This window comes from Prosopis cineraria, unplaced genomic scaffold, assembly GCF_029017545.1.
Source record: "Prosopis cineraria cultivar Desert tree isolate PC_DT_omini unplaced genomic scaffold, ASM2901754v1 PC14, whole genome shotgun sequence".
Lineage (NCBI taxonomy): Eukaryota > Viridiplantae > Streptophyta > Magnoliopsida > Fabales > Fabaceae > Prosopis > Prosopis cineraria.
Window position 1 is genome coordinate 9,173,705 of NW_026555345.1, and position 137,433 is coordinate 9,311,137.

Genomic DNA, 137,433 nt, shown 5'->3' on the forward strand with positions numbered 1-137,433 from the left:
AATTTTCATTGTCAAAAAATATATAAAATATTATATTAGTCGGTGACCGAAGTATTGTATCAAAAAATAATTTGAAATCCGTTACTGAAAAATAAGCAAATGATGGGTTTAGAATAATAGACCCTAAGATGGAAATACATACATACATATATATATATATATATATATATATATTTAAAAGAAATAGTGATACTTCTTATCGGATAAAGTTAAGTATATAGACACAAAAATCATATGTGCAACCAAATCAATTGTGTGTAATTTAAAATTTTGAGCTTTGATAGCATGTCTTCTACATTTATCTTAATTCATTGTTTATTATATGGAAAATTTTATTCATGAAATTGAGATGAAGATTGTTTCTTTACAATTTTCTCTTAAAACTATTTTATTTTCTGTGCCTTTTATAAAAAATTCAATCTACCTATATCCCAACTTATGCTTTTTTTTATAACAAAGTATATTTTATTAATTAATATAAAAAACTATTTAACTGAAAAATATTTTTTTAACATTTGCCCACCCTCATTGTAACCTACATTCGCTATTGTGTGTGAGAGACAATGTTTTAGGAACCAACTAGATCATCGGCTTAGGGCATTTGAATTTGGTTCATAGCATTATCGTAGGGTCAAGGGCATTGTCGACTTGGAAGGATAGAATGGCTTAACCAAATTCAATTCAAATGAGAATTAATTCATTGGGAAATTTTTTTTATGGATCACGTCATAATAGAAGACAAACATTACAAAAGTACACAAGAAACAATGGAAGAATGTAAGTACAAAACAGAGGAACACGTCAAATAGAAAATCAATTTAACAAAGTAAAATTAAACTTACTTGAAGAAGGTGAGGTTATTGAAACTGATATGTGTGTGTATGCGTGAGAGAGAGAATGGAGGGAGAAGAACTTAAGCGTTGAGAAGATACGGAGAAGGAATGGATGTAATAGGTTGATAATGGGGTTTTAAAAAAATAATAATTCTAGCATTGAAATTTAAATTTTGACTTAATCAAATCATCTCTATTTGATCATGCCAATCCCAGTAAGATTGCAACCGAATTAAATCGAATATCGTTTTAGGCTTAAAACTTGAAAGGTTGATCTCCAAGTTGGGTCGGTGATTTGGTTTTCAGATCAAAATCTCATTTTTTTAAAAAAACAAATTTATGTATTTATAAATGATATTAGAATTAAAACAATGATATCCAAAAAGAATGATGTCGAATTAAAGTCTTAATAGATCTGAGCAGCTACAAAACAAGAAATTGCAATTCTTATAAATTCATCTCATAATAAAGGAAATTATTGTGATGAAATATTCCACATTCATTACAAAAGGTAAATTTTCTGATTTGGATTCAATCAAGAATTAATTCACAATCAATTTCATAATTTTGTAAAGCCCCATTAAATTGGAGTATGCTAAATATATACTCGTTAATTATATTTGACATTAATGACCTGATTTTGATCAAGGAAGGATTGGTAATTTCAACAATTTAGAATTCTTTATTTGAGTGATATAAAAAGTTTTAAATTAAAAGACAACAAAGCAAAATGAGAAACGAAAACATTAAGAAAGCAAGAATTATAAAGTGACTATACTGACTAATATTTCAATTTCAAATAATTAAATGGTATGCATCTGAGATTTGAAATTTAGAAAATATAATAAAATATGAATTGTAGTTGGATATTTTAATTTAGCATTAATCAGCAATATACTCCATAAACTATTATGGAAGTAACATTCTGGACTTTAAACTCATGAAATATATAAAAAGTTCCTTCACCTTACCCATGACGTTAAGTAGATGAACATTGACCGTTAATTATATTGAAAGAGAATATGGTTTGACTACATTTTGCCAAGTTGGCATACCGCGTGAGATCTTGGGTTGTACTCTTTTGAGTTGATTTAATACATATGTTTAGTTTCTAATCAGTAATAATAATAATAATAATAATAATAATAATAATTAAAGTTTGATCAATTATGCTGATTTTACACTTCCAGTTTTCACACTGTGTGTAGCTCAACTATCCTGATAATATTTCGATTGCAGCTCATACTGCAACTCATGTTCTCAAACAAAGAAGGAAGAATGTACGGCTTTTAGAAGTTTAAGCATTATGCAAGAATCAAGAAGGGGAAACGCAAGAAGTCACCTGAATCTAAGCAAAACTGGTCCATTAGTCTCTTTATCTTGACGGTTAGGGTTTCAAACTTGATAATAAAAACTTGTGTTTTAAGTAATGGCTCAGTTAGTTGGTTAGTTATGTTGATTTAAAAATATATAAAAAAAAAATCGGAGGAAGTATATGCTATAAAATGGAGAACATTTCAGATCATGGCGTTTCATTGGCTTATAACTTTTTTTTTTCCTGGAAGAACAACAGGAAGGGTGGACGTGATTTGATTCTTTGAATCAGAATTTAGATAATTTTAATTAACATTCTCTCAAATGCAATGTACATTAGACACGTGGAGGGAGTATATCATCCACGCCAGCATAATGCATACTTTTTAATTTTATTTATAAGTCATTTTTAAATAGTTTACTAAAATTAAAAAATCGTGTAATTAAATTATTAATGTTGTTTCTCAATTCACCCTTATTAAATCCTTTTTTAGCTGAAACCCTTGTTAAATCATAAATATATATGTGTGTGTGTGTGTTATCTCTCCTATAGATTTTTTACCCACTATTCATAAAAAATTGTGAAAGGATGAAATTAAAAAAATAATTAGTGATAATTATGTTTTTTCATATAAAGTGATTTATAAAAAGAATCATAAATTTTTCTAGATTTCTTCTAAAAAAATAACTTATACTTCTTCCTGTCCTAATTATAATAATGAACCTCTAACTACCTTACCAAAAAAAAAAAGGATGTTAAGTTATTAACTTTGTCTAAAAATAAGATTTTTTAAATTTACATTACATTCTCATAGTTAATAAGTTTAAATAGAATTATATTAAAAAATATAATAAATACCTAATCAGGTATCTTATATTAAGAATTAAAAAATATTTCAAAAAATATCCTCAAATAAGGAGGGAAAGGAGTAGAATGGACGGAGTACAGATTAAAAAGACACAAAAGAAATTAGGAAAATTACTCTGGTAACGAAAAGTTTAATGAAAATCATTGAGTCCACATAGCATACAAAAATTAAAGTCATAGGCTAAGATAATGAGACTTTTAGCACTTCAAGTTTGCCTCAACTAATGATTTGGTCCCTCAAATTTATTTTTTTTTATTTGATCTCTTATGTTTTTTTAAATTATTATGTGAGTGCTTTAAATTTCAAAACACAAACCACATAATCTAATGTGTAAAGTTTATTGATGAGTTGGTATGTATATGTAGCTAAATAAGAACAAATTAACCCTCAAATTAGTTTAACTTTTATCAATATAATCCCTTTCATTGTGTTTTGTTCTCTTGTTTTTTAAAATGCTTTTTCTCTACCAAATTAATTATCCTTCTTTTCATGAACCTGCGTGGTTGCCATCAATCACTACAAAAAAAATGACTTTCAGCGGTGACTTTCAACGATGACACTAAAAAGTCACCGCTAATTCTCAATTTTCAGCGGTGACAATAAAAGTCGCCGCTAAAAGTGTGACTTTCTGCGGCGACAAGATATAGTCGCCGCTGATTGTCAAACTTTCAACGGCGACAAGTACATGTCACCGCAGAAAGTCACACTTTCAGCGACGACATCTGCTGTCGCCGCTGAAAGTCGAGAATCAGCGGCGACATACATGTCACGGCTGAAAGTCGAGAATCAGCAGCGACTTTCTAGTGTAGCCGCTGATCATTAGCATTTTTATAATTTTTGTAAAAAGATTATGTTGCAAGTTTCAACGATGACATACAAGTCACCGCTGAAAATTGATAATTAGCGGCGACTTTTTAGTATCGCCACTGATTGTTAGCTTTCTTATGCTTTAGAAATTAAATTTTATGATAATTTTAATTTTTGTGTTTTCAAAATTAGATTAAAGTATTTTTCATAAGAAAAAATATATTTTTTTTTATCAATTTCATGATGTTATTTTTATTTAAGTTTCAATTTATTTTCATTTCCATTTATTTAACCAAGTTGTATGAATGAATGAATGTATGTATGTATGTATAGATACAGATACATATCTTTTAATATTACAAGTGGAGAGAGGTTTATATTAAGAGATAGAGAAAAGGCCATTTAACTCAATGCCTGCAAAATCAAAAGTCTTCTAATTTTATATAAATTTAGAAAAATCATGGTTAAATTAGCTCTTTTGATTTGCTTCACTTAATTACCTTTTTTTTGGCTTAAATTATTTTTTGACAAGATTCAACTCTTGTTTTTCTTTTGCTTTTTCTTTTTCTTCTTTTGTCATATTTGTTTTTCACCCATGATTTCTTGTGTCTTTTTTTATTTCAAAAAGAATTTGGATATTCTGCACAAATATCTCTTTCAAATTTTTCTCTTATTTAATTTATTCTATTTTCTATTTTTGAGATTTCTATTTGTTCTTCAATTCTTTTATAATGTATTTCTTTATTTCTACCTCTTCTACTTTTCCTTCAGGTTCACTATTTCTATTTGGCTATAGACTAAGACTCTTAAGATTTATCTTATTCTTCTTTTTTGACTTAGATCCTAATATCTTATCAAACCATCTCATATTTCTATTTCTACAAGTTTTATTTTCTATTGATATTGTTCTTCCTAGGCTTAATAGGAACACCACTTTCTAACTTTCCTATTCTTTCACAAGATTTTTGAATATTATATTTCTTGAATATTCTCTGTTTGTTACTAAACTTACTTGGCAATATCATTTTTTTATAAGTTATATGTGATATTATGTTTATGTATCCTTGTTAATTTATTTCAAAAAGGGTGTTATCTATTTCATTTTCTATATTTTCTTCTACTTTTATTTTACGAGTTATAACGAAGAACAATAAATTCTACTGTTTTAACATATGAACAAATAATTAATATTATAAAACTAGAGTTAGAAAAATACAAGCCCCTTCTAGGAAAAATAAAAAAATAAATTATATATAATATTATTATAAAAGATATATGAGACATAAAAAATATTTCATGAAAAAACATAGAAAAACCATTAGAAAAGATAATTTAAAAAAAAAAGATAAAATAGAAATAGTTTGTTATAAATGTGAAAGATTTGGCCATTTTTATAATTTTTTTAAAAAAATTATGTTGTAAGTTTCAGCGGCGACATACAAGTTGCCGCTGAAAGTCGAGAATCAATGATGACTTTTTAGTGTCACTGCTGTTTGTTAGCATTTTTATAATTTTTTTAAAAAAATTATGTTGTAAGTTTCAGTCGCCGCTGAAAGTTGAGAATCAGCAGCGACTTTTTAGTGTCGCCACTGATTGTCTACATTTTATTATTTTTTTTACTAATGTATAATCATTAGTATTTTTACTATTTATTCTTAGATATTTTTATATTATAATTATAAATATTAAAATAAATAATATAACAACCTCAAGAAGTAAAAACAATAAAATAAATAATACAAATTATATATATATATCAATTATATTTATAGTTTACTTTAAACAAAATAAATAATATAATTTGTAATTTTATAAATTAAAAGAATTAAATTGAAGTATTTTAAGGATAGTAATGATATTTTATAATATTTAATATATAATATATATATATGTGTGTGTTTGTATAGTTTAATAATATGTGTATATATATATATAATTATGCAATAATAGACTGCAGGTTCATTCTAGCTCAGTGGCAAAATGGTTGGATATAAAAGGAGGAGGACATGGGTTACCTTGGAGGAGACAACTTTCAAAATGAAAATATAAATTGATGACATTATGACACGTGGTGTGTGGTGAGAGTAACACATGGAGAGTGACATGATGCCACATGGCGTGAGGTGAGGGCGACACATGGAGGGTGACATAGTGCCACGTGGTGCGAGGTGGGGTGCCACGTGGTGTATAGTGAGAGCAACATATGGAAAGTAACATGGCGCCACGTGGTGCAAGGTAGGGCCTTACGTGGAGGGTTACATGGTGCCACGTGGCGTGAGGTGGGGTGCCACAAGGACAGTGACGTGGTGCCATGTGTGTAAGTGAACCAACATTACTTTTCAGCGGTGACTTTTTGGTAGCTTCCGCGGCGACAAATGTCGCCACTGATATTTAACATTCAGCAGTGACAAAAATAATCACCGTTGATGTGTGGTTTTTGCGGCGACATTTGTCGTCACCGATTCTCAACTTTCAGCGGCGACTTTTATTGTTGTCGCAAATTGAATCAGCAACAAGAGCTCTCACGACGATGACTTTTTGTTGCCGCTGAAAACTTTCAATGGCGACTTTTTGACTTTCGGCATTCTCAACTTTCAATGGCGACTTTTATTGTTGCCGCAGATTGAATCAGCGATAGGAGCTCTCACGGCGATATTGTGGTGACTTTTGTCACCGTTGAAAACTTTCAGCGGTGACTTTTTGACTTAAATGTCACCGTTGAAAGTCAGTTTTTTTGTAGTGAATATTTTCCTATTAATATCAGCAAATTTTAATAATGTAACCTCTCCTTTTCAAACAATTGGACTAACAAAGTAAACCTAATATACTAAATTGAATAAAATTAAAACCTGAGAGACCAAAGTAATAACAAACAAATTTAAAAGAATAAAAGTTGCATTACTCTGAAACTACATTATCAGTCTTAATTAATGTAAGACATAACAAAAATTCAGAGGTCGGCGCCTGTATTCTTTCTTTTCAAGCCACATGGTTTCACATAATTATCCTTGAGGAAAACACTAGTCAAAACATTCTTGCACTTAAGGGACGCCTTCAAGAGTTGGATGCCCTATACAAAGAATTAAAAAAAAAAAAATTAAAGCCACTAGGTTATATTTCGGTAAAAACCAAAAAGAGAAAAACAAAGAAAGATCAGGCTTGGTTAGATTTTTTTACTAAAATGATTAAAGGCTTGTTACGGTTTGCTCTCATTTTTTGTTTTTTAAAAATTAATTTGCAAACTAATTTTTAAAAAATAAAAAAATATTTTTGGTTATATTAATTTGAAAACAATTTTAGAGTCAGTGGTAGCAAATAGTAGTTGAGTATATTTAAAGAGCTTACAATAGTCAAATGTAGCATGCTTTAAAAATAAAAAAGAAAATGAAATCTCTGAGATATTTTTATTTTTTTGCTTTTAAAAATAAAAAATGAAAACAATTTTAAAAATATTTAAATCAAAAACACTTACCTAAACAAATTTTATTTTAAAAAATAAAAATACAAATAAAAAAAACTCTAACCAATAAAGGTTAGTTCAATTAGTAAGGATTTAGTTTATAACCCACAAGCATTTAAAGACCTTATTAGTGGATGATCTATAAAGACTCATTGAGCTTGAACATAACATGGCCCTACTAAGGTCCAAGGACCCAACTCACCTAATATATATATATATATATATATATTAAAAAAAAACCCTAAATGATTCCAAACATTACATACCTCTTCTCTGCTAACCTCAACCACCCTTTCTTCCAAGGAAGAAATGTCTTTGATGTCAAAATTAGAGAGCAATGTGAGAGTTGAATTAATAGGCATCGGAAAAACTTCTAAATTATCCATCACTGTGTAATTCGTGGCGGCTGTGATCTGCACAGTATCATTATTTTTAGGGAAATCATTGTCGACATAAGTTATATCTTCAGACATTTCATCCCCACATTCTGGACATACAGAGTACTTCACATTCGTCACATAGTGGCAACCATATTCGCACGCATAAAGTCACCTTGGAATCTTCCACTTTTCCTTGTCCTTGTTATCTTGATTATTCAACATGTAATTTGCAGCATCTTTGTTGAAACTCTTGATGCTATTGTAGAATTTTCCGGCGCAACTCACCATGTCGTTGTCGCTTACAATTGATGACACCGGCAAGCGATGTAGGTTGATGAGCATGTTAACGACACCCTTGGATGCATCTGCGAACATAACTGTTTGTTTTCTTGTATCAATGTAAAGCTTCAAGCTCACTTTTGTTGATGTTGATGGTGTTGCCGTCTAAAAAATAAATAGAGCAAAATAAAGCAGACATAAAAACCAATAGTTGAATTAAAAGAAAATTTAAGCCACTGAAAAAATCAATCGACTGGATCTATGTACACAAACATTACAAAAATAATAATAGAAGACACGTCGCAACACAGAAATGGCTAATTGAAACTCTGGAACAAGGAAAATACAAAATTAAATTAACATTAAATTAAACTTACTTGAAGGTAAGATGATTGAAACTGTTGTGAGAGAGAGAGAGAGAGAGAGAGAGAGTATGGAGGGAGAAGAACTAAAGCCTCAAGAAGGTACGGAGGTGTCTTCGCTTCTTTTATATATAGATTGTAGAGAGAGGTTGATAATGGGATTTAAAAAAAAAACAATTTCTATCTTTAAAATTTAAATTTTGACCTAATCAAAAATCATCTCTGTTTGATTATGCCCGTCTGATCTCAGTAAGATTGCAATCGAATATCGTTTTACGTTTAAAATTTGAAATGTTGATCTCCAAGTTGGGTCCGTGATTTTGGAGTTTAGATGGAAGTCTCATATTAAGATTCTATGTATTTATAAATGATATTACAATTAAAATAATGACTTGAAAAAGAATTGGGTCAAAGTCTTAAAGCGGCTAAGAAACAAGAAATTACAATCATCATAAATACGCTTCATAATTGAGAGAATTATTATGATGAAATATTTCACATTAATTGCGGAGGTAAACATTTTAATTTCGATTTAATCAAAAATTAAATCCTAATCAGTTCCCTAATTCTGTAAAATCCTAGTATTAAATTGGAATATGCCAAATACATGCTCATTAATTGGAATCTTTATCTGAGTGATATAGAAAGTTTTAAATTGAAAGACAACAAAGAAAGATGAGAAAACACGAAAGAAAGCAAGAATGATAAAGTGACTATACTGACTAATATTTTAATTTCAAATAATTCAATGATATTATGTGAGATTTGAAATTTAGAAAAATATAATAAAATATGAATTGTTGGATATTTCAATTTATATTTGGATCAAGTCTAAATCTATTTTCTTTATAAATCCAATTGATAGATTTGGACTAAATCCAAATTCAAAATATAAATTCACTAAATACATACAGACGTTAGATTGTTGGTTAATATTTATTGTTTAATTATTAATATTTAATGTGACTCAATAGTAAGTTTAAGAATCAAATGAAGATACCCCTTTAATATTTCTCTTTTTTTTGGACCAAATACCCCCTTTAATATTTCAGAAATTACAAAAATCTTCCTTATACCTTTAAACTATAGAGTTTGATTCTGTCAAACAATATTTCTATTAAAAGTACCATAAAATATTAGTTGTTTATTAAAGTATTGTATCAAAATAATTTGAAATCCGGCCATTATTAAAACTAAGAGAAGCTAAAAATTCATCTTCTACTTATTTAATTCAAAAATCCTGATCTCTAATGCCAGGTGGCAAATGAAAAATATATTGCATTTGTATAATAAAATTTATAAATTATAAAATTTAATATTTTTTAGTAATTATATAGTTAAAAGAAATTTTCATTATATATAATTAGGAATAATAAAAATTTTAGTCCTTCAAGTTTGTTTCAATCATCAATTAAGTCCCTCAAATTTAATTTTTATCGATACAGTCTTTCTTGAATTATCATGTTAGTCCTTTAAATTTTAAAATACAAATTTACTCCTAAATTAATCTAACGTATAAAATATTTTGATGATCTAGCATGCATATGTAGTTAAATAAGAACAATTTTTTTCTCAAATTTGTTTAATTTTTATTAATGTAGCTCATTGCACTAGGATTTATTCTTTTGTTTTTTTAAAAATTCTAAGTCTCTATTTTTTTACATAAATAATTCTACTTTTTTTGTATTATTATGTTATCCATGTTAGTAAATTTTAACTATGTTAACTCCTATTTAAACAATTACAATTTTATGGACCAAGTTGATAATTGAGGCAAACTTGATGGGCTAAAAATCTTTGTTATCTATTTAAATAATTTTCAATTTGTTAAATTGACTTTTAAAAAAAATTGTATCCAAATCTAAATTTTTTTACAATAATTAAGTTTTTATCAAACTAATTTTTGACAAATAATACCTGACTCTTCACCTAGCTAAAATAATCTCTCAGCCACGCCAATACAAGACATAATAAATAGACAAAAAAGAAGAGTATGGAAAGCTAAGAAAGGAAAATTACTTTTGTAATGACCAATGAATTAATGAAAATAACTTTATTTCGTAGATCATCAATGAAAAGCATCCAACAAAATAACATATAATTAAACCCAAAATAAAGTAAATTATGAGTCTTAATGTAAACCATAACAAAGTGAAACAAATTTGAATGTCTTAAAAAAAGCCTTAATAAATTCTTGTTCGTCAGGAACAATAAATTTCCAAGCGTGCCAAAGACACTGAATCTCAATTGATGACAAAAGGTTTCCAAGCTTCCTTACCACAGTTTATCAAGATGTAAAAGATACTCAAGAATTGGTAGAATAAGTGTTTGATTAATACTAAAGGATTACAAAAGTGTAAAGGATTACAAGGTTGGAAATGGAATAAAATCTATAAATAAAAAACTATCTGATAAATCTAAAATCTATAGGTGCAAAATGTAAGTCTTTGGAGTAGTACTCATGTCCTCGTTTCTATGGTTTGATCCTCTATTTATAATGACAGAGCTACGGTTGTTGTTCTCATAGAATTCGAAACATACTCGCGAAATATCAAGGATCAGCTTATGCATGATCTGCAAAATTTATGGCATGGTCTACTATCAACAAGTTCCATTATTTAATAGCCAGCTTATGCCTTTGAAATACTCAGGGCTACTAGTTACGTTGTTTTGAGATTTCGGGGCTCATTTAGATGGTGGTGTTATATACCAACAGTCTGATAATGGCTCCAAAACTTAAGGGATTTGAGTTCTTATTGTGTGATTGAATTATTCTAGTAGGATTTGGGCTGGCCTTTCTATTTAGAGAGCTAATTGTGCCTGACTCTTCAATTCCTCAGCCCACTTTAAGTTATGGCTTTTGGCAAGTGACATTTCAATTCTAGCCTAAACAATGCCACCAGATGTTAATGGCTAGTAACTATAAGCCACATGGCATGTTTGAAAAATTTTTAAAATGTCACTTCATCTCTATGCACCCTTTTGTCAATATAAATTTGTATTTCTTTTCTTAGCCATCCCCTTGTTTTCTCTGCCATTTCTTAACCTTTAAGCTTTTGCCCTTCTTGTTCCTTCTATTTCTTTACTCAATAATGGCTTCTTCTTCTTCTTCTACTGCTTCTACTATCACTCCCTCTAATGTTCTTGTTGAGAGTTTGCTCAATTCTTTGGTCACAATTCGAAACCCTATTACTCCCTTAGGAAGATTGACGATGGTAAATACTACATCTTGAACTCACATTCCTTCAGGTTAAGTTCTTAGTCTAGTGTTTCCCCTTTTTTCTTTGTTTCAAGAACTTCATTATTTCATCCTTTTATCACTTTCTGGTAAGATTTTCCTCTTCCTACTTGATTCTTATATTTTAAGGATAAATACTAATCTTATTATACTCTATCTGTTTTAGCACCTCTCCCTTGAGCTTTCGCTTCTCTAAAATAGTGACATTGGGTATTTGACCATCTTCCCTGACCTCTCAGATGTGACTGCATCCACCCAACCAAACCTATGGCCTCTAACCTCAATCTGTGACCTTATATTTGCCTAAACAACCTTAGCTTTCATTGTATCCTCATGTCGAAAGCTTTGTAATTGGCCCCTGTCTCCATGTGCTTGGTCTAACTGGGTCAAGCATCTAAAACCCACCTATGAATTAAAGTAGAAGAAGATAGGTCTTTATGACCTAATCTAGCTTTCACTAGTTGACATTGACGTCCCTGTTAATTTGCTAATGGCCCTTTTGAGTTTTTAGGCTCCTGGTTGCAATGCATTTCTTTTTGAGTTAAGCCCCATGTCAGTCATGCTCTAGGACATGTTCATGTTTCTGGGGCTACCAATTACTAGGGAGGAAAACTTTTTTGCTATCCCTAAGAAGCACAATTCTTATGTCACTTTGCCCACTGACTTGGAATCCAAGATTATGAGTACTGGCTCCTGTACACGAATCATGAAGTTATTTTCAGAGAAGTCAGACAACGAGCCCATGACCCATATGGAGAACTTGGTCTTTATCTAAACCCTGTTGAGTTAGTAGATCTTGGCCCCTAGGGGAGGGAAGCTTGTGCAATTTCATTTGCAAATTGCTTAGTCTTTACTTTACGATAACCAACTAGCTCTAGGGACCATGTTTCTATGTCATCTATATGACGACATAAGGGAGTCCTTGTAAAAAAATCCCTTTAGTAATTTTCATAAGCCCATTTGGTTTCTAAAATTGTAGACAACCACCTACCCTTTACTTTGTTAGAGACTTTCCCTAAAGAGTCCAACGTCACTCACCCTTTTACAGATCTATTGGGTTCTGTTCCTTTTAATGAGTCAAAGAATTTATTTGAGTTTTTCTATTGGCAAAGTTGGTCCTTATAAAGGACCTTGAAGCCTTTCAATATTCCAAACCACCTGTACGATTTCAAGCCCTATGAGTAGTGCTTCATATTCAGCTTAGTTATTAGTACATTCAAAGTTTAATTGAAGAGATAATATGGTTTTTATGCTCGAAGGAGATGTTATCACCACTCTGACCCTAGATGCTTATTCTACGCTAGACCCATTGAACTTAAGCACCTAAGGCCCTGGATTTAGTGAGAACATTGGTAATTCTTTTTCGTCTTTAGGAAGCCCAACTAAGGGATGATCAGCCAAGAAATTTGCTAATGCTTGGCCCTTTACTAACTTTTAGGATAGAAATATTAATAAAAATTGAACCAGGGCCAAACTCCATTTCCTTATATGACTTGTCATGTTTGGCCAATTAAGCATGTATATAATTAAGTCAGAATGCTAAACCACATACACAATTGCAGTTATTATATAATGCCTTAATTTGGTATAGGCATAGTACAGTGCTAGACATGATATCTCTACAAGTGAGTATTTAGACTCTGTGGGAATTAAACACCAACTTAAATAAAAAAAAAATTGCCTACTCACATCCCCTATCGACATTTTAGGCTAACATACATCCTATGAATGTAGTGGTAGAAGCTAAATACAAAATGAATGGTGTATTCTCCTTAACGACTACTAAATTGAGGGCTTCGTCAAGTGTTCCTTGATTTTGTCAAAGGCCACCTAATGGTATTTGGTCCAGGTGAATTCCTTGATGTCTCTCAGTTTCAGAAGCTTGAAAAACTCCTTCATTTTTCCTGCTAGATTTGAAATAAAATGCTTGAGATAATTAACTTGGCTCAAGAATTTTTGTATCTCTTTTTTATTACTTGGAACCTTTGCTTCTAAGATAGCTTGTGCTTTGCTCTATTCACAAGGGTCCCACTTGGTAATTTATTACTCCCTCCATACTAAATTATAAGATATTTTTAAACAAAACCTCACATACCACTAAACCTCATTAGATATACTTAACAACCTTTTCTTTCCAAAACAAAAATATAAACTTCTAAAAAATACCCATTATTCAATATATTGAAAAGAGAAGAGACAAAAATTAATTATAGAGAGAGAAAAGATAATATTGAAATTAGTGCACTTAATAAAACTTTAATCTACCTAAAGTGTTTTATATTTTAGAATGGAAAAACTCCTTTAAAAGTGCCCTATAATTTAGGTCGGAAGGAGTACAAAGGCATCATGATATCTTATGGCATGCCAGGTAGGACTTGTGTAAAAAGATGCCAAGGACAAGAAAAGATAAAAAGATTGATGAGATAGGTGTTGATTCGGGAAACTCTTCACTCACAGGGTTAGAATCGTTGATACCTAAAGTTGAGATGACTGGACATCATGAGCATGTAGTGCCGATGACAACGAGTAGCAACAGCACAAGCCCTGGGCCATAACCAGGAAGTGAATATGTAAACCCACTGATTATATCTAATAGTCCAGTAGTAAAAGTGCTACAAGGAATTTAAGACCATATGGATAGACAGCTGGAGGAGAATCAGAAGTTCGTTGCTATCTTCTTGGAAATATCAGAACGCAAGGAAAAGGAAAGACAATAACTCATGATGCAAGCTTTGCACAACGGGATGAGGTACTTAGTGGCATTACTAAGAGGGATACCTCTAGAAGCAGGTTTAAACTTGGGACCACATAGAGGACAATAACTAGGGACTAACACAAGCACACAGGCTGTGCTATTATAAGGGAGTATCCTATTTCCTACATTTTTGCTAATACTAATCCCTTAAATAATCCCTTATATTATTTATAGGAGCCTAGCACTAATGGCCTGGGGGTATGTCAAAACGGGTTGTGAAATAAGTTAGTGAAGAGGGATGCCATTCAGGACATATACGGGCTGGGATTAAGACCAATTGGCCGTCCTACTTTCTTGAAGCCCTACCCTGAATATATAGACAAAGATAATTCATACCCTTAGGGGAACAAAATTCTCAATTTCAACTTGTTCTCAGGAGATGGCATGTAGTCCACGTTAGAGCATATTGGAAGATTTACTATCCAATTTGAAGAGATTACTAATTACGACAATTTTCGCCAATCTAAAACTAAGACTATTCCCAAACACCCTTACAAGCCCTTCATTCACATGATATACCTCTCTGCCTTGTAATTCAGTATTTAGCTGGATGGAAAAGGAACAAAAATTTCACATGCAGTTTTATAATGTGGAACCAGAGGTCAGTATAGCAAATCTTTGTAAGCTCACCCAACGAGCTAGGGAGGTAACAAATCAAATAATATTAATATAAAATATTTTATGTATTTAAAATTATTTATTTGAATAATATAAAATATTTTTAATTCAAAGACAATTATAAAGGGAAAATAAGAAACAAAATATGAAGAAAAAAATAGTAGAGTTATTGACATTTCAAATAATTAAGTTGTGTAAGAAATTTGAAATTATAAAAAATATAATAAAATATAAATTCAGATTAAATTTAACCATCCTTAAATTTTTTATATATCCAAAGCATGGATTTGGTCTAAATTCACGTTCAAATCTGTTAAATGAAGTTTTGATTTGACCCCTGATTTTAGGTAAAATTTAATATACATTTGGTCGTTTTAACATATATCACTATATATACATACATTTTACCTTGGTCCCTTAATTAATATTATAAATTAAGAATTATCATTTATTAAGGGACAAAACTGAAACTTCTATATATAAGAGCTAAGGCTCAAAATTCTGTTTACGTTAAAATTAGTCATTTTTTTAAGCTTACCTGTATTGGTCAAGCTTAAGATTGAGCCATTAAGCCTTTATTATATTCTAAATTTTTTAATATTTAATTTTAACATTATAATATTACATTTTTTAAATATAAATTATAATGTTCAAAATTTAAAATAAGTAATATAAATTCTAATTTTTGAAGTATAAGTATATAGTAAGTCTAAATTTAATTTTAAAATTAAAAATATATTATTTTTAGGAGTAAAACAAAAAACAGGTAGGGTTCCTAATTTTTCAAGCTTGAATCCTTAAAAAAAAAATTACATCAAACACTGCAGCCTGTATTATAAGAGAGTGATTAAGAGAATAAACATTCAATTTTACTCCTATTTAAATGAAGAATTTTCAAAATCACATTGCAGGTTTCCCATAGTTAATGAGAGTTTGAATAGAGGTAATATTAAAATCAGAGAATTAATACCCAATAATATGCCTTATATTAAAAATAAAAAGTCCTTATAGAATGTACCTTATTATAAGGACAAAAGGGAGCATGTAATTATTAAATATATTATTAATTTAATTACACTACATAAAGAACCATTATGCATGACCTTTGTTTTCAACAATATTTAAGTGATAATGAGTACAATCAAATGCATAATTAAATGAACTAATTATAAGATTGAATATATAGATATATACATATAACAACGCAAAACAAAACGAACTTAAACAAATCACCGCATTAATTTCCATGCTTTAAGCTTGATTGCTCTCAATCTCTAACATTATTGAGGAAAACACGTGTCAAGACATTCTTGCACTGTAGAGAGGCTTTCAAGAGTTTAATGGATTTGGATTCAATACCTGTAGCAATTACAGGCATCCAATACCTGTCTACACGTGTCAACATCTTGGCGGACGAAGCAGGTTGAAGAGGAGGTGTACTATGTTCTTTCATGCTTCAGCGAACAGAACTCTTTTGTTCTCTGGATCGATAAGTAGTTTCGGGCTCAGTTTAGTTGAAGAAGAAGCTGATGCCATTTGTCGCTGGAACTGAAATGAACTACGCAAGTTGTACTGATAAAGAATATGTTCAGATACCAAATGAAGGGGGGGGGGGGTTGTGTTCTCAAATTATAGTATGAGTTAAGAGAATAACAATTTTTACGGAATCATTTGAATTTGATATGAGCTATTGAATCATTGCATTCCCGCCGGTAAATAGTCCTAGGAGGAAGGCATTGAAAATGATAGTTTCAATTAATAAATTCTTAAAGGCAACAATGAAGCTTAAAATATGAAGTCTAATATAACTATGTGACCAATAAATCACTTATTGCTTAATTAATAATCCGATCAAAAATTAGACTATGTTGCCTGGATAATAATTATAGGTCTCAATATTGTGTTTTTTTAATTATAGCTATTTAATTTGCTTGCATAGAGCTACTTGTAATTTGTTATTTTGTTCTAGTTATTTTTCTGAAAAAAAGTAGTAATTAATTTTTAGTTATTGAACTTCATTGATAAAAAAATTTACATAATCAGAACATTTTGTAATTTGTTATTTTATTCTAATCATTTCTCCAAGAAAAGTAATTATTTCCCAAAAGGCCAAAACAAAATAGTCATTGATTTACTGAGAAGATAATGGATCTTCCTCACATAGACAAATATATAATTTTACAAAAAAAAAAATGTCAAGCGATCTTAAATAATTAAAAACTAATTATCACATTGCAGAGGAGCTAATTGTTTGAGTTACAAATATGGGAGTAGTAGTTGCAAATCTCTAAAATTAACCAAGTCATTCCTGTTAAAATTCCATGTCAAACTTATGATTCCAAATTAAAAATGGAAATACTACTTGCAAATATGAAAACACTAAATGGCAAATCAAGGAGTAGCAGTTGCAAATATCTAACGCTTACCAAGTCATTTCTTATACTAAATTTCTATCTTAAAAATGGGAACATAGCCTACAAATTAATTTTGAGATTCTGAATAGGGAGTGGTAATTGCAAATCCTTACAACTAATCAAGTTATTTTTTTTATTTCAAACTTCTATGTTAAAATTATAAGTTGCAAATTAAAAGTGGGAATATTACTTGCAAATTTGAGAGAAGTAATTGCAAATCCCTGACCAATTCATTTATTATCTTAAATTTCCATGTTAAACTTTTTATTCCAAATAAAAAATGGGAACATCACTTGCAAATTAAACTTTAAGCTGCAAATTCAAGAAAAGCATATCCTAATCATGGGCACACAAGGCATCAGTTTGATTAATTACGGCACAAATAAGCATCATTAAACTTCATTTGGATCTTTAATTTCTCTTACCCTCTTCGATAAGTCAATAGCTTAAATAGAAGCAAGAAGTTCATCTGACTTTGTTCCTCTTATGGTTAACCAACCACCATAGAATATCTACTCAAAAACTTTATTTTCACATTATTATAGTCTATCAGCTTCTTCTTCACCCTTATTTGATTTACATCTACAAATGATAAATGATGATAGAGATGCAATTTCTCCAAGCTATCTTCCTCTCTTGTTGGGTAAGCGAGGAAAATATAGTTGCCAAGAGCATTGATTGATTGCTACAAGAAAGATGCCACTTATAATTGTAAATGCCAACAATTTTAATAAAGAGCACTCTGAAGAAAATCAAATTAATCAATTTTTATAAATATATTCCATTCACCATAGTATGTTATGCAAACTTACAAATTACAAAGAGTAGCTTCAGATTCTTAAAAATAATCTAATAATTTGTGAGATTCAATTTTCCTTCTTAAATATAGAAAGTCTAATTGTAAATGTTACGATATGAAATTGCAAATTGTAGAGTATCAATTGCAAATTCTCAAAAATGATTAAATAATTTGCAAGATTCAATTTTTCTTCTTAAAAACGAGCTATATATAGTTGCCTATGTTACTACATAAAGTTGCAAAAAGAAAAGTAGTTGTTGCAAATTGCAAAAAACAATCCAATAATTAGCAAGATTCAATTTTCATTTTTAAGAAAATAGAAACTCCCACAACAAACATTACTAAAACGAAGCTACAAATTACAGAGCAGTAGTTACAAGCCCCTTGGCATCATATGATAATTTGCAAGTTAAGATTCAATCTTTCTTCTTAAAAACAGTAAATTTAGTGGCAATTTCTTGAAATTGATCCAACTATTTTCAAGTCAAATCCATAAAAAGTCAAAAACACTAACTAGAAAACGGGTTATATGATTGGAACTCATATTTTGAAAGTCTATTAATATGCAAGAAAATGTTGAAAAAGCAAGTCAATGAAAGAAATATTCCATCAATTTATCAAGGCCAATAATATGCACAATAATAGACAAAATCCCTAAATTCAAAAGAACTCATTATTGCAGTACGTTTTTCAATAATTTAAACCATTTGGCTGAATATATTTTTTAATTAATAACCCAAAAATGAAGTCCAACAATAAAAACAAAATAAGCCCAATGGCATATTAAACTAATTCCAATACTTTAATTTTGTCCCTTTCCAACATTTTACAAATTATTGTTAAAATTTAGCAAAATATCTTAAGGTGTGATGGAGTTTGGTGTTGTATTCTTTGCTTTTGTCAATAATATTTAAGTCTTCCTCAATCTTTCCTTACGTGCAATCAAATGTAATAGATTTTTTCTCTCAATCTTTCTTCTCTTCTCTTGATGTTCATGTTTATGAGATTATGAAGGAATTCTATCTAGAGCACACAGACAATTCAAATATCAAAATGAGGAGAGAAAGTTTAGAGCTTCAGACATGGTTAATGAGAACTTTTAAGTGATTTTAACATTGCTCATATGACCTTTTAAAAAATTATAAAAATATCTTGGGACTTATCTTTAATAAAATTGGTCCCTTGAAATTTACTTGTCATTATCCCATACTTAATACTGGAAAAGAAATATATATATATATATATATATATTAATAATTTTTTAATACTTTATTTTTAGTGACTTTATCCTTATATTTTTTATTTACTTATTCATATATTAATATTTTTATCAAAAATAAAAAGTACCATAAAAGAGTACATCTGTATACAGTTCAATGCGCAATCAACATAGTTAAATATATATACTTAACCGGATCAGAAATCATAATTCAGGGTCAGGCACTATATTCTACATTTCACGTCATTTCTAACCCGCCAAGCCAAATGCCGTCATTTTCCATATTTCTAAGCTGCAAATATTGCCCATTTGTTGTCAGCACAAAGAACGTAGTTGCTCTGAGAAGAGCAAGAACAGTGAAAGATGGCGTCGTCAACGTCAGCAACCAAAGTGAGCTTAAAGCTGTTGATCGACACAAATGCAAAAAGTGTTCTGTTGGCTGAAGCTTCCAAGGAGTTCATCGACTTTCTGTTCAACCTGTTTCGCTTACCGGTCGGCACAGTCACGAGGATCCTGACCAAAGACGCCATGGTTGTGACACAAATGCAAAAAGACATTTGAACTTCTTTTTCTCCTAAAACCAAGCTACCGCATCTTAAAAGCTTTCGGCTCTGCATGTTGGCCCAATCTCAGACCCTATGCACCTCACAAATTAGCTCCACAATCACTCTCTTGTGTATTTCTCGGCTATGCTTCCAACCATTTGGGCTATCTTTGTCTCCATTTACCCACTGGCCGACTTTACGCCTCCAGAGATCTAATTTTTTATGAAGCCCAATACCCCTTCTCATCTTATGTCACTACAACTCACCGGCCCCTATTATATCTCCCTTAATTTTACCTTACTTTCCAGGCCCAACTACACCAGGCCCAGCACTCACTCCAAACACAATGCCAGTTCTGGAATCTTAATTAACAGTTGGTTCGGGGTTGGTAATATATACGCATCCGTTGTAGGAGCTGGACTTTTAACGAGTTTTATGAAAATTACTAATAATACTAATACTAATACGATTAATTCTTGGTAAGTGCAAGTGATTACTCTTGCTATCATATAGTTTCTACTTTGTATGTCTTAGCATCCTAGGCAAGTTATAGCTACTGATTAGTTGTTTTTATTTTGATTTTGCTTCATTCAGCGCCTTGTGATTAATGCCAAGTATAATAAGTTAGGGATTTTGTCCTTTCTCATATTACATTATAATTACAAAAACTTTTTAACTTCCTCTCCCTCTATATAACTGTAGATCCTGGTACAAGTGGAAATGGTTTAGGACGCTTGCTTTTGCTTCGTCATCCCAAATCAGGTACTTCAATGAAAAGCAAATATTCTTTGATGTCCCAATCATCTTGGTTACTTGTTAACATAATGTGCTAGTTCTTGTGAACTGTGCATCTCAAATACTTAATGCGTTGGTTGATTGCTTAATATTACTCTATTAATATTGCTCTATCACTCAGCTAAAAATCTTCATCGAGGATGTGATATGTTGAAGCTTTTGAATGTCCTCTCTCCCTCTCTTTGCCTCCTCCTCCTATTTATTTATAATTCTAACTTGTTTTGACCTGTTTGAAGGAAATGCTACGTACTATCTCTTTGTACATGGGATGCTTCAAGAGCTTCAATTGTTTTGAAAAATCATATGGATCTTGGTTCTTGGGGGATTATCTATGTGAAGGTAGATGCTAGATTTCTTAGGCTACTTAGTGTTAATCCAATGCTGCTTATTTTGGCACATGCATATGTATTTAATTGATCATATGTCATGCGGTATGCTTCCATTCATATTTCATCTCCTGTATGAAGAAATTTTTTAGTACTTGTAAAAGTTTTCCTCCAATGTCCTTTTCTTAGATTGCCTGAGATTATTTCTATTTTCAACTACACTTGGTCTGTAATCAGCCTTTAAATCTCTCACTTGTAATAGAGCTATTATGTGGCTGCTTTAGATTCAATGCGAATTCTTGGCAAACGCTGCCAGCTTAATCATTATTATTTTCTCCTTCTGCAGATGGTAGGTTGTCTCTGTCCACTCCAGTGGATCTTGTTTTCATCATGTTGCCCATTTTTGAGGAAGCTAGAATGAAGGTAATTCTTTGTTTCTCACGCCAAATTTGTGCAGGATGGCTTCCTTATTTTCAAATTGCTTCCCGTATGAGTTAATTAATGATCAACTAACTTTAACAAGGCCAAATAAAAGTTTCAGCTACACATCTGGGACTTCTTAGATATATAACCAAGTTTTCAAATTAATATCAGTTCAACCACAAGTGAATCCACATAAAAACTCAGTTACATGCTCCTGCTTGTGAGGGTGTTGTAGCATCTGCGTATTCTTCACAAGCTTTTTCTTCTAGTATTTGTGTGGAATGATGATTATAAACTTTTTGTTTATGCATTGACTGCGTTTTTATATTGATGAACTCCACTTTTAGCATTGAGAAGCATGCAGGGGGGGATTTTTTTTATTTTCTAAACGTAGCAACGTATATTTGTCTGCCAAGGCCAGAAAGGTTCAACAGTTCTACTTATTTTCAGGAAAGAGATAACTTATATTTTCTGAATGTCTCAAGTATAATTGAATGCATGCAGAAAGGGGAAGATCCTGGTAAATTCAGACTATTGGATGAGATCTTGTTTGTTGATGGATATTCTGAATATCAATATTTAATGTCCACTATAGAGAACTGTATGCAAGTAGCTTGTCAAGTCAAAGGTGATGATATATGCAGTCCTTATTTAGAACTTCAGTTTGCAAGTTTGCTAAGTTATCTTATGATTGAAGTAAATTACTTAGTAGATATTTTCAACGTAAAGTTTGAAGTCTGTTGTTGAGATAGAACTCTCTTCATTATACTGGTCATAGACAATTAAACATGACAGTCTTATTGTTGATCACTTCAGGCCATGCCGTACTTTTTGTTCCCCCCCCCCCCCAAAAAAAATAATAATATCCAGGTATATATGGCTTTGATTTTCAATCTTGACAATGGGATAGATTCTTTTGCAGTTTTCTAGCAATATTATTGTCATTTGGGGAATAGCCACATGGATGTCCAAAGGGATTAATTTTGCAGAGATCAAATTTCTACAAGACTTGGGTTCCGCTTGTGGTTTGCCACTTGCTCATGCTTGTAGTTTTGGGGAGCCCGTCATTTGGTTCCGTAAGGGTTTCTATTTCCATTTATGGATGAGGGCCAAGCAGGGAAGAAGAAGAAGAAGAAGAGGAAGGTGGAGAAGAACAAAGCGAATTCAATGGCTGAAGATGGACTATGAAGACCGAGGTGATACCTCCATCCCGTCAATCAACGTCGTTAACCGCAGCAACACCATCTACGACTTCTATGGCTTCCCCAAACCCTTGTACAAGGTTTGGATTCTTCCCCTTTGTTAAATCTCAATGAATTACTGCTTGTTTGTATGACATGGGATGGCCATTACAATTGTGGAATGGGAGACTGTTCATTCTTCTGCTGTTGATGCAGGAGTTTCTGGGTTGGGAAATGAGGGCCACTGTGCTATTTGTGAGATAACAAAGGTGAGCTTAATCTTCAATTTTTTTTTTTTTTTTCAGTCTATGGTGGTGAATTTTTTTTTTCAATATTTTTTTGGTTCCAGATATTCTAAATATGATTGATAAGGTACTGGGATATACTGAAGATATGGACTCGAGATATTATTAAGTGCTGATTTTTCAGATGAATATATAAGAATTTCTAGATCTTGGGATACTATGGAGGAATCTTCCCGTGTTTTGAAGGCGTGTCTTAGTGAAGATGCTCTATTTGCGGTCAAACCGTTGCTTCCTGATTCTGCTGAAGGTGATTCATCTGCAGAACTCTTGGGCTGATAAGGTTCGGTTTCATTACTCTGTTATTTCGGCACAACCATTTCCTAATTGAAGGTATTATATTTGAAATATTTATATAGCAATTACTTGCTGTCTGAAACAACTTTAGTTGGTGATTTTAATATATTTACGCTGTTCAAGTTTATTGGATTAGTATGTTATTGGTGATTGATTAATGTGATCATGAACTTTTAGAAGAACAGATTTAAAAAGCCAAGATAAAAGGCCAGAGCCTTTTATATCTTGGTGGTCTTTTAAGAAAACATTTCCTCTGTTCTCTCATTCTTTCAGTTGTTTGGTTCGTTTAAAATCTTGTCAAGGACAATTCGATGTCTAAAATCTTTTTATTAGCATTGGCTACAGCCTTTCCGCATAATACTCTCAATAGCTTTAGTTTATCAATATTTTGATATCATTTCACTTTCCCGAATATGTTCAAACTGGTATTAGAAGGACACAATGATGAAGTCTGGTTTGCACAAGTTTCACATGATGCAAAATATTTAGCTTCATCTTCGAATGATCGGTCAGCAATTATTTAGGAGGTAATGTCTGCTGTTAATCCAAAAACTATTTTGTCTTCTCTGTTCTGAAACTTTGGTTTTTTTTTTGCCTTAGTTGTTTCATTAATGTGCCTGCATTTTGAGTGTTTTGATATTATCATCATTCCCTAGGCATAAATGCCAATTGTGATTGTCTGGTTTGAACAATTTTCGGATGATGTAAAATATTTATCTACATCATTGAATGATCGATCAGCAATTATTTGGGAGGTAATGTCTGATGTTAATCCAAGAACTGTTTTGTCTTCTCTGTTCTGAAACTTTTTTTTTTTTTCTTTTTTTTGCTTTATTTGTTTCGTTAATGTGCCTACATTTTCAGTGTTTTGATATTGTCATCATTCCCTACGCAGAAATACCAATTGTGATTGTCCTTATTCATGTCACAATGCTGGTAGAACATGTTACTTACATCAAGTTTAGGAGCCATGGTTGCAATGAAAATTTTCATTATGTTGGATATTGATATCAATTTCTATCATTGCCTGTTGCTTTTCTCCTACACAAGTGATAACTTGTCGAAAGACAGCAGAAGAGGATAACGCTAACTTTAATTCTTTTTCTAAAAAAACAGAGTTATGCTTCCTTAAAGATCATTGAAGTTCTGACTGTCAGGTTAATATTTAAGAATAAACTTTTGGTATTGAACGCTGCATATAGAAGGAAAAAGGATCGAGTTGTTGATGGACAAATATATGCCATTGAGGGTATCTTGAATGGATGCTGCAGAAAGTTTCTGGGGAACTATGGCTCAAAATAGAGTGTTGCATTGCTTGAAATAAAGATCTGTGATCTTCTTGTAAGGGATATGGGCTTTATTTAAAGAATGTTAAGTTGAACATCATAAATCGAATAATTCGAGGACAGAGAAAGGGATCAAAATGAGATTTCTTTCGGATTTAGATGATTAAAAATGAGGAATTTGGTTCTATTGTAGCTCTGAAGTTGATTAAATTTTAATTTAAAATTGTTCAATTTTTATATAGCAAAAACTTAAGCAATGCAATCGATCACATTTAGCTTAATTACCCGTCTAATATGATGCATTTACATTTTGGGTTATCTTATAGATTAATGCTGATCAATGAGGTTTATTCCTCACTTAGACGTGAAGAAATCTGAAACTTATGGAGCCCTAAATTTCTAATTATTAACAAACACTTGTGGATGACTCTTGCAATGCAAATGTGGATTCTGGTATCTCGAGAACAAGCATGTTTTTTATCGATTAGCATGTGCCAGTAGGCCTTAAATTTTAGAATTATTCAATGCGAATTTTAATGTAGGTTATTATGAGTCGCAGGAATTTAAATAGAGTTAATAGTCTTTGTGTGCGCAAATAAGCATGCTTAAAGCCTCATGCATGTGATGAAAATATGTGATGTTATTTGATGTGGAGGTTTGTTATATTGATATAAATTCTCTTTGTATCAACTGAGTTGTGATATTGTTGACTACTAAAAATTGTGATGAAAATATGTGATGTTATTTGATGTGGAGGTTTGTTATATTGATATAAATTCTCTTTGTATTAACTGAGTTGTGATATTGTTGACTACTAAAAAATTGTATACTGAAAATTTCTCTTGTGGATGTAGTTATTACGTGACTACTTGTCCAGATGGGTCTTATGATAGAGTTGGATGCAGTTATTTGTTATTACGTGACTATTTGAAGGAGAATGTGGCCTAGACATGACTATATTTTGTCGGACTAAAATGAACTTGAACTTTATGCCACCGTTGGTAATGACACCTCCAATTTAATCATCAAGAAAGAAGATAGGAACAAATTATACAAGAATTACCACTCCAAAGCTGGGAAGAAATAACAAGCATATGTAGTACTAGATATTGTCATTCACAGCCAAAATTGAAAACATCAAGGCTACGATCAAGCAAAACTTCTTGTTGGACAACAAATATATGAGTAATAACCAGTAATGCAAGCCTGATCCAAAAAGAGAAAACATAGGAGGTGAAGGACAAACCGTGTATGAACACAACATAGTTGTGAGTGCGCTATTCACAATGACGTGTTTCAAAATAAAAGTGAATAAAATTGTTCATGATTTCTTGGTTCAAAATATAAGTCGTCATAGCTATTTACAATCGCATGATTCAAAATAAAAGTTATCGATTTTACATTATATTTTAACGCCCCGTGCAACTTTTCCCCACTACACATGAATGTAACATCATTTTCCACAGGGTCGGTCACTAGTTTCATGGCCATATGAAACAAAACATGGGCATATATAATCATAAACACAATAACCATAAAGAAAGTCCATCAAAAAAAAGTAAAGGAACTAATTAAACGCCCTTGAGGAACACGCTAGTTAACACATTCTTGCACTCCAGGGACGCTTTCAACAGTTTGATACCCTGCATATACAAAGTGGGAAACAATCTTAGAAAACAAAATACACGACTCAAAAAAAAAAAAAAACCATAAAGCAATATACCATGTAAACAATACAAGTAATTAATTAAATTAAGAGATCATCATGCATGCCTGTTCCATGTCTAACTCAACGATGCTTTCTTCTAAGGAAGAAATATCTTTGATGTTGAACTTTGACAGCAGAGTGATAGTTGAAATAGAAGACATCGGTCGAACTTCAAGATCATCCGTTACAGTGTAAGTCACAACTTCTTTCACAAACCCACTAGCACAAGTTTTCTCCTCAAATGTTAAAGAGCTCCTTGATCCAAAGGGCCTGGAATGACCTTGATAACCACCGTACTGTGAAGTCCCTGATCCGCCATTATTGCCATGATTTGCTGCTGGCAGAAGAAGATTTCCAGAGATTAATGGAGCGTCTGGTTTCAGTAAAGCGGCCTTGTCATGAATTGGGTTCAACCAGTAATCAACACTGAGATTCTCGACGCTTTCACAGAGCTTCCCAATGCAGCCGACCATGTCGTTCTTGGTTAGAAGGCTTGCGACTGTGCTGATAGGCAAACGAAGCAGGTTAAAGAGGAAATCTACGAAGTTCTTTGATGCTTCGGCGAACAGAACTCTTTCGTTCTCTCGATCAATAAGTAGTTTCAGGCTCAGTTTGGTTGAAGATGATGATTGTCGTGCCATATTTTGTTTCTGGAAAGGAAATGAACTAATTAGCAAATTCTGCTGATATAGAATTTGTACAGATTCCGAATGAAGAGGGCGTACACACACACACTCACATTCAGATTATATGAAGTAAGAAAAATTTACGGAGTGAAAGGAATAAATTCTTGAAGGGCATATTTGAATTTGACATGAGCGATTGAATCAGTGTATTATCCCACCCGCACATATATAGGCTAGGAGGGCATTGAAAATGATAGTTTTAATTAATAAATTCTTGAAGGCATCGATGCAGCTTAAAAATATGGAGTCAAATATAATTATGTGACCAATCACATATGGCTTAATTAATAATCTGGTCAAAATTTTGATTGGGCAGTATTGTAGGCAAATACGAAAGTGTTTAGTTGTATAAATTTACCATTTACAATAAATTGATGCAGAAAAAAATTTGGATATTGTTTCTTTGGCCAGTCTACATGCCACCAAGAATTAAAGGGAAAAATACGTAAGCAATGAAACTTATATAATAATTAGCCAAAAAAAATCTTTATACTATAATTTAATTGCTCCATTCAATATAAGACATTTCAAATTCTTCAAGGTGCAATTACTAAAATTTTTCATAATTAATAATGTCTTTTTAATTAAGATAGCCTATTTAATAAGGGTAAATACGGAAATAGTATGTAATTTAAAAATAATTAACTAATTCAGTTAAAAATGCCTTGTAATATTAAATGGACAGAGTATGTTATTTCTTCAATCTAATTTATAAGCCACTCTTAATATGCTTTGCCAGAATCAAGAAAACTTTAAAACTCATTAATCATGTTTAATAATGTATCTTATATCATTAACATTTAATAGGGTAAAAGAAAAAAGTTATAACAAAAACTCAATGAAGTGCCTTTTCAACATGATAAAAAATAAAAAAAAATTCTCTATCTAATGAATAGAATTGAAGTACTTTTAAAAACAAGTTAAAAGTATTAACGATAAGAGATACTCTCCCCTTTGAGAGGGGTTGATTCTTATTTTGTTTGTATTTCCTTTTTTTTTTTTTTTGGTTGGTTTCTGTTTATGTATTGGGGCATTTGAGCCCTTCTTTCTATCCAAAGAAAAAAAAAAACAGAAAAAATGACAATTAAAGACCCTCTAAGGATATTAATTCCAATTAAGGACCATAAAATTTTGAAATCCCAATTAAGAACCAAGGAATAAAAAAAAAAGTATTTTGTCTTAAATGTCCTTGAGAAAAAAAAAAACCCAATTATGTTGTTTCCACAATATACATTAGCAATTTTCCCATATTGAGTTAGTAAATTCCCAAATGACATAAATAAATCCCGCCTCACGTTAGTGGATCCCAATTTAAACAAATCACTTTTTCTTAAACAATCGATTCCTTTGTGAGGTTTCATTTTTTCACAATATACATTAGAAATTTTTACAAGTCTAGTTAATTAATTCCTAAGTGACACTTTTTGTTAAATAATTAATTCTCAAGCGGAATTTCATATTTTCACAATATACATTAAAAATTTTCTCAAGTTGGATTAATGAATTCCCAAGTGGCGCTTTTCGTTAAACAATCGATTCTCATATGAGGTTTCATATTTTCACAAAATACGTTAACAATTTTTTCAAGTTGGGTTAATAAATTCTCAAGTGACGTTAGTGAATCCCACTTCACCTTAGTGAATCCCACTTCACCTTAGTGAATCTCAAGGGCATTTAAGACAAACTACATTTTTTTATCCCCAATTACGGACCATGGTCCTTAACTAAGATTTCAAAATTTTATGGTCCTTAATTGGGATTAATGTTCTTAGAGAGTCCTTAATTGTCATTTTTCCAAAAAAAAAAAATAATAAGAGATACTATAACCAAATTATCAACTAGGCTACAACATGCATGCATTTACATATTGACAAGTAATTATAAGTAACTAATATGCAGCAATTCGAATTCCTCTCAACACTATTTTTGTCTTTTTATGTTTCTGAAATCTTATTTTTATTAAGATCCCTTGTGTGTGTAGAGAGAATTCAAATCTCAGGCCCCTTTTCATTAATAATAGGCTCTATGGGTCTTTGAGTGAAATTTTCCCTTTTAAAAATATCCTTCATTTAATAAAAGTAAAAAACAAAAAATTAAAAAAGGAAATAGTAAGAAGTAACATTGAAATAAATTTCATTAATAAATTTTTTTTTTAATCTTTCATTATGTAAATGATAGAACATGTCATTCACGATTTCACTAATTAAAAAAAAAATCCAGAGGAATGTGAATGGAAAATTACTTTAACAAGTTAGAATGAATATGTTCAAGGTCAAAGAAAAAAATAGAATGAATATCCATTGAAAAAGTAAAAGATAGAACTTGTTACATAGTCACTAACGGACTTAGTCTTGGTAATTCAGGCTGGGCAGGTTTATTTGGGCTCAGCCCAAATAGAACAGACCCAAACTTCCCGAAATACCTGAATTCATCCGGGCTTCAGCCCGGCCCGAAAACCCACATTAAAGGCATCTTTTTTTTTTTTAAATTTCAGTGCTCTTTTTTATTTTCATCTAATGACATCAAAATAATGATTTTCATTACATCAACCAACAAGTCCAAGTCGAAAATAACAATCCATCAGACATCCAAATTCCAAAATAACAATCCAATTCCAACATATTAGTTCAAGTGTTCAACATCCAAAATAAACAATCCAACAAAATAAGAATCAATCAACACATTCAACATATCATGAGTGTTAAAAAATAACAATAACAATCAACAATACAATCAAAGCTAATCCAAGTTTTGTGGCTATTCCTGACCATCATCACCATCCAAAACTACATTTGCACTCTCAAGCATTCAGATCACGAGCAGAGATACAAGCATTCAAGCATTCATCCTTCGCCAAGCATTCAAGCATATGAATTTCATCCATTTGATTCAGCCATTAGATCCGTATTCTACTTTCAGAGAGCGCGCAAGAGAGAAAAAGAAAGAAGAATAAGAAAACCTCTATAGCTCGCGGGTCCTGGCCGTGGGAGCTGAGCAGGCTGCAGAGAAGAAGAAGATGGTCGCCGAGCTGCCGAGCAGATGCAGAGAAGACGATCACCGAGCAGAGAAGGTTCGCGCGAGAGACAGTGATTCGACGGCCGTGGGTTCTGTATGACACGGCGAGAGAGAGATCTGAGGCTGAGAGGCACACTCGTCTTCGTCTTGACTTGAGCTCGACAGAGACAGTGATGACTGACGAGATCGAGTGAAGAAAGTGAAAGAAAAGAGAGACAGGGACGACTAGGGTTTGCCATTTTCATTTGCTCGACAGCTCAAGTGAAGACTGTACCAATTATTAAAAAACCACGTCAAACCAGACGTTTGGACTGGTAAACCGTGGATCCATCGAGTTAACAACTCAGGCTGGTTTGGTTTTCTTACATTTTTCATTTAAAAAGTAAAATTTTATTTTTAAAATGTTAAAAATTATTTAAATAAAATATTTTATAAAAAAAATATCCTGATATACATTCAAATAATGACTAAAAGTAAATTTTTAAAACATAACTATTTAAAAATTTTGAAAACTATCTCAAATTTAATATCTTATTTTTTATTTAAAAAATAATTAATTCATTAAAAATATAATTATCATTTCAATAATAATAATTAGGTATCAAATTTTTAGTATTATAAATTGAATAATTAATTATGTTAACTTTTAGCATTAATGTATAATAAAAATTACAAATTTTTATTACATTTTTTAAAATTACAAATTAAAAAAGTACAAATAACTAAAGATTAAATTTTTAACATTATAAATCAAATTTTATGTTATTTAAAATCTTTATCACATTTTTTTAAATATTTTAAATATCATACATTTGTAAAATAAAAATTACGAATCATCATAAATCAATGCTCTTTTTTGTAATTATACATTCAAAAGCACATTTCACTATCACAAACCAAATAACTTTTAATGTATTAAATTGACTTTAGAAAAATGCATTCAAACAGAAATTTTGTTATAACAACTAACTTTCACTAAATTGATTTTTACCAAATGAACTTTTAACAAACTGAAAACCAAACACACACTCAATCAAACTGAGAAAATCATTTGAGAAGTTGGGCAAGATTAGCTCACTTTACTCTTTTTTTATATATAAAATGATCAATTTTTTTAATTATTTGATGTTATATTATATCATATAGCTTATTAAATTATGATAAATTTAGCTCACTTTACATTTTTAATATGTTCAACATGATGTAGGCAAGAACGTTTCATCTTTTTGGCTTTAACTTCCAATGCTTTTTTAAGCTAGGGCATGCTGCTCTAGCTTAGTATGACTGGGTAAGACAAAATAAACCTAGGGGGACCACCAGAATTTAGTTCTTTGAGAATGGGAGAAGAGGATACAAAATTTATGAAATCATCCCTAATGATATCCTTATAAATGATGAGGGCCCAGGCTTCTTTGTCTTCAACTTCAATGATTCCTTGGAAATTCACCAACCAATAATCCTAATGAAGCACCATCTTTTCCTCAACAAGAGGACTTCCCATTTAATCAACAAAAACCGCCGATCAACAGAAGTAATGTTGAAGAGATGATAGCTGAGCCCATTGGTAATTAGGATTTTTCAATAGTAGTTCCAAACCAGTATGGATCCTTCCTGAACAATACTAATTTGGCAAATGAAATGCTCAATCTCTGAGAATGAAGGATTTCCTAAGAAGAATCCTGGAGTAGTTATTAAAGAAGGGACCTCTAACCAATCTCAGCAAGTGAATAGCTCAAGTAAAAGGAAAGCGTATGAAGAAACTCCCTTGAATATTCTGAACAAGAATACTAATTTCTTAGATCTACTTCGACCTGTGCCCTAGAATGGTAGTGATCCTCCTTTATCGGCTCAAAACCCTTTGTTTACCATTAGCTCATGAATCAGTAAAAGGCACAAGATTGATTTGGATTCTGGAAGCTTAGATGCTCTGGTGGATTTATTTGTAAGAACCTGTCTTATCTCTCTGGGTAAAAGATCTTAGCAAGAACAATTTAATCTAAGAGTTTTTCTCCCTCTTGATCAAATCCCCATTATTAAATCTATAGGTGGTTTCATTTAAGTGGCAAGCCAAGACCTCCATTACTTTGATCAATGCTTGGATGGAACATTGTGACCTTGCTGGTTGGCCAATTGATGGATTTGTGCTAATTATTCAAGACTCAAGCCCGTCTCACTATAGCTGGATGATTATTCCTCCTAATGATGATTTATTTGAAAAGCTCTTTAAAGCTAGCAATGTCTTATATTACTCCGTAGAGGAAAAAAGGGCCTTTGCTTTTTCCCTTATTGCTACTGTAAATGCCCCTAACTAGTGGTTTTTCTTTTTTATTGATAGAAATGTTAACCTAACTTTCAGTTGATAGCTTTCAAGATGGAAGAATTATCAAATTAGGAACTTCTCTGAGTGTAAATGAGACCAATCTTAAGCCATGTAAGATCAACCTGAATGACTCGCCTCTGACTACTACCCCAATTCTTAAGATTAGGCTCAATTCTCCTAACAGGAAGCGTCAATCTGATGAAGCAATCCCTTTGGAGTAGATACAAAAAAAGGTTAAGTTGTTGTGTGATAAACTTTCTTTGAACAAGGCTTGGGAAGCTGCTTTATTAAAGCTTCCCAAATCACCATGAAAGCCCTATGCTAGAAAAGCCACGGCAGTTCAAAGACTCAGGCAGCTGGTTGCCTCCCATAATCCAGATATTGTGTACATGTCAGAAATGAAAATAAGGGTCAAATTTGCTTTCTTAATTCTAAAGAATTTAGGTTTCTATTCTTTTGATGGTCTTCATGTTGTTAGGAAAGGGGGGAACTATAATAGCCTGGTCTAAAGCTATTAGAATGGAAGTCCTTGAAATTTCTCCTTTTGTATGCCACACTGTTATATCAAATCTGGGAAGTCTTAATGTTATGAATCTATCTTTTGTTTATGGGCCGCCTAAACTTTCTAACAGTCATCTACTCTGGTCCTAGATTGAAAATATTTCTCACTTTATTTAATGTCCTTGGTTAATTATGGGGGATTTCAATCAGGTGCTTAACAAGGAAGATAAAATAAGTTTGAATCCATCTAAAAGTAGGTTAACAGATTTTAAGAGATGTTTAGAGATTGCTGAACTTATTGAAATTAAACAATATGGCCCCCCATTTACATGGAATAACTTTAGAGATGGCTTCACCAATGTTAAAGAATACTTGGATCTGTAATTTATAATATACCTTGGTTAGAAGCTTTTCCTTTCTCCCATATTAAAACTCTGGCACTAGTTGCTTCGGATCACTCTCCCATTGTCTTCTGCACCAATTTAGATCATAAAAAATTCAAAACATAGAGATTTGAAAACTACTAGTATAATTTTGCTGACTGCAGTAAAGTTGTGGAAAATGCTTGGCTTGAAAATTATTTTGGTTCACCGAGGTTCAAGCTTCAAGAAAAACTCTAAAATACTCTCAATAGTCTTTCCAAGTGGAGTCAACAACAAATGGGGAAACTTTAGAAGTTAGATAAGTTTTTTAAAAAAGGAAATTGTAAGGCTATCAATGTTATTTGATCGAAGGGAAGATAAATGTCCAGCTCTGGAGAAAGAAATTACAGAGAAAAGACATCTTTTAGAATTCTTTTATGATTGTGAGAATAGTTATTGGCAACAAAGAGCAAAGATCAAGTGGAATACCAAAGGTGAAAGAAATACTAAATACTTCCATACAATGGTTAGCAAGAGAAGAATGTGGAATTACATCAGCACAATTCAAGATAATCAAGGTAATTGGCTGGAAGATCAAGATGCCATTCAAAATCACATGCACGATCATCTCAAGGTAATTTTTTTCAAATAACAATATGACAAGCTTTGATAATCTGGTTAATGAGCTTCAAGGTATTAATCTGCTTACACTTTCACGTGAGGACTTAGAGGTGATTTTGAGTCCAATTTCCTTTATAGAGGTTAAGAATGCTATCTTTGATCTTCCTAAAGATAGTAGCCCAGGGTTAGATCAGTTTCATGCTTCTTTCTTTTAAAAGCATTGGAATTTAGTTAGGAATGATGTTTTCTACATGGTTCAATCATTCTAGAACTCTAGTTTTATTCTTAAATATTTGAATAGAACCTTGATCACTTTGATTCCTAAGAATGACCTTGTTCAAATGGTGAAGGATCTTAGACCTATTAGCCTATGCAACGTGGCTTACAAAATTGTTTCTAAAGTTATTTTCAATAAGCTTAAGATGGTGTTGGATAATCTTATAGCCCCATTTCAGAGTGCTTTTTTTACAAGGGAGATTAATTACGGACAATATTATTCCAGAAGCAGATATTCTCCATTTTATTCATTCTCATAGGTCTGGCAAAAAAGGCTATACAGCTCTTAAAATTAATTTTTCAAAAGCTTTTGATTGGCTTTCTTGGAATTTTATTGTGGCCGTGCTATCTAAAATGGGTTTTCCTGAAAATTGGATCAAGATGATACATCAATGTATCTCTACAGTCTAGAGTCAGATCTCTTGTAATGGCCAAATCTCTAATCCTTTTACCTTACCTATGGAACTAAATAAAGGGATCTATTATCACCTTATCTATATATTATTGTTGCTAAGGTCTTATCTGCTCTGATTATTAAGCAAGAACACCTGGGCAAATGGAAGGGTGTTAAGATTTGCATGCATGCTAACCCAATCTCTCACTTACTTTATACTGATGACTCAATTTTTTTCTTTAAATGTTTTAAAGATGGATTAGAAAGTGTTAAGCAGATACTTAGGCTGTACAGTAAGTGGTTTGGCCAGGTTATAAATTTTGACAAATCAAATATTGTCTTCAGCCCAAACATAGAAAACCAGGAGAAAATTGGAATAGCTAACTCTTTAAGTGTTAACGTTGTTGAATGAATTAGGAAGTATCTAGGTTCCTGGTTTGACCCCCCAAGGAATAAATCTCATATTTACCAGTAAATGGTAGATTTAGTGTTAATAAGGATTAATTCTTGGAAGACTAAATTGTTATCTCAAGCATCTAGACTCACTTTACTTAAGTTTGTCTTATCTGCAGCTAACGTATACCAACTCTAATTCACTAAATTGCCCAAGAAGTTTTGCAAAATCATTGATTCTCACTGTCTTAATTTTTTCTGGGGCATTGAAGGTTGCAAAAAAAGGATGCATTTGGTTAACAAAGACATCTTGTTTAAACCCACTCTTGAGGGGGGGTTTGGGGCTTTGACCTATTCATGAAGTTAATATTTCCCTCCTTGCAAAGCAAGTTTGGAGATTAATTGATGCCAAGGAAGGGACACTGGTAGGGAACATATTAAAAGTAAAGTATATTGATATCTCAAAGCCTGAAGTAGTTAAAAAAACCTTATAATGCTTCCTGATGTTGGAAAGGAATATGGGACTATGCTGATTTAGTTATTCCTAGACTTAAGTGGAAAGTTGGTAATGGAAATAAGATTGATATTTCAAGTCCTCTATGATGGTCAATGAAGGAAGATATCTAACATCATTCAATCTCAAAGATGTCTGACCTTATAACTCCGACTCAAAACCCTTGGTTTCCCTTAAAATGGAATGAAAGGTTGATTAATCAGCTATATGAACCACTTATTAGTTCTACAATTCTAAGACAGCCTTTGCTTATAGGTGAGATTGAGGACAAAATTTTCTGGGATGGTAATTGTAGAGGGATTTACACAATGAAAGATAGTTACCACTCATTAGTAAACCACTTTATGCAACCCCATTCCTATAGGAGTGCTTTTTGGAAAAACCTATGGAACTTAAAAATCTCCTTCAAACATATTCTTTTTGTGTGGAAGATTCTTAAGAATTGTGTCCCTACTGGAGAAATCCTTAGGCAACATCATCTAAATGCTGAAGTTCTTTGCCCTTTTGGATGTGATAAGAAGGAATCCATTTTGCACATTTTTTTTCTCTTACAGTCATACCAGACTATTGTGGTTTAGTGCACTTAGGATAAAGGTTGATAACATAACACAATAATTTCAAAGATTGGCTTTTTGATACTCTAAAAGATTTGATGGAAAGAGGTAATACATAGTAGATTAGGAAAATTATTTTATTGCTTAACATCATGTGGTTGAAAAGAAATCTGACCATGCATGAAGGGAAAAGATTTAATCCAGAACAAACGATAAAGGAAATTAAAAAGTTTGACTTCTACCTAGATTTGATCTTCAACCCAGATGTGAAGCCCCCTTTGAGCTAGCGCTTTCATGCTTTGAAGCTCAAACTTGCCCCAAACCTAGTTATGCAAAGATGGACGATATGGGTTAGGAAACGAAAAAGGGGAAAAATCAAAGAATGGGACATTGTCTTCACCTTGGGTAATGATTTCTTCCAGTCAGCAACTAAGAAACAAGAAGCGTTCTCAAGATCTCAAAATCTTTATTGGGTTTGAAATGGTCTCAGCCGACTCCATTCCTTTATCTTTAAAAACAATATAGATATGTTGTCGATAGAATTAATCTTCTGCAAGAAGATTCCTAATTCTCTCATAGGATTAACAAACAAAAATCCAAGTTGGATCAATGATTTGCTAATTGATGATTTATTTTGTTGTAAATTTAATTACATTTTTTTCAGTTTTCTTTTACTTTATTGATAATGTACAACTCTTTAACAGCTGGTCTCTTTATCTAGAATATTAGGTCTACTTTTATTGTGCTTCTTTTGATTTTATTAATAATATTTATCCTATTTCAAAAAAAAATGTATAAGAAATTCCTTGACAATTAAACTACATGATGAAGAATTAAGATTCATTACAAAAACTAATATGTGATACATTCAAGAAAGGAAAATTACATTGGCGCATAGTCAACAAATTAAGTTCCTTAAAACTTCTCTATATTTTGTGTGGCATATTTTCCATCCTGCTCATGATCTTTTAGTAGTATTTTCATTTCATCCATGCTTCTAACCTTGGATAATGCAACATATAATTGATCATGTGTGAAAATTGGATAAAACAGATATAATCCAACATAGTGAAAAGATTGACCTTAACTTTTATTGACAGTTATTGCAAATAAAGGAGTTATTGGGAATTGTCTGCTTTTCATTCGAAATGGCCACCTAGTATTTGATGCATTCATATCCATTCAATAAACGAGGACTTTCTCATTCTTCCTTATACCATTTAAAGCAATCCATTCAATAACATTCTTCCTAAGATGTGAAATACGCAATCGAGTGTCATTGCATAGTCTTGATGATTGATCAATATTCCTCAACATCACAGGTGTTCCAACCTTTAGGATTAGTTTGTGTGGTGGTAATCCAAAACAATTTATTTTATTAAGGAATTTAATTGTATACAAATCATCAAAGAATAATTATCTTGAGTAAACTTACACACAGAGCCATAACTCAAATACTCAATGGATTGGCTAAGAAGCAACACAAATGTAATCATTTAATTTGTTAACACTTTCAATAGTAGGAGCAAGAATGGCTCTATCATTAAAATACTTTATATCAGATATATGATCTAAAAAATTAGAATAAGTAGATACCACAATTGCTTCCAATAGATTTGTATAATTTGATATCACTAAATGTTCTAGGATTTCAATTTCAACAACTCCATCAATTGAGTGTCCTAATTTACCATCACTTAGATTCAATAACCATTTTGAAAACTTTTCCACCTAATCAAAGTCATAGATTGAAAATGATGTAGATAATCTCATGTTTTTTGTTAGATTAAATATCCTACAATAATCCCATCAATTTGATGATGATATGCATGCAATAACAATCCTTGTTCTAGTCCTTTTTTGGGATGATAGGAAAAATTTTCCTGAAATCACCACCTATGAAAATACACTTTCTACCAAATGGAATATATAAATGCATCATATCCCTATGTGATCTATCAAATGCTTTAATATAAAAACATTGCATCATTGGAGCCTCATCCCATATTATTAATTTTGCACATTGAATCAAACATACTAAGTTGGAATTTTGTTTGATAACGCATAATGTTTCTGGGGAACTATGGCTCAAAATGCAAATGCATTGCTTGAAATAAATATTTATGATTTGGTTGTAAGGGATATGGGCTTTATGTACACACTACTAAAAAAATTAAAGTTAGTAATGAACATTTAGTGACGATATCTAATTCTTCACTAATTATAGGCATTAGCGATAAAAATTTTGTGACTTACTAAAATCTATCACTAACTACATAAATTAGTGACGAATATAGGATGTCGTCACATTTTAGTCAAATTTTATAAATTTAGTAAACGATTTAAATTCATCACTAATTTCTGTCGCTAAATCTTTATATTAGTAACAAATATTTTGAATTAAAAAATTAGTAAAATGAGCTCAAATATTTTATAAAATAATTTATAATATACATAGAGAAGTTCGCATAAAAAATTATTCAAAATTATCAAATTAAATAATCATACAAATAATTTTTCTCTTATTATAAGTAAAATGTATAATATAAAATCATATAAAAATAAAAAATATTTTTCTTTTATTATGTAAATTTAAACATAAAATAAAATGTTTACCAAATGAAAATATTTTAATTATAACCTAGATAATATAAAACTATATATATATAAATATTTATTTTCATAATATATTGTTATTAAATAATATATTTATTAACTAATAATAAATATTGAATTATATATTTACGTGTTAATGTGTGTATATGATAATATATATTCTCAGCATATTTAAATAATAATATATTAAATATATAAAAAATACATTTTAGTTAAATATATGTGTTCAATTAAATAATATAAACTAAATTTTGTATAATAAGAATGAAAGGTCATCACAGCTCAATTGGCAAAAAATATGTATGAAAAGAAAGAGGTCTTGGTTGAAAAAGAGGCAATGTCACATTTAAAGGAAATTAAAATATATTGTTGGCATGATAGTGATGTGGTGTAGAGGTTCAAGTGGCAATGACATGGTAGGTGGTGAGTAATGTATATTTGTGAGGTGGCATAGAAGGTGACAAGACAGTTATTGGACTCACAAAAAATAATAATAATAAAATAAACTAATGATAAAAGTTTATTAATTAGTGATAGATATTTTCCATCACTAATTTGTTTCGGTCACTAAATTAGTGATACTATATTTGTGATGAAAATTAGTGATGGACGATCAGTCACTAAATTTAAAATTAGTGATAGATTTTACTTAATAGTGACAGATTTTTTTATCGCTAATTTTATTTTTTTTCTAGTAGTGACAGAATGTTGAGTTGAACATCATAAATCCAATAATTTGAGGATAGAGAAAGGGATCAAAATGAGATTTCTTTTGGCTTTAGATGATTAAAAGTGAGGAATTTGGTTCTATTGTAGCTCTGAAGTTGATTAAATTTTAATTTAAAATTGTTCAATTTTTATATAGCAAAAACTGAAGCAATGCAATCGATCACATTTAGCTTAATTACCCGTCTAATATGATGCATTTACATTTTGGGTTATCTTATAGATTAATGCTGATCAATGAGGTTTATTCCTCACTTAGACGTGAAGAAATCTGAAACTTATGGAGCCCTAAATTTCTAATTATTAACAAACACCTGTGGATGGCTCTTGCAATGCAAATGTAAATTCTGATATCTTGGGAATAAGCATGTTTTTTGTCGATAAGCATGTGCCAGTAGGCCTTAATTAAATTTTAGAATAATCCAATATGAATTTTAATGAAGGTTATTGTGGAATTTACATATTGAGTTAATGATCTTTTGATTCAAGTGGGAAATATATTATTCTATGTGTATCACTATAGTTTTGAACTTGCTATGATTGCAGGTGTTTTGTCGGTCGCGCTTGAAGTTTAATCATAATCTTCCATCTTTGAGACTCGTTTTTTTTTTTTTAACTTCTTCTTTAATTAGAAATTAAAGCATTTGGAGTTTAATTTTTTTTTTTAATGGAATCAAATGTTGGTAACTTGTTTGCAATCTTGGGATGAAAAACAATGGATTACAAGGTAGAAGATTTTATATTCAGTTATATATTTTTACATATTTTAGAAAATTTTCTCCTCCTAGAAATTGCAATCGGTCAAAATTCTTATTGCTTTGTTCTAAGTTTTTACGCTTCTTTAGAAAATACAATGATCTAAGTATATCATTACGTACAAATTAAGTAGGCTCAAATTATTTGAAATTAAGTCAATTTCTTTACATGTTGCTTTCTTCCGAGTTAATTCACATTAATTGCTATTTGGCAATTATTATCTTATCATTATCAAAGATACATGCAACAACTGAATGGAGAGGTTATTATAGTTCCCTTGATGTCCAAAGCACAATATGTCCTTTATCTATGTAAATTCATGCCAATTTTAGTTTCAAGTTTCAAGCATACATAATCAATTATCACTTTAAAACAAGAAACCATTAAAACTATTCATTGGATCAAAAAACCAAAAAATTCAAAACATTTGCCAATGCTCGTATTAAAACATCATTTAAAAATAAAAGTATAACTTGAAATAAAAATTTCATTTCTATACAATCATATTAGCTGTAAATTTATTTTATTTATAAACCCAGGTAACAAATATATAGTATTTATCATGCATGAAAATTACAACAAATGTCATGGTCTAAAATGAAAAGTGAACAAAAACAAATTCAAAACAATGAAGAACAAAGGCAAATGAACAATATAAAGTAGCACATAAGACCTTGATAGCATGCGTGCATATGAAAGCAAAAACTGAACGAATATGTTGCTAGGTAAAGAAAGCCTAAGGGCAAGAGTGATCATGTGAAGGAGCAGCAGATAGGAAAAATTGTTATTTTTATCAAAAGATGACAAGAGCAATGATGTTTAAAAAAAAAAAAGGATTCATTCAGTCATACTAAAATATAGTTGCACTCATTTTCTCCAAATTTCTTCATTTTTTTTTTGGCTAAAAAAATTTAATTTTGAATAAAAGAAAATTTCAGTAGAATTTTCTTTCCTGACTCATCGTTTCTTTATTATTTTAAATTAATCCAAAGAAACATTCTGTGATGTCTAAAGGTATAACCCTACTGTTATACTTTCTTACAATAAGATCGATCATGTAGATTGTTGTAATTAATAATTTATTGTTGATGGATATTCCATAATTGAAGCTATGCCTCTGAGGTTCATTTGATGAACCATACAAAGTTGAGGGCACACAAATATAAGAAAGATGTTAGTTCCCTTAGGTGAGGTTGATGCTCCATGCACCAACGAGTAAGATGATGAGATTGCCACCTTTTTATTTTTTATTATTATTATTATTATTTTGGTCAGAGGCAAGGGCAAAACCAACCATATAATTGGGAGTAGAGCTAGAAAAAACGGATTAGCTTGGCTCTATAGGGCCAGCCCTTGACAGACTTAGGATTAAAAAGGCCAGTCCTTGACAGGCTTGGGATTAAAAAGGCCAGTTCGTTTAAACATGAGTTCTTTTTATAACCTTGAAATACGAAACCCAGCCCTCAACATAATGGGCTCAAGGCTAGCCCTGTAGGCTTTAAGCCCTTTTAACTATTTTTATTTTTTAAAATTTTTTTATCAAACAAAAAATTACTTCATTGCAATATAATACCCAATCAAGAAAACAATGAGAAAACTAACTAAACAACATCCAAATGAACTAAAAATACAAATGAAATGACAACAAGGTACAAGCGATGGATCAGCTAAGCCAACAAACACCCAATCTAGATCAGATGAGATTAAGGGATTAGGAGATCTAGACGAATTAGGGGATTTATGGTTGTATTTTTTTTTTTGCCTTTCATCTTCAACAAATATAAGCTCATATATGATGTGGAGTAAGATTTAATTTAATTTTTTTCCAAGTTCAAAAAGAGTCAAAGTTATGAAAATTGAAAAAAAAAATAGAGAGTATATGTGTGCTTAAACAGGCTAACCTTCTGCTCTTAAAGCCAATCCGTTTAAGCCCCAAAATTAAACGCTAGCTCATTTAAGCTCAATTTACCATTTTAGTATCTTATTTACAAGCCCGACTCTACTATTATATAAGTTTAAACAGGCTAGCCCAACGAGCTTGGCCCATTTTCCCAGCTCCAATTGGGGGCACTTAAAGAAAAACACTTATGTACACATGTACATGTTGTTAGTTTATTTTTAATAACTAATTTTTTAAGAAATAAATTATAACTTCTAGAATACCATTAAATGATAATCATGTATGGGAAAATATCAATAAAGACCCCTTGACCAATTTTATCTAAAATTAAAGCCCATGAATTTTTGAAATATCACTATAGTCTAAGGGTTCTAATTTGATATTAAATTTCAAATAGAAATAATAAAATTGTCCCTCATTTAAATTAATATTATAAGTGTCTTACTTCACTTGTTCATTACCCTATTTCACTTGTTCATTTACTTAAAAAATTTTATTAATTGTCCTATTTTACTATATTTCATTCCAAGTGTTTAAATCATCTTAAGATAACTAGTTAGTTCATATATTATATATTATTCATTTGTTTATAAACTGTTGTTCATTATCCCCTTCACTTGTTCATTACCCCACTTTCACTTGATTTCATTATAGGGAAATGAACAAGTGAAGTAGTGCAATGAATAACATTTTATAAGTAAATGAACAACTGAAGTAGGGCAATCAACAAGTGAAATAGGATAGTTTTGATGTTAATTCAAATTAAGGGTAATTTTGTCATTCCTCTCATAAATTTAATATCAAATCAAGACCTTTAAATTGCAATAATATTTCACGAATTTAGGAATTTTGATTCAAAATAAGTCTGGACAAGGAGTTTTTATTGACATTCTCCCATCATGTATGATAGCATATCAAAGTACAAAATTATACCAGATATCAAATATATCAATTCTAAAAGAAAAGTATATAGAATATATATTAATGTGTGTGTGTAAGAATAAAAATTAATGATATACAATAGGGGAATAAAACTAATGGAGCTGAGATTTGTATTTGCTGCTTGAGAACTTTTTTAGAATAAGAACATATGCATTAAAACACAAAATTTAAATGACTTCATAAAATATAAGATGAAGTAATTAGATCATAAGGGGAAAAAAGAAATGAAAGACACTCATATGAAACTCACAAAGTAATAAATCTCATACACCTGTCACTCTTTTTCCCTTATTTTGAGGTTTAAGGTCTAAGAAGGCGAATGGGAGTCTTGGTCTCAAACATGCTAAATTACAAAACCTCGCTTTTATGATGAAACTTGGATAGGATTTGATCAAACATGATGCTTTGTGGGTGTAGTTCATGCGTGAAATGTACAAATGTGGTGAGGATATTTTTGCATAATATTAAAAACCAACTAGGGATGGAGAACTTGGAAGGGAATTGAGTTTGGGAAGAGATGATGAAGAGTGTGGAAGGTGGATTGTTGGTTTCCCCCCTACGATGAGCTCATTAAGCATGTCAATATATCAGAGCCCACAAAAGAATTGGAATCACTAGTAATAGATTATATCTCCCTTTCAGATGCATGAGATTGGAGCAAGTTCAATGGGCTTTTATCGAATTCTTTCTTGGAGAAAATTAATGACGTTAGCAGGCTCGGAGATGATAATATGGATATATTTCAATGGAGATGGGTGGCTAATATGGTGTTTATAGTGAAATCAGCATATTAGAAACTGATAAACCTAGAGGACACAAAATGTAGAGGAGGTTGGGGTAATGTTTATTAGAAGAGGAGAATGGGGATCTTGGTCTTAGACATGCTAAGTTAGAAAACCTCACTTTTATGATGAAACTTGGATGGGGTTTGATCAAACGTAGGTATTTGTGGGTGCAATTGATGCATGAAAAGTACAAGTACGGTGAGGATATTCTGCCTACTATTAGAACACAATGCTGGGGGGTGTTCAAGAACTTGCAGTTTGGGACAAGAAGGGTGTGGGATAGCGGCTTGGGGTTGGAAGGAGAATATGATTCTAGCAAGATTGTTAGTTTCCCCACCATAAGGAGCTCATTGAGCATGTCAGTAAAGCAAAATCCAAAGAAATATTGGAGGCACTGGTAGAAGATTAGATCTTCCCTTCGGGTGTATGGGATTGGAACAAGTTCATTGGGATTTTACTGAACACTGTTCTAGAGAAAATTAGTGAGAAGAGTAGGCTGGAGGATGACAATATAGATATAACTCGGTGGAGATAATCAGCTAATATTGAGTTTACAATGAAATCAGCATATTGGAAACTAAAATATCCATAGAAGATAGAACTTAGAGAAGGTTGGGTGATGTTTGTTAGAAGGAGAATACGGGTCTTGGTCTTAGACATGCTAAGTTACAAAACCTCACTTTTATGATGAAACTTGGATGATATTTAATCAAACATGATGCTTTATGGGTGTAGTTCATGAGTGAGATGTACAAATATGGCAAGGATATTCTGCCTACCATTTGAAAACAATGGGGGATCGAGAACTTGGAAGGGAATTAAGTTTGGGAAGAGATGATGAAGGGTGTGACAAGGTGGATTGTTGGTTTTCCCACTATGATGAGCTCGTTAAGAATATTAGTAGAGCAGAGCCCACGAAAGAATTGGAGGCGTTGGTAATAGGTTATATTTCCCCTTTGGGTGCATGGGATTAGAGCAAGTTCAATAGGATTTTATTGAATTCTATCCTAGAGAAAATTAGTAATGTGAGGAGGCTTGGAGATGGTAATATGGATATATCTCGATCGAGAAAATTAGTGAAATCATCATATTAGAAACCGAAAAACCTAGATGACACAGAACGTGTGGAGGTTGGGGTAATGTTTGTCAAAAGGAGGAGAATGGGGATCTTGGTCTTAAACATGCTAAATTACAAAACCTAGCAATTATGATGAATCTCGCGTAGGGTTTGATCAAACACAACGATGCTTTTTGGGTGCAGTTCATGTGTCCAAAATACATGTGTGACAAGGATATTCTACCTACTATTAAAACATAACAAGGGGTTGAGAACAGGGAAGGGATTTAAGATTGGGAAGAGGCAATGGTGAGTATGGTGGCTTGGCTATGGAAAAAGAATACAATCCTAATAGGATTGTTAGTTACCCCACCACTATAGTTTATTAAGTATGTCAAATATAACAGAGACCAAAGAAGAATTAGAGGTGTTGGTAGCAAATGATATCTAATCATCTTCCGGTCAATGATATTGGAGCAAGTTCAGTGGATTTTTACCAACTTCCGTCCTTGAGAAAATTAGTGAAATGAGGAGGCTAGGAGATGGTGATATCGATGTACCTCGATGGAGATGGTCTGCTAATAGGGAGTTCACAACGAATCAGCATAATGGAAACTGAAAAATCCATAAGAGAGTGAATGTAAAGGAGGTTGGGATGATATCTATCAAAAAAAGGAGAATGAGAGTCTTGGTCCTAGACATGCTAAGTTACAAGACTTGGTTTTTATGACAAAACTTGGATGGGATTTGATCAAAACGCAGGAATGCTCAGTGTAATTCATGCATGAAAGTACAAGCGCAATGAGGATATTTTGCCTTCTATTAAAACACAAGGGATCAAGAACTTGGAAGGGGGAATTAAGTGAGGAGAGAGACAATGGAGGGTGTGGCATGACAACTTGGGCAAGTTCAGTGGGTTTTTACCGAATTCTGTTCTTGAAAAAAATTAGTGAGATGAAGAGAATGGGAGATGTTAATATAAATGTACCTCAATGGAGATGGTCCGCTAATAGGAAGTTTACAAATGAAATTGGCATATTGAAAACTAGAAAATCCAAATGAGACTGAACGTAGAGGAGGTTGGGATTGTGTCAGAAAAAGGAGAATGTGGCCTAAATATGACTGTATTTGATCGGACTATAATCCACTTGAACTTTATGCCACTATTGGAAATGAAACGACCAATTTAATCATCAAGAAAAAAGATAGGAACATATGATACAAGAAGTCCAAAGCGGGGAAGAAATAACAAGCATGTAGAGTACCAGATATTTGTCATTCACAACCAAAACTAAAAAGTTCAAGACCACAGTTAAGCAAAATTTGTTGTCAGACAACAAATATATGAATAACCAATGCAAGCCCAATCAACAAAGCATATAGGAAGTGAAGGATGAACCGTGAAGAACACAAGAAAATGTATAGTGTAATGAGTGAGCTATTCTCAATGACATGTTTTAAAATACAAGTGATTAAAATTGTTCATGATTACTTGGTTCAAAATGAAAGTTATCAATTTTACATTACACGTTAACGCCCCGTGCAATTTTTCCCTACTTCGCATGAATGCAACGCCAGGGTCGGTCACTAGTTTCAAAGCCATGTGAAATAAAACATGGGCATATATAATCATAAACACAGTAACCCTAAAGAAAGTCCATCAAAAAAAGGAAAGGAACTAATTAAACGCCCTTGAGGAACACGCTAGTTAACACATTCTTGCACTCCAGAGACGCTTTCAACAGTTTGATACCCTGCAAGTACAAAGTGGGAAACAATATTAGAAAGCAAAATACAAGACCCCTCAAAAAAACCATAAAGCAATACACCATGTAAACAATACAAGTAATTAATTAAGAGATCATCATCCATGCCTGTTCCATGTCTAACTCAACGATCCTTTCTTGTAAGGAAGTAATATCTTTGATGTTGAACTTTGACAACAAAGTGATGGTTGAAATAGTAGACATGGGACGAACTTCAAGATCATCCATTACAGTGTAAGTCACAACTTCTTTCACAAACCCACCCTCACCACAAGTTTTCTTCGCTGTAGCTTTTGTGTTATAGCCAGAACTGGAACTGGACGGTGCAGAACTGGAACAGAATGAAAAACTGGAACCGGATGGTGCAGAACTGGAACCGAAACTGAACAGAGAACTGCTACCGAACGACGCAGAACTGGAACTGTACTGTGCAGACGCTGATCCGCCAGTATAATTGCCATGATTTGTTGCTGGCAGAAGAAGATTTCCAGAGTATAACCAAGTGTTTGGTTTCAGTAAAGCATCCTTGTCACGAATTGGGTTCAACCAGTAATCATCACTGAGATTCTCAACGCTTTCACAGAGCTTGCCAATGCAGCCCAGCATGTCGTTCTTGGTTAGAAGGCTTGCGACTGTGCCAATAGGCAAACGAAGCAGGTTGAAGAGGAAGTCTATGAAGTTCTTTGATGCTTCGGCGAACAGAACTCTTTCGTTCTCTTGATCAATAAGTAATTTCAGGCTCAGTTTGGTTGAAGATGCTGATGATGATGCCATAATTTGTCACAGCAACTGAAATGAACTAAGCAAATTCTGCTGATATAGAATATGTACAGATTCCGAATGTTTCTTTGACCAATCTGCATGCCACCAAGAATTAAAAGGGAAAAAAAACATAGATAATGAAACTTATAAAATAAATAGCCCAAAAAAAAAACCCCCTTATATTATAATTTGCTTGCTCCCTTCAATATTATAAGAGATTTTTGTTTCAAAGTATCATTTTAAAAATATAAGACATTTTGGGTTTTTCACAATACTATGAATAAAACCTTTCATAATTAATAAGGTTTTTAATTAAGACAGCCTATTCAATAAAGGTACACATGAAAATATGTGTAATTTTAAAAAACAATTAACTAATTCGTTAAGTATAATTCGGTTAAAAATGCTAAAAATGATATTTCTTCAGTCATACCAAAATAAATTGCATTTTATTCTTTCTGATCTAATTTATAAGTCACTTATGGCATGTTTTGTGAGAATCAAGAAAACTTCAAAACTCATTAATCATGTTTAATAATATATTTTCTCTCATCAACATTTAATAGGGTAAAAGAAAACTTATAATAAAAAAATCAATGAAATGCCTCATAAATGGATTTAAAAAAAAAATCTCTCTCTATTTGACAAATATAATTGAAGAAAGTACTTTTAAAAACAAGCTAAAAGTATTAACGATAAGAGATACTCACTCTGCTACTTTTTACAACAGACAAATAGCCACATTATCAACTAGGTGTTGGTCCAATTGCAACAAGCACGCATTCACATACTGACAAGCAATCATACATAATTAATAAGTGGCAATTCAAGTTCCTCTCAACAGCTATTTTTCTCTTTTTCTTCTTAAATCTTATTTTCATTTAGGTCCCTTAGGTGTGCAGAGAGAATTCAAAGCTTATGGTCCTTTTTCATTAATAATAAGCTGCATGGGTCTTTGAGTGAAATTTTCCCTTTCAAAAATATCTTCATTCAATAAAGGTTAAAAAAAATTAAATAAGGAAATAGTGAGGCGTAACATTGAAATAAATTTCATTAATAAATTGTTATTTAAAAGAAAAATGTTTCATTGTATAACTTGTAGAACATATCATTCACGATTTCACTAATAAAAAAATATAAAGAAGAATGTGAATGGAAAATTACTTTAACAAGATAGAATGAGTATGATCAAGATCAAAGAAAAAAGATAAATGAATATGTATTGAAAAAGGAAAAGATAGAACTTGCTACATTGACACTCTCAGACGAGCTCGTAAGTCAAGCGTGCTGGGCTTTTTTAGGCTCGGCCTGAATATTCCTAAAAAGTCCAAATGGCCAAGTCTAACCCAAATTAATCCGGGCTTCAGTCTGGTCCAAATACCCGCATTAAAGGCATCATCTTTTTTTTTTTTTTTTTTGCAATTTCAGTGCTGTTTTCTCACCTAATAGCATCAAAATAATGGTTTTCAATACATCAACCAACAAACACAAGTCCAAGTTGTAAATAACAATCCAACAGACATCCCAATTCCAAAATAACAATCCAAGTCCAACATACTAGTTCAACATCCAAAATAAACAATCCAACAAAATAACAATCTATCAACACATTCAACATATCACCAGAGTCAAAAAATAACAAGAACAATCAACAACACAATCAAAGTTGACCCAAGTCCAAGTCCTGTGGCTCTTCCTGACCATCATCACCATCCAAAACTACAATTGCACTCTCAAGCATTCAAGCACTCAGATCACGAGCAGGGATAAAATCATTCAAGCATTCATCCTTCATCAAGCATTCAATCATATGAATTTCAGATGTAAGCCAACAATATACTAGTAAGCATTCAGATGATGATCTAGAGCAGAGATAAACGCAGAAAGCATTCAATTCAGCCATTAGATCCATATTCTACTTTCAGAGAATGCGCGAGAGAGGGAAAAAAAAGAAGAAAACCTCTTGGGATCGTGGGTCCTGGCCGTGGGATCCGAGCATACTGCAGAGAAGAAGAAGATGGTCGCCAAGCTGCCAAGCAGATGCAGAGAAGACGGGGATGGTCGCCGAGCTGCCGAGCAGAGAAGGTTCTGCGCAAGACAGTGATTCGGCGGCCGTGAGTTCTGCGCGAGGCGGCGAGAGAGAGATATGAAGCTGAGAGGCACACTCGTCTTCGCCTCGACTCGAGCTCGACAGAGAAAGTGATGACTGAAGAGATCGAGTGAAGAAAGTGGAAGAAAAGAGAACACGGACGCCTAGGGTTTGACGTTTGCGTTTGCGCGACAGCTCGAGTGACGTGAAGACTGAAGACTGAAGAGAACGGGCCACGCGTACGTGTTTAATTTCGCGGAGAGGCTGAACAAAAAATAAATGGGTGTATTTCCTGGAATTTTTTTCCAAAGCGCTTTGGAAGGATGGAAATAGGTTGAATTAAACTAATCTTTAATCAAATAAACTTAAAATTATATGATCAGTCAAAAGTTTAAACAACTTACATAAAATTTTTCTTACAATTCAAATCTAAGTTTAGCTTCACTTAATTTGAAAACTTATTAAAAATAAATTTTTTAAATAAACTTACATTTTAATTTTCAATATCTTAAATATATTTTAAAACTATTAATATAAATATATAATATTTTTTATCAATAACAATATATAATAATTAAAAGGACTTACCAATTATAATACAATATAATAATAAAATAATAACATTAAAATTAATATATAAGTTTAATCTTAATAAAAACATAAGTCAAAAAAAAAAGATTGATCAAAAATTAAATTGTGAAACTAACGTGTGTATAATATATTATAGCATATATACATGCATGTGGAAATAGTTTGATTTATTGAACTTATAGGCTAGTCCTTAAAAAATTAAGTTAGACCTATTTAACTAAATAGGCCTAAATAAATATTTAAATCTAGTTTAAGCTTATTTAATAAATAAGCTAGATTGAGCCTAAAGTAGGCCAAAATGTAAGCCCTTATGACCTCTTTTCACCCCTCGTACTTGTTACAATATACTAATAAGTAGGGCAAAATTATTCTTGAGTTGTTTTTCTAATGAGCAAAAATCCTTTTTTGTTAGTCAGTCGTTAGTTTTTTTATTTTTTACTAACATGGCATATGCACAAGTCCACGTACAATGACATGCAAGACTTTAACCATATTACATGGTGCTAATTTATTCATGAACTTTTTTAATAGAAGAGCTAGCACCTTAAAGTTTTTTTTTTAGAAACGTTGAGCATCCTTAAATCTTTTTAAAATAAAATTTAATAAGTATTGTTAAAATATTAAATATTTTAATACTTAATAATTTAAATATTATTATTTTAAAATATTCATTCAAAATTTATAAATTATTTTTAAATACTAACAATTCAAAGTAATTCTTCGTAAATTTATAGATAACTTATAATATTTTTATATACCGGTTATATTTTTAATATTGATTGAGTTTTTAAAATTTTTTTATCATTCTCTGTAAGTTTTTTATCAACTAATAATTTTCATCCAAAATATTACACCACCAAATTTAATATTTTAATATTTTTAATATTTTATAATTTTATATTAAAAATGAAGAGAATGAACCCCTAAATTAATGGAAAGATTTTTTTTCCTCATCTCTTCATTATTATCTTATTAAGTGACATTTTTATAGTACATTAATGGGATAAGCAATATTTTCCAAATAAAACATTTTTTTGCCATATTATTGGTCTTGATCTGTCATGCATGTTTCTAATTTTATCTCTAATGTTATAGTATATAAAAAGTATTAAATTTGAACAGTATAATATATTGAAAGAAGATAGTTAGTTAACCAAAAAAATTATAGAGAAGAATATAAAAATTTAAGAAATTTAATCAATATTAAAAATATAGATAAGTTTTCACTCAACAAAAGGTATAATGATATGGGTGCTATCTTTGAGAATATTTATAATTTATAAATTTTAAATGAGTATTTATAAATAATAATATTCAAATTATTAAACATGCAAATATTTAATATTTTAGCAATATTTATTAAATTTTATTTTAATAAAACTTTAAAGTATCTAGCATTCTTAGAAAAAAATTTAGGATATCTAACACTTATAAACAAAGAGTTTAGGAGCAAATCGGTACTAAAGAATATGATCAAAGTCTCATCTTTTACTGTATGTTGACTCCATGCACATGCCACGTAAAAAAAAAACAATAAAGATAACAATTAATTAATAGAAGAGATTTTTTTACTCCTCAAAAAAATAATTCAAAATAAAAATTACTCCACTTATTACTACAAGATGCCCAATACTTTTTAAAAAATTTAAAAATAAAAATACACCTTAACCTACAATAAATAAATAAATAAATAAATGTGCAAGTATTTGAGCTAAGTTAACCATAAACAACCTAAATAAATGCAAAATATTGTAAAATATTTGCCCAGCCTTAACTTTTTTAAGCTTATTCCCACTAGCCAAACTTAAATTTTTTGTTAAATTTACGGGCTTATTCCTAGATGGCAAGAAATGCTAAAATGACAAAAAATATTGGGAAAAATTACATTAAGACTTTCAATTCTTTAAATTACTCCCAAGGTCCTTGGCTCTTTTCTTGGGGAATAAAGCGTCATGACAAAGTTGCCCCTTCAAATTGACTTCTCAATTATGGATTGACACTTGTGATTTTTTTTTTTCATACCTTGCAACTTTTTTTGAAAGAAAACCTTATTACTTTAATTTAAAGCAACCTGAAAATAAGTAATTAATTTTTTTATATAAAACTTGTAATTTTTTTATACAACTATATGATTGAATTAGATTTGAGAATTATTGAATTTAATTAGAGATAATTCTATCAAAAATATTTTTTAAAAACCTTATTAGTACGATATAAGGCAACCGATGACATTTATGAATTTCTTTTTGTATAAATTGTAAATTTAAAATAGAAAAAATGACAATAAAGTTCATCTGAAATATATAAATAATAATTTAATTTCTCAAAATGTCATAATTTCTCAAAAGTCTTTAAAAAATTTTCTATTATTAATGAATTTATATAAATTATTAAATTACCTTATTGAAAATAAATGATTCATAACTTTCTTTCTTATATTCACAACTTTTTTTTATATTCACAACAATATAACAGCAAATAAAAAATTTAACATGCGAAATTGTGATTTACTATTATATTGTTGTAAATATAAGAAGGAAAGTTGTGAATCATTTATTTTCAACAAGGAAAATTTGATAATTTATATAAATTCATTAATGATAGAAAAGTCTATAAAAACTTTAGAAGAATTATGACATTTTAAGGGACTAAACTATCATTTATATATTTCAAATGGATTCCATTGTCATTTTTCCTTTAAAATATTGCAAATTTTCAATTTTCCACCCTTTTAGCTGATTTTGAAATACATACAAATTTCTTTTGTGCAACTTGTAAACTTTTGTTTAAAACAAAAAAGAAAGTCGAGAATTTTTAGCCAATCACTTTTGAAATAGGCAGTTAAATTTAAAATAGACTGGCTTTAATTTGATTGAATAAAAATATATTAAATAAATAAAATTAAATATTTAAATCTTATCCTTTAAAAAAAAATAGTTTCACTTTAGAACAGACAAATATCCTCATTTGGAATCAACCTGATCATGTAGTCCCTCCTTGTAACATATTACTTCGACGTTTCTTCTTCTTACTTCTGGCCTCAGAAAGCAGTCCAAATGCTTTTTTTTTTTTTTTTTCCTTGGTTTCTTTATTTAGGGTAGGCAAAAACTCCAAATCCTAATGAAGTAGAATTTTACAAGAAATATATATTAGACCCAAATTAAAATAGCTCTCTTGGCGCAGAGTCCATTGAATTATGACAGATGAGTTCATGCAACAGTTACATAAAACTATTTCACTAAATAATATTTCAAGCTAAAGACAGCCAAATTCTATCTAATGCAAGGTTGTGTTTGAGATAAAAGAAATTTGAGGGGAAAAATATTGACAAAGTAACTTTCTTAAAAAAGGGATTTCCTAATTTTTATGTGACTACTTGGATAACATTAATAATCAATTTTAGAAGCCACACAAAAGCATATCCAAGCATCTCTATTATACATACATACATATATATATATATATATACATATGAAAATTAATTATTAACTTAAAATCATAATAAAAATATTCACACACCCATATTAATCAATTTTAGCTTTCCTATTCCGGTAGGAGACCTCGATTTCATAGGTCACATCACAAGTAACTCTTATTGCTTAAATAATAATTCCCTCATATTCTTAGACGTCTAATTCTGTACTTTGACTAATTTTTTCATCTTCAAACTTAACATTCCCAATGCATAGTAATCCACAAGCATTTTGGCCGCAAAAAAAAAAAAAAAAAAAAACCATGAGCATTCTTTATCCCTAAAGCCTACAAGAAATTTTCTAGCTAAAAACTCTTGAAGAATTTCAAACTAGTTCCTGCAGCTCAATGTTGAACGAAGATATGTCGCTTGTGAACTGATCAAGTACTGATACCATCCATTTTGTTTTTCTTTGATCTGAGAAGACCTCATTTGGTAAGTACAATTTTGAAATAAGGAACTAGTGCACCCTACTGATTAATGAACTTTCTAGTTTTCTACGTACAATGCAATCAAGAGAAAGGACGTGACTGACCTGAGAAGAAACTGAAGTCTTTCTTTTCTTTTCAATTATCGAATCTGGGTGTAACATTCCCAAATTATTACCCTTCAATTTAATTAAGTTGATAATATTTTAAAGAAATTTCAGGGTATTTAAATACATTAAAAAATGATTCATAATTAATGAGGATTTGGAAGATAAGAAATGAGCTGTTTTTGCAATCAAAGGTGTCACAACCAACAATCAACTTTTTTTTAAGTCTCCAGATTTACATTTTTGAGGATTAGGTGACAGATGTTTCTCACCTAGCTCCTCACCTCATTTCTATATAAGGTGATAACCTATCAAACCCCAAAATATTTTCAGCGTTTAGAGAGAAGGGAGAGAGAGATTAGAGTCGTGCGAGCATAGCGTCAGCGGAAGGGGCATTTTTTAAGACTAAAATTTTCTTGAGCTCTTGGATGGAGTATTTGAGAGTTTAGAATTAGATTGAATTTATGGATGTCCCTTTTGAATGACTCAAGGGATGAAGGTAAACAAAAATTTTAATTGCTGTATAATATGGATATATTAACTTTGAGTTAATATCATACAATAAACATGCCTAATAGTAATAAAGATGCTTTTATTATAAATATGTTGAGTTATTGAGATATGCATGATTATGTTATTGCATATATTGACTGAACTTACATGATTATTATTGGTGAGAGTTCACCCTATAATAATAGAAGATTAGAATGGTAAATCCGTGTGGTGTGTCTTTCATTAAGCTTGTGCATAGTAGTTGGCATATTTTATTACCATATGTGATTAATATTGCCAACAACTTATGGTTATGCATGGTTCGAGCATAATGCTTAGTATTATTGATCTTGGACTACATAGTGTGGGTCGAGCACTTATAACACCCTAAAATTTGAGTAAGGAAAACTCATAGTCTAAGAGTGAATACGAGAGTCTTTGGTTGGGTGATCCCTCATAACTAGAGAGTAGAGCCAATCCAGTGACATGGACTAGACCCTATATCAATTGTTAGCCTATGGGTTCAATTAGAAAATATAAGGAGGGATATAAGGCGGTTGCATTGATCATGCGACATATTATCTTGTGTTATAAAGCGATTAATATGTGTTTGACCTATATGATATAAACTGTCTATTTATTGTATGTGCCACACTTTAATATGCTTTAATTAAGTTTTTTGATTATTGGAATTATTTAATCTTACTTGCATTATTAACATTTTTACAAGAAACAGTAAGAGTAAGGCTAATGGAGGAAGCAGTAGAAACTAAAGACACTTAATTTCACCAGTTAAGTTCATAGTTATTTAGTTGTGTAATTGAACGCCTAACATTGCCAACATTAGGGATTTGGACATATTTTGATCATGTTTCAATTGCATAAGCCTAGCATTAAACTTGGGCATTTTTGAATGACATGATTTGTACTTAATGTACGAAGGAGACTTAGCCATGGCGACGAACTAGTATAGTTTTCCAAAAATGAAAGCTCTGTCCTTTTATCTTTCCTTTTTATGGTTTTCTTGTTTTCCTACGTTTTCTGCACATTAAATATACTTTGATTTTTTGAGGAATGTTCTAATCACATTTTTAATTTGATTTTTGGATCCCTTATGTAGAGATTGATTTCTTTAAGTGAATTTTTATTTAACCATGGTTGTTTAGTTTAATTAGAGATTAATAACAGAGATCATTATGAATTTGGTGTTAGAGCCTTGAGTTACGAGAACCTTGGGCTTGTGTGTGGGGTACTTGAGACTTGTTGCATTAAAGTTGAGCATATAGATAAGTTAGCAATATGTATTCTCTACTCATAATTTTCCCTTTGCATAAGATTTTATTTATATTTACCCTTCTAAGGTTAGCAGCATCTTCAGGAGGGGGAATAGATAAAGTTAGCATGTGTGTCCTTGTGGCAATGAAATTTTGAGACAAATATGGAAGGAAAAGTGAAATGTTAATTAAGAATGTGTATAATTGAGAGGGGAAATAATTACTTGAGAAAATAAAAATTATATTTTTGTTAGATTGAGGTAAATGGGCGGCAAAAATATCCATCGATTATCGATTTCTCTCATTGTTTTCCTAAATGGACTTGGTTATTGGGAGTAAATTGTTAAACACTTACCTAATAGTTTCTTCTTGAAAGGAGGAGCTTAAGACACTTAATGTGGCAAGCAAGTGGAAGTCAACTGAAAAGAGGAATCTAAGGATCTATAAATTAGTAGTAGATGAAAAATTTGAAACAAAAAACTTGTGAGAAATATTAAATGGTTATAACTTAAACTCGTGAAACTTAATTGGGAAATGACTGCTTAACAAGTACATTATTGAACCAAAAAAGTTATGAAATAAATCAACCCTAAGGGTTTGGTCTAGCTTAATGCTAGAATTAGATTACAAAATTGATTGATTGAATTGGTATTGTGAGTGCCAATCACACTATATGAACAATAAATCTTTCAAGAATAAGAGATTAAAGGGTTGACTAAATTGTTGGATGAATGAGAATAATTCAAGAAAAACATAGGTTAATCTTTAGGAGCATTAATATGTGGAAGGATTTATAAATATATTAATAATTGATGCCTTACCTTAAATGTAATTATGGTCATATTAGGGGTAACAAAGATATTTCCTTATAAGGCAGTTACGAGATTTTAAAAAATTGGAGAATATAACATCTTAGATAATTTAACCCCTAATTAGCTGAATAAATAAAATTAATTAAGTAAATTAATGTGGCGTATAGTTACAGAGAGCTAATGGGTGTTTTGGGTTAATATTACTGACTTTTTGACTTATTGATTGTTAATGTAATAACGTTACTAATTTAATTTCTTTTTTTATTTTGATGGATTATTTTACTGAGTTAAACATTGATTTGTGTAGCATTTTTATTAGCTCCTTCATGTTAAAATTGTAGGAAATTGTTTACAATTGTTTAATATAAATTAAATCTACAATGGCTTTTAATTCTAGACATGGTAGTAGTTCAAGAAGTGTAAATTCTCGATATCAATCTAATAATGAAAGACAGAAAGAGAATACTCCTTTAACGGCTTATATGACTTTGGTACCTCAAAATGCAGGGGAAGATAGGAATAGAACTTGGAAGTATAACTATAGTTATAAGAAATATAATGGCTCTTATTCTAGAGTTAAATTTTGTTTGATAAGGATCTCTAGAAAGGGCATTACTATATGCCCGAAAGTTGATGATAGTTATTTAGTTGAAATGTAAAAACCTCAAGAGGAGTCTAAGCATAGAACAAAACCAAAACAAGTGCCATTGTCAACTCCGATAGAGAGCTTGTTTCCTTTATGTCAAAAGGGTGTTACTCCTATTCAAAGTGAACATAATCAAGGAAAAAGGAGAATTTGACTGCTGAAATTGCTAGAGTGTTATATTTGACTAGCTTGTCTTTCAATTTGGCACATAACCCATATTTTATTAGTGCATTTCAATATGTTTCCAACAATGTAATTTCTGGTTTTAAACCTCCTGGTTGTAATGCACTAAGATCTACTTGGTTGCAAAAAGAAAGGACCAATATTAAGTGGTTACTTGAACTAATCAAAGGGACTTAGAATCACAAAGGGGTAAGTATAATTATAGATAGTTGGATAGATGTATAAAGAAGGCCATTAATTAATTTTATAGTTGTAATTGATGGAAGTTCCATGTTTTTTAAGGTAATTGATGCAACTAACGAGCATAAAAACAAATTTTACATGGCTGACTTGATAAAAAAATTAGTTGAAAAAGTGGGACCTCATAAGGTTGTCCAAATAATCATTGATAAGATACATGTTTGTAAATCTACAGGTAAGATAATAGATAAGATGAGTATCTTTACATCTTTTAGACACCATGTATTGTGTATACACTTAATCTTGCCTTGAAGAATATATGTGCAGCAAAAAAATCCAAAGGCAAATGAAATTTGTTATAGAGAATATCATTGGATCACTGAAGTGAGGGATGATACAGTCTTCATCTGAACATTTATCATGAATCATTCTATGAGATTGGCCATGTTCAATGAATTTATGCCATTAAAGTTACTTGCTATGGCCAAAACAATTTTTGTATCAACAATTGTGATGCTGAAGAAATTCAAACTTATCAAAACTTCTCTTCATAAACTGGTTATTAATGAACAATAGACTGCTTATAAAGATGATGATGTTGGAAAGGCTACTATAGTTAAAAACATAGTTCTTAATGATCTTTGGTGAGAGAAAGTTGATTATATTCTCTATTTCACTAAACCAATTTATGATATGCAGAGGTTTGCTAACACATATAAACCTGTTCTTCATTTGATTTATGAGATGTGAGATTCAATGATAGAACAAGTCAAGGAATCAATTTATAAGTATGAGAGAAAATCACTTTTTGAATACTCTTCATTTTATGAAGTTGTTTATAACATCATCATTTATCATTGGACAAAAAGTGCCACTCTACTTTATTGTCTTACTCTTATTGAATCCTAGGTGTGTTATTCTTATTTTTGTTTATGAAATTCTTTTCTTTACCATTTTTACATCACAACTCCAACGATATTATTATGTTATTGTAGGTATTATACAACACAGTGGTTTAAAAGTGCATCAAATAAAGTCTCTCCACATAGAGATGCTGAAATATCAACAGAGAGATAAAAGTGTCTTAAAAGGATGTTTCCAGATGAAGAAGAGAGAAAATTGGCTATAAATGATTTTGCAAAGTTTTCTAGATGTTTAGATAAGTACTCTTCTATTGATTCCTTATAAGAGAGATGGTAATTAGAATCTAAAGTTAGGTGAGACAATTATGGTGCCGACACTCCTAAACTTGAAAAGATTTTATTGAAACTTCTTAATCAACCATGCTTGTCATCTTGTTATGAAAGAAATTGAAGTACTTACTCTTTTGTTCATTCATTAAAGAGAAACAAGAGGCTTCCAAAAAGAGCATAAAACTGAGTTTTTGTTCATTCAAATCTTCCTCTTCTTTCAATAAAGAGTGAGAAGTATTTTATTAAAGAAAGTAGATTGTAAGATATTAGTAGAAATTGTTGGGAAATAAATGATGCTGAAAGTCTTGAAGTTGTAAGTTTATCTCTAGATGGGCCAAATTTAGAGAGAAAACTTATATATAAGAGGAAGTAGTTGTGTCAATGAAGATGAAGAAGATGAGAATTAATTTAAGTTGATCATTATCTTCTACCATTTGGTAGTACTTAAGTGCTTAACTAGTTATTGTATTGTATTTTGTGATGACATTGGACATCTTGAAATTGTATTTTTTCACTTTAATTATGAAATTGAAAATATTGTGTATATAAATATTTAATATTCAATTATTTATATAGTTATACTCATATCCTAAAATTTTTAAAAATTATTGTGTTCATTTGTTGTGCCGTATCATATCTAATACTTTTACTCGTATCGGTGCTTCATAGTTACTATATCTTAGGGAATTTTGATCAAAATGAGTATAGCACGAGCTAAACCTCCTAGTTTTAGGGAAAAAGGTTACTATTATACTGAGAGCTATGTGATTAAGGCATCTTTCAAATGAAAGGAAAATAACTTGTGGTAAATGTTGTCTGCAAGCCGATCTAGCCTTGCATCAGATGTTTAGTTAGAGATTTGGAACCCCATTATGGACAACTCTTAAAATGGTATGCAAACTTGTGCATTCTATTAAACATATGTCAATGTTTATTTTTGTTAAATATATGTCAACGTTTATGTTCTACTACTATTTAATGTGATGATTTGTGTATTCTTTGATGATTTTTAATTTATAGTTTTTGATTTGGTAGAGTGTAAAATTGCTGAAGGCTTCGCTGTAGTACATGAATGTTTTGGCTTTTGACCAGTGATTTCCTCAAGAATATGCAAAGGGAATCTTCTCAAGAAATGTTTTGACTTGTTCACTTCCTATTTTCTTTTGGTGGACTTGTCACTTGTTAGCTATCCTCATTTCTTATTCTTCTTCTTCTTCTTTTTCCTTTTGATAGATGGGTAGCATCTGTCTCAGTCTTTTATGTCATATGTTTTTGGATAGGGAGGCACAGCGAAAAATTAAAATTTTAAAGTCCCTATCCTGATATAGACTGAAGAAACTTGTTTAAATTAAGGTGGATAAAAGAGTTACCTTTTAATTCTTCGAATTTGGTACGTATTCTCTTCAAGAGTTTGAATCTCAGGAACTGACAACATAAATCTACTCTTTCTATCGATATCCACACAAGCAGTTCTCTAACTCGAACAGCGTACTAGCGCTCCCAGTGTCTATTCTTCTTTGAACGTTAGTTTTTCTTTTAATAGGGTGTTCCGTGGCTCTCAAAGTGTTTTTGCTATCATAAATTTTCTAACTCTCTTCATAAAACACGTCCATATCTATATATAGTATATGAATTAGGATTTTTGTCTTCCACTTAAGGAGCCCACGAAAATTTAATTAAATTTATCTCTTAAATTTAATCCATAATATCATATCTAATTTAAATTTATCTTATAAATTCAAATTATAAAACTGATATGATATTTTCTTATATCATGTTAGTTATTAAATTTAATCTATCATATAAAATTAAATTTAAAACTAACACAATATAATATAATATATATATACACGAATATATATATATATATACATATATATATCACATATACATATTATATATATACATGAATATATATATATATATACACATATATATTTCGAATATATATATATATAAATTTATATATCATATATATATATATATATTAGATACACACACATATGAATATATATATAATTATATTTTAAATTTTACATATTATATATATATATATATTTATCAAATAAAGATTTAAATATATATATTTCATTTACCCTATATTATATTCATTAAATCTGGATTCAATGAACTTGGACATTATAGCTCGAGTTGGGCTGTTCTTATGTGCGATCTTGTAGGCCCATATAAAATTGACAATAAGCTAATTACGCTATTAGCCCACAAGTCACAAGTAGCCTCTAGCAAGACATTGCTACTACCCAATTCACATAGAGATCAATGATCCAATGTAACCTATCATACAACCATATCACATCCCTTTTATCACGCGATATTTCAGTCAAGTGTGAGATATGGAATTGTCATTCTCCTTTACCTGACCATTACTTTCTTGATCTCTGAGTGGACTAACTATAGCAATGAAAAATCCCTCTCCATTGTAGTATGGCCATACATTTTCTCAGTCTTACTTATCAAGGGGCTCAGTAATATCTCTCACTTAATGAAAGGGACAAATTCCATCTTGACCACTCATGTTCCTCTGCATGAATATCACTAAACTCAATCATAACCTTTATGATCACCCGGTTAAAGGTGACTTTTGACTAAGTCAAAATTCAGTGGTCATCATGTAGGAATCCATAATGATTTTAGGTCAAAGAATTTAGTGATATAGCTACATATGAGATAAGCTTATGACTTATATCATGTAGCTTTCTCATAGCGGATAGGTTCAGCATCTTGTACTCTTTTAAGTGCCTATGACTTTAATTTGTATCTCCATAACTAATTAAAGTTATACTAGTCTTGTTTCATCTATGATCCCTCATAGATGACCGATTAGGAATATTTAGGACAATTACTATAATTTGTCCAAAGATACAGTTATCATAGTGAACATGCAATTGATATGATAACAAAAGAGAAATTCATTAAATAACAATATGCATAGTATAATAATTAGTCTTAGAGCATAATTTCTAACATATGTAACTTGCGAAGATGTTATTTGACTGATAATCAGCTTGGTGAAGTTATTAGAACCCTTGGCAAACATGATCATATTTGCATAATAGGTTAAAACATTGACCTAGGGCAAGCTCTGAAATGGTCTGAGTAATGATGGAGGCCTGTGGCTCTTCGTAAACATTGGCACTGTGGCTCTTTCAATTTTATGCTTTGGGTTTATGAATTATGAAGACCAAGACAATTTCTCAGTGCCGACGATGAACAAGGAAATTAACTTCATATATTTCATAGCCATATGAAAACAAAACATGGGCATTCGCATAACGAAAAAGAAATTAGTCCATCTATTAAAAAAATCGAAAGGAACTAATAATTAATTGAAGTCTCGACACATTTCAACTGTTAAAGTTCCACATCCATGAGGAAAACGCTAGTCAAAACATTCATGCACTGCAGAGCAGATTTCAGAAGTTTGATACCCCCACCTAGAAAAAGCCAAAACACAATAGAAAACAAATCCAAAGTAAATAAGATCAAAAGGATCTCTAGACAAATGAATTAAAAGAAAAACAAATCTATGCATGCATATTCCAGTTTCTATAAAGAAATATATATACTCAAATATATTCAAAAGTATGAAAGTCTTATGAGACTATAAGGATGCTAAGGATCTTTGGGAAAAAGTAGCCAACCCTACAAAGTATAATATCTTTTTTTCTCTTTTTATATAGGATTGGATAATTTAGAATGCTAAAAATGAAGCAGACAACTTGTCTACAAGAAGATTGCGCTGACAGAAACTTTTTTCCTATGCCTGCTAGATCATATGAAAAGCTAGAGGCATGAAAGTGTACTCTGAAGATATTATCCTGGATAAAGACATTGCCTTCTCCTTGCTCTCAACAACTTATCAACGACCTAAAATTTCAATCCAAACTCGAGCTTTTAAACAAAATCGACACCAGACATGAAGTTAGATGAAATCTGCCAAATTCTAGGTAGGCTAGACTTGACGTTGACGGTTCGATCAACCTTAATGGTGTAACTATTTGTGGAAGCCTTATTAAAGATGACAAAAATAACTAGATTGAGGACTTTTTTCAAAAAGTTTAGCTATCAACCCAGTACAACAATTGAACTTATAGGAATATTAAAAGGATTACACCTTTGATAGAATGCTAAGATTTTCAAAGTTAATGTTTGCTCAAATTCTATGAAGGCTCTGTCTCTCATTAAATGCAACTCTGCTCACAACTACCCTCTTTCAGCAATTATTAAGAACATTAAAAATCTCACCATGAGGAATTGGGATATCAACCATATCTACATAAAAACTAATAGATACACCGATCTTCTAGTTCACAAGACTTCGAGCAAAAATGTTAATATTACTTGTTTGACAGTCCACCTTCATATTGTGAAAGCCTTATAGCTTTAGACATAATCTATTGTTGGTCTCCTTACATAATTTTTATTGTAGCCTTATGTTTAAAAAGAAAAGAAAAGAGCGTGTGCGTGTTGGTGTTTCTCTCTATTTAAATTGATCTACCTGTTCCATGCCTAACTCAACGATCCTTTCTTGTAAGGAAGCAATATCTTTGACGTTGAACTTTGACAGCAAAGTGATAGTTGAAAAATGAGACATGGGATGAACTTCAAGATCATCCATTACAGAGTAAGTCACAACTTGTTTCACAAACCCACCCTCACTCACGACAAGTTTTCTTCGCTACTGTAGCAAAGCTCTGTGTTCCATAGAAGAATTAGCCAGTTGGAGTACTGTACGGCGGAGTCACTGATCCGCCATTATAATTGCCATGATTTGCTGCTGGAGAAGAAGATTTCCAGAGATTAACGATGCGTTTGGTTTAAACAAAGCGTCCTTCTCATGAATTGGGTTCAACCAGTAATCAACACAGAGATTCTCGACACTTTCATAGAGATTGCCAACGCAGCCCACCATGTCGTCCTTGGTTAGAAGGCTTGTGACTGTGCCAATGGGCAAACGAAGCAAGTTCAAAAGGAAGTCCACGAAGTTTTTTGATGCTTCGGCGAACAGAACTCTTTCGTTCTCTGGATCGATAAGTAGTTTCAGGCTCAGTTTGGTTGAAGATGACGATGATGATACCATTTTGTCGCTGGAACTGAAATGAACTCAGCAAATTCTGCTGGTGTAGAGTATGTACAGATACCATATAAAGAGGGTGTATATGTAGATATATATAATATATAAATATATATATATATATATATATAGAGTCAGGTTATATGAATTGAGAGAATAACAATTTACGGAGTGAAAGTAATAAATGGCATATATATTTGAATTTTGATATGAAGGGTTGAATCAGTGCATTAAATTCCCACCTGTATATAGGCTAGGAGGGCATTGAAAATGTTGATTTTAATTATTGAGTTCTTGAAAGCCACGATGCAGCTTAGAAAAAATAATGTGACCAATCACTTATGGCTTAATTAATAATCTGGTAAAAAATTAGAATATGGTGCTTGGATAATAATCATAGATCTCTATATTGTTTGATTTTTTTTTTTTTACTTTTTTGATACACTATTTTTTTATTTAATATCAATCAATTTGTATTAAGAGAAGCATAAAGAAAGAATATTACAAATAAAGGACCTCACGTAGCTTATCAAAAAGAAAAGAGAGAAAGGAAAAGACCTTACGTAGGGTCAGAGAAATTTTGGTTTGCAAGATATAATTTGACGAGAGAAAAATAAGATCACAACTAACTTGTACAAAGTAACTTATAATTTATTATTTCGTTTTAGTCATTTTTTTTCAAGGAAAAAATTTTATTTTCTAAATTCTTTTATTAATTACAAGTATCCTTTTTTTATTGAAAGTAAATTTTGTTTAAGATACGGTAGGATATTAAACGTAGGTATTTCTCCTGACAATGATTAGTAACTAATTTTTAGTTTTCATGGAAAAAAAGAACTACTATTTAGCCTTCGTTGATAAAAAGTTTGTACGTGATATCTTGTAATTTATTATTCCTTTCTAGTTATTTTTTCAAGAAGAGCAGTCATTTTCCAAAAACAGTAGTAATTGTTTTTTACTATTTGTCAGACTTAAACATTATTGGATATAATTAAATATAACTGTTTTAAAGAAGCTTTTTTCTAAGGCTTATTGATATGGTATAAGGCTACCAACATTACTTTCTACCAATCTCATCCATATTAATATAACAAAATAAAAAAAATAACAGTGTATAAAATTATAAATATACTCCTATATAATAAATTTAAAAAATAAAATTATGTTGTTTTTTCTCTCTCATAAAAAATAATTTTAAAAATATTTTTTAAATATTATTTAAAAAATCACAGCATAACTTATAAATAAGACTAAATATACATTTTAGAATGTACCTTATAAATAGAATTAGAGAGAGTATTTCTTTTCCAACAAATTTAAATTAAAAAAATTGCAAATTTTCAATTTTGCACCCTCCAAATTGTTGGCTGATTTTGAAAGAAACACTTTTGGGCTCAAAAAAGCTTGAGGATTTTTAGCTGTTCACTTTTGAAACATACAGTCAAATTTAGAAGTGAAATTATAAAAATTGTTCCACTTTAGAACAGACACATGGCCTTATTTGGAATCAATTTCATCATATAGTCCTTTTTTGTAATTTCACCTCCTTCGGGAAAATCATGGCCATGCTATATCACTGCGTCGTCACCGCAAAGTTGATAGCATTTTTTTCTCCCTTTTTAACTAATTGATTTATGTTTGGATTGAAAAAGTGATTTCAGATCATATAGCTTTCTTTCTCTTACGTGTAAGTGAGAGAGAGAGAGAGAAATTGAGATCATGTGTCTTTTCTACTGAGCTTTAGGTCATGTTTGGCATAAGACGTGAAATGAAATTGAAGCTAGAATCTACATATTGAGTTCTTTGGTATACATTGAGAATTTAAATTCAACCAAAATGCCTTGAATTCTCATCATTGCCCTCATTTTTTCTCTTTCATCATTGTTGATAAGAACGTTTTTGTCCTTTCTTATTTTACTTACATATATATATATATATATATATTAAAATTATACAAAAAGTTTATCTTCAAGCCAACCACACCTTTCCACTTCCATTCTAATTTCATCAAAAAAATTTCCAAACATGGCTTTAAAGTTTTTGGTCAAATCCCACAGGCTACTAGATTTAGCGTTCCACGTTTCCCCTCCTCTTCTTTTGACTTTTTCCTCCAGACATTAATACGGTGTATTTCTATCCTCACAAAACAGTCCAAATCCTTTTTTTTTTTATTTTTTTTAACCTTGGTTTTATGTACCCCAAAAGTCCAAATCCCACGTCACAAGGCTTTTACAGTAAATAAACGTTAGGCCCAAATTAAAATAGCTTTCTTCATCTAATTAAAAAGTAATTGGTCCAAAAATATCTAATTAAAAAGTAAATAAATAAATAAATAAAATAGCTTTCTCCACCAGAGTCCATTGAATTAGGACAACTGACTTCATGTTCTCTAAATACTACTCCATACAATATCATAAGGCTTTTTTCTTTTAAAAAAAAACATAATGTCAAAAACCATAAAACATTTTAAGATGCAATTAATAATTTTTTAAAAAATACCCTCAATTAGGGGTATAATTAATAAGATTTTGTAACTAATCGCTTAGTTAAAAAAGAATAAATATGAAAAAATTATAATTCTGAAGATAATTAACTAATTCATAGGGAAACATAATTCAAAGTAAAATACCTTACAGTAGTATTTCAAGTGCTATGTTGAACAAAGATATTACTTTCGTACAAAGCAAGTACTGATACCATCCAGTTTTTCTTTGATCTGAGAGGCTCAATTCAGAAATAAGGAACTAGTACACCCTAATGATTAATGAACTTTCTAGTGTTCTACATACAATGTGATCGAGGGAAAGGATGTGGTGTCCTGAGAATAATTTTTTTTTTTTCAATTATAGAATCTGAAGGCATTTTGATAACAGGTGAATGTTCAAGTAATTTCAGTCTAAAACATAAAATTTGAGATTGAGTGTTAAAGCACTGTACAAATCAGCTGAGCTACGGTGAATTCCACAGCGTCCCTGCAAGCAAACATACAACAAAAGGCCAGTTTTAAGAATGAAATCCAGGTCACAAAGGATGAGGTGAAAGGGAAAAGGGCATAACTTACATAACGTTCTTATTAAACATCCATTCATGTACGGTCTTCAATAGCTAAAAAAATCCGTACTTTTGAAACAATATGATCTGTGATGGATATGGCAATGGTATAACTTTATATTCATATAATGCCTTTTGAATGGGGACTTGATGTGATTTCTAAGACATGTTTAGTGATTGAAAAATCCAAATTAACAAAACTTGACAATTCACAGATGCATGAAATTTCTGAGCTAATTTCCACAAGTGTCATTTTCATGCAGAAAAATTTACCAATCCCTCATACTTTCCATGACACCAGATACCAACTTGGAAAGGTTAATCGAGAAAAACGATGCCCTGTAGCTTAGATTTATTTCATTACTTTTCATTGCTGCCTCAAGAAAACAATATAAGATATCTTTTAGATGCTTTGCTTAATCCAAAATATAAAACATCGGGTAACCTTTATAATTATTTTTTAACTATACTCCTACTTTATTTATTACTCTTTTTGAGAAAAATGATACATTGCAATTTTAATTATCATTATCAAAGCACTTATACAAGGTATTTAATGAGTAAAATTAGAAAGATGTAAATTCTTCTAAAAAATTAAGGTTTCAACTAACATTTTTTTGAAAACCATGAATTAGTTACCAATGCCCTACATTTTGGTTTGAAGGGTGTATCATATATCATAATATCAAAAAAAAAAAAAAAAAAAGTACTAAACTTAAAAGCATACCAAGATACTTTCATTGAGATAAACTAGCCAAACATTATCAGAAAGGATATTCGTTTTGAATGAGGCACGTTAACATTTGGCCAAAAAATAACATTAAATGTGGTTCATTACCTCTGCTATTTTTCCGAGGTTAGATGAACTAATGCCTGAAAAGTTGGTCCGCAGAGACAGTGCAAATTCAAGAAAGGTTACAGAAGCTGCTTGAAAACAGGGATCTCCTAATTTTATTGGCGCTACAAGGTACTCAGTAAGGCAAGAAACTCTTCTGGTTCTTCGCTCTCTTTAACAATCTGTTCAGAGCAAGGATTCAATGATCAACACCAGAATTTAGTAAGTCAGAAAAATCCGCAATCCACATTTTGCTCAATTCAATCTTATGACAGAAAACAAGTGCAAAGAGAAAAGACAACAGTTCAACAAGCGCTAATGGAAAGAAGGGTTGGGCATCCTTCTTGGATTGTGTATCCAGTAACAATCAAACATAAAGAGCAAAATCTAGGTAAACAGGAAAGTTCTGGAAAATCAAGTTTTAATAAGAAACTTGAGAGAATTCTGTGCATTGCAGATTATACTAAGAAGATCAACAGACCTTGTCCAATTGTCTTGACTTGACAAATAAAATTCCTAACTAACATTGCTAAAATACGACCTATATAACCAAATAGAGCCAGGAATAAGAACCGGGCCTAAAAGGTCGGGCCTGGAGTCCCTGCTTAAATAAGGGTTTGAGCTTTAAAATTTTTTTTTTTTTTAAGTAATCAGGTTTAAGGGCTTGCCCTTGATAAGCATTGTGAAAAAAGGCTCGAGCCTGGGCAGCCCTTAGCCCTAATAAGCCAGGTGATCTTGTGTGTGTGTGTGTGCACACACACACATACATACATATATTTGACTGATAATGATAGAATTTGGTTAATATTTATTGTTGATAATGAAGAAGAAATTGCAGCGAAAATTGTCATTAAATCTCCACCTTCATCTTCAACAAGTGGACTTACATTTAAAAGATCTAATATTTTACTTTTAGATAATGATGAAGAGCATTTGGATTTACCTTGATGAAGATTTTAATCATCGTCTTAAATTTAAAATTTTAAATCTGTCGAATTTTATGTGAAACTTCAATTTGTTTTATATTGAATTTTAGAATATTCTGTTTGAATTAAAATGTTGGATTTTTTATTTTTTACTTTTTTGAGAAAAGAGGGCTTAAGGGCCCAGCCCTGAACCCTATAAAAAAGGACGGAGCCTCAGAATTAGGTCAAATTTTGGGTAATCGAGCTTTAGCCCTGATTCCCACCTCTACAACCAATTAATGACAACAAACTTGCTTTTTTAACATTTTTTGAAGTAATCACCATCACTGTTGTTTTGTAAATAGCCCGTATCTGAAATACAGGCCAACATAAAATTTTAAGGTAAAAAAAGCTCATCTTAAATTACTCTGCCCTCCCCTAGAAGATGACGTAATTACAATGTTATATGTGCCTTCCATGAAAACAAAATAGAAGCTACAACTAAATCCATTTTAACACAACATCTTAAGTCCTTAGAATAACCAGATCATTGGCAAGTTACATTTTTCTCAACAACAATAATAATACTATTGCTGAGGGAATTTTGATCAAAACGAGTTTAGCTCAAGCTAGACCTTCTAGTTTTCAGAAAGAAGGTTACTATTATACGGAGAGCTGTGTGATTAAGACATCTTTAAGATGAAAGGAAAATAACTTGTGGTAAACAAGACGATCTAACACTGCATCAGATGTTTAGTTAGAGATTTGCAAACCCATTGTGGACAACTCTTAAAATGGTATGCAAAAGACTATACACACCCAGTGTAATAATAAAATTTAAAAAGGTAAGACAGTGAGAAGTAGGAAATAACTTGCTAACAAGATTGGTTATGAAAGTCATTATGCCCTACTATGAGCTTGAAGTTAGTATGGTTTGATCATCAGGAATATTGAATGAAGAAATTTCTGTGATCTCAACTTTCAAGTTTAATCACAATATCTGAGTGGGAGCTTAAGAACAAAGAAAACACTTGTTCCAGGTACCCTGACTTTCCAAGTGAATGGAACCAATTTATGCAAAAAGTCGAGCTTGAAAAGTATTATAAATCAACATGAAACGTCCCTATGTTATTTAGGATGGATACATAATCCAAATATTAAGTTTTAAATGTGATAAAGCCACTTTTGCTGCAATGGCCTATGAGAGGAAACTTAGGAAGATTCAAGAAAAGGGAAAGCAACTTTTTGATGATCAGGGCATTGACCTTGAGACTCCTAACGTTAAGGAGAAAGAAACAAGCAATTACAGTTGCTGTAAGGGTGTATAGGTCTGGGCTATGCTTATGAGGGTAGTACTAGAGACCGTGAATGTTAACTTTTGGCTTATATTAGTGGTTGGAGTCTCCTAGCAGAAATCAAGTCACATTTTGTATTTGGTTGTGGGGAGAGACTGGCCTCTCAAAAGCCAGAGGGCAAGCTTAGTAAAGCTGTGCTGTGTCTGTGTTTTGTATTTCTGATCTGAATATTTTGGGTTGCAACAGGGGAGTGGAGTTTCTTGTAACATTGACTTAATATTTTGACTACATTAATATCAAACTTTAGTATTTCGCTCAGCTTTTGTTAGCTGTTCCTTTAATTTTTTCTGTATTAAGCTGGGTTATTTTGTTGGGTTCCATCAAAATGACTGATAGGTTTCTGATCACATGGATTAATTAAATGTCCGTCCATCAAAAACCATCTTAGAATTTTAAGAACCTGCAGGACTATATGAATCCAATAACGTAAATTAAAAGAGAAATTCCAGTATATACGTTCTACTGGTGCCTTTAAGGAGGAGAGAAACCTCAGTTATGCTGTCTAGGGCTCTAACCACAATTAAAATGTGCAGCGAAAAGTATACAGAATGGAGGAGAAGAGGTGGAACACACACACATACTGCACAATTATTTTGTCATCAAAATTCAACCCACTTGGATCTGATGAAGCACCATAAATTTTTATACCTTTTTTAAATCATCAAATTATATGAAACGTCAATCAGGTTCTCTCATTTCCTTTTAAATTGTTTTCCTTTCCCCATATTTTTTATGTGAATTAAAACATCAAAAATACTGATTCTCCTGATACTCAGAAAATTTTATGAAAAACTCACGCAAAAATGTCCATGATATTAACATTAATTATTAATATCAAACTTAGTAAATAGGATGAAACTAGATCAAGGATGACCAAAACAAAAAAACAAAAAACTGAAATAGGATATTGAATTAAAAGAAATTACCGTCATTCAGCAAATGTAAAGGAATCTTATATTCACATTAGCATATTATAATGAATTAAATTTTGCACACCAGCATGAAACAAGATCATGGTTACAGAACAAGGGCATCCCAATTTAAGTAAATTACCTCAATTCAACACATTGCAAAAATATTCACAACCTTATCACGCAACAGACAATGAAAGAGCAAGTTGGCCAGTTGTTCACAGACAAGAAGGGAAATTCATGCCTATCTAACCATTCTAAACATCCTACAGCAAGTAGTCGCAACAGAACCTCATATTCCACCTTCCCATAAATAGTCACCGATGCCTTCCCAGCTTGTACGAGAAACAATTTTCCCCCAACACTTAATAGCTTATAATTCAATTCACACATAAAGCAGCATTCTCACTTACCCAATAATCTATTTTCTTAAGTTTCTCTAAAAAAAAATCATTTTATGGATTAAAGCCTAAAAAGGGATGCATTTTTTATTTTATTTAAAAAAAAAAAGCAGCAGCTACATCTTACCAAAAAAATAAAAAAAGCTACTTTTTAACTTATCCTCCCGCACCAGCATCCCTCAAGCACAGTAAGATTAGCATGAAATTACGAATTAAATTTGACTACATGCTAACCTGTGAAAACTTGATTCTATATTGCAAAAGCTCAAAGTAACTACTTTTTTTACGGCCAGCAACACCATGTGAGGCTCGTAACCTTTGCTTATACTTCAATTCTTCCAGGAACTAATGTTTCAACATTATATTGATTTGATTAGCTAGTCCTAGGTAGAAAACGCATTTTCTTTTTGTCTAAAATATCTGACGTTCTGGATTATTAAGTATGAAGGGTGAACTATTATACTAATAACATCAGCATAAACACCGAGACAGGAAATCAATATCCACAAGAAATAAACAAAGAGGCATCCCTCTAGATGTCCTGAAACAAGCAATGCAATCAGGGGTATCTTCAATTCCATATATGCACGATTTAAATTAACTATTATAACAAAGTACAATAACAGAGGAATCCATTTATATCATATTTGACAGGCTACCCACGTGAGAGGCAACTAGGTCATTGCATAGACATGAATACATTAGGCAAACCAAAACCAGCTTGCATGAAATGTAGTAAAGATATTTCATACCTTGATGATAGTGTCATTTGGCAAACCAAAATGAGCAAGGATATCACAACCAACTTGATTCCAGTCAACTCCTCCTCGACAATCTATCTCTCTGTTACTGTCTAATCGATCCTGAGATGTAGCACAGCTGAAAGAACTTCCCAGCCAAAAATATAAAATGTTTCTTGCATGTTTACCAGAACTTGTACTTGAAGAAAAAATAACAAAAGCTGCTTTAGAGTCCAAATGACTTGCACTGAATGTCACAATCTTCTCTAAGCTGGGCCATTGATAAACTAAGTTTTGTTTATTATTAGATTGTAGTAGACCACTTCCATCCATGCCATTTGAAGAAGTAGATTTTATGTCTTCTCTTGAAGAGCTTCTCACCCAAGGGTAACTACAGTTTCCAACAAATGAAGCTTTGTTGTAGTCAACACTATCTACAGCACCTGAACATAATAACACCTCAGACTGTTGAGTTGAATCCAAACCTCTGCCCTTGACATGGTTGTTTACATCGGAAGAATTTTCTATACCATCTGATTGATGCAAATGCCTAGCGCTGCCATTCATGACAGCACCATCTTCTCGAGTAGCATTAAAAGTTGATGATCTATTCATCACCAGTGTTTTATCATTCATCAGCGGTAACTTTAAAGACTTTGACAGACTTCCTCTGCGCTCAGCAAGAGAAGTTGAAGGTTTTTTCAATAGCAAAGAGGCTGACTGATGACAGGGCTGTGATGCCAGCTTGACACTACAAGTTACTGCACCTTTTGTTACTGGTTGAGAAGAACAACTAGATGAAAGGAGGGACAAGTTAGAAAAGTTAGATAAAGATGAGGATGCTGGCGTAGAAGTCAAAGCTCCATAAGGAGAATCAAGTGATGTTTCTGAACACTTTGAACTATTGCTTGAATCAGACGAAATGGAATCTGGTGAGAGATAAGGGGATGAAGAAGAAGATGTACTTGATGACAGTGAGTGTGATGGAGATGAACTTATCAATGAATGAGTGCCTGACACTGAATCCAAATAAACCCTTGAATATGATAATTTAGGCTCTGAGACAAATTCCTTCATGTTTGCAGAGGCAAACTTACGCCTTAACACACTCCAACAGCTCTCCCTAGCAGGGAGGTGGGTTTCAAGTTCATCCTCTGCTGAAGCAAATGGAGGCACAAAACCTCCCATGATAGCTTTCTGGAAAACTTCAAAATCAACATTATATGACTCCACTCTCCTCTCACCTGGAGAAATATGTAAGGATGATTTGCCATTTTCTACTCTATTATCAGATTTGTCCATCAAGGGCAAAAATTTAGAAAAGGCTTCCCAAAAATAATCCGGTTCTTCACCTTCCTTGATTAACGAAATAGAACCTTGCACTTTCTCATAGCGAACAATCTGACAAGCAGCCCCTCTAGCATCCCTTTCCATGATGGCCTCACAATTGTTACCAATCCAAACATATATTGCAGAAGGTATATGTATGATAAATGCACCTCTAGAATCCAGAGCAGATGGAGAAGGATTCGTCAACATTTTGGGGACAAGATGCAATGGATCATAAGGTGAGTGTGGGGCAATTCTATACATTCTCAGCAAAGAGCTTGGGCTAAGTGGGAATGCGTGGACCCTTTTTTGACACTGTAGTAATTGGCAGGCAAAACCCATATTTGGATCAGCAATACCTCTTGCTGCCTTCACATACTGAAAAGCATCATCAAAACTCTGTCCTTCCCTCCACATAACATATGCAATCACCAGAGAGGTGGACCGAGACACCCCCTGGCAACAATGCACAAACACCCTTCCATTTTGTTCCCTAACATCTTCAAAGTAGTCAAAGACGTCATAAAGAATACTAGTAATATCTTCCGTTGGACTGTCCTGCAACCACAACGTTCTATATACAAAATCAGATTTGAAGTACTCAGGACAAACAAAGCCCACACAGTTCAAAATATGAGTAATCCCATTTTGCTTCAATATTTCCCTATCTCTAGCAACAGCGTCTCCTCCAAGATAAATATGTTCAGCCACTTTTGAACACTCTTTATCAAAGTATGCAATCTTATCTCTCTTCACAAGCCCAGCATTCTTATCAGGGTTTCGCTGAATCGAAGATAAATCAAGCTTCAACCTCTCGCCATTACCTCTTCCACTAGGAGTTGGGGGATGAGGCCACTCACCGATATCATCGGAACTCGCTTTCGGCCACTCATCCAAACTCCTCCGAGCAATCGAAAGCGGCTGTAACGGAGGCAAAAACGACCTAGCTTTGCAATTTTGCTGCGATCGAGGGGTTAATGGAGCGGGAGGATACCTACGAGTTTCCCCGTTGATATTACCAACACTCCCATCCGGATCTACGAAGTCCTTGTTGTCGCCAATCGGATTGTGTCCGGCAGAACGAGACGCCGACCAAGAAGCCGACCGCCAGAACATTTTTCGAGCATCGTCCTTACCCACCATGCCCCCTTCCAAAATCCCTTAACTCAAAATTTCCCAAAACCTAAAAAATTTAACTGACCTAGCTTTCCTTCACTAAGAACCCGAAGCATACATGGCAGATACTGACCAAAATTTGCGAAATCGAACTCATATCAGATCAAGCAATTGCTTACTGTGACAAACCCATAGAGAAAACGTGCAGGAAGCAACAAATCATCACAGAAAAAAACTGACAACGACAACTAAATGCCGCGAAAATGCGTCAAAAACAATTCAGTGGCGATTTTGAATCTCAAAATGAGAATTTATGAGGAAAAGATAAAACAACCAGGCTAAAAGAAGAAACTTTCAGTCACGAGAAGAAATACACAGATTCGAAACAGAGTGAAGAAGGAGAACCAGAAAAAGAGCAAGAACCAAAGGGAATTGCAGCGCAAGAAAGCTATGGAGTGCAAGAGAGGTTAAAGCGGAGCGAGCTTAGCAACTGAGCATTGGGTACGCGAGAGAGAGTACTGAAAAAGGCTCTTCGTTTCTCATTAAATATTGTCACACAAAAAGACATGTTTGATTAACGTTTCTTCACCAGGTATCCTGCATACCCACACAGTCAACCTAATCCCTTCTTCTTGTTATTATTATTATTATTTTGGATCCACCATTCAATTAAATTGATAAACAATTAAATAAGTAAATTGATCAATTCAATAAAATATTTTATTTATTTGATTATGATTGGATAAAAAGGTAAAAATACCTACAAAATGATCAGTTAGGAACACCTAGTATTTTAAAGTGAAGAAAAGGATAAAAATATTCATAACATTATATAAATGGATGCAAAATTGATTAAACCGTTAACTTTAACATAATGCCATTAACTTTAATTATTAAATACTGACTATGCATACCACATGTCAATCTTTGCTGATGTGAATTAATAAAGAAGGAAAGATATCCATTAAATTGTCAGCCAGGAGCAAAAATACTCATAACGTTATCAGAGTTGGTACAAAAGTGATTAATCTATCAAATCTCTTAAATGTTGACTATTTAACTGACACCTAAGTAGAAGTTGATCTTTTTTTGCTGGCATGGATAAAAAATATTTCCAAATGAAATTCTCTTAAAGTTAATCGAAAATTATATAAATATCATATGAGAAAATATTGTTTTGACCGAATATCAAATTAAATCACTTGTTTCTATGCAACAATGATAAAAACTATTTGAAAATTTTGACTTTATCATGAATAAAATTACTTAAAGTTTTGGCAATGTTCTTAAAATAAGGTGGTATAGGAGGTGTGTTTAGTCTTGATCTTTGATTGTGTACAACCCATCTCACTATGTTAAATTTCAAGTTTTGCAAAAAAAAAAATGAGTAGAGCAGGAAGGAAGAAAGAGGATGAGATACGTGGCGATAGAAAGAATTATGTGACATAAATTTTGACAAATTGATCACTATTATACTTATTAAAGTAACATTATGGGTTCTCACTATGGTAGGGAGAGGGGGGACCAATAGGGGCCGTGGCCCCCTATTTTAAAAATTTTCTTTATAATATATGAGTATTATATACTTTTGACCCTTTTAAATTTTATAAAAATTTTGTAATATATATATTTTTTCATTTTGGCCCCCTTATTCTTAAATCCTGACTTTGCCCCTGGGTACTTATATTATAATCGATCAATATCTATAAAAATTCATCTGGAAATATTTTTTGTCTCCATCAATAAAAAAATGATCAACTTCTGCTTAGGTGTTAGCTAAATGATCAACATTTAAGAAATTTGATGAATTAGTCATTTTTACACCAACTCTGGTAATATTATAGGTATTTTTACTCTTAGTCGACGACTTCGTGTGTATTTTTGTCCCTTTACTAGTCCGCATCAATAAAGACTGACATATGGCATACACAGTCAGCATTTAAAGATTAAAGTTAACGGCATTAGATCAAAGTTAATAATTTAATTACTTTTACACCCACTCATGTAACGTTATGGGTATTTTTATCCTTTTACTCACTTTAGGATATTGAGTGCCTCTGGCTAACCATTTTATAAGTATTTTTGCCCCTTTACCTTTATGATTTTAACTATTAACTCTATAATCAGTATATTAACTAAGTAATAATTAGTCAGGTTTTTAATAAATTGGTAAAATATTAGTATTAACTTTGCAAATCCAGTTTTCTTTTTTTTTTTTTTTTGGTTTATATGTTTGCTTGTTAAATTGTCCGTTTTTTTAGTTTAATTTCTCATTGATTAAATTTTTATGTTATAATTATATTTTTCATCAAGAATTATATATTTTTACTTTACTTTCACGTATTTAATTATTTGAACTATATCTTTTTTTTAATCAAAATTAAGGTAGTAAAAACTAAACCTGTCAATAAGCTTATTCAAAATAACCAAAATTGTAATTGAATTGTAATAAAACAAAATCACAAATAAAATATTTTATTAAAATGATCAAGATGCTAATTTAATAATTTATTGGTTTAATTAAGTGGATTGACCTGAATTTTTATTCTATCATCAAATCATGTAGTTTGATTGTTTGAATCAAGAGGTGGTTTTGATCACATCAAAGATGGTCCCTGTGATACTATTAGCTTTTGTTTTTTTTTTTTTAATAAGGATACCATTAGCTTTATATATGTCTGTGTACATTTTCAAATTAAATTAAGATAATAAATTTTAAATTAAAAGGGTTAAAATATCATAAATAAGAATTGGTTAAAAGATAAATTATGGATAAAAAAAATACACGTATTAATTTGACTAGAAGCGAATGCCATAATTAAATGCCTAAATTGTCTTATTTGTTTGAAATGTTACTTACTTAACTCATATTAGGGAAATCAAAATAAGCATAGTGTTGAAATTCAGTTTGTTAATCTAACTAGTAAAACTATTAAATTGTTGAACTAGTATCTTAATTTAGTTAATGAAATACTTTGTTAATAATTGGTTGTATCACAGTTTGAATATGCCTAAAATTTTAATTATTAATTTTTAAACTAGTGTCTTGATTGATTTAATAATTAATCTGATATTCAATATTTTAAAAATAAGTATAGAACGTAAGTTGAAAGGGGGAAGATAACATTTTAACAATTGCTTTAATGATTGAAAATTTACTTATAAAAAATAAGTCCCACAAGACAAAAATAAAAAATCATATCTATGTTAATTAGGCATAGAAATTTTAGTATATATGGAATATGGTAATGCCACTTGGTCAAAATACAAATGGCTGAGGCATGAAAGGAGCACGGAATATATTTGAATATATATATATATATATATATATATATAGACCTGAAAATCATGGAATATATCATTCCTGAGGATTACTAGCGGATATTAATTTGGGTGACTAAAAGTAGTAATAATTGAGCTAACAAAATATCATATGACTCAGGTGTGAGGAAATTCTTAAATGGCCTACAACACGTTATTTCTATACTATACAATAAAAATATTTAAATTTTTATGTTATGTTTGGATGCATGTGAATTTGACTTTGGGCCAAATCTATTATTTGGGTAATTAAAAATGTTTAGATTTGCCTCAAATCCAAATCCTACCTGAATTTCTTTATAATTTAAAATCCTTTTTTAAACCCCTATATTTCAAATTTTTATTTAAGTTTCTCTCTTCCATTGCATTTGTCTATCGACTTCGTTGTCTTTTAAACTTCAACTTTGCTGCCTTTAGCCAACTTCAACCAAGACAAGACTGCTGGTGCCGACTGGGACTAAACAACCGACTTTAACCAAGACTAGATGACTGACTTCAATCAAGACTAGATAATTGGGATTGGATCGCCAGCACTGAACAAAACCAAATCACCAACACTGACTGAGACCAAATGACCAACTTCAATTAGGACCAAATGCTTGGTGGCAATTGGGACTGAATGACAAACTTCTACTGACACCAGATCACCAACACCGATTGATATTGGGTAGAGAATTTCCAACAAGATCAAACAGTTGGTGTCATCTTGGAACAAGACCAGACTAGCAAATTCGATTGAGACCGAACAACTAACTTCCACTAGGATCGAACCACTAGCATCAACTAAGACTAGACTGTCAGTGCCGATCGAGACTAGATCAAATAGTTTCTCTCTTCCATTGCATTTGTCTATCGACTTCGTTGTCTTTTAAACTTCGACTTTGCTGCCTTTAGCCAACTTCAACCAAGACAAGACTGCTGGTGCCGACTGGGACTAAACAACCGACTTTAACCAAGACTAGATGACTGACTTCAATCAGGACTAGATAATTGGGATTAAATCGCCAGCACTAAACAAAACCAAATCACCAACACTGACCGAGACCAAATGACCAACTTCAATTAGGACCAAATGCTTGGTGGTAATTGGGACTGAATGACAAACTTCTACTGACACCAGATCACCAACATCGATTGATATTGGGTAGAGAATTTCCAATAAGATCAAACAGTTGGTGTCATCTTGGAACAAGACCAGACTAGCAAATTTGGTTGAGACCGAACAACTAACTTCCACTAAGATCGAACCACTAGCATCAACTAAGACTAGACTGTCAGTGCCGATCGAGACTAGATTAGCAAATTTGATCTAGATCGAATTGTCAACATTGATTGGGACCGCACAACCAATTTTCATAAGGACAAGACCGGACCACTAACTTCCACCAGGACTTGACAATTGGCAATGGTAGTTCGGTCTCGATAGATGTCAGCTATCCATCCCTAATTAGCACAGTTGTTTGGTCCTTATCAAATTTGCTGGTTTGATCCTAGTTAATGCTAACAATTCTATTTCGGTCATAGTTAGCCATCCAATCCTAATCAAATCCAGTTGTTCATTCCCAGTCGAATGTGCTGGTCCAGTCTAATAGAAGTCAACCATCTAGTCCTAATCAAAGTTTACCATCTGATGCTAGTAGAAGTAGGTCATTTGATCCCTGTAGAGGTTGGCCATTCAATCCCATTTGACACCTTTGGTCTGATCCCAATATAAGTCAATTGCTCAATCTCGATTAGCATTTGTGATCAAGTCTCAATTGAAGTTGGCTATCCAGTCCCAATCGATGCTGGAGGTCTGATTGAGATTGGACCAATGAAATTTGAGATGCCTTTAAATTCAAACATAAAATTTTCAATTTTCAATTTTACTTAAAATTTAAACAAAATAGTTTAATATTGGGATTTGAAATTTGTTATATCATCCAAATAAAGAATTTAAAATCTATGAATTTTAAATGTAAGATTTTAAATATAAAATTGTGAATCCAAATCTACCCATCTAAATGCAACATTAATCTTATGTGTTATTTCTTTTTATGTCACTTTAAATTATTTAAATTTCTTGCATTTTCTCTCTCACTTCATTTATGATGATGGTAGAGAGAGAAAATGCAAAAAATTAAATAGGCATTCTATTTAAAAAAACATTGTAAATAATTATATATAAGATTTTATTTGATTGAATTGGTACAATTTGATTGGATGGAGTATGAATGATATGATTTCTTGATCCATGCAAAAATTTCCTGTCAAGTATAACATAATTGATAAGTAAACTAAATTTATAATAGATATAAATATGGATATGCAACTTAGATATGATGTATCAAATATAAAAAAAGATTAAATTTATGAACATAAAAAATGTATGATTTAAACAAGTATTTCAAAAGATATCATAATAAACTACTAAGAAGTTATATTTTCTTTATGTTGTTAATTGTTCCAGACACCCATTGATAAATAAATTTATTACTGTTGGCCCAAAACTAGGTAAGTAGTTAAGTTATTAGTTAATTAATTTCAAAATTCAAACAAATGAGAGAAGATTTATCCAAGGGGTTGTGTTTGTCTCTCACGGCCTCTTTCATTCTTTATTATTATTTTTTTCATTTGCCTTGCACATCAATTGAAGTTTGTTCCGTGCTTTTGAATATTCTTTTCCTTTTTAAAACAAAAAAGCTATGGCAAAACCATGAAGCCAACAACAAAACTACTTTATATAAAAAAGTATGATATTTTATCAACAAAGCTTAGTTCAATTGATAAAGATTTGATTTAAAATTTATAAAGTTGTGAGATCAAATTCAACTACCCATATGAGGACTTCATTGATGAGTAACTTGAAAAAATCTCTATAAATATTATTTGAGTTTAAAGGAATACCCTAATCTTGGTGAGCTGTTGGGATTTAATTCACCTGAACTTTGTTATAAAAAACATGAAAGAAATAAAGTATGATGTTTTTTATGTAGCTATGTGTAGGGTGTGTTAAAAGGAGTAAGTCCCACATATTAACTAGTTTTGAGGAAAGCTTTCAAAATACAAATACAAAGGAATGAAAGTAGGCTAGTAGATGAATTTAGAGGAAAAGTGTGCTCATACACACAATAATAAGTTAACACTAGACAATCATAGTTGAAGACAACTAATTTGTCCCTTGCATGCGAGTTAAAGCAACATTGGATGCTTTTTTACTAGAATTATTTTTGTGAAAATATAAAATCAATTTGTTTAAATTTACTTATATGAAAACCTTGTTTTTTGGCTATTTCAAATTTGAACTTGAAATGTTACAGGAACGGTGGCATTTTATTTGTCATTAAATGGGCTTAATCATTGTTTAATCCTTAAATGGATTTTTTAAAGGTCTTTTACTATCATGGTTCAGAAACCAATTACTTTATGCGTTTTGATTTTTCAAAACTAGTGAGTTAATAGAGTTATGGTTGCCTAATGTTCACCTGGGATCTGTGCCTATATATAATAAACCGTGCAGTGTGCTCAATGCCTAGCTCTTGAGTTTTGAAGTGCTTTCTTTCCTTCTCTATATTGTTGTTCTACTAGAGTTTATATTTTGCTAGTTTTAGTTATTCTGTGACCCTATTTGTTTTGCAAGAAGAATTTATTTAACCATGGAAAGCTGCGATTCGATCACTATGTGGCGGAATAATTCTTAAAAATAAGATATCCTTAAACATGACTCAGGCAATATTCTCACTTATTGCTACCAACAATTTTTGCACCTTATTGAGGGAATTATGAATAATTCTAGCATCCAGGCTATGTTGATTCTTTTTATGAGCAAGGATTTGAATTCAATAAATGATACAAATTCTCTTATCTAGTGAGTGTCCCATGTGACATTATAGGGATTGTTCGGAATTCAACTCATATAAATTTTTTTGAATTAAAAAAAGAGATTATCAATTAAACTGAATGGTTGTCAGGCATAAAATACAATGAGAACACTAAACAATAGCTCTACTTTTTACTATGCCTTATAATTTAATCTAACAATTTATATAATTGCAAATAATGGTTGAAATAGATACCTTTAAAACCCTTTTTACTCGTCATTTCATTTATTCCTGGTCAAGTATGAATTTTCAAGTGCTAATAAGATCTTATATTTGTAATATGAACAGTTATTGGGTGAAAAGATTTGAGACATTTATAGAATCCAAATCCAGTGAGCAAGCTAGTTCACATATTTGTTCCCTTCTATAAAAACTTGATCCAAGGTGATACTTCAATTTCTCATTATGAAATAATCCCTATTCCTTAATCTTATTGATGGTGCTAATAAGAGGTAATCCTTTAAGAATGTTCATTATGGATAAGATTAATTGCTTCACAAGAATCACAATGAATATTGACTTGAAGAAATTTCTCATCCTAACATCCCTTGAGTGTTTCTTTTGAGTGTTATTTCCCAAGTTTGAATCTAGTTTTTCTATCTTTTGATCTCCCATTGTTCGTCAAATATGGAATTAGAGGTATCAAAAGGTAGGGGTAAGAAGACCGATTAGCCTATGCAACTTTTCTTACAAAGTTATATCTAAGATCACTGCTAACAAATTTAGAGTTATTCTAATTAAATGCACGTATCAACCCCCCCCCCCCAACAAAGAGCTTTTGTTCCAAGTCAGCTTATCCAAGATAATATTTTTCTTGTCCACAAAGTGTTTCATTTTCAAAATGGATATGAACAAAGCCTTTAATAGATTAGAATGGAAATTTACTGAGGAGAGGTTTAAGAAAATATGGTTTTTGTGAACAGTGGATTTCTTGGATTATAAGCTTTGGAAAATACCCCAATTTTCACATTCAGGTTGCTTGCAAGTGATGTCTTCTAAAAAAATGTTGAAGTCTCATGCAGAAAATGGTGACTTACAGGGTATTTCTATTACTGAAAATTGTCCAATGCTCACACACTGCCTTTTTGCTAATGAAAATTCTCTTAATATTGACTAAGTTGTTTTGCTGTTTGTGATAGTTTATAAGGAGAATTACAATCAGGTTCCATGTAAAAAAATTCATAACTACAAGATCCAATAACAACTAAATTAAATTGTATTAATAATTAATTATTTTGTCAATACAATTTAGTTTAGTTATTAATAAATTTTATAATAATTAATTTTTTTGTGTAAAACTTTAATATTATTCTCCCCGTTTTGTATGCCTTGGCCACTAGGCTAATGGATTAACTGTTATATTTCCTCCTTTTTTTATTATATTCCCTCTTTCGGTCAAAGAAAAAAAAAACATAGTTAAACGCCTTCAAATGTGTGGTTTTGATTGTTCCACATAAAGCAAAGCGATTTTTTTTTTTTTTGTGGGGTGGGTGGGGAATCTAACCAACATGTGTTGAGTTAGTAGATCATTTTGTTGAGGCCAAAATAAAAAAAAGGTAGATCATTTTGTCAAAAGAAATACTCAATCTTTGAGACTTCAACTACTTTAAATCCTTCACTTTTATTTTTCTAATCATAGTTTTGAAAATGACAATACACATGTAGAATGTGTTCCATATACTACATGGAAAGCACATATTTGATACAAGTATAACAATTTTTTTTTTTAATGTTTTGGCACTGCAATGCAAATCTAAAGGGATAATTGAATTTGTCTTGATTATCAATTCAGTTGCTTAAATTTACCTTTTTATCGGTTTAATCTCTCTTTTTTTAAAATTATTATTTTAATTTTTTAAGTTTTAAAATAAAAATTGACTCTAAAATTAATTTAACATGTAAAGTATATATGTTGTGGATTTGACGTATTCAAATTAACGTTCAAATCAACTTAATTTTTAACAATTTAATTATTTATGCTGCATTATGTTCTTTTGTCTTTTTTTAAATTATGACTTAATATGGACTGAGGATTTTGATTCAACTAGTTGAACAACTTATTTTAAAGTTTTGCATTTGTGTTCTAAAACATACAATCATATTAAATAAAAATATCAAGTGCATATTTAAAGTATTCTAGGGGTTGTTGTTGATGATAATAATAAAATCAATCTTATATTGTAGGAGCTTAGATTAGACATGGCGCGAGTGAAAGATATGTAATTATCATAATCCACTAATATCAATATCAATTTAAAATATAAAACTTATAATAAATATGCTTTTCATAAGCTATGATCAATGATAACTCATTTTATATTCCACGTATGTAAGTATGGGAGAAAAATATGTCTATTTATTCATAATACAAATAGAGTGTATGCACTTTTCATTTTATAAAGAGAAAAGGTTAAAGTGTATTTTTTATCCTCTAATTTTGTTTACGGTTTTAGTTTGGTACTTAATTTTATAAAATATTTTTTAATTTTTTTATACAAAATGAAAGAAAATAAATTAAACATAAATTTTAAAACACAAGAAAGATAGAAGCAGCTCTACGTCACATGACCAACATTTAGCACCGAGCACAAAGTCTTAGCTGATATACGTTGGTATTTTTCAGTTTTCTAACCCTACCTAATATCATCAATTTCAACTTATTACTTTTTGTTTCAATTATTATTATTTTAAAAAAATTAAATTTAATATGTTAACATTTACAATAAATTTAATATGTTAACATTTACAAGTTTAATGTAAAAATTTTTCATTAATGAAACCAACGTGATTAGGATTAATAGACTAAAAAGATACTTTATAAAATTAAAAAATTAAAATAAAATCTTGTATAAAAGCTGCACTTTAGCATTTTATAAGAAAAAATTGTAAGTTTTTGAGCTTTCAAAATATTTGACAGTCTATAATTTTGATGATGTGTTAACAATTCTTTTATCATTTTATCCTTCATTGATATGGAAGAGAATAAATATTAAGTTATGGTAGTTTAGTAAAATATTATTAAATTTTGGGTTAAGGGTCAAAATATTCCTAAAGTGCACACGAAGGGTCACAAATAACCTTAAATTTAACTATAAGTTATTTATATCCCTTAATTTCAAAAAATCATTACTCCATTTCCCTAGCGTTAACTTACCATTATGTGAGTCACACATATAAATTTTTTAACATTTTTTTTATAAAATATTGCTTGTGGGCACCACATTATTTTTTTTAAAAATAGATTAAGGGTCAATTTTATCTCTGAAGTATACATAAAAGATCATAAATGATCCTAAATTCAACTTAGCATCAATTTTATCCCTCAACTGTTAAGATTTTTAAAGTTATTATCTTGCTGTTTTTTCCATTTATTTTCTCTATTAATGGAGCCCTTTTTAATATTTTTATTATAAAATATTTAAGTGGATCCCACCAATTATTTTTTAATATTTTTTCTCCTTCTCTCTCCCCTCTCCCCTTCAATTGTTTAAATCAAGGTCATGTAAAAGTGGTTAGAATTGTTGATGGGAAGAGAAAGGGAATGAAGGATCTTAAAATGTCATCATTCAAGCATAGGCTACCACTGATTCAATCTTCAAACCAAAAAAAAACCTTATCTTGCAAAAATAACCAATAAGAATGGGCTATGTAGATAAGGGAATCAGCACTATGACCACTTTGAGCCATACTCGAAGTGCAACATATATGCTTATGTGTGAGTTGCCATTCAACCATAGATTGAGTTTTGGGCTCAAACTACCTAAGTGGTATTTTGTAATGTAAAGCTAGCCTTCAGGCACTATGTATCCCACTTTTCATTTAGGATTTCGCTCTCAACAAGTGCGTGTTACATCTCTAGTCATAGATTGAGTTATGGGCTTATGTTGCTCTCAATTGAGGAGCTTCTGCATAAGAACTCAGCTTGTTAGATGATACATGACTCTAAGAAACGACTGAAGGAGAGAGGGGAGAGGGGAGAGAGAAGGAGAAAAAATATTAAAGATTTTAAAATGGGCCTAATTAATAGAGAAAATAAACAGAGAAAATGGCAGGATGATAAATTTAAAAATCTTAGCATTTGAGGGATAAAATTGATCTCAAGTTGAGTTTAGGATTATTTGTGACCTTTCATGTATACTTTAAAGAAAAAATTGACCCTTAACCCATTAAAAAAAATAATGTGAGACCTACAAGTAATATTTTATAATAAAAATATTAAAAAATTCATATGTGGGACTCAGATAATTGAAAGTTAACGCCAGGATAATAGAGTAACAATTTTTTAAAATTGATGGATATAAATGACCCATAGTTAAATTTAGAATCATTTTTGACCTTTCGTATGCACTTTAGGGACTTTTTTTACCCTTAATCCTTAAATTTTCTTAACAACTTTTTCATCACTGGAGGTCAGTGTTGAAAGCAAAAACCTCTCTCTTTCTTTTTATGGAAAAATAGCAATCAAGAACTACTAATTAAAATCTATATCAGTCAATAATCACTTGTAATTAAAATTTAAATAAAAAAATAAGTCTGAATAGACTATTATTAATTTAAAATGAGTTATTATTAAAACCTAAATGGATAATTGTTGATCAAGGACTAACCCAAATTAATAAGCATTCATTCAGGTTTTGACAATATTTGATTCTTGAGTGATATAAATTTTAATTTGTAGTCATTGATCGCTATTTTTCCTTCCTTTATTCTTTTGATTTTGGGGAATCCTCAGCTAAATATGAATTTGTTAATAACAACATAAATAAATATCAGGAACATATATGAGCTAAATTATCTATATGGAATTTGGACGGTTCAAATCCTCTTATTTTTAATGATACTTTATCTGAAACATTGCACAATATAAAATAATAATATCAATCATGTAATTATAAGTGTTCACAATTTCAGTTTAGTTTTTTTTTTAAAAAAAAACAAACCAAACCAATTGGTTCACTATAGTGTCTGACCTATTCAATTTTTTTTCTTTTAATTAGTTTGGTTCGGTTTTGGAGTGGTTAAGTTTAACTCTAGATCAAGTTAAATTTTGTTATGATATATTCTTCAATTTATTTTTCATAATAAATATACTAAGACTTAGTTTTATTTGGTTCAAATTTTCAGAAGCAAAAATGCAAACTGAACCAAGCCAATCGATTGTGTTAAAAAAACTAAATCAAATCTTATTTATAATAGATTTTGATCAATTTATATTAGTTTGGTTTAATGTAATCGACTTGAATTAGTTTTGAACACCTTATATAATTTATAAAATCAATAATAATATAACTTAAAATAATATAAAATACAAATAGTTCAAATTGGGGAAAAGCTTATTTAATAACGCTAAAGTGAGATTTGTAAGTTCTTTTATAACTATTTTTTGAATTTGAATATATGTCCTAATTATAATTAGTTTTGACACCAAACTCTCATAAACTTTCTCCAATATAAAAGAGAGAATGGTCTCTCCTCCAGGTTTTAATATAAAACAAATTTTAATTTTTTTATTTTTAATATTTGGTAAAATTAGAGTAATTAATTATTTTTTAAATTTTATCTCTTATTTATGTATTATAATTTGAATACCTAGGCAATAGTTTAAGACCGTTATTAATTGTAAAGAAGGAAAAAAAATTAAAAAATTACATATTTTTTATTAATTTTAAGATTATCTATAATTATAATTTCTTAAGAAACATAAAATTGATTAACTTTATCTTATATATTAAAAAACTAAAAAATGAAAAAGAAAAAGAATCCGGATGATTTTTTTTTTTTTAATACCAACAAGAATCTGGATGATTAGCTGTTCGTTTTTTTAGGCCAACGATGATTAGCTCTGGATCCAATGCTTGGTTGGAAAACTTTTACTTTTAAGAAAGAGTAAGGCAAAGTACTTTTTGACATTTAATGATATCATTTTATTTTTTTGTTTTTTTATAAATATTTATGTAATTTTATTTATAAGATACTTTTAACATGTTTCATCATAATTAAAAAATTTAAAATTTATTAACTCTATTTAAAAATTTAATAATTTTTTAACTTTATTTTTATTAAATATATATATATTTTAATAATATATTTTATCTCTTTAACATTCAATGGAGGTCAAATGAAAAAATTTATAATAAAAATTTAATGAAATAATTTATAAATATAATAAAAAAATCTTTTCTTTATTTTATAAATAAGATAAAAGAAAGTATTTTTTTTTTTGTTTCTCTTCTTTATATTTCTTGTAAGTTTATCAAGTTTAGTTTATGGTTTATACACATGACATGTAACATCCTCTTTAAGTCAAATGCCGAGCTTGGCGATGTTAACAGATCTTATGTAACCTAAGCGTGGTCATAATTAATTAGTCAAATCAAACAATTTATGATATCCATAATTTATTTATTTTTTTTGGCCAGAACATCATTTATTTAATTTTCCTAACTTTCAAAAATAAATTAAAAATCAACATCCATCAACAAAAAATTGAACTAGTTTGACATTGAATCCATCAAAGATCAATTTTTAAAGGAAGAATCACAGATTGTGTCCAAAAAAAGGGAAGAATCACGCATAAATGCAATCAAAGTAAACAAATGATTAAAGAGTATCACAAAATGAAAAGATTATTTTAAAGTTTCTCAAGGCTTATCTAACAATTTTTTTTTATAAAATTAAGTTGCTGACATTCAGAAAAATAGTAGAAATGGTTGTTGTTAAAAACTAAATTGAAATTTTTAATAACATTATTAAAGGTGTTAATATAATAATAGTTGTTAGTTTAATTATGCAATAACAAATATGCTTCCTATTTTAACAATTTCAGCTTATTGATTAACAACTTCAATTTAGGTATTAACAATACAGTTGTCCGTAACTTCAGTTTAGTTATGCAATAATAAATATGCTTCTTATATTAATAATTTTATCTTTGCTATAAACCACTTCAATTTAGGTTTTGGTAACTATACTTTTTATTGTTTTATAAAAGATGAGAAACATCATTTTATAAGAAGAAAAAAATCAAATAAGTTCTTACAAATTCAGAATAATTATTCCCTTTTTTTCCTCATCAATGATTAGAATAATTATTCTATTTTGTGGTATTCTTATCATTTGCCTATTTTTGATGCAATTTATTTGTTATTCTTCCTTCTTTAAAAGGAAAATGACAATAAAATCCTGACAAATTATTTAAATGACAATCTAGTTTCTTAAAATATTATAATTTTATTGAAGTCTTTAGAAACTTACGTGTTAATAAATTTTAAAGTAAAATGACTATTTTACTCTTATAAAAAATAATAAGTTTTAATCATAATTTTTGTTTTTAAAAAAATAATTTTTTTCTGTGAGTCGCAAGAATTGAACAAAAAATTATAACTTGTCAACTATAATTTATGTTATTGAAAAACAAAACTCAATCACAATTTTTACTTAAGGAATGACAACTTTTATTTTATGAATTGTAAAAGTTGAACAAGAAATCACAACTTATCAATATAATTTATGTTATTGAAACACAAACCCCAATTACAACTTTTATTTTTGAAATACCAATTTTTGTTATACGAATCGCAAGAGTTTAACAATAGATCACAACTTATCAAGTGTAATTTATATTATTTAAAAAAAGTTCTTAAAATAACAACCCTGGTTGTAATTTTTATTTAAAGAATAATAATTTTTATTTAAAAAATCATAAGAATTGAACAAAAATCACCCCTTGTTCATAAGGATAAAATGATCTTTTTAATTTAAAAAATTTAAAATTTATTGATACAAAAGTTCCTAAAAATTTTGATGAAATTATGGCATTTTGAGAGAGGGGATTGTTATTTATATAATTCAGGAGATTTTATTTTTATTTTCCCTTCTTTAAAAGTAAAATTAATTTATATCTTAAAAAGTGAAATCGTATATGAACAATACAACTTCCTTTATTCTTCTTGATAAGGATTATGTAATGGATGATATAAAATATATATATATATATATATATATTATATCTTTATGCAATTATCGCAGGGAATCCATACACTTCTGTTTAAGGGTAATATAATTATTTTTCATTTTCACTTTCATTTCATACTATTTTATATAATTTACACAATTAGCGAAGACACGTATTTTTACAAAATTCCAAATTAACTTGATTGTAATTCCAAAAAATAAAAATAAAGATTAACTTGATTGTTCATCACAGTTTTTAAGTTTTATATTGATATTGATATTCTACATAGCAAACACCATTCTTATGATTTAGCTAATCATTACACTGGGTTGCACTAATATTGATACGCATATTGGGATATGTCGATACTTTAATTTTTAAAAATATAAGATACGATACATTTTCAATACATGTATATATATTTATAAAAAATATTAAAAATATAATTTTAATTTAGAAAATATTTAAATTAGCATACATATATAGTCTTTTATAATAATACCAAATAAAATATAATCATTAATTATATTTTTATTTTATCTATACCTAATTGCCTACCACTTAGTTCCTACTAATAGGTATATTATCAATATCTCCTCCTCTTCTTCAATGATCATAGGATTACATTTTCACATTTTTATAATTAAAAAAATAAAATATTTATTCTTTTATTACATCCAAAACTTATTTTGTAAGGAAAATTCAACTTTTGACTTTAAAAGCAAATCAAAAAAATGATATTAGTAATAAAAATTTTAGGATAAACATAACTTTTAATTCCTATACTTTACTTGTATTTTAGTTTTGATCTTTATTTTTTTTTAGGTCCCTACACTTTTGTTTTTCATTATTTTTAGTCCCTCTATGAGCAAAATATAGGGACCTTAGAATGATTCAAAACAATAAAAAATAGAAGTATATGGACCTAAAACACTGAAAAAATATAAAAGCAAAAAAAAAAAAACACAAGTAAAGTATAGAAACTAAAAGTTATATTTATCCAAAATTTTAATATTACAAGTTTTAATAAATTTAATTTTTTTTAAAATTTTTTATTTTCAAATATCAATTAGCAATTAGAAATATCGGACACGTATCAAAAATTATATTTTTTTAAATTAAAAAAATATTATTTCAATACTTTATGTATATGTATTAAAGAAGTATCAATGAGTATCAATATCAGATACGTGAGACAATTTGAACTATCGGTGCTTTACAGATTGCGCATGCCCCACTTTTTTTAAATCTTGTATCTCAATTTTCATTTTTTTTTGCTTGAAGAAATTAATCATGTCATCTCTGTAATTTTAATACAATTGCAATTTGATGCCTGAACTTTTTTTAAACAATATAAGGCAAGCAATAGCTTGGAAGACAATTAAACAAGGAATAAATTAGTACCTAAACTTTAATTTATAACTCGATCCTCACAGTCTTATCTCGGTTATAATTCTATCTGAATTTTGAATCAATACAACTCAGTATCAGTTGTATTTAATTTCAATAACAAATTACAACCATTCTTATTTACTAGAAAGCTCAAATGGATATTTATTCACTAGTAGCAGCATAGAGGTTGAACAATACATCAATCTTGAATTCTAGCTCATAAGTTAGGCATCTAAGTTGAACACCAGCTTCTTTTACACTGTTCTAGGCCAGGAAAGAGTATTTGTAGCACTCATTAATAGAGTAGAGGAAAGAGACTGGAAAACGCATTACTGCTCATAGCATGACCCTGGACCAGAAGGGGCGGTTCTAGCATAATAATTTGTGACAGGAGCGGCCGGAATCCTTCGCCGATTCAGGAGACATCGGAAGTATTGTAGCCGGGGAAGTGCAGGGAAGCTAACATTTCCTGTTGTAGAATCTTTTGGACTCCATAAGCGTTCTGTCATGAGAAAGTAGTTAGTCTTGCATTCTCTAACATGGCAGCTTCTTTTTGTTCCATTAACATATCAAAGCAATGGCAAATATGACGAAGATAAAGAAGGTACTAAGATAATAATAATTGGTTTATGAACAAATATCAGAATCTAAATCCTCACATAGAAGACCAACAAGCTATAAAGAACATGGAATATGATCATCTCTGATCTTACCTACAGAAATGAATCCCAATCTCTACTAGTGATCAATATGTACACACCAAAAAACTGCAAACAAATTAGCGTAGAATTGATAAACAAGTTAACCTGCGGCTGCTGCAGCTCGAGGCCAAATCGTTTGCAGAACATCTGAAGTGTCAGCTGTCTCACCCCACATGCAAACTTCTCCTCCAAGGATCAGCTTTTGTTCTTCAGCATCTATTATTCCTTCGAGTGGATCAGCAGTATAGACATTTTCCCATGGTACATTTAGATGATCCAGATACCAGACATCCTGGTTGCTGAAAATACACCTGAAACCTTTTGCAACAGCCTTTGGACAAACCCCATCTCTTAACCTACAGTAATTACTTGAATACTTGAATTTGAAACTGAGAAGATTGAGTTTAATGTTATAGTAAAACTGCTTCTAGTGTAGGAACTCACCAGTTGTGCACCACAGTCTGAGGAGAGAGCTTTGTAGGGAAAGCATTGAAGGTTTCTTCCCTGAGAGTCCACAAAAACTCATCATTCAATTTTAGAAATGAAGGTACAGAGGTATACATAGAGCTTGTTTGGTTGTTGGAAAGGATGAGAATAAAATGGAATAAGAAAATAAAGACAAAAAAAAATTAAATTACCCTCTTCATCATTGTAAACATGATGAAACTCAATACCACAAACCACAAATATGAGTTGAGAATCACCACACCCTCCACAAACTTAATGAATCATGACTCTCAATCTCATGAACCAAATTATCCTTTCTCCTCATAAACATGGTTGATCTATCTACCTTCCACATTTTGATCATTTTATTCTTACCTCTATTTTTTTTATTCCATTTCATTTCCATTATTTCCAGTAACCAAAAGGGCCATAGTTACTAACACATGCTGAAGATGATAGTAACTGTTAAAGCATATTCAAGCCATTAGTAGGATTTGAAATCCTCATGACTAAAATTCAATGGTGTCAGAACTACAATGTCCAAAATATGACTTCAAGCACAAAGAAAGATTAGGCAGAGAAAGAGAGGCACTCGATATTGACATTATACCAGGCACAAAAAGAGTTACAGATGATACAATTCACATATGTAATAGATCATACCAGTTCACAGGAGTCCACTTTTTCGATAAAGCTATTTGTTGGGCCTGCAGTACAAAATATTGATAGCCATCTTCAGCGGTCATGTTGTGATCCTTGAGCCTTCATTTAAAAATGTCAATAAATGAACGTCACTTAAGGTCATCTGAGCATTGTGCCAGCTACAAAAATAGTCAATAAGATTCATTATGATTATTGGGGAAATTGAACACTTTGTCACTCAAAAGTCAACACCACAACTAAAAAGTGGATGAACAACAACAAATGCTTTACGAGCCACACACCAAAAACAAACAAACAAACAAACATCAATTGATTGCACATGACAACTAAAACCCCTTTTATATATCTAACTCGCTGTTAAATTCTATCATGGATCACAATGCTCAAACTTCTCAAGGGGAGTATAGAAAGATGCCTAAAGGTTATAAAGAGTATGTTGATTGCTAATTTGAGTATTTAGGCTGCAAATCAACGGCATTAACTGTCAGTTTGACTGTTTCTTTGATCACGTGGATCGTAAATTTGATGAGATCAAAAGTATGCTGGGAGAATTAATGAGTGTCATCCAATGGTTAAATAAGCAACATGGTATAGAGATAACATGTGAAGTGATATGGGAAGAGTGTAGGCGTTGTCAGATATAGTAAAAGAAGGCATGCCAAGAGGTTAAAGCTACAAGCTAAACAGGACCATTCGAAGCAACGCTATCAATAAAGATGAAAATATCCAAGCTTGCATATGAGTTCTCAAGACCAAAAGAGGATGATGGTGTTTTCACAACTAAATAAAACAGTATTGTCATCAAAGCCCTCTCTCTGTGTCAAGTGTGGCATGAAGCACTGCTTTTTTAAGGATTGTAAGAGAAAACAAAACTATCAAAGAGGCCAAACCAGTAGATGAAAATCATCTTGAAGGTTCTGATGTTGCCCATGAGATGATGGATTCAACAAGAGAAACAAAATCCGTAGCAAGTGTTAAAAAGGAAGTGCCAAACAGAACTGCTGAGAAGTTGCACAAAAACCTAACTTTGATGCTTGACAAGTGACCACCTGTAGTAGTGGATTAAATCGATTTCATTGGCTGAGATTGGGACAATGCCCCCACAACCATTCAGCTGAGGTAAACTCCCTCTACCCTTGCCTTATTTTGCAGGGGACTCTCATAATGAGCTGATTTATCACCGCTCTAATGACAGGGAGGTCACCATCATGCTCTTAAAGCAGAATTTGGCCATATCAGAGCATGGAACTGAATTGTCCGGGCTCCTGACTATTAGAGGTCTGAGTGGGAATTTCAGATGGGGACATGGTTTATCTAAATCCACAGCCTTTTCTCAGGATTGTCATTAGCAATTCTGCCCTGCATAAACTAGCTGCCAACCCTATAATGAGGTCCTCCAATAATTCAAGCGCAAAAATACAGCAAAAGAAATAACATCCAATCACTTTATGTTACCATCAGATTCTTGCATGCAGAATTATTTTCAGAGATGTACAGGAACAAGATATACCAATTTAGTCATAATTTCTGAAGAATACATGCATAGCAGAAAAATGTTCCAGAGATGCACTGCAACAAATAGAATTCGACTTCAGTCAATTATGTCAGAATTTGAATTTTGAGGTAACTAAAGGATCCAGACTACTTGTATCAAAATGACAATATTGGCCCCAATACAGGAATTGAAGATATTCAAAATAGAACCATTTCTTTTCTTGTTCTTCAATTTGGCAAGACAATCGAAATCCCAAAGAAGGGTGCCCTTGCCCGAAAAAGTACAGGAAAATGAAAAGAAATAAATGCCAATAAATAAATATCATCAAATCAATTTCCAGAGGAAGGTCTTTATTCAATAGGACCAAATTTCAGCATCTTTTATGTTTCCAAAAAACACCTTTTTCTATGTCCTTAGGATTTCTTTCCTTGTAGACACTTTTCCGCCTACTGTGCCCCAAGACAAGGGGAGGCAAAAGTGTGAGATATGAGCAGGCATAATGCCATAATTTTTGGGCAACCTACGCCAGCTGTCTTCATTCCTGCCCAGGAATGTTACTGTGGAACCCAACTCCTTTTCACAGTGCTGTATTGATTTTGCAATAATTTTTCCCTTCCAAAGAATTATTATTAAATTACTCAAAAATATAAACGTGGGAGCTTGTCAATACAATGAGACAAACAAAACATGCAAATATAGAATTACACATACATAAATGCTTTCTACTATTAAAAAAATGACAGTGATTTGATCTAGAAATTAACTGTTATTGCATAAGCTTTGAAATTAAACAGCTTCTCAAAGGCATACTTCAGGAAAAGTCCATCAATCGTTACAAACATGTTTTTTAGTCAATAATGTCATCACATAGCAAAGGAATGAGTATAACGGTCAAGGTTGATACCAATTATCCACACGAGAAGTATTAGTCCAGCAATCTGTCAGATAAATAAAAATTCCATACCAATTAGCATTAGTGAAACTAGTTAAGAAATTATACTTTATACAAACAACAACAAGCCTTTATCCCACTAGGTGGGGTCGGCTACATGGATTGCAAGACGCCATTGTACTTTATCATTTATTAAGCTTTTAGAAATATTATTAATTAAGAGATCACGTTCAACAACTTCCAAGAGTGTTCTCTTAGGCCTTCCTCTACCTCTCTTAATCGGACTCAAAGTTATATGTTCCACTCTTCTCACTGGTGCCTCCCTTGGTCTTCTTTGTACATGCCCAAACCATCTCAACCGATTTTCTACCATTTTTTCCTCAATAGGTGCCACCCTCACTTTTTCACGTATGTGCTCATTTCGAATTTTATCTTTGCGTGTATGTCCGCACATCCATCGTAACATTCTCATCTCTGCTACTCCAACTTTATGCTCTTGCTGTCCCGTTAGAGCCCAGCATTCACTACTATATAACATTGCCGGTCTGATAGCAGTACGATAAAACTTTCCTTTAAGTTTATTAGACACCTTACGGTCACAAATAACTCCTTTAGCTTTTCTCCACTTAAACCACCCAGCTTGAATTCTATGTGAAATATCTCCACTGATTTCGCCATCATTTTGAATAATGGCTCCCAAATATCTAAACTTTTCCACTTGAGGTATAATTTGATCTCCCAATTTCACTTCCAAATTATTTTCGAATAGTCCTTTACCAAATTTACAATATAAATATTCCGTCTTACTTCTACTCAGACGAAAACCTTTCGACTCTAATGTCCTCCTCCATAACTCAAGTTTGCAATTAACCTCTTCTCTTGTCTCTGCTATAAGAACTATATCATCCGCGAAGAGCATACATTTCGGGATTTCCTCTTGAATATGTTCCGTCAAAACATTTAAAATCAAGTTGAACAAATAAGGACTCAGAGATGATCCCTGATGTAGTCCAATCTTTATAGGAAAATCCTTTGTTTGACCACTAGGCGTTCTTATACTAGTTTTTACCCCCTCATACATATCTTGTATGGCTTTAATATAAGCAATCCGTACTCCCTTTTTTTCCAACGCTTTCCAAAGCACTTCTCTTGGTATACGGTCATAAGCTTTTTCCAAATCAATAAAAACCATGTGTAGATCTTTATCTTTACAACGATACTTTTCCATTAATCCCCTTAGTAGATAAATTGCCTCTGTAGTTGATCTACCTGGCATAAAACCAAATTGATTCTCAGAAATACTTGTCTCCAATCTCAACCTGTGCTCAATTACTTTCTCCCACAATTTCATTGTGTGGCTCATGAGTTTAATCCCTCTATAGTTAGTACAATTCTGAATATCTCCTTTATTTTTATAAATAGGAATTAATGTACTTCTCCTCCACTCATCAGGCATTTTCTTGGACCATAAAATCACATTAAATAACTTAGTTAACCATCTCACCCCTTCTTCACCTAAACATTTCCACGCTTCGATAGATAAGAAATTATACTTTATCACTCAAGATATTTTATTATGGTTGTTACCATTGTAATTTTTAAGAAGTCACACATATGCTCAACATTATAAAATCACTTCTAAAGAGACAGGAGCCCTGTATTAATCACTGAGACTCCTTAAAACTTTCACAATACATGAGTACTAGGACTAAGTCTTATCTCAATTTGAATTTCAATCCCCTGAAGACGGCATGAATAACAGAACAGCATAAGTTTGTGTAAGTTATAGAACCAGAAGTTAATCTTATTCCAATGATATTTAAGAATTAAAAGTATACATCTTGATAAATTGTCCACAGTAGTGACTCTCATAGTATCTAAACTTGCATTACTTCTTTCACGAGATAATATTATTGACATACCATTGTCCATTTGAATTGCAACATTTAAAAACTTGCAAAGGTGCATTTACTTATAAATCAGGTGTTAAAAAAGTATCAATAGAGGTAACCACCAGGAGCTAGCTGTGGACTCTTCCAGCAGCATTTAATCTTTTTGCATTGCTCTTTGTTACATATTTTACAACTATGGCAACCGTGGTACTAACTATAAAACCCATTATTAGGCCCTTGTTAAACAGCTTAAGACTTTAGGTCAAATGGTTGTCATGAAAAGCACTCATACTGACCTGTATTAACTTCATCACCACCCAAGTGCAGTAGCTCAAAAGGGAAAATCTTTCTCATATCTGTAAAGTATAAAAAAAACAGAAACAAAAAAAGAAGCTACACTAAGAGGTTGAGATTTTTGCAAACAGAAAAAGGTACAGCTCAATCAAACTTGATATGATATGTGCTATAGTAAATGCGCCGCACAAATTATTTAAGCTTGATAAGACCTTTTGAAAATCTATAGATTCGAAAAGGGTAAAATTATTACTTTTTGGTTAGTTACTTTCTCCACATAAAACTTTCTATTGAAAATGCATGAGATTACACTGCATTTGGAAAAAAAAAATGTTATAAGCATAGCACAAATATAGTTTAGTATATATCATTTATGAAAAAGCTATGCATACCACTACCACTTTTAGCAAAGTTTCGCGCCATAAAAATAAATTTCAGGATATAAAAAGAATTTATGCCTTCCTTCAGTCCTTAGTTAAACAATAAGACAAAATGTATCAATAAATTTACATGACACCCTTGTGCATGTATTCATGTCAGATATCAGGTATCGCCTAGACTGATAAACTCAATAATTTTCATGAGAGAAAAATGCAAAGGAGTGTGAAAATGACAAAAAAAAGGGGGGGGCTTCACTGTTCAACAAAATGGTCTCTCTTCAGACAATATTCAATTTCTTTTCTGCAATAGCATTTATCATAAAGTCTGTCACCAGGTTTCAGCATAGAAGAAAAATTACATGTGGCACAACTGCAAGAAATGAACTACCAAAGGGGTTAACATTTCAAAGGAACTAAACCTGTCAAGATGCCAGAAATGACATCAAAAGTAAACTTCTTTGAAACATCTAGTGGCTCCTTACATGAAGAAGATGGCCAAAGTTCAGGATATCCAGTACCCCTGAACAGGAAAAAATGTGTAATTTTTATCCAACATACCATGTTGACAATAAATGGTAAATGTATCACCTTGTAGAAGCAACCCTTAATAATAATAATAATAATAATAATAATTCTGCATCAAATACTCTATAAATGCAATAATTAGTTGAACTTATATGATTGGAATATATTTGTCTGAAAAATACTCACAATAAAGAAACAAATCATGAATGAGGTATTTAATTAAAAAAAAGAAAAGAAAAAATGTAATGAAAAAGAGTGGCAGGGTTATCAAACGGAAGTTGGGTTCAGATGAATTAAAAGCACTATTGCTCTCAGGCCCCAAAAAAAGCACTATTGATCTCCTTAGATTAAGTGTCCCCCCCCTTTTTTTCCAAAACATATTGCAGGGGGAAACAAAATTAAGTATTAATCCATAATTGTCCATTGGAGGACTGATACGCATCATTTCCTTCTATGTCTGGTACAAGAGAATGCTAAGTATGGAAAGAGAAGTAATGAAAAGTGAATGAAATGTATGAAAAATGACCCTTCCTCTGCTTCATTAATAAAGATCAATAGGTACTGTTCATTGATTTTTTTCTTTGGGGCCAAAGTTGATTGATGATATTGAATAACAATAAAAATGACAAAATAGACATTTCCCATTAAATTGTCAAACTTTCACCCATTCTCTCCAACTAATTCCCCTGGATCAATCATAGCCATCGAGAATGCTTAAAGAAACCCAAGTCAGAAGCCCCTAAAATATGTTCCTCATGATGAACAAATTAATTGATATGCTCCCAATCACGAAGGTGTAAAGATGTATGATCAAGGGAGGGCTATTTTATAAGAAACGGGAAGCATGGACAGAAAAAGGGATTAAATAACAGAAAGGAGGGAGTAGTATCTAGAAGGGAGCTACATGGAAGGCTAGGAGAAATCAGTTAGGATGGAAAGGGGAGGATAGCCCATCACAGAGCAAGGCAATTTTTTTTTTTTCTCTTTTATTCTGAAGCTGATCTGCTAAGCTTCAAGGAGAATTTCAGTTAACCACAGACCACAAGTTAACCAATCCTTCTGAAAAGAAATTTTTAGTGTAACTTTCAGAAGTACGTTAAGTTTCTTAAATCTCCATGTGGCACCATTATCAAGAAATTAAACATCATAATCATACTATCATATCAGCTTCAGGAAAAACTTGTCTATGAGATTCTTTTACCATGATTCAGCATGACCAGGGACATCTACTTCTGCCATCACATTAATTCCTGCGATAAATGATGCAAATAATCAATCACAGAACATTTATAATTTAACTGACACAAAACTTGACCTAATAATCATTTACTCTATGAACCTGTTCTGCATAATATCAAGATAGATGGCACCAAGGAAGGCATATGCATAGGTAAAGAAACTGAAAAATATTTAACTACAAAATGATAATTAAAATATTTAACAAAACATTCTAAAGGAATTTAAAGATGCCTCACCTCTCCTTTTGGCGAAGCTTTACACCAAAACATGGTGATACATGCAAAGAAACAAAGCATTTGCTAAAGATAAATTAAGAAAGCCAAATCACAAGAACAATATTATAAAAGGCAAAGGAAATTGATGAAAGAACTGACTAAAAAAAACCTATTTTGGGATTACACTGACATATTTTCCATTCATCACAACTCTTCCATATTCTACATTATCACCACTAGAATTTATCATGCATTTCTACTTCCATGGTTTTCTGTAAAAGATTGGCTTGGATTTCATCACCACTAATGGATTTTAATTAAACAGTTGTTCTTTTTCTTTTTACTTGCAGCCTTAAATACAACTGAATGATTTGACAAAAATAAGGAGCATTAAAAGGACTTGACAGTAAATTTCTTTCAGATATGCTCATGTCAATTAATTCCCTTATGAAAAAGTTATGGGTGACATGCATGTAAATATTTAAAACCTAAATAAGCAGGAGATGAAATAAATCAAGTCTTACTTGACAATTTCATATGCATCCTCCACTGTGTAACGCTCCCACTTGCTATATGAACCTTTCCATAGTTTTGGATATGTTGGCACCTCAAGAGGAAATGACTGCTCGTCTATGATGTGCCAATGTAGGACATTCTACTGAGTATAATTTTTTATATCAACATTGCATGAATTACATGAAATAGAATAATAAAGTACACAAGTTGGAAGCCTTCATTGATTTCCAATTTTGACATAGAGAAATTAAAAGAAACAACAAAAAATATCTTACAAGTTTAGCATAGGACATGGATTCAATTATCTGCTTAATTACATCAATTGGAAAATAGTGCCTTGATGTATCTGCAGAACATATGTAAAATAATGATATATATATCAATAAATACAGCATGTAATCAATCGCAAAAGGATTATCTTTCCATCAAATTTTAGGCTCACCTAACAAAAGCCCACGGTATGCAAATCTAGGTTTATCTTGGATGGACCAAGGTGCATTGTGTATTTGAACTGTTTTACTTGTATAATCAAAAGAACATAACTGGCTGAATGTCTGGTGCAAAATAGAAAAGGGAGGGGAAAATTGACAAAATTAGGTCATACATAGCTCGAAAGGAATTACAAACTCAAAATGAAGGCAATAGAAGTATCACTATATTAAATTGCTGGCTTCCATTTAGTATACATGGACAGAACAGAGTAGTCAGGATCAATAATGTAAAGATACAAAAAGGAAGTTTCTTTCTACTAAGCTAATGGCTTCGTAGTCCGTAAGAAGAAAAAACCAAAGAACAATTAAAAAAGTGGAGGATGAACATTTTTCTCAAATCATATTTTACTTCTTTCCTCTCTCAAATGAAATTATTTTTTCAAGCTAATAAAACACATTTAAAAGTTATAACAAAGAATCAATATCATCATTCTTCTAAAATATTTTTAACCGTTATAATCAAATCAGGAAAGATATATCCTCAATGGATCCCATCACTTTGTAGCAGGAAATGACCGTCATTTAAACAAAATTTGACCGCTCATTGATCTGAATGGTTTAGATCTATTCAGAATATTTTATTTTAATATTTCTGATGAAAGAGATCTTTCTAAATCAATTGAATAGTGCAGATTTAATCAAAATGTCATTTTCACACCAAGAAACTGAAAGAACTCGCATTAGTTTAGCTTTAAACAAGAAAAAGCAGAGACCCCAACATCATAAATTTATCAAATGAATCTGTTTGTTTTTTCTATGCTTTTAAATTTTCTTCTCACTTCTTTGTACTTCTTTTCTGTCTCAAAAACATCTCCTTTAGTCCTTTTACACCAACGAAATAAATATACCAAAAAGTCATGGTGAAGACTAAATATCATAATACAAAAAGTGTTTATAATAATGCCTCTCATCATATCATGAAAACAATGCAACCAAAGCACCACAATTAGCTTGAAAGTTCAAACGAGAATAACCAACTCCCAATTTAATTCTCCTTCTCAACATCATCACACCCCAGACCCCTCCACTTAAACCCCCCCTCCCAAAAAAAAGAACACACAAAAGAAGAGAAAAGTTTGAGACCATGAACTTGCATGCCTGAATTGTGGAGTGAAATTCAATGGATGCATACCTCTAATGCACGCACTGCACCATAAATAGTATTTGCCTACAATAATAAAATAAAAAAAATTAATAACCGATGACCATCTAGCAATTATTATATTACAGCCCATGGTGCTACATTTAAAGCTACAGAGTAAAACACATCTGACACTTAATCACTTTCTTTGTGACTCCAATGCCAAGAAGTGAAGCACAATTCTACCTCACTCTTCATTATAGTTACTTCAGCCAACCAGTGCTTGAGTAAAAAAAAAAAATTAATCATTTGGTCCTCATAGTTTTGACCCAATTGTAACGCAATTCCTCAACTTTAACTCGTTATAATTCAATTCATGAAGTTTTGACTCGGTTATAAATCAGTCCTTGAACTTTGTCTCTTGGAATTTAATCCCTGAAGTTTTAACTTCTTAAATATTGGTCCCTATATTTTAAAAAAATAAAATTATAAAGATTAAAAAAATTATTAATCCCTTTTAATCTTTATAATTTTTTTTTTTTTTAAATATAGGGACCAATTTAAGAAGTTGAAACTTTAGGAACTAAATTACAAGAGACAAAGTTCAGGGACTGATTTATAATTGAGTCAAAACTTTAAGGACTGAATTATAACGAATCAAAGTTGAGGGACTAATTTATTTGGTCAAAACTAAAATGACCAAATGATTAATTTTTCCTTACTAATAATTGAAACATGCGGCCAAAGTAGCGAACATCAAACAGTGGCATTATACATCAAGTCAAGCTTTTTATCTCAAAAAGGGAGGGGAATCTTGTGTTTTGTCGGGTAAAAACGAGGGAAAGTATAAATTTCACAACTACAACAAACCAACGATTCTCATTAACTGCAATCCATGGAATGCATTAACTGGAAAACTTTAATCAGCAAGTATAACTCCCAAATAGCATTTGAAGTTGAAAAAACAGCTTGATGTCATTGCATCATCAAATAGAAATAAACTTCTCCAACTGGGGGGTGTCCATGAAGGATAATTCTAATACCATTTAAAAAAGTTAATAAAAAAATGAAGCCGCAAGGATGATAATTAATATACCTCAATCGTCACTTTTCCACGATTAGACTGCCCCACGGCTTCTGAAACGAGCAAAGTGTAGCTTTCATCAACTCCAAGTTGAAGCTGCAAGAAAGGACATGTCATTTTTTTTTTAAAAAAAAAATCATTTTTCACTGAACAGAAACTCATTATCACCAGCGACTGTAACCAACCTTGTCAGTGTTGGAACGAACAGTAATCTGCACTTTATTAATATCATAAACAACTTCCCTTAATTTTCTACGATAACCAGTCGAATGGCCAACAATATTCTTGAATATAGTCTTTCTGTATCTATCAAATGCAGCTCGAACAACACGAGAGCGACCATAGCCGTTGGCGGCAAGAGAGAGACCGGGATTCACAGAAAGCGCCCTATCGCCAAAAGTGAATTCCGCAGGCAGAGGCCAAATATATATCGGAGACTCATTTGGTTGGGACTTCGGTTCATCTTTAGAGTCCATAGCTTTAGAAAAACATAAGAAACCACAAGAAATGATAAAGCATAAGTAAGGAATTGAAGAGAGCCATCTGGGAATGCAGAGAAACATGGCTGTGACTGTGAGCTTCAAAGGAGATACGAATAACCGAGGGTTCAAGCGTTTATTATAACTACTTAACGTGAATGTGAGGGTGATTGAGTAGTTAGAAGCTTAAAATATGAAGATGAATCAGAAGAAAGAAATGGTAATTTACACACTCGGTGGGTGTTCATGAAAAGCAAAGAATAATTAAGATACGGGACAAAGAACAAAGGGATGGAGCACCACTATCTTTTTCGGCTAAAAGCCATTCTTTTCGAAAGAGGAAATTAACGTCGTCCACGACTCTGAGTGTCGCCTATTGGAAAAGGCATTTCTTTTAGCTGCTTCTAATGCATCAGGTGCCACCGACTGGTTAATACAAATAAACGAATGAAAGAAACCATGAGAATCTCAGCTCCAAAGGGGGAAAAATACCATGAGAATAGACAATTAAGGACAACAAATTGGTTTTGCGACAAGCATGAATTGCAGGAAACAAGAGAGATGCGATCAAAAAGAGACAAATGAAGGAGAAGGAGAAGAAGTAAGAGAGTGGAATCTCCATCCTAAGCAGCGCTTGGAACGGTCACCCACTCATTGAACCAGGAAAACAGCGATGAAAGTGCGGGAAGATGAAGTGCGTGTTTGGATTTGCTTGATAATCGATTTTTTCAGCAAAAAAATAGATTTTTCAAAAACATACCCAAACACCAATTAAATTGATAATCAATTATAAAGAGAAAAATCGATTAAATCCTTGAGTTTTACCGGCGCGCTTCTGGCGTTTAATCAGAAGGGAAGAGAATAATAACCAAAAAAAAAAAAAAAACTGTTCAAAAAGCACATGGTAAAATTACAAAAAAGACCTGAGAAAAAATTATAAGAAAGATACAAAATTTAATAAAAATAAAACTGAACTCTTTTATGTTCTCTCTCTCTTTCCCTCTCTTTTTATTTAGTAAAATTTAAATTTTAAATACTCAAAAAAGTTGCTAGCATAAGTTCATGTCAACCACCGCTCTTCATTTAACACTTACTATAAAATTAATTTAAACAAAATATTAATTGATAGAAAAAATTTAATTTAAAATTTATGGACATTACAAAGATTGTTGCAAAGGTTTAAAGAGACAAATATTTTGCATCATTTGTTACATTATTATATTTTTTTGTGTTGTCAAATTTTAAGTTAGTGTTTAACATCTTTGTCATATATAACTTATATTTGTAATATCATTAGAAATTAACTTGTATATTATCATCTTCATTAGTTATTGTATAATTGATGTTTAGTATTTAAGAATTAAATATTTCTCTTTTATTAAATTTATTTGAACTAAGATATAATGAGTTATTTATTTACGTAAATTAAAACATTAATATTAATATAATTTAAAATTTTTTAATTAATCAGATATGTAACTTAAATAATATACTTTACTCCTTAAATAAAATTTAACAAACTTAATAATATGAGATACAAATTTATCAATAATTTAATTTTAAAAAGTAATGTCCTTTATGGTAATCTATACGATTAAAATTAATTTTGATTAAATTATTCAAACATTTTCAATTCTGTTAAAATTAATTTTAGAAAAATAATATCTAAACAGATTATGTTATAACATAATCAATTATGATTAAAATTAAACATTTAATCATTATTTTTATAATCAAGTATACCTAATTGAAATTTAAATGGGCACTTAGTTCAAAGGAACAGTCATAGGAACAATTTTATGTCAGGTGATATTTATTTTATAGGATGCCAATAAAGAATATATTAAATTAAAATTTAAAATTTCTTAAATATTTTTTTTAATGAATATCATAACTTCTTCTTCGTTTTTGGGCCAACACGAAAATCACAACATAAAAAAATATGGAATGGCAAATCCCATCACAGGCTCCCACTAACAAGGATTGAAGTTGATTATAAAATATTCCACATGGGCTAAATAGGCATTTACAAATGACCACAATCTATTTCCCAAAAAAAGAAAAAAACCCAACTAAGGTTTCCAAATGGTACCTGTATATAAGCAAGTGATTGGTTTGTCACGCGTGACGAACTTGTGTCCGTTTGGATAAGAAAAAAACGTGCGTTTTGGACTCAAAATTAATTTTTTTTTGCCAATTTATCCAAACAATCAAAAATGATCAAAAATCAATTATGAGTCAAAACGCGCGTTTTTCCATAAGCTCCCTCCGTCCGCTTTCTACCGAAAGTTTGTCAAAAATATTGAGAAAAATTACAAAAACAAGCCCAGGATAAAATTACAAAGAAAGCACATAATTTAATAAAAATAAAATTAAACTCTTTTCTTTTTCTTTTTTTTCTTAATAAAATTTAAACTTTGTATATTTAAAAAATTAATATTTTATATTTAAAAATTAAATTATATAGTAATTTATATAGCTAAAAATTAATTTTAATTAAATTATCCAAATATCTTCAATTCTATTAAAATCAATTTTAAAAAAACAGTATTCAAACAGATTACGTTATAACATAATCAATTATGATTAAAATTAACCACTTAATCAATTATTTTCATAATCTATTATACCCAACTGAAATCCAAACGGACCCAAATAGAAAGATGGAAAATCATGTTTAACTCCCCTCAATAAAATTAATCACAAATAAAGATTAACGTAAAATAAATTACTATTAAAAAATATGACTTATTTTTTATCCATTAAAATTTATTATTAATTTTTATCTGTGATTAATTCTTTTAAAAAAACCTAAATGTGATTCTCCTTGAAAAAACTAATATTTCAAAAAAATACTAATTTATTATATATAAACGAGACTGTCCAGATTAAATATTATTGGATGCTCAGATTTTGGGAAAATTTCAGTAACTCCCGGCCTAACATAATTCTAATTAACTCAAAAAATTCTGATATTTGCAAGCCTAAAATAAAATTAAAGAAATAATTTAAATGACTTTATTGTTCTTAATAAAGCTAACTATATGTATGAACAATTTATGTAAAAAAAGTGACTAATTAATATATGAGAAATGAACAATTGATATAAATAAAACTTGCAACTCTCATTAATAAATAAACGCTGCTGTAAATTTATAACTTGTTCCATCTATTTTAATTATTCATTTTTGTACATGAATTGTTCATGCGTTTTATCAGAGACAATGAAATCATTTGAGTTATCTTTTTTATTTCATTTTAATCTCTTTAATATTTAGTGAAATTTTAAAATTTTAGAAGGTTAATTAAAATTACATTAGACCAAGAGGCTGGTTGAAATTTATTCATGAAGCAAACTTACTTACAAATAAATCCCACAAAATTTAAAATTACAGTCAAATCTTTTAAGACTTAAATGTAATTTAAAATTAGGATATAAAAAAATAATATCTCTATTAAACAAACATTACATTAATCAAATAATTAATTTACAACTACTTCATTTGCAATTTATAACTGTAATTTTAACTTTTTATAATTGTAAATTCATATATTCAATAGTAAAACAATCATGTGTTATTAATAAAATTTAACATTAATTGTTTACAACTACTTTATTAGTAATTATTTACAAATATAACTTCAAGTTTTTATAAGTGTAACTTTACATATTCAATAGTTAAACTGATTAGTTTAATTTAATTATTAAATATGTGAAATTATAATTATAAAATCTTAAAATTACAACTGTAAATGACTGATAAAGTAGTTGTAAATTATTTGACTACATCATGTATCTATGTTTAATGGTGGCATTGTTATCTTTTTATTACAATTTTAAATTATACTCAAGTCTCAAGGGACTTAGTTATGATTTTTGAATTTCACATGACTTATTTGTAAATAAGTTCACTCTGTAGGACCTATATGTAATTTTTTTTCAATTTTTAATTGTTTGTAATCTTAATTTTCAAAGAGTAAAAATTTTTAAAATATCTTTATTATATACAAGAGTAAAAATAAGTAGTTCAAATTTTATTGTTTGGAATTTTAATTTAGGGTTAATGGGCAAAAGGGACTATAAATTCTTAAAATATGTAAAATGAACCCTAAATTTTTAAATTTATAACAAATTAAACTCAATTGTTAATAGTGAAAACTTTTTTCCAAATGAGATTTCAATTTTTCACAATTAAATAAATAAACATTATTCACAATAAAACTAAATTAGAGTTATAGAATATATAAAAGCTTGAGCTACCACTTGTTTGGAAAACATAGCAAATAGGTCGTTTGCTATGAATAATGATGCCTTCATTATGATGGACCACATTGATGGTAATTTAGTCTACATAATAGTCAGTGTTCTACACATAAACAGTGAGGGTAATTTGCTCTGAATTTCAAAATTTAAAATACAGGATGATACTTGTATAATAATTTAGAGTCTGTGATACTAATTAAAAATGACATATCAGCAAGGGACTAACACATCAACATTTTGACTTAGCCCCACAAAGTGAACAGTAAAGATCTTAATGGTGAATTAACAGTGAAATTTAATTTAATATGAATTTAAAATTTTAAAATTCATTTTACACATCTTAAAAATTCAAGATCTAGAGTGCTTTTCACGCAATATTTCAAGATCTATTTTGCTCATTAACCCTTTAATTTACAAAATGATAAATTTTAAAATAATTTATGTGAGGGTAAAATAATTTTTGTATATTATTACCATATACAAAATAAGACTAAAGCATACATTTAATTCTTTAATTTTACACAAAGTTTTATGTTAGTCCCTTAACTTTATAAAGTGTTTTGTTAATCTAGAGTCTTTAATATAGCAAAACATTTTTAAATATTGACATATTAAATTTAATTTTTTAAAAAAATAACAAGTATTAACACAAAAAATAATCATTTAAAATTAATTGTGTTAGGGTTAAAAGACTAAAAAAATAATTTATAAAATTAAGAAATCAAATTAAAACTTTATATAAAGTTAAAGGATTAAAAATATAATTTAACCTACAAAATAATAAATTTTAAAATGAAACAAGTTATTTTATAGCACGGATGATTGTAACAAATTGTAAAATAAAAAAGTTATTTTTTATATTCGAACATGGATTCCCTGTACAGCGCGAAAAGAAAGAAAGAAAGAAATTCTAGTTACACAATGATTCTCCGCCAATTTCCCAGAAATTAAAGCTCAAACTGACATCCGTTCACCATTTACTTTATGAGGGTTGAACATCAGGCTTGAATTCTGGGAGATTAGTTAGACATCTAATGCTAAGTTAAACGCTAATTACAATTTTTACACTATGTCAGACCTGGAAAGATGATCAGTAGTACTCGTTGGAGTAAAGGAAACCCGAACAGCATTACTGCTCATCGCGGGACTCTGGACTAGGAGCGACCGGAATCCCTCGTCAATTCAAGAGTCATCGGAGTATTGCAGCCAGGGCAATGCAGGGAAGCTCCATTGTCGCAGCAATTACCCAAGGAACATTTTGAAGGGAGCTGTTTCATTTGCACAAAGTTAATTTGCCGAATTCTTCAGCAAATTAACTTTGTGCAAATGAGAAGTATTGGTCCAGCCTGTCAAATAAGTTGAAATTCCTAATCAATTAGCATTGGTGAAACTAATTAAGATATTACACTTTGCGCAAGTCAACCTAGTATTTTATTATGGTTGTTATCATCGTAATCTTTAAATCACACGTACTCAATTCTAAAGAGACAGGAATCTTGCGTTAATCAATTTGAGATTCATTCAAACTTTCACAATACAAAAGCTAGAAGAAAACAAAAGAAAAACTGGGACAAAGCCTCAAGCCAATTTGTTCCAATGCTTTAAAAATTCTTAGATAACGGAAAAACACAGTCAAAGCAAGCAGCAGAACCTGAAATAAATCTTGCTTGGATGATATTTAAGAATTAAAATTACACATTCAAGGAAATTATCCGCAATAGTAACTCTCATGGTATCTAGACCAGCATTACTTCTTTCATGATATAATTTTATCAGAAGAAATTATTGAATCACAATATTTACCATGCACAAGAGCATGTATTTTAAATATCAGGCGATACACGAGGGTATCAGCGGGTGAATTGACACTATGTGTGTGTGTGTACCATACTGAACAGTATACCATTAAAAAAAAAATATGTACACATCAACACTTACTTGAATGTACTCTCAACATGCATTAAGATTTTTGCAACTCTTACGGGTATGCCCAGCCTCTTGACATCTAGAACAATGGTAAGCTTTTTTATGTTGAAATTGAGACTCACGTCGAGTACTTTGTGGCGGTCTACCTGGAGGACGAGTAGTCATAGGTGGCTTTAAAGAGGTTTGCGGCATATCATCATTCAATGCAAGTGCATTCAATCTTGGCATGTCATTGATCTCAACAGGAATCATTGTGCTATTGTATATTTTCTGTTGTGAACTCAATAGATAACATTCCTCAACATAAGCATAAACATCATCATGTACTCTTTTTATGGCTGCACATGCATGAGTACATGGTATTCCAGACATTTGCCATGCTTGGCAGGTACAATCTCGAAATGCAAGATTCACACTAAAATTTGTTAGTCCAGTTCGCACTAATATCCTATTTGGTCCATAATACTCAGCTTCCATAACTTCAGCCATCAATACATTTTCCTTCAATTTCGCCTCTACATTTAGACCCACGCCATTTTTCCACTCTATCATTGCCTCTTTGCTAGCATACAATTCCTTAGCCAACTTTTCTTGATGCTCATGTATCAATACACATACATTATGATTTATCTCCTTAACAAGCCATAAATTGAATGATTCTGCAAGATTAGTAACAATATTATCCCACCTACGGAATGGGAATCGTGATAGAGCCCATCGATCAATATCACCATTAGTTTCAAGCCACTGTGCCATCTCTGGACAAAAAGATCTCAAATTTCCCATAGCTACATTAAAATCACACTCAAGTCTTGCATAGGCAATAGCATCAAGCAACTTTAGTGCATCTTCCTTGTTATAACCATTATTCTTTCCTGTACCTTTGATAATTTTTGTAACCTCTAAGCTAAAATTTTCTTTCAAATGCCGATAGCAATAGGCATGTCTCTCATCCCCAAAAGTTGCTCTCACAGCAGCAATTATTGCACTATTTCTATCCGAGACTACAGTTACTTGCACTGAACTTGTTATGTCTTTCACATTGTGCAAAAACCATGCCCACTCATCAAATGTTTCTCCACAAGCAATTGCATAAGCAACTGGAAACAACTCATTATTAGCATCATATGTAGAAGCTGCTAACAATGTCAACTTGTAAGGACCATTTAAGTGGCACCTATCAAGATACAATATGGGCCGAGATCCGAGCAAAAAACCATTTATACAACATCCATAAGCAATAAACAACCTCTCAAACCTATTGTCTGTGGAAGCCGACCATCTGGCGACAGTGTTAGGGTCATTCTCCATTAATCTTTCACACATCCAAGGAATTAACATAAAGGAATGTTCAGGAAGACCATGCATTTCCTCTAGTGCTCTCTTTTTCCCCCTCATAGCTTGACGATAACTTAAGCTCACACCATATTCTCTATAGAGGTAATTTCTTATTTCATTTGGAGCTTTGTCCACACTAGACCTAATCCCATCCATAATGATAGATGATGTCAAATTTGATCTTGCCATGCGAGGAACTATCAAATTATCTTGTGCTGAATGGATGTGCTCTTGGTGGAAACTTTTTACACTCAACAAGGGGGTTGTTTTAGCCATTGCATATGCTGTTATCTTCCATTTGCAGCCATCTATCTTACACTTGACAATCATCTTTTTAGAACTATTCCTCACAAAGATGTAGCTGAATTTGTGTGCAATGCTATACTTATAAAGTGCTTGTCTGAAAGTTATAGCATTTTCAAAAATCTGCCCAACTCCCATGAACAAATCCTTCCATTGTGCTGTATTCAATTCATGCATTGGTGTAGATGCACTAAGTATTGTACAGGGTATAGGTCCAAGTTCAAGTCCATGGCTAGATGGAGGACAGCTTGCACTTGAATTCCTAGATGAACGCTTTAATCTGCATTTAGAATCAATCTCATTTCATCAGTACACATTACTAATAACATCTTCATTAATTAGAAGTAAATCTAACAACTTACACTCGAGAAGACTTTCTTCGTATTGGTGCAGATGCACTCTGTACTGCACAAGGTAAAGCTTCAGGTTCAGGTTCACGGCTAGATGGAGAGCTTGCACATGCATTCTCAGACGAACGCCTTAATCTGCATTTAGAATCAATCCTATTTCATCAGTATGCATTACTAATAACATCTTCGTTAAGTACAAGTAAATCTAAGATCTTACCCTTGACAAGACTTTCTTGGTGCCTCTATAATTTGATTTGCCTTTTCAACAATGTACACATGAGCACAATTGTCATTAAACTTTATTAATTGTGCAACTCCTTCATCATCTTCAAGGTCTAGAAATGTATTAGAATCAAATTTGATGGTGTACTTCATCTCAGCTCCATTAGATTGATATTCCATACATGATGTTATAATTCCTATCAATTCTTCACGAGTCATGCCTTCCTTAATAACTCTACCATTTGATCTCCCTCCCTCATAATACATTTTCCCTTCAGCATTCGTCACAAATTCTCCCCCAATATGAAAATAACAAAATAATTCTTTCAAAGAAGCACTTGCCATCCGTGATTTAAACCTGGAAAAAGAACATAAAATATGTTACAATGTCGTTAACAATACACATTAATTAACAACACCCCCTTACAATATTTTATAAGTTTCAGTAGCGTACCAACTGAAAGTTGGATCACCCAAAAATGTTGAAAACAATTAATTATCTAGTCATACGAAATAAGAGAGCACCACTCCAATTCAAATACACAAACAACATACAAAAGGGGCAGGAATCCTTCCCATGAGTAATATGCAGCTACATATAAGAGTTAAGACTATGACATGATGAATCAAAATACATCAAAGCAAATTTGCTCGCATGAACTATGCAATGGTCACCAGGTAGCAAGCTAGTCTACTCTATGATGAAGAAGCACTGGATCAACTCTACTGTCTGAAGTACCAAATAATTTAATAAGTAAATAGCATCCCATGGTATAACTTACCGATGAAGTAAAGAGTGGATCCCTTGATCACAAATTGAAATACACCCCTATAGCTTCCAACGCATACAAAATGAAAAGAATATTATTATTCCATATATCAGTTCATGGAAAAGCATAAAAACCCAATTGACTTAGTATTAATGGTTTAGTAATTTCTATTAATTAACCCCTTTTTGAATTAATATTGTAGTGCTTAATACGAGATTTATCCATCACTAGTAACATATATTGCTGGCCTTGAATGTCCACAAAAGAAAAACGATGAACCATGAATAATGAAACTAGCATATCATTTTTCCTTGAACACTTGTTTAACCATGCATTAAAAGGAAGAGATAAGAATTCCTTTCTTAAGCAATACAAACCTCACCTTATGCTCAAACTTCCACTTAATTCTCTTTTAATAAATTATATTCTAGAATTCTTCATTCCAAAAACCACTTATCCAAATCAACAGGATTCAGTAACTTTCACAACACAAAAGTTGTATCCAACATTCATAAGTATGGAACATACCAAACATACAACTTAAACATAACTCTTGCGTACAAATCGTCCTTATTTCAATACTTAGGACCATTCATTAACATAATCTAATTCAAATAACATGATCTTCTCCAAAAATATAGAGCTTTCAAGAGCACATCCCAACAATTAAGATTATCAGCTACCAAGTACCAAACTCAATGATAGCTCTTTTAGCCTTCCAAGAATTTAAGAAAGGCTGTGCACTTATAAATATCATAGAATAAGCTCCACAGAATAAAAAATCTTCTCCCAATCAACATGCAAGCATCGATAAAGTTCTACGAGACTTTCAAAACATCAATTTCACCAATCAAATTAAAACCCCCAATTTCTAATCCATCGAAACTAAAGAAAAGGAGAAAACAAAATATAGGCATCGACTAGGCATTGAAAACCTAGGCAAGGGCTAATGATGAAAATAGATAATTAGAAAGAGTCCTGAATGCCTCCAATTAGGGTCCATCATCAATGCAACCCTCTCCCTTGTTCATACGCGGAGCACTGGCGAGGAATGCAAGAAAGAAGGACCATTCAACAAATGCAATGGGGGAAGAGTGTTAGGCTGCTTGAAATTATAAGAAAAGAGGGAAAGGAAGAAGAGACTTACTGATCACACCAGAGAGGTCTTACTCGACGTAGTAAGACTGAGAAAAGAGAGGAGGGGAAGCTTGACTGATCCTGCCAACCAAACACCACACCAGGAATGCGACGGAAAACCGAAGAAACGGGAAGAAGGGCGAGTCTGATGAATGCAATAGGCACGAGAACAAGATTGTGCGATTCAAGAGCTATAGTTCTGCGAATTTTTTCAACCCTCCCCCTCGAACATCTCAAGATTTAGATGAATGAAGAAGACGATTCAGTGAGAATGACAAAACAACCAAGCTTTTAGGTTAGAAGGGAGGGCATTTCGGATAATCCACAGCGAAAAAAACTGAGTTTTTACATACTCAAGGCCTTATAATTATATACTTATTTTTTTAAATTTAATACAGTTTTATACAATTAAATTAAAGTAATTTTAATATTATAATAACATTAATAATAAAAAGTTATTAAAAAGAAGCATGTTTCGATTTAATTTAAAATATGCATATAAGATTAAATATATTAGTTTTTTTTAATAAATGTGAATATTTCTACACCTATTAACTTGGATTCATGAATGGCAATTTAGTTTTATGAATAGGGAGAATAAAATAAGATAATTCATGAAAGCCTTAATCAAGTGCTTTGAATTTTGGAAGGTCATGGATATCAGCAAATCAGCAAATATAATAATATTTACAATTACAATTACAATTTACAATAGTTGATTTTGTTGATTTTTTTTGTTTAAAAAAACATTTGTTGACCTTCAATACAATAATGGATAATTGATTCTTTCTTTTCGAATTATTAACATTTTTGTCCCAACAAGTCTTCTAGGTAATTACTATGAGTGCATCTTAACACAAATATTCAACTTTCATTTTTTTTAAATTTGTTTTCATTTCTTTTTTATTTCATTTTTATTTATATTTGTTGTTATATTACGATTTCACATATTTTAATTTTCTTTGAAAAATTAAAATAAAATGTAAAATTCATGACAAATTACATTATCAATAAATTATAAAAAATGCTATCTACTCTCTCTTTTTTTATATAAACTAAATAATGCTATATACTCGCAAACTCTATCCAAAAACATGAATTGGCATGGATAATTAATTAGTGAGAAGATATTATAAAATGAGAAAAACTTACCCCTTCTATTAAAAAATGTAAGACATTTTTTGAGGAGTTAGATGTTCAAAAATGTCAGACATTTTTAGTCTTTCGAGGTGTAATCATTATCTTTTTTTCAAAAGTGCCTGTATTGATAATAACTTTATATTTATTATATGGTGTTTAATAGAGGTAAATATGAAAAGATATGACTAGTTGAAAAGTAGGTAACTACTTTATTAGGGAGAGATTCAATTAAAAATGTCTTATATTTTTAAGTGGAAGAAATATATACTTAACTTTATATGCTTAAGATGATTATTTTTAATTAAATTAAGACATGTATATCTTTTATAGATTGTTTATTCTATAAACAATTTGTACCATTAATATTGAATGTGTTATAATTTTAAATGTTCTTGATTATTTTAACCTAAATTATGCTTCATCATAATCTTAAAGAGTGTTTGTTGGGCTTGCTTGTAATCTAACATAATTTTAGGGGTCATTTGGGTTGTAAGAAGTTGAACATACTTGTTAAAATTTGCCATTGATGACCTGACTTGAGCCTACAACTAAAGAGAGTTGAATTGGGCTCAATAATCCAAGGCTTAATTACAGTCCTTGGTGAAGTTAAGTTGCTAGTGAGAATTATTCTAATGATTTCATAATTTGGTTAAGAAGAGAAGAATTAAGGGTGGCAAATTTACATTTCATTAGTGATTAGGATTTGAGCATTAATCTAACTCCAAATACCCTATTTCATCTCATTTTACAAACTCATTAGCTTACGTTTTTAGGCTTTAATTAAGTTAATTAGTGTTTTAGTTTTAATCAATTAAAATTAATCAACTCTTGGGATTTTTATTTTAATTTAATTGCATTAAGAAGCTCTAAATTTAATCTTTAAACACCTCTTTGTAAGATGACCTAGGTTGCCACTATATTATATAGTTGGTTAATCTAGTTTAAATTGCTAAATGTGCGATTGCTTGGTTCAACCACCAAAACTTTAAAATTCATGCATCAATTGCAAATTTATAATGATGCTATGCTATTAATGAAAGTTGTAAAATTTACCTATGTCAATTGTTCATTTTCAATACATTAATTGTCTGTTTTCCCTGTATGAGAGTTAAATTTAAATTATGTTGGATCAAGTGGGTTGACTGAAATTTTCCCCCATATCAGTCCCATGAATTAAACTACCAATTATCAATCAATCAATGAAACAACTACTCCTTTAATCCTATTTATATGGCAAAGAGATGGTATTTATTTTAGTCATATTTAAGAGCACACCAATGATTATTATAATACCTTAAATTTTTAAACCGATTTATTTCATCTATTAAGGTGACTACCTTAAAACTTAACTTCAAAACGCTTACTATGGTAAAATAATATCTACCATGGTATAAGGAATGAACAATATTCTTCAAAACTTCATGATAAAAAGAAGATAAATTCTTATTTTAACCCCCACTATGATAGAAAAGATTCAAAACAATTTTATAAGGGTTTTGTTATGGTAGAATAATTCGAAGTGAGAAATTTTAGGAGAGTTGAGAGGGTAGAGAGAAGAATAAAGAAGATAGAGGGGAATTGAGGGAATTTAGAGACAATAAAGATAAAACTGAGTAATGCTTAGTCTTCATTCATAATCCATAATGAGTACAAGAATCTAAAGGTATTTATAGGAGTACGAATTCCCCAACAACAATATATAACTAACTAATTTCACTATTATAAAAATATAACAATGCTCCCCTCAAAGAGATTGTTACCCTCAAGGATAAGTTATAGCAAAATGGGGAAACTTTTGTTGAAACTGGTATAAAGGCATCCAAGATGCTTCCTCATCCGGCAATTGCTTCCATTTGACTAAAATTTTAGTGATGATTCTACCCCTCTTAAGTCCTACTCTTTTTACAAAATTTGCTCCGGTTTTATTGTGGTTGGAATTTTTGGCCAAACAAGTGGTGGATGTCTCTGCTTCACCATAGGATCAGGGCACAACTTCAACAAAGACACATGGAAGGTAGGATGTATTCTAGAGTCAGGTGGTAAATCAAGTTTATAAGTAATTGTCCCTATCTTTTTCAATACCTTGTAGAGTCTAAAAAATTGAGAAGCCAATTTTTGAGAGCTCTTAGCAACAATTGACAATTGTCTATAGGGTTGTAATTTAAGAAAAACCCATTGACCCACCATAAACTCTTGGTCAAATCTGTGAGCATCAACCTTTTGCTTCATCATATTGGTAACACGATGCAAATGATGCTTTAGAATCTTTATCATCTCTTCCCTAGCTATAAAGGACTTGTCTAACACAACTAAAACAAAATTGTGAGGTAACTAAGGATAATGGAGAGAAGGAGCCTGACCATATAAAAGTTCAAAAGGAGTGGCCTTAGTTGCTGTATGAAAAGTAGTATTCACCACCATTCAGCTTATGATAATCATTTACTCCATTCCTTGAGTTGCACCCAACACATGCACCTTAAATAGGTTTCTAAGCACATATTAAGAACTTTAGATTGCCCATCCATTTGAGGATGATAGGCTGTAAAAAGATGCTGTTAAATACCTAAAATTTTCAAAAATTCCTTCCAGAATCCCCTTACAAAAATAGGATCACAGTCAGATATAATTTCAGCAGGAGCACCATGTAATTTATAAACACAATCCATAAAAAAATTTAAGCTAAAAAAGATGCTAAGTAAGGATGTGTTAAGGGAATAAAATGTGCATATTTACTTACTCTATATATCAATACCCAAATTGTGTCCTTACCGTTGGATTTAAGAAGTCCTTCAATAAAATTCATAGTAACACTTTCCTAAATTTGCTAGGTATTAAAAGAGGTTGTAACAGCCTTGGTGATGTAATAGCTTTATATTTATAGTGTGCACAGGATATCATATTGTTTGATGAAATCTGTGACATAGTTAATAAGCTTCTTCCACCAAAATAATGCTTTAATCCTATGATATGTAGCTTAAATCCCCGAATGTTCCCTTTGAGGACTAGAATGTGACCATTCAAGAATTTCTTATTTCAAAATAAGATCATGTCCCACTACTAACTTCCCTTTCCTCCTTAATAAATCCTTATCCCAAGAAATATGGCCCTATATCCCATTACTTGCCTAAACCCTCTTCTAAATTTATGTAATTATAGAATCCTTCTTCCAACTCTCCTTGATTTTTTCAAGCATTTCAAGCAAATAAGTGTCTAAAATAATCTGCATTAGTTGCTGTTTAGGAATTTTGGAAAGACTATTAGCTATAGAATTTTCATGTCCCTATTTATATTGAATTTTATTATCAAATCCAACTAATTTAGTAATACAAAACATCTAAAAGGATGTTTTTAGCTTCTGTCTAAGCAAATATTTCAAGCTTTTCTAGTCTGAGCGAATGGTAAATTTCTACCTTTTCAAATATTAGTGCCAATGGAGAATGCCGGCACCACAACCATTAATTCTTTCTCGTAAATTGAGAGTTTTTTATGCCACTTAGCCAAGCCTTTGCTAAAATAAGCAATTGGTTGTCCCTCTTGCATTAGAATAGCTCCCAATCTGCCCACAAGCATTTACCTCAACTATAAATTATTTTGAAAAATCTAGAAGTGTGAGCACAGGTGCTAAAATCAAAAACACCTTTAAGGTTGTTAAATGCTTCAGTAGCTGCCTATGACCATTCAAACCCAAATTTCTTAAAGAGAAGGGTTAAGGCTTAGTTAAAATCCCATATCCTTTAATAAAGCATCTATAGTACCCTATCAAACCCAAGAATGCTCTTAATTGCTTAACACTATGTGGTTTAAGCCAATCAGCTATTGCTTGTAAACTTCCTTGGATCAATTCTGACTAAGCCATTTCCAATCAAGTGTCTCAAGTGCTCCACCTCTTTGGCAATGAAGGAGCACTTACTTTTCTTAACAAAATAATAGTTTTCTCTTAAAATAGAAAAGACTTTCTTCAAATGCTACAAATGGTCATTAATATTTTTAGCACTATAAATCAAAATATTATAAAAGAATACCAAAACAACCTCCTTAAAAACGATATGAAAATGTTGTGCATGGCTTCTTGAAATGTCGCCAGAGCATTAGTTAAGTTAAAAGGCATAACTAACCACTCATAATGCCTACTATGAGTCTTAAAAGTAGTTTTATGTACATCTGTCAACATCATTCTAATTTAATGATACCCAACTTGTAAATCCAGCTTCGTGAACCACCTTGCTGTACTCAATCTTCTACTAAAGGAATAGTATATTGGTTTTTACTAGTCCTCTTATTCAGCTCCCTATAATCTATACACATCCTTCATATGCCATCTTTCTTTTTAACTAAGACAATAAGAGTTGAAAAAGGAGAAGAGCTCTCTTGGATAACCCTTATTTGAAGAAGATCTCCAACTAATTTCTCAATTACATCTTTATGTACAGCTGGATATTTGTAAGGCTTTAAATTAATTAGATTGGTGCCTTTTTGTAAAACAATTGAAAGGTGGTAATTCTTTAGGCTCTTTAAATGGGTCAAAAAAATTTGTCAAAGTGGTTGCAATTTCTACTGAAATTTTTTCTAAAGCTTGAAGTGAAAAATTTTACAAACTCAGTGGATGCTCTATAACAAGTTTTATTAAATAGACCTAACTTTCTCGAGAGTCTCTCCTCTCTAAATGCTTTGACTGGACTACCCTCAATTGATTAGGAATGTTAGCTTGGAGTTTACTCAGCTTCCTATCATACTAGAAAAACATAATAAGAGTCTCATAGTCCCAAAAAGCATTTTTAATGCCTTTTAGCCAATGTAACCCTAAAACCATATTATATGAATGCAATTCTAGAATTTTGAAGTCAAAGGTAAAATTCAAGCTCTACATGCATCATTTAAAACCCTTCCATATCTCATGTATTTTTAATTTTTGACTACCAACAACCTCAACCCATGACTCATAAGTATTACTAAGTTGCTACCCTAACTTTCTTACTAAACCTAGATCTAAAAAATCATGCATGCTTCCACTGTTAATGAGAATTTGGAGCTATTTTCTACCACAATAACCCATAACCCTTATTAACGAAGTGCCTTCAAGTCCTTCCATTGTATATAACGAAATTAAGGGTGATTCTTCTTTTGGATTATTATTTTTTTAGCCCTCAATTGACCTCTCTTCATCTATGTTTTCTTGAATTTCGATAAAGTGGAGCTACATCTTCTATCTTTGGGAGAATTTATGGTCTCTAGAAAATTTTACGTGGTAATAGAAGCACAAATTCTTACTTCTATGTTCAGCTTCTTCCCTTGCAGTCAAAGATTAAAGGTGTTACAACTACTTTTTGATCAAGAATTATTATTTTTAAGAGAAGAAAAGGGTTTTCCCTTTTGTTGGGCCCCACTTTTTAGAAAGGCATTTTTATAAGAGTCCCATGTGGTGGTATTCGTCTGTGATAGTGCATTTCCAGAGGTAGACTCGTGTGTTAGAGTCTTGCCACCAATCTTTTATTCTACCATGCATTGAATCAATATTTCTTGCAGCGAGCCAGCAATTGAGCCTTCTAAAGAGTTTTGTGTTTAAAAAGACACATGTGTCCTACAGACTCCTTAACCAATCCTTTAAGGTAAGCATCAATGAGATACTCTTAGGAAAGGTGAAACTTGCAAGCAATGGTGTCGAACGCATCATTATATTTCGCCAAACAACCCCTTTTGGCAAAGTCACATCCAGTCACCCATAGGTCTCTCGTGTGCAGGCCTAAATCTTTCTCGAAGCTAGTTGGCGTATTACTCCTAAGTGGGTTTGAAACCACCTCACATCTTCTCAATCATGGTGTGCCAGGACTATGCCTTCTTGTCTAGGTATATACTCACTATTCACACTTTCTCATCTTCTGGGGTCTTGTGCAATTCAAAGAAACACTCACATCATAGAAGTCATCCCACGACATCAGACTGGGAAAACTTAGGAAACTCCATATTTGTAAATTAGGTCCTGTGTCGGTGCTCATTTCTGGTGTATAAATCAGTATCTCAGTCTTGATAAGCCTCTATTCTAAGATCGCATCGTCTTCTTCTTTCATGACTAGGAAGGCCTTCTTCTCTTTCTCACATAAGTAATTGTAACTAATTAGAAATGCCTTCACCCATCTCTATTAAAGTGTCCACCTTTTTAAATATTTCTTCTAATCTTGTGATATGATCATCCATCTCTTATTTTTTTTCTAGTTTCTAGTTTGTACCATAAACTATCGGGGTGATGGGGCAGAGATCAGAAAGAGCCAATAGCCAAGGATTGGCTAGCTCTGATACTACTGTTGTGGTAGAATAATTTAGAATGAGAGATTTTAGGAGGGTTGAGAGGGTAGAGAGAAGAATAGAGAAGATAGAGGGGAATTGAGGGAATTTAGAGATAGTAAAGATAAAACTGAGTAATGCTCAATCTTCATTCATAATCCATAATGAGTACAAGAGTCTAAAGGTATTTATAAAAGTACAGATTCCCCTAATGGCTATATATAACTAATTAATGTCACTATTATAAAAATATAATAGGTTTACCATGGTAGAAGTGATTTTTCATAAATCAAGAATAATATTGAAGTCAACTAACATGATAGAAAATGAACTATCATAATAGAAAGAAATCAACATGTTAAAATAGAACTATCATAATAAATAGGAATTTGCTAAATTAAGAATAGTGTACCAAATAGGATCTCATTTAAAATAAGAATTTAAAATCTAACAAATTGAATTGAAATAAAACTAAAATAATGTTGAAGCATGGTTCCAAGGCTATTTTGTTAGAAAATAAGTCTGTTAAAGGTAAAATAATCTAGAGGAACCATTTCAAAAGTTAAAAATTTAACAAAGGCAATTCTAAAATATGTCGTGACACATGACACAAAGAGGAAAGTCCACCCTCTGTGCTGTGCGCCACAGCATATGCAATTATACATCATGTGCCGTGATACATCATGTTAAATCAACAATATGACAACATGAATCATAAATGCAAATTTTAAAATGTTATAACTTTATGCACACATATCTAAATTGGGTGATTTAAGTATCAACACGAAATTTATAACATAATATAGCTATTGTTTTAGTTTGGTACAAAAATACTCTCAAGTGATAATTTTATTCATAAAAATTCATTAGGTGTCACAAAATAAATTATCAAACAATCTACCTCATGAAATCAAAACCAAAGCCAACAACCAAAGTCAACATCAAGGTGTGAACTACTTGTCCACATCATAAATGCATAAAATGACTTGAGTAGATCATCATAACAGTTATATGCATTTAATCTCACCAATTGAGTTATAACCACCTAATACAATTATAATGAAAACTCAACATAATTTGCCATAACATAATTTCATATTCCAAATATAATATTCACATCAAAAGAAAACCATGAGTGTCAAAAACATATCTCATAGCTACCATATACAAGTTTAATTCAAAAATACTAAGTCACATGCTCAATATGCAAAAGTATGTCCTAATGTTGGCAAAACATACATAACCAAACAAAATGAGACCTAACACTACTAGTTGGTGTCCACACACTAATATTATGCCTCTAGTGCTTCTTTAGCTAGACTCTTCCTTGAAAAATTATAAACCACAAAGAATGAAACATAAAGGTCCTAATAATTAATATTAATATACAATGATATATATGATGCAACTAATCATGTGATTGTTAAGTGGGCAAACAAAATATATTTCCAAACAAGAATATATCTAAATAATCTGAATAAAAATGCATGACTATACCTTATAACTCTTCTTACTCTAGGTTTAAAGTCTATACCTGACGTCTAGCTCACCAGACTAAAGGTAAATTAGTTCAAGCTACAAAGTCACTCATTGGATCCAACGAGGGCATACCACATGGTATAAGTACTGTCTATGAAATCCTCATCACCATTTCAAACCTAACAAGTCATATGAATAATATATTTGAATAAGAAAAACATATCCAAACAATATACATGTTTCAAACATAATAATTTATACTGAATGTAATCATATACAATTTCATCCTACTTGACAATAAAATTTCTAAAAAATTAATATATATTTTGAAATGACATTTATTTTTAACCAAACACACACAACTCATCATAAAGCAAACACCATTACGAAATAGTAAAGGTTACCTTTGCCCTCAACAAGTAAATTTTCTAGACAAGTGATTAATCACCACCAATGGTGCTAACACCACAATCTACACAATATACAAGGCTATTATCATTAATACAATTGTTTAAACACTAGTTACACACTTATGCTAGGGTTAGATTAATTAATCTCATAACTTTAATGCACTTCCATACATTTTAATCATCAATCTTAGTCATTATCATCCTCATTACACCTCTTAAACATAAATTTAGCCTTTAATCACTCTAATCCTTATTAATCATCATCTTACAAGGCTAGGGTTTTAGATTTAATCACTGTACCATAATTTCTATCATTAAAACAACTTAAATAACACTCATCTAACCTTAAATAAGCCTCATAATTTGGACCTATAGTAAGGGCAACCTCAAGACAAAAAAAACCCAACAAAATTTGCCCAGAAATGGAGATAAGAGGGTAGGAGAATGATAAATAAGTTTACCTTAAGCCTCTGAAGCCTCAAACTCAAGCTTATAAAATAGAAGACATGAAACCCTAAAAGAACACAAATGTTGAACATGTGTTGTATGCCATGGCACATGATATAATGCTAGAAAATCTCATTTAAACCTAATAATTTAGGCCTAATCTGGTCCAATACTATTTTGGATCTTAGATAATCCTCATACATAATCCTAGGTCCAATTTCAATCATAATTAAGTGTCTAAATAATTGATCAACCTCAATAAATCTCAATCAAACATAATCCCACAATTACTCTTGCAACATCTCAAAAAATTTAATTTAAGGATAATTGGGTAATTAAGGATAAATTAGATAATTGAGAGTTAACTTAGACTAATAATAATAATAATAATAATAATAATAATAATAATAATAATAATAATAACAACAACAACAATAATAATAATAATGTATGAATGGCTAATAGTTATATCGAATTCTAATTAGGGCTTAGAATTGGACCTCAAGTGGTATTGGGCCATATTTTGGCTCAATTAGATAAACAATGTTTGAAATCTGAAATTTTGATCTTTAGCCGTAACCAAGAGTCAATTTGTAAGTTGTCAAACTCACTTTTTAGATCAAAAAATTAGAGTTTTGAGTGGGAATTCGAAGGGGAACAAAAAGGGCTCTACTAGGGTTTGTTGTAGACATCCAATTAAGTCTATTTAGAGCTTTTAATCACTTAGGTAAGTACTTATAACCTCTCCTCTTCCTCTCTTGTGCATTTTCGCCATGGTTTTTGGGTAATTCTTTGAGAATTTAAAAATGAATTGTGAGTTTGCCTAAAATTCTAACTTTAATAGGATAAATGAGAGTTTATTTAAGTGTATAATCTTTATGTTATGATGCTATTGATATTTTAAAATTTCAAGGTAGGGTTTGAAGTAAACCCTGGAGTTAATTTGTTGAGTTAGGAAGATTATGAGTTATTAATGGCATTGATTAAACTAATGAGAGTCTAAGTGAACTAATAGGACCTAAAAATAAATTTGGTTGTGGGTAGATGACTACAATTAGATTTTTAAATTTAGGCTTTGATTGGACTTAATTAAGGATAATTAATCATTAATGATTATTGGTGTATTTAATTGTAGATTGACCATTATTGATTCTATTGAGCTTATTGGAAGCTCTATTTAATATTCATAAGTACTCTTGGTTGGTAAACCAAAAGTTAAGGTAACCGAAAATTTTAATTATTGTATATCATAGTATCTGTAACTATAAATTATGTTGAGTTATCATTGGCTTAAGATGGGTAATATGAGCATGTTCATTAATATAATGACTTTGAGTTAATGTTGTATAATAAACAAGCCTAATAGTGATAAAAATGCTTTATGGCTACATGATAACCTGCAAGTTTTGTTTATGAATTTGTTGAGTTATTAAGATATACATGAATATATATATTTGCATATGTTGATTGAGCTTGCATGATCATGATGGATGAGAGTTCACCCTAAAATAATAGAAGATTAGAATGGTAAATGTAACATCCTGATTTTTATATAATAAAGAAATTGTGGAATTTAGGTTTTGAGGAAAAAAAATGATAATAATAGGAATTTATATTATTTGAGGTTATTTAGAAATAATATTATGATTAGGTATTTAATTATGAATTTAAAAATTTAAATTTAAAACCACATAAGCAATATTTAGTTAAGATATAATACATAAATAATTTTTTTTATGTGTGTGTTAAAAAAAAAAGAGAAGGTAGAAGGAACAAAAAAAAAGGGGGGGGTGGAAGGTTGTTGTTTCTAAGTCCCACATTGATTAGATGAGGGAAAAGAAGAGGTGGCTTCATGTATAAAAAGGAGGGGGTGTGTGCATTAGGAAGCATGAGAGGCTAAGATGCAATTTAGAGAAAATTGTAACTTTGGGCCCAAAGGTTTGAATAATTAAATTCAAACCTATAGTTTTTTTTTAATATAATTTTGGGACTCACAATCCCATTTTTATATTATTTTTCTCTCTTCCTCTCACGTTGCTCGGCGTTTTCTCGCAAGGGGGGATTATTTTCTTTTTCTTCAGGTATGTTCTAACTTTCCTGTTTAGATTAGCATTTAAAAATTTATTTAATTACAAAATTAATTTTATAGTTATTTTTTAAATAATATTAGCTTTCTAGTGATATGATTATTTTGTAGGATAGAGTAAATATTTTGATTAGGATTTTTTCTATAGGATAGTAAATCTGATGATATGATGGATTAAAAATATAGGTTAAAACTCTTAGGGATATAATAAATATTATAGAATATTTTCTTGAGGTTGAAACTCATGTTTAAGAATTTTTGAGTTAAAATCTAGATCTATATGGTTGAATTTATGTGGAATCTGAGATGTAGGGATAAACCTATGATTATTAAATATTTATTTAAGTATGAATAGGTATTTTTGAGGTTATAGAAAGGTGATTTGAGGCTTCAGGATAATTTTAAAAATTTAATTTATTTTTGAACGAATTTTTAGAATATAGAAGGATGAAATTGTGATACTAGAAGTGATTTGAGGATAAAAAAAATAGTTTATTAGGATACGAGAATTTTAGAAAAGAATTTGGGAAGTTAAATGAGGCATAAATCTTAAATTAGTGTTAATATGGATTATAGATCTAAGACTTTCTAACTATTTAAATTAGAGTTATTTATTTTAATGTAAAATTAATATATAGTATTGTGAAATAATTATGTAGATTATATTGACAAAGATAGTGGTGAAAAAGGAGTTGTGAAGGGGAACTTGTTATTCAAGACACAAGGTAACCATTATTAATGTGTTGTGATGAGTGTGTTTGTGAATGGTTATGTGTTGTTTTGTTGTTTGGAAAAATTATGAATTATTGAAAATAAATACTGTATATACTTGTTTGAAATTATTGCCAAGTGGGTTAAAAATTTATTTTTGTTTATCATGATGAGATATTATTGTTCGGATATATTCCTGTTTGGATATTTGAATGATGCATGACTTGTCAGGGTATTTTAATGTATGGTGTTAATGGGAATTTCTGTTCGGTTAATTATTACCACGTGGTAAGCCCTCATTGGACCCAATGAGTGGCGTGTCGCTTGGTCCAACTCACCTTTGGCCGGGTGATTTGGCGTCCGAGCATGGTGAAAGGAGGATATAAGGTGCAGTCATGCAATTAAATACTTGTTCGGTTTGTTTGAAAATATTGTTCGGTTAAATGTTTTGTGTGCCCACTTAGCAATCGCATGATTAGTTACATCCGCATGCATCATTACATATTAATTTTTGGTTACTGAGACTTTTAAGTCTCATTCCCCGTGGTTAATATTTTTACAGGAGCGAATCCGGCCGAGAAAGCACCAGAGGTGTAATTATGGTGTATGAGACACCATCTTTTACGTTGCCTCTTATTTTGGATTATACAATGTATCTTGTGCCAACTTAGGACATATCTTGTCTATGGAGCATGTAAACTCTAATCCTTTTTATTAAATGCATTTATATGTCCAAGAGGATTATGTCTGTCCCTTTTGATTCATGACCTAATTTAAATAACATGCTATGAGGATCATGTCTGTCCCTCATGGTTCTAATTGCTTTTTGAGATATTTTAAGACCTGTGGTATATTGTCTTGGATGTATCATGGTAGAAATTTTTCTACCATGATAAGGGTATGATAAGGGTTCAATGAAAAAAAAATGATTTCTTGAATTAATAACTTGCGAAAAATCGGTTTGTAAATTTGAGGGTGTTACAGTAAATCCACGTGGTGTGGCCTTCACTAAATTTGCACACAGTGGTTGGCATATTTCATTATTATATGTGCTTAATATTGCTGACAAACTACAAGTATGGCATGGGTCAGGCACGATGCTCAGTATCACTGATCCTAGATTGAATGGTATGGGTCGGGCACTTATGACACCCTGAAATTTGAGTAAGGGGAACCTATAATCCAAAAGTGAGTACAGGAGCCTTTAGCCGAGTGACCCTTCACAATTAGAGAGCGAGGCTAATCCAGTCACACGGAATAGACCTATATGAGTTTTCGGCCTATGGGTTCAGTCAGAAGATATAAGGAGGGATATAAGATGGATGCATTGATCATGTGGCATACTATCTTGTGTTATAATATGATTAATGTGTGATTGACTTATGTGATATAAATTGCTTATTCGTTTAAGTGTGCCACACTTTAATATGCTTTAATTAAGTTTCTTGGTTATTAAAATTGTTTAATCTCACTCTTGTTGTTAATATCACTACAGGAGACGATAAGGATAAGGAAAAGGGGAGGTATCGATGCCAAAGGACTAAAGCTTATCTTGTAAAGTCTCTAATTAATATATATGTAATTGACATTATTTTACCAACACTAGGGGTTTTTCATATTGATTTATGTTTATGTAAAATTCACCTGTAATGGTAGCCTTAAATTTTGATTTTAAGCATTTTTAGATTGTCTTGGCCATAGCAGGGTCCTAACCACTAAACTGACTATGGTAGTGGGCCAAGATAGCTTGAACAAGTATATTTTAATAAGTTAAATGGGTTTTACATGTTTTAGGTGATTATTTAGCTTGAATGCAAAAAATTACATTTTTACCCCCTCATTATGTGTCTTATAGAGGTTGAGTGGTCAATTCTTATATTAAGGGTGAGGATGGTTTGATGCTTGTGACCATTTAGACAAGTGTATTAGGACTTATTAAGTATGGTTCAAGCCCTTGTGTGGGCTAATGGCTTATGGTTTGGAATTTAGACACTTAGTTGATGGTTTAAAGGTAAAAACGTGAAGTTTCAATTTCGGGTGTCCGAATTCTTCATCTGATGTGAAACCAAAACCATTAGTTAGATTATAAAATTTTTGACATGTGGGCACTTGAATTACCTCGGTCAAAGGTCTGAGTCAAAAGTTACGCACGTCAAAAATTCATAGTTGGTAGCCATCATGACAGCAAGTCTTAGCCGCGGTTTAAAATTCTTGGCTACAGCCAAAGGTTGGCTGAGAGCTTTTGGACGCAGCCAAAAAAGAATTGGCTGCAGCCAAGTCTTTACTAAAAGTGTTGGCCGTGGCTTATTATGCTCTAACAGCAGCTAAGTACCCCTGTTAAGCAAAAATGACCCTTTTTACTTCATTTTGAATTATTTTCAACTCTAATTGATATTCATGCTTCCCAAATACTTTTTACTTTAATTTATAATATTTAAATAACCTTTTAAAGTTAGCTTTGAGATTAAATAATCAATGTGATCCTATCTCTACAAGATTTTCCTTACTTAACCTTTTGAGTTTTTATATTGTCAAGGTTAATCTTTTTTTTTCATGATATCTCTTATTATTGATTTAATTAGTTGGAATTATCATGGAATCTTTACCTTAAGGTTAATTTTTATGCTTGTTATGTGTTTAATTAATAGAGGTATTACAACTCCTTAAATGATGGAAGTAACTTATAAATAAGATTTGATTGAGTATCAATCAATTATTAAATATTGATCATCAACTACAAAAGTTGTAGATGCAAGCTAATTAGTCCAACTAATGCTCTTATAAGTTTTAATACCAATGCTAAATGTTCTTGTATTTCATATTTAAATTAAGGGATAATGATACTCTTAGCCCTTTAAATTTATTTTAATTATTGATTTAATTCCTCAAATTTAATTGTTATCAATTTAGTCTCTTGCATTTTTGTAAATTATCATATCAATCCTATAAGATTTAAAATACAAATTTACTGTTGAATCAATCTAATGAGTAATGTCTCTTGATGACTTATCATATACTCCTATGTCCCTATATACATAGTATTTTCTAAAAGCTTATTTTGTTCCTAAATATAAGGAGTGTCATAATATTTTGAGTAATTAAGCAATTTTGCTGCTCTTGTTTTTAACAAAGAAGAAGATAATAACTGTACAATTTACTCACTACCACTATGATATTAATTATGACATTATTAGGGAAAATATTGAAAAAGTATTGTGATTTTATGTTATTTTAATTAAATAACAAAATTTTATTAATATGTGGGATTAAGTTAAAATCATTTTATATACTAGCATGGTGAGAGCATACATGTAACTAACATGATAACATGGATTTATCCAATCCCAATTTCAATCTCCCAATGCATCAAACCAAACAAGGCCAGAGTGTCCTTGTCCTTTATTAGGACCAATTAGTTTGCTTTAATGGAATTACAATTCTAAATTCAAATCACAAACCGCGTACCTTCCTCACCCTGTTTTATCATATGCCTATAGAATGCCCTTTTTGATTTTGCAGGCATTCTCATCTGAGTCTGTAATCTCTTGCGCAAATCTGCCATTGAGTTCCTTCATTAATGATTTTTTTAGCGAATTGCAATTGTGCAATGTAAGATATTTCATTATTCACTTTCCCTATTATTATTTTTTTGGAATAAAAAACTACCGTACAAACTAACAAACAACAATATTACAAAAACAGGCAATTACCTCCTCTTCTTTCATCTTTCACCCATGTAAAAAATAAAGGAGTTCATGGGACGAGATAGGATTGAAACACCCCTATCCTATATCCCATCTTGAAAAAAAGATCGAGATTGAATTTTTATCTCGTATCCTATTCTGTTAGGAATCAAAACGAGATCGAGATAAGATTGAGACATTCCACCATCCTAATAAATCAAATAATGTCAAAGAAAAATTTGAATAATAGCATTCATTAAAATTTTAAATCATATAAGTTATTCAGTGTAAAATCAAAACAGCACAAGTACGTAAATCACAACAATTGAAAGCTAATTATTGAATTACATTAATCACAACTACACATTATGATGGCAATTACAAGTGATCTCTAGGCTATAAGAGCAGCAATAATAAGTAGGGTTCATAAAGGATAGGATGGCACTGAACTTTAGTCTAACCCGAAATCCGATCTCTTTCATGAAAAGGACTAAGTTAGGCAATCCATAGTCCGATCTTATCCAGTGATAACCTAAAAATCAACAGGACCGAATTTGGTTTATAGGATTGAGAGATTGGTCTTATTAGTCCAGCACTCACTTAACTTTTTTTCTTTTTCCTCTATGAGAGGCAATAATCTATTTCAACCTAATAAACTCAATTAAGATAGTAAAAATACTTATAATAATAGTAGTAGTAGTAGTAGTAGTAGTAATAAATCCATCATAATTTCCAACAATAAGAAAAAAAATATTTTTGTTATACTCCAAATGATTTAAATTTATAACTTTAATAAAAACAGCACTCAACAAACTTCAATAATACTACATCATAATAATAATTTAGAAATAAACTTAACAAATCTTCATACAATATCTCCTTAGCATCAGTTATACTTGAAGTATTTGTCAAAAATAAATTAATTATAATTATAATAAATAAATTAATAAGACTAAACTGGACCAAGTGGTTCAGATGCTTAGTCTCTTGTTTAGTCCAACCCAAAGAAATAGCTTAGTCTTTTTAGTCTTTTTGGTCTTGAAGGACCAGTGTCTATATGAACCGAATAAAACTAGGATCATCTCAGGTTGGACTGGATCAAACAGGGCTAGAGGACTTTTGCACAATGCTAATAATAGGTAAGCTAAGCACAGTATCAAATCATTGTTCTTTTATTAAATAGATAGATATAAGAATAAATTATATTAATATAATTAATATATTATAAAAAAATACGTCATGTTTACTCTATGTCATTAAAATTATCAATATAAAAAATTTAGTTTTAAATAAGAATTACACTTATTGAAATTATAATTGATATAATTAATATAAGTATAAATTATATTAATATAATTAATAGAGTTAATGTATATTTTTAAAATAAATATATATATATATATAATATTCAGGAGGGGATAGGACATCCCGATAGTAATCCCCTGTCTCATCCAGTCTCAAAATCCTTTCCTATCCTGTCCTAATTATTTTCAAGTTGGGATGATACCAAGCCAATCAAGATTAGCACAAATTGAACACCCCTAGTAAAAAATATGGAGGGTGAAGATTTAGATTCAATGAGTGACTTAGATCTACTCACTTACCTAATAAATGTTTCAATTACATTACAACTATTTAAAATTCAAAACAATCGTAGCAATCAAAACTCGTCTCACATATATTATTCCCTTCAAAAAAATTAAAATTTGATACTTTCTAATATTATATTACAAGATCTCTTAAATCATTCAATTAAATCAAACAGTTATTATCGTGACATGTAAGACACCAATTAAATTAGTGGACTTGAACCATTATCCATATCAAAATTAGAGGAGTAATCAAAACAAACAACAATCACTACATAAACTATGAGCAAATCTGGCAACTAAATTAGCATGCATATCAGCTATGGAGCTTCCTTTAAGGTCTTTTACATAACTTTGTTTTTTTTTAATACTCATATTTAATATTTTTATTACTAAAAAAATCAAATACAAATTCTGAAAATGTGAAAAATAATACTAAAAAAAGTAAAATTAAGTATTGAAAAAATTAAAAATAATTATTGAAAAAGTTAACTTGAAAAATAATTATTCTAGTACCATAATTTTTTTAGAATTTAAAAAATTATGATATTTAACTGTAATCAGAGTTGAAAATATATGAGCCAGCCCAGGCCCATTAGGCATGAAAACCTTGTTCCCTAGATTCTCACCATTTTATGAAGCCTGACCCAAATTAATCATGCTTAGGCTAGATCTGAAAGCTTAAATAATTTTTTTTAATTTAAGTTTCTATTATTATATACTATGTTTAATTTACACAATAAAAATGCAAAAGGACCAAATATAAATTTGTAAAATTCCAAATTAATTAATACAAATCTAAGTTCTAAATAATCAAATATAAATGTTTTAAGCTCCAAAATTCTCAATGCAAAATTAAATCCTCCTCAATCCTCATTTGAGCAAGGGTCAAGGGAACTTTGTATTATAGTTTCTTAGAAATTTAAAGATTAATGAAAACAGGCTTACCAGCTAACTTGTGACCAAGTGTAATTTTTCAAGGTTTATTTGGATGCAACTTAAAAGCCTTTTTATGCTTAAAAATCTAGATTTTCAAGGTCTAGCTCTAATTATAATTAATGCTTAAGAATGTCCTTGCACTGTTCTTAAACTTATTATCATTCTCATTGTTTCTTATTTCATGGAAACATTACTGTTGTTGTTGTTGTTAGTAGCAATAGTAGTAACAATAGTAGTAAGGAGCGGTAACAGCAGCAATACTACTAGTAGTAGTCTACCTTGTTAATGAATTAATGACAATTGAAGATATTAAATTATTGAACATGTCATGAAATGACCATGGTTTTTATCTGTAATAAATAAATAATTATTAAAATGATCAATAGAATGTAACTCATAATCTGAATAAAGTTAATTGTAAATTTAAGTAATGTTATTTTTAAATCAATGAAAAGATAATTATGAATAAATATATAATTTTTTGAATTTATGTATCATCAACTTATGAATCCAAGAATAATCACTTATGAATTTTAGGAAGGATAGTAGTAAATTTTATGAAAATTCAATTGTGAATAAATAAACAATCTTGTAAATGAAAAGGCAATTTCATGAATTTATGAACCACCACTTATAATTTAGGAACAGTTTATTGTAAATATAATGAATGTTACTTGTAAATATATAAAACGTTAGTTATGAATGGATACTAATAATCTTAATTGTAAATTAATAATTTAGGAATTTTCTTATGTTTTAGAATATTCATTAACAATTGATTTTTCATGAATTCACAAGTATCTTTCTTAAAATTTACAAGCAAATATTCTTAATTTCACAAGTGATGATGCACATGTTCACCAAACTATCTATATAGACTTTTCATAAATTTATCATCAACTTTCTTAAATTCATAAATTCACAATTGATCTTCTAATTGGCTGAAAAAACAATTTCCCCTTCTATTGGTTATTTTAAAAATTAAAAATATTTTAATTACAAATAAAGACCACAATGTCTTTATTATATTTCAATTTTAATATTTTGAGGTCTTCAATTCTCATTAATATTTTTACAAGGTTCATAATTATCATTTTCTCTTATTGTCAGAACTTTTAAATTCTGAAATATCTGCTAATTTAGTATTTAGATTTGGTGAGTAGCTTAAATATACTCACTCAACGAATATCCGACTTAGCATAATAACATTCGTTCAATTTAATCAAATGATTATAAATTTTTTTATATACTCCTTTTATTAAAAAATATAAGGTATTTTTAACTAAATTTTACCTTTAATAAAATAGTTATTTATCTTTAAACTAACTCTATTTTTTCATATTTACCCCTATTTAATAAAGTGTTTCACTCTAGAAAAATATAAAGTAATATATTCAATAGGAGTATTTTTTTTAAAAAAATAATAATTATACCTTAAAAGATATAAAATACTTTACATTTTTTAACATTTAATGTCTCAAAAAATAATTTATATTTTTAAATGAAGGGAGTATAATACTAAAAAATATTAAATTTTAATTTTTTTTTGAGAGAGGATAACATGCATTATTAAAAATGTTTAAATTCTGAGAATTATTTTATTTTTTTAAAAATATATCTCAATAAACTTTAAATATTAATAAAATATAATAATTATAATTAAAATACTCACTAAATGAATAAATTTAAGTCACACGTCAAATTTAAACAGCCAAATTTGGTGGGTGAGCATGTGAGCCGCCGTCATTCAGTTGGATTTTGGACACACTAACACCCCGATGTATAGGACCTTCTAGATTCATGTTATATCACATCATCATATTATTATGAAGTTACTATTCATTTTGAATATCGCGGAAAAACAAGTCTAGGTTCATCTCAATGCACCTGGCATTTAAAACACACCTGTTCAAAGGAAATTAAAATTTAAAAAGGAGGTATCACATTTGCTCAGTCAATCATGAGTATGCCATGTGAATTTAATATAAAATAATTTTTAAAATAATTTTTCTTCTTCTTAAATTATAAGATATTTTTAGATAAAATTTTATATATCAATACACCTCATTAAACACATTTAATAATATTATCTTTTAAAATAAAAATATAAACTTTTAAAAATATTCATTATTTAATATATTAAAAAAGAAGGAATGAAAATTAATTATAGAGAGAAAAGAATAATATTAAAATTAGTGCATTTAATAAAATCTTAACCTACTTAAAGTGTCTTATATTTTGAGATGAAGAAACTCCTTTAAAAGTATCATATAATTTGAAATGGAAGAAGTAAAATTTAAGTTTATATATAAAAAGGAAAACTTATATAATAATAAATTAAAAATTCATTCAATAAATATATATATTTTCCTGAATTTTATTTACGAAAAGCATTTAAATAAACATATCCTAATTTTCTGAACATGTTTCACATTTCTTTAAAAGTCTTCGACATATTGTTAAGAAATTCTTGAAAATATGTTGAAGACTGTTAAAAATTAATGAATATAATACTCTTCCAAAAAAAATTGAAATTCTTGTCTTGAATATACGTTAATGATTTTTGAAGAAAGGTAAAAGATAATTAGAGCTACTTGAATATTTTAAAAAAAATATGTTGAAGATTATTGAAGAAATATGGATGATAATTGAAATTAGTTAAATAATTTTTTAAAGATAAGTGGAAATTTTTTGAAAAATTTTGAAATATTATTGAAAATACATTGGAAAAAATATTGACAAAATAAAAATAAAATTTCTCTAAATTATATAAATGATAGTTGATCCCTTGAAATATTATAATTCTATTAAAATATTTAGAGACATCTTCATTAATAAATTTTAAATTAAAAAGATCATTTTACTCTTATTGATAAGTTGTGATTTCTTGTTCAATTCTCACAATTTTTGGAATAATAGTCGTGATTATTTAAACAAAAGCTATGAATGAAGTTTGTTATTTTTAAAATTTATTTTTTAATAATAAAAATTATATTTGATAAATTATAATTTCTTATTCAACTTGTGTAATTCACGAAACAAAAATTATTATTTATTAAGTAAAAGTTATAATTGAAGTTTGTTTTTTCAATAATATAAATTATACATGTTAAGTTGTAATTTTTTATTAACTCTTATAATTTACAGAATAAAAATTATAATTGGGGCTTATTATTTTAATAAAAATAAATGATATTTTTACTTTAAAATTTATTAACAAAAAGGCCCCTAAAATTTTATTAAAATTATAACATTTTAAGAGATTGAGTTGTTATTTATTTAATTCAAAAATATTTTATTATTATTTTTTAAAAAAATATTTAAATGAAAAAATAAAAGTAACGTGGTAAAAAATGACTGAGTGATTAATGTGGATTCCATTTATTTAAAAAAAAAAAAGATGTCATATTATGATCTGATTCGTTTACATGATGAACCCCACTATACCTTTTTTTAATGTCAAATTAAAAAGATAATTTTGATAATTTTCTCATCTAAACTTAATTCCTTTATAGGACCTCTCATATTTTTTTAACATTTTAGTTTTTCTCATTGTGTCTAGATTTTGACCAATTTTCCATGTGAAATAATATTGTGAGTTGTGACGCGGGATTGGGCAAGGAGCAACAAATGCAAACAAAGGAAAGAACCAAAATAAATTGGCTGAGCTGGCGAAGAGAACAACTACATTAAGGGCCGCACCTATAGAACCAACGTGGGGGAATAGGAAAAAAAAACACGCAACTAGGGCGGAGTGAAAGCAAAAAATAAATAAATAAATAAATAAATAAAAGAAAACATTAATCTGCTGTCATGTCTCAGGACTGCAGATGGCATCGGGCTGGAAAAAAAAGTTTCTATTTTTAAATTACGAAGAAAATGATGAAACGTAAAACTAAAAAAATAATAAAAAAGACAAAGTGTTTAGGTCATGTTTTTTTTAAAATAATTTTTAATCTTGTTTAACATAATTATTTCTTCTAACATAGCTTGCAGGAATGGGTAAGATGGAGTACAACTCCCCATCTTGGCCCCCAGTGGATGTTTAAAATGTATGTTGGTTATCGTGGATCACAGACGTCAAGATGTATTTGAAGGAACTAATCACAATCTAAGTGACAACTTTATCGTGTGCATAAGGAAAGAGACTATTAGAGGGAAGAGACTTGGGTTTCATTACAATTTAACACAACAATAGAGCCACACATGACTACAATTGGACCACTCCTACACATGGGAAAGTTTGAGTGGATGTGGATATATCACTCACTCAATCTTGTAGTGCAACTTGTGGGGGGTTAGTTAAAAACTACAAAGGTGAATGGTTTGGTGGGTTTATATGCAGTTTGGATAATCTACCAATCACAATTGTTGAAATTAAAGCCATCAAATGTGACTTGAAACTTTGTATAGATATCAACTTGGATATGGTAGAAATCTTTTCAAATTTCATGGATGCTGTGAACTATATTTATAGAGGCATCAATCAAACTCATTTATTCTTTGAAGACATTCTTGAGGTATAAGCGACATTATTTGTTCATGGAGAATATGAGCTCCTATATGCTCCTCATGAGTAGATATTCTATGCAGACTTTTTAGCTAAGACAGCTTAGGATTTTAATAGAAACTTTGTTTTTCTTAAGGATATTCCTAGTGGCTGTGATGTTCTTATTTTGTCTAATTACAGTGGGGGTTTGCCCCACCAATTTCTAGCATACTTGAGCTTGTTGTCCTCACTCATATCGTTAGCTAGCCTATTTGATGGGGAAAAAAATTGATACATATAAAATTTTTATTGAAATATAAATATTGTATTGAATCAATTATTTCTTTTTTTGTCAAAAGTATTAAATCAAATCAATTTTTTTGTAATCTTTTTAAAAGTGTTTTTTTAAAATTTATTAATAAATTTAATCCTTAAAAATTAAAAAGAGATTATATTAAAAGAGCTCAAACAAACAAACAATAACAATAAGCATTATCATATTAAGTAAGGTTGGCTATGTAAATTACATTATGCCATTATATTTTATCATTTACCCATCTTTTAAAAATGTTATTAACTAAGATGTCTC

General features: G+C 30.8%; 6 protein-coding genes and 1 long non-coding RNA gene across 17 annotated transcripts in view; 2 read left to right on the plus strand and 5 right to left on the minus strand.

Moving 5' to 3' along the window:
* The window catches only part of LOC129292313 (uncharacterized), a 5,577-nt gene extending 1,796 nt beyond the window's left edge, over nt 1–3,781 (minus strand). The window contains exon 1 of the mRNA XM_054929887.1: nt 3,683–3,781. Within this exon, the coding sequence (XP_054785862.1) occupies nt 3,683–3,781 (99 nt within the window). The remainder of the gene's footprint in view (nt 1–3,682) is intronic.
* Nucleotides 3,782–20,603: 16,822 nt separating this feature from the next.
* On the plus strand, nt 20,604–25,140 carry LOC129293638 (uncharacterized). 4 transcript variants are annotated; one of them, XR_008589186.1, is made up of 8 exons: nt 20,604–20,654; nt 20,924–21,026; nt 21,360–21,436; nt 22,359–22,718; nt 22,834–22,886; nt 23,060–23,202; nt 23,649–23,743; nt 24,333–25,137. XR_008589186.1 is itself a non-coding variant. In XM_054931704.1 (6 exons), exons 2-5 carry the CDS (start codon nt 20,927–20,929, stop codon nt 22,879–22,881), a joined length of 585 nt encoding a protein of 194 aa, XP_054787679.1. In that variant the 5' UTR covers nt 20,604–20,654; nt 20,924–20,926; the 3' UTR covers nt 22,882–22,886; nt 22,967–25,140. The 4 variants fall into 4 exon arrangements, 1 of the variants encoding a protein (XP_054787679.1); XR_008589185.1 differs by having other exon boundaries at nt 23,047–23,202; nt 24,333–25,135; XM_054931704.1 differs by having other exon boundaries at nt 22,967–25,140.
* A 654-nt stretch (nt 25,141–25,794) lies between these two features.
* LOC129293637 (uncharacterized) lies at nt 25,795–30,204 on the minus strand. Its single transcript, XM_054931703.1, has 3 exons — nt 29,856–30,204; nt 26,276–26,860; nt 25,795–26,145 (listed from the first exon to the last, which is right to left on the minus strand). The coding sequence occupies exons 2-3, from the start codon at nt 26,849–26,851 to the stop codon at nt 26,074–26,076; spliced, it is 648 nt and encodes a 215-aa protein (XP_054787678.1). The 5' UTR covers nt 26,852–26,860; nt 29,856–30,204; the 3' UTR covers nt 25,795–26,073.
* A 15,844-nt stretch (nt 30,205–46,048) lies between these two features.
* Nucleotides 46,049–49,474, minus strand: LOC129292284 (uncharacterized). Of its 5 annotated transcripts, XM_054929863.1 has the most exons (5): nt 49,117–49,473; nt 48,408–48,598; nt 47,867–47,946; nt 46,503–47,251; nt 46,049–46,382 (listed from the first exon to the last, which is right to left on the minus strand). In XM_054929863.1, exons 4-5 carry the CDS (start codon nt 47,166–47,168, stop codon nt 46,311–46,313), a joined length of 738 nt encoding a protein of 245 aa, XP_054785838.1. In that variant the 5' UTR covers nt 47,169–47,251; nt 47,867–47,946; nt 48,408–48,598; nt 49,117–49,473; the 3' UTR covers nt 46,049–46,310. The 5 variants fall into 5 exon arrangements, with proteins under 5 accessions (XP_054785838.1, XP_054785839.1, XP_054785837.1 ...); XM_054929864.1 differs by lacking the exon at nt 48,408–48,598; XM_054929862.1 differs by lacking the exon at nt 47,867–47,946.
* Nucleotides 49,475–66,329: 16,855 nt separating this feature from the next.
* LOC129292945 (protein-tyrosine-phosphatase MKP1) lies at nt 66,330–74,881 on the minus strand. The gene is made up of 3 exons (XM_054930673.1): nt 71,929–74,881; nt 67,608–67,786; nt 66,330–66,690 (listed from the first exon to the last, which is right to left on the minus strand). Exons 1-2 carry the CDS (start codon nt 74,386–74,388, stop codon nt 67,730–67,732), a joined length of 2,517 nt encoding a protein of 838 aa, XP_054786648.1. The 5' UTR covers nt 74,389–74,881; the 3' UTR covers nt 66,330–66,690; nt 67,608–67,729.
* Nucleotides 74,882–108,382: 33,501 nt separating this feature from the next.
* LOC129293202 (uncharacterized) lies at nt 108,383–113,853 on the minus strand. Of its 4 annotated transcripts, none has more exons than XM_054931018.1 (5): nt 113,603–113,853; nt 111,681–112,043; nt 111,476–111,598; nt 109,485–111,393; nt 108,383–108,892 (listed from the first exon to the last, which is right to left on the minus strand). In XM_054931018.1, exons 2-4 carry the CDS (start codon nt 112,028–112,030, stop codon nt 109,497–109,499), a joined length of 2,370 nt encoding a protein of 789 aa, XP_054786993.1. In that variant the 5' UTR covers nt 112,031–112,043; nt 113,603–113,853; the 3' UTR covers nt 108,383–108,892; nt 109,485–109,496. The 4 variants fall into 4 exon arrangements, with proteins under 4 accessions (XP_054786993.1, XP_054786992.1, XP_054786994.1 ...); XM_054931017.1 differs by having other exon boundaries at nt 108,383–108,913; XM_054931019.1 differs by adding an exon at nt 112,468–113,496 and having other exon boundaries at nt 108,383–111,393.
* Nucleotides 113,854–124,978: 11,125 nt separating this feature from the next.
* On the plus strand, nt 124,979–126,844 carry LOC129292601 (uncharacterized). Its single transcript, XR_008588908.1, has 3 exons — nt 124,979–125,428; nt 126,093–126,158; nt 126,707–126,844. It is a non-coding gene; the product is annotated as an uncharacterized LOC129292601 (long non-coding RNA).
* The last annotated feature ends 10,589 nt before the right edge of the window (nt 126,845–137,433 follow it).

Excerpts from the sequence above, each read along its gene's own strand:
- LOC129293638 (XM_054931704.1), top strand. The coding sequence starts at position 20,927 with ATGCTACGTACTATCTCTTTGTACATGGGATGCTTCAAGAGCTTCAAT. Across the intron at positions 21,437-22,358 it reads TTGAGGAAGCTAGAATGAAG|TTTTCTAGCAATATTATTGT; the intron begins GTAATTCTTTGT and ends ATTCTTTTGCAG. Across the intron at positions 22,719-22,833 it reads TCCCCAAACCCTTGTACAAG|GAGTTTCTGGGTTGGGAAAT; the intron begins GTTTGGATTCTT and ends CTGTTGATGCAG.
- LOC129293637 (XM_054931703.1), bottom strand. The coding sequence starts at position 26,851 with ATGGCACGACAATCATCATCTTCAACCAAACTGAGCCTGAAACTACTT. Across the intron at positions 26,146-26,275 it reads TTGAGTTAGACATGGAACAG|GGTATCAAACTGTTGAAAGC; the intron begins GCATGCATGATG and ends TTGTATATGCAG.
- LOC129292284 (XM_054929865.1), bottom strand. The coding sequence starts at position 47,168 with ATGGCATCATCATCAGCATCTTCAACCAAACTGAGCCTGAAATTACTT. Across the intron at positions 46,383-46,502 it reads TTGAGTTAGACATGGAACAG|GGTATCAAACTGTTGAAAGC; the intron begins GCATGGATGATG and ends TTGTACTTGCAG.
- LOC129292945 (XM_054930673.1), bottom strand. The coding sequence starts at position 74,388 with ATGGTGGGTAAGGACGATGCTCGAAAAATGTTCTGGCGGTCGGCTTCT. Across the intron at positions 67,787-71,928 it reads CAAATGACACTATCATCAAG|ATTGTTAAAGAGAGCGAAGA; the intron begins GTATGAAATATC and ends TGCTCTGAACAG.
- LOC129293202 (XM_054931018.1), bottom strand. The coding sequence starts at position 112,030 with ATGGCAAGTGCTTCTTTGAAAGAATTATTTTGTTATTTTCATATTGGG. Across the intron at positions 111,599-111,680 it reads CCAAGAAAGTCTTGTCAAGG|ATTAAGGCGTTCGTCTGAGA; the intron begins GTAAGATCTTAG and ends TTCTAAATGCAG. Across the intron at positions 111,394-111,475 it reads CGAAGAAAGTCTTCTCGAGT|ATTAAAGCGTTCATCTAGGA; the intron begins GTAAGTTGTTAG and ends TTCTAAATGCAG.